This window comes from Oncorhynchus mykiss, chromosome Y (assembly GCF_013265735.2).
Source record: "Oncorhynchus mykiss isolate Arlee chromosome Y, USDA_OmykA_1.1, whole genome shotgun sequence".
Classification (NCBI taxonomy): Eukaryota; Metazoa; Chordata; class Actinopteri; order Salmoniformes; family Salmonidae; genus Oncorhynchus; species Oncorhynchus mykiss.
The window spans coordinates 6,570,038-6,714,216 of record NC_048593.1 but is presented as its reverse complement, the minus strand read 5'-3'; the positions used below and the strand labels follow the sequence as shown (position 1 = coordinate 6,714,216).

The 144,179-nt window shown below is 40.9% G+C and overlaps 4 protein-coding genes, 1 long non-coding RNA gene, 1 other non-coding gene and 2 pseudogenes across 21 annotated transcripts; 5 read left to right on the top strand and 3 right to left on the bottom strand.

Annotated features, from left to right (window-relative positions):
* Positions 1 to 1,780: 1,780 nt before the first annotated feature.
* LOC110509562 (uncharacterized protein C18orf25 homolog) lies at positions 1,781 to 24,675 on the top strand. Of its 4 annotated transcripts, none has more exons than XM_021590515.2 (5): positions 1,794 to 2,017; positions 3,147 to 4,001; positions 20,021 to 20,218; positions 21,663 to 21,774; positions 22,075 to 24,675. In XM_021590515.2, exons 2-5 carry the CDS (start codon positions 3,218 to 3,220, stop codon positions 22,271 to 22,273), a joined length of 1,293 nt encoding a protein of 430 aa, XP_021446190.2. In that variant the 5' UTR covers positions 1,794 to 2,017; positions 3,147 to 3,217; the 3' UTR covers positions 22,274 to 24,675. The 4 variants fall into 4 exon arrangements, with proteins under 4 accessions (XP_021446191.2, XP_021446190.2, XP_021446192.2 ...); XM_036967379.1 differs by lacking the exon at positions 1,794 to 2,017 and adding an exon at positions 2,483 to 2,651; XM_021590517.2 differs by lacking the exon at positions 20,021 to 20,218.
* A 1,487-nt stretch (positions 24,676 to 26,162) lies between these two features.
* On the top strand, positions 26,163 to 44,041 carry LOC110509561 (E3 ubiquitin-protein ligase RNF165). Of its 4 annotated transcripts, none has more exons than XM_021590514.2 (10): positions 26,164 to 26,655; positions 27,891 to 28,089; positions 29,943 to 30,034; positions 35,425 to 35,722; positions 35,947 to 36,072; positions 36,859 to 36,991; positions 37,296 to 37,400; positions 39,419 to 39,514; positions 39,882 to 39,985; positions 40,213 to 44,041. In XM_021590514.2, the coding sequence occupies exons 3-10, from the start codon at positions 29,986 to 29,988 to the stop codon at positions 40,328 to 40,330; spliced, it is 1,029 nt and encodes a 342-aa protein (XP_021446189.1). In that variant the 5' UTR covers positions 26,164 to 26,655; positions 27,891 to 28,089; positions 29,943 to 29,985; the 3' UTR covers positions 40,331 to 44,041. The 4 variants fall into 4 exon arrangements, with proteins under 4 accessions (XP_021446187.1, XP_021446189.1, XP_021446188.1 ...); XM_021590513.2 differs by having other exon boundaries at positions 26,165 to 26,655; positions 29,986 to 30,034; XM_021590512.2 differs by lacking the exons at positions 27,891 to 28,089; positions 29,943 to 30,034 and having other exon boundaries at positions 26,163 to 26,655; positions 39,422 to 39,514.
* Positions 42,664 to 46,540, bottom strand: LOC118936374 (lipoxygenase homology domain-containing protein 1-like). 2 transcript variants are annotated; one of them, XR_005040534.1, is made up of 3 exons: positions 45,624 to 46,540; positions 45,147 to 45,283; positions 42,664 to 44,984 (listed from the first exon to the last, which is right to left on the bottom strand). XR_005040534.1 is itself a non-coding variant. In XM_036968326.1 (2 exons), exons 1-2 carry the CDS (start codon positions 45,338 to 45,340, stop codon positions 44,579 to 44,581), a joined length of 600 nt encoding a protein of 199 aa, XP_036824221.1. In that variant the 5' UTR covers positions 45,341 to 46,540; the 3' UTR covers positions 42,664 to 44,578. The 2 variants fall into 2 exon arrangements, 1 of the variants encoding a protein (XP_036824221.1); XM_036968326.1 differs by having other exon boundaries at positions 45,147 to 46,540.
* A 3,405-nt stretch (positions 46,541 to 49,945) lies between these two features.
* On the bottom strand, positions 49,946 to 73,435 carry LOC110509307 (annotated as a pseudogene).
* Positions 73,436 to 91,711: 18,276 nt separating this feature from the next.
* Positions 91,712 to 115,157, bottom strand: LOC110509560 (alpha-2,8-sialyltransferase 8E). Of its 9 annotated transcripts, XM_036967548.1 has the most exons (10): positions 114,375 to 115,157; positions 108,894 to 109,004; positions 107,839 to 107,946; positions 107,399 to 107,494; positions 97,177 to 97,269; positions 95,828 to 95,914; positions 95,379 to 95,523; positions 95,092 to 95,204; positions 94,823 to 94,915; positions 91,712 to 94,352 (listed from the first exon to the last, which is right to left on the bottom strand). In XM_036967548.1, the coding sequence occupies exons 1-10, from the start codon at positions 114,518 to 114,520 to the stop codon at positions 93,890 to 93,892; spliced, it is 1,455 nt and encodes a 484-aa protein (XP_036823443.1). In that variant the 5' UTR covers positions 114,521 to 115,157; the 3' UTR covers positions 91,712 to 93,889. The 9 variants fall into 9 exon arrangements, with proteins under 9 accessions (XP_036823443.1, XP_021446179.1, XP_036823444.1 ...); XM_021590504.2 differs by lacking the exon at positions 107,399 to 107,494 and having other exon boundaries at positions 114,375 to 115,154; XM_036967549.1 differs by lacking the exon at positions 108,894 to 109,004 and having other exon boundaries at positions 114,375 to 115,154.
* On the top strand, positions 106,609 to 108,900 carry LOC118945279. The gene is made up of 3 exons (XR_005040394.1): positions 106,609 to 106,973; positions 107,437 to 107,512; positions 107,801 to 108,900. It is a non-coding gene; the product is annotated as an uncharacterized LOC118945279 (long non-coding RNA).
* A 4,617-nt stretch (positions 115,158 to 119,774) lies between the features above and the next one.
* On the top strand, positions 119,775 to 133,017 carry LOC110509559 (annotated as a pseudogene).
* LOC118945709 lies at positions 120,322 to 120,400 on the top strand. Its single transcript, XR_005040824.1, has one exon. It is a non-coding gene; the product is annotated as a small nucleolar RNA SNORD72 (small nucleolar RNA).
* Positions 133,018 to 144,179: the final 11,162 nt, after the last annotated feature.

Sequence of the window (144,179 nt, the reverse complement as noted above, 5' to 3'; positions counted from 1 at the left end):
GCAGACACCTTTATGGATTTTGTTGTGGTTCTTGGTGGTTTTCGGGTTGTTTGCTTTAGCATCTTTTAACACCCTGCATCATCACATTCATGCACACAAACACTCACTTACACTACTGATTACACACACCATTGTATATTTTCCTTAGTTGCTTTAGTTAATAAATATATTTTTTGTTACGCCTTATCTCCACGTTGTCTCCATTTTTTGTTACGGGCTCTGAGCCGGTTCGTGACACTAATACAATTTGATTTGATTAGAAGGGCATGCAACCCATAGTTGGTCAATTCGTATAGGGCTTTTCAGTCTCAAAACTGTTGGCGACGAAACAACGGAGCCCCATTCAATGTAGGGACTCAAAGTGGGCGGAGGGGCAATTATCATGTGAAGCTTGGCAAAAAGCAGCATGACTTTTTGACATAATTGTAATCCTAACCTTAATTTCCTTGTGACACACTGAGCTTCCAAACTCTGATTTAGACACAACTGACTGACCCAAATTATTATATTTACACTTTGTGAGGTTTAATCATGTTATGTTTTAAGCTGGTAGTATTTGCCATTCTGCTTTGCTGTGAAATGTACTGCCATGGTTTTCTCCTCCCTCTGCAGCAAGTTGCCACGTTGAAACAAAAAATTATACCTTTGTAAAATAAACTAGAACCCTAGAGATTTGAGCCCAGTAAGCAATGTTAGTATTTTTTACATTTTCATTTTTCTAAATTTGTGGTATGCTTTTCTAAATATCGTATTTCCCCATTAGAGTCCATCTCTTGCGGAAGTAAAAAATGGAATACTCTACATTGTGACACTTATACTTTAAGTTAACTGTTTTCTCCTTGTCTGCAATTGATGCTCAACTGGAGATGAAGGTGGACTTCATGAATTTCTCCATGTCTAAAGGGCTGCCTTTAAAATGACACATTTTGGGGATGGTAAGTGTTGAAAGTATTTTTAAAGATAATAAATGTTTATGGAAATCAAAGGTTTTTCATTAACTTGTCATGGGCTGTTTAGGCTATATTCTTACCCTTAGACACATTCTGGAATCTTTAGCTGTCTTACAAAATCATAGGTGGGGAAAGTAAAGATGAGCCACAAATCGTTTCCTATGAAAACAATGCAACAGTAAACATGTCGTCCCCCACAAATGATGCAGCTGATTGGTGGTGCTTCCTATCATTCAGAAGTTATGTAGCATGCTAAGGTGACAATGCCTGACATGGACGTTTCCCAAGTCCGTTGAATGTTCAAAATCAGTGTAAGAACACTTTTTAAAGCCAAAAAGGATAACATGATCAAACTTTCAAAATGAGTCATTTTTGGCTAGCCACAACAGTCAAGTAGCTAGCTAGGTAGCTGTTTAGCTTTCTAGCACATTCACTAAATAACAAGCTAGTTAGCTACCACATGTTATTGTCAAAATGTCAGAGTAGCTAGCAAGCAAGATATGCCGAATAAGTCTAAAAACCACGAGCGCAAAATTCAGATTTGACCATTCAGACAAGTGACATGTCCAGGAATCAGATTTGCATAGTATTGGACTGAAAACGCAACGTGGCTTGAAATATCTGATTCCATGTACTTTTTGCCTGTTCAGACTGCAGGAAAAAGAACAGATTCGAATCGGATATGCAAAATAAATTGGATTTGAGTCACTTCAAACTGTCAATGTGAGTACGGCTTTATTGATTTAAGTTCAAAACCAATATGCAGAGTGCACATACAACAACCTGAAGTGATTACGTAGCTACACTACCTCCTAGACGCACCGAGGTGCTAGTTTTCCCTAATGTCATTTACAACCACGGAAGTGACGCACATTTTTATGTGAACATCGGCCGGTGGGGACATTTTGAAATAAGTAGCTAGCTGGTATTCGTATGTGTGAATGGATTAAGGTTGACGTTGCAAGTGTATTATTTGTATGTCATACATAAATATATATGCATATATAAAAATAAGATGTCACAGAAGTCGGACACTGAAGAAACAAGCGTGTAACACCCGGTCCAAGGTAAGTTGCTAGCTAGCATGTTCGCCTGCATAGCTAGATACGCCGTCAGTGCTAACTGGCTAGCATACCATGGCTAGCTGAAGGAATGCGTTTTAAATCGAATCGTCACTAGCATAGCTAATGTTACGTCTCTTCCATTTTAGGTAGTTGGCTAACTACGTAGTTATCTGCCCAGCGGGTTCGTGCTAGTATAACAAATGCATGGATGACCATGTTTACAAATCACCCGTCCTTCCCCGCAACTGAATCCACTCGTCAAAAACAATCGATTTATGGGAAACTTGCAGCCTTTCTCAGTAGCGGCCCGCAATTCAGGGCGTTCCTGCATGTGGGCATTCCTGCATTGCGACCAAGCATCCCATTGGTTCCTGTATTAAAGCCCCTCCCCTCCTATTCACCAGCCATCTTCATGCTTGTGAGACACTTGATATTCAGGATTTCCCGTGATTGTCAATGCGATTAAAATGTTTCAAAAGAGAAATGCAAGTATTTGAGTTTTTCTGGAGCAAAGGACACTGTCTACCGGTGTCCTAGCTAGCTACCTGTTTCGTCCCACCAGCTGTGTACCGGAGTCCTAGCAAGCACACAGTGACCTTTGCTCCTGCCTGCCGAACACCTGCCCTCAGAACTGCAGGTTAAGTGGTGCACGACTGGCGGGGGTGAAAGACACTAGCTAGCTACAGTTCTAGCCCCCGCCTCTTCTTTTGTTGGGTTTATCGGCGGTTGTCATCCAACGTTACAGTACAGTAATGCCACCTACTGTACTTGAGCGTCCTAGCTTAAAAATGGACCAATACAAATATGAGGCATTCCTGCAGAATGCCCTGAATTACGGGCAGCACCCTTCGACCCCCCCCTACCCACACACACTAATCTAGCTACCTAGCCAGACAGCTAAGCTACCATTAGCCAGCTAGCAAAGAAGAAAAATAGCCAGCTTCCTTAGGCGTTTGAACCAAACAGTCTGTGTGAAGTTGCATTTCTTTGTGTGTGTGTGTGTGTATGTATGTATGTATGTATGTGTGTGTGTGTATAAAAATGCAGGAGACACATTTCAGTTGAATGCATTCAGTTATACAACTGACCAAGTATCACCTTTTCCCTAAATATATATGTATTGTTGTTCCAGGTGAGTTCCTGCCCAGGCCCACTCTTCTAAGACAGTCAGACCACGGGGCCCTACTCTCAACTAGCCTTAAGATGGCAGACACAGAGGAGTTTGTGGATGGCGAGAACCTTCCAGAGTGTCCTAAACAGGTGGGGTCAGCAGCTGCTTTTAGGGGGGAGCAGGGGGAGCCCTTTAAAACAGAGAGCACCACCAGCTTTCCACCAGGAGAAGAGTGGGACAGTCCCTTGCAGATGGAGGGTGAGCCCAGCCTGCTCTCCATGCCCTGCCTCATGAAGGAGCTAAGGAGAGACTCTCCAGAGTCCCAGCACGCCTCCACCAGCAGTGAAAAGCCCGCCTCAGGCCACGTCTACGAGAGCGACTCCTCCAACCCCTGTATGCTCTCGCCCTCCTCCAGTGGCCACCAGGCCGACTCAGACACACTCTCCTCTGGTGAGGAGGGAGCCGCCTCGCGGGCGTCAGGTGATGAGGGCACCATGGTGGCTGACACCGGGCTGGCAGCAGGGTGCCAAACGTCATCGTCAAGCAGGCAAAAGTCCCGGCGTTCACGTTCTGAAAGTGAGATGTCCACCAACACAATGGCAGCCAAGAAGAACCGCTGCCAGCCGGCTGTGGCAGGAGGAGCAGGCGGCGAGAAGCAGACCAACGGCCGGCTGGCTAAAGTCAAAGGTCACCGGAGCCAGAAGCACAAAGAGCGGATACGGCTGCTGAGGCAGAAGCGTGAGGCAGCGGCGAGGAAGAAGTACAACCTGCTGCAGGATAGCAGTACAAGTGACAGCGACCTCACCTGTGACTCTAGCACCTGCTCCTCTGAAGATGAGACATCAGGCGGCAAGACAATCACCACAGATATCCCAGGTAACAATCAACACCAGACACATTCACCCCAACCCACCCAGCGGTAATATTCACCACATGTATATCCCATGTTAAATACATTTACTACAGACATTCCAAGTAACCCACATTTAGCATACCATGAAGTAACAATCACTATACATTTGCTCCAGACATCACAGGTATAGTGCATTTGGAAAGTATTCAGACCCATTGACTTCCACATTTTGTTACATTACAGCCTTAGTCTAAAATGGATAGTTTTTTCTTTCTTCCTCACAATACCCCATAATGACAAAGCAAAAACTTTTTTCTTTTAGGAAATGGAAATTTTATAAATCAAAAAAAATATTACATTTACATAAGCATTCAGGCCCTTTACTCAGTACTTTGTTTGAGCGAATGTATTTTAAAAAAAAAACATTAATATTACATTTGCACAAGTATTCATACGCTTTACTCAGTACTTTGTTGAAGCACCTTAGGCAGCGTTTACAGCCTCGAGTCTTCTTGGGTATGATGCTACAAGCTTGGCACACCTGTATTTGGGTTGTTTCTCCCATTCTTCTCTGTAGATCCTCTCAAGCTCTGTCAGGTTGGATGGGGAGCTGCACAGCTATTTTCAGGTCCCTCCAGAGATGTTCGATCGGGTTCAAGTCCGGGCTCTGGCTGACTCGATGACATTCAGAGACTTGTCCTGAAGCCACACCTGCATTGTCTGTGTGCTTACGGTCATTGTCTTGTTGGAAGCTGAACCTTTGCCCCAGTCTGAGGTCCTGAGCGCTCTGGAGCAGGTTTTCATCAATGATCTCACTGTACTTTGCTCTGTTCATCTTTCCCTCGATTCTGACTAGTGTCCCAGTCACTGCGGCTGAAAAACATCCCCACAGCATGATGCTGCCACCACCATGCTTCACCGTAGGGATGGTGCCAAGTTTCCTCTAGACCTGATACTTCGCATTTAAGCCAAAGAGTTCAATCTTGCTTTCATCAGACCAGAGAATCTTGTTTCTCATGTTCTGAGAGTCCTTTAGGTTCCATTTGGCAAACTCCAAGCGGTCTGTCATGTGCTTTTTACTCTGGAGTGGCTTCCGTCTGGCCACTCTACCATAAAGGCTTGATTTTTTGTCTTTCTGGAAGGTTCTCCCATCTCCACTGAAGACCTCTGGAGCTCTGTCAGAGTGACCGTTGTGTTCTTGGTCAAGGCCCTTCTCCCCAGGTGCTCGGTTTGGCCGGGCGGCCACCTCTAGGAAGAGTCTTGGTGGTTCCAAACTAGAGACGTGAAGTAACGATTGCTCCCAAGCCAATGCTGACTGACGCTTCTGGTTATTCATGTTTGCTCATCTGAAATGGATACTAGCACAGGCTTCACTGAGTGTTGAATGTTTTAATGACTGTTCCACTGTTTTAATTTGTCTCCATTCACCATGCCTTTTGAAGATTACAACACATCGCGTCTTCACCACGTAATCCACACGTCGGTAGTGTTCTTGTTGAACTGTGACTGTCGTTATTGGCATGTTGTGGGAATATAGACATCATTTATTGAGAATGTTACAATTGGGTTATTGTTTAGCCTCTAATTTGCTAGTTTGTTCTGTATATGACCTCACTGTGTGGTATTCACTGTGAGAACAGTGTGCAGCGGTAACCTTGTGACATAGTAGTAACCTTGTGACATAGTAGTATCTCAAAGCTGTGACATACCATAGTAGTAAATGTGTCATTCACGTTGAAGGCATACATAGTATTGCGTTGTTCCATTTGATTTCAATCACTTTTTGACCGCACATTATTTTGATTTGAACAAAACTTTCCATATTTATCCTTTGTATAAGTGGTCAGAAATTGAAGTTGACCCATTTTGCATACCCTACCCTACCACGAGACATCCATGTCTTAATCACTGGAAAAGGTAAAGGGTTGAGTTTGATATTTAAATGCATACCAACAGGTTTTTGTCAAACAAATTTGTAAAAACATGTATTTTTTAATCCTTTAACGTCAATTGCTATAATAAAAAAAACTCCCATGAAGAAAATTATTATTTATATATATATTATAATACACACACAGTTGAAGTCGGAAGTTTACATACACCTAAGTTGGAGTCATTAAAACTCGTTTATCAACCACTCTACAAATTTCTTGTTGCCAAAACTAGTTTGTTGTTAAGTTGGTTAGGACATCTACTTTGTACATGAGACAAGTAATTTTTCCAACAATTGTTTAGACAGATTATTTCACTTATAATTGGAACCACAATTCCAGTGTGTCAGAAGTTTACATACACGAAATTGACTGCCTTTAAACAGCTTGGAAAATTCCAGAAAATTATGTAATGGCTTTAGAAGCTTCTGATAGGCTAATTGACAACATTTGAGTCAATTGGAGGCGTACCTGTGGATGTATCTGAAGGCCTACCTTCAAACTCAGTGCCTCTTTGCTTGACATGAAAATAAATAAAGAATCAGCCAAGATCTGAGGAAGAAAATTGTAAACCTACACAATTCTGATTCATCCTTGGGAGCAATTTCCAAACGCCTGAAGGTATCACATTCATCTGTACAAACAATAGTACGCAAGTATAAACACCATGGGACCACGCAGCTGTCATACCGCTCAGGAAGGAGACGCGTTCTTTCTCCTAGAGATGAACGTACTTTGGTGCAAATCAATCCTAGAACAACAGTAAAGGACCTTGTAAAGATGCTGGAGAAAACAGGTTCAAAAGTATCCATATCCTCAGTAAAACGAGTCCTATATCAACATAACCTGAAAGGCTGCTCAGCAAGGAAGAAGCCACTGCTCCAAAACCGCCATAAAAAAGCCATAGGGTTTGCAACTGCACATGGGGACAAAGATCATAGTTTTTGGAGAAATGTCCTCTGGTCTCATGAAACAAAAATAGAACCGTTTGGCCATAATGACCATTTTGTGTTTGGAGGAAAAGGGGGGAGGCTTGCAAGCCAAAGAACACCATCCCAACCGTGAAGCACGGGGGTGTTAGCATCATGTTGTGGGTGTGCTTTGCTGCAGGAGGGACTGGTGTACTTCACAAAATAGATGGCATCATGAGGTAGGAGAATTGTGGATATATTGAAGCAACATCTCAAGAACTCAGTCAGGAAGTTAAAGCTTGGTCGCGAATGGGTCTTCCAAATGGACAATTTTTTTAATTGAACCTTTATTTAACCGGGTAGGCCGTTTGAGAACAAGTTCTCATTTACAACTGCGACCTGGCCAAGTTAAAGCAAAGCAGTGCGACACAAACAACACGTTTACATGGAATAAACAAAGTACAGTCAATAACACAAAGTCTATATACAGTGTGTGCAAATGGCGTGAGGAGGTAAGGCAAATAGGCCAAAGTAGCAAAGTAATTACAATTGAGCAAATTAACACTGGAGTGATAGATTTGCAGATGATGATGTGCAAGTAGAAATACTGGTGTGCAAAACAGTAAAAAACAATATGGGGATGAGGTAGGTAGATTGGATGGGTTGTGTACAGCTGCAGCGATTGGTTAGCTGCTCAGATAGCTGATGTTTAAAGTTAGTGGGGGAGATAAGTCTCCGAATTCGTTCCAGTCATTGGCAGCAGAGAACTGGAAGGAAAGGCGGCCAAAAGAGGTGTTGGCTTTGGGGATGACCAGTGAGATATACCTGCTGGAGCACGTGCTACGGGTGGGTGTTATCGTGACCAGTGAGCTGAGATAAGGCGGAGCTTTACCTAGCAAAGCCTTATAGATGACCTGGAGCCAGTGGGTCTGGCGACAAATATGTAGTGAGGGCAATGACCCCAAGCATACTTTCAAAGTTGTGGCAAACTGGCTTAAGGACAACAAAGTCAAGGTATTGGAGTGGCCATCACGAAGCCCTAACCTCAATCCTATAGAATATTTGTGGACACAACTGAAAATGCGTGTGCGAGCAAGGAGGCCTACAAACCTGACTCAGTTATACCAGCTCTGTCAGGAGGAATGGGCCAAAATTCACCCAGCTTATTGTGGGAAGCTTGTGGAAGGCTACCTGAAACGTTTGACCCAAGTTAAACAATTTATAGGCAATGCTACCAAATACTAATTGAGTGTATGTAAACTTCTGACCCACTGGAAATGTGATGAAAGAAATAAAAGCTGAAATAAGTCATTCTCTCTGCTATTATTCTGATATTTCACATTCTAAAAATAAAGTAGTCAGCCTAACTGACCGAAGACAGGGAATTTTTACTTGGATTAAATGTCAGGAATTGTGAAGTACTGAGTTTACATGTATTTGGCTAAGGTGTATGTGAACTTCCGACTTCAACTGCATGTTGCGTGTGTGTGTGTGTGTATGTATATATATATATATCGTTTCTCCCACAATGGTGTAGTTTAGACTGTATTTTGCATAAGGTGAGTTTTGTGTTGTGCCTACCATCAGCAGAGACAAAGCATTCTCTTGAATATGGGGTAGGTATATTTCAATCATAGAATTGACATATCCCTTCAGACTGCTGCAAAAGGATTGTTAAATTCCAATTACTACCACAAAGATGGCTGCTGGTCCAGCCACCATCGAATGTCAACATAAATAGAGGTCTACTCTATTGCCTATATTTCTATTTAAATGGGTTTCCTATGGAAGATTGACAGTATAATGTAAAACCTCTATGTGATCATTTGAAAGTTGAAATGTCAATTCTATTCCCATTTCAGTACATTTATCAGCCAAAACACGACACCCACCCTGTATTCAAGAGCATGCTGTTTCTCAAACAATGGCAAGCACAACACAAACACTTCAAATCATGTAAAATAGGGTCTAAGGTAGAGAACTACCGATAAACAACTGAGCTCATATATCGGGCCGATATTGGCCTTTTCTAGTCTAATGCCGAGGAATATCTGGCTCGGAAAATCAGCAGCAAGCTAGCTCATTCTCCAAAAGAAAGGTTCGGTATTGCGAACTGAATTTAACCAAAATTAAAGTAACCAAAATTAAACTCCTGTTGCAAATATTAGTTCATTTGCCAATCAGGCTTGTGTCGACGTGCCCCGACATGCATGCAATAAGCTAGCCAGCTATCTAGCAAAGCAGACAGCTATGCGATCTGTTAGCAAATATTACGATAACTAACCCTTTAATTTGTGTTGTTGGCTAGCTTGCTATATTAGCTACCTTGCTGGTTAGATAAACATGATGCTATGAGCTAATTGCCAATGTAACTAGCTAACGTTAGTTGGTTAGTTATCATTTTGAGCATGCACCATTTTCAGCAACAAGCCATCTGACTTGCACTGTAAGGTTAGCTATTTCCTGGTGTGCTGATTTGACTAGCCGCAATTGTATCCGTGAATTGAAAAGTCGGATTAGATTGCTATAATAGGGAAATACGTGTTTTAATATGCCCAAATAAAGGTTAGCAATGGGTTTAGCTACGTAAAGAATATTCCTGCATGTTTATGGAGCAAGAAAGCTGTAGACCAGCGTGTGTCTGAGTACTCACTTCTCAAACCATGGGCAGATTTGAGTAATTCAGACAGAACGTGCATTGTTTTCATTTTTTTTCCTCCTCTCCTTGTTAGATATTATGCAAATGTTATGGCTTGGTAGCAAATTTCATCGCCGTTGATCTAGTTCTCATAGTACCTGGAAACAGCAGCACGTGATATTAGCGATGGAGGGAGATGTGAAAGGGAGCGGAGTTACACTCTATCCAATCGTAGCCGTAGGATGAAGTTACAACCTGCCCATTTCTTGACAGATAGCTGAACTAGCGAATTTCGTCCTGGCAGCTGTTTAGAGATGCGTCCTGACAGTTACATTTTTATTAAAAAAATTAAATCACGGAAAATGACAAACTAGTTTCATACGCATCCGTGATCACAAATAATGACGTTACATAGGACCCATTTGCTTTGAATATATGTTATTTTATGTTCTCAAACTAATAGCAGTGCCTATATAATGTCCTTCCATACAGGCGTGATATGCTGGAGTGATGCTTCTATAACAAATGTTGGCTAGTAAGTCCCAAATGGAAAGCGAACAGATTGTTTGTCATCCTTAGCACCATAGACTCCACTGATCAGCCAGAACAAGCTCAATAACTCAATGCATGCACACGCTCTTATTGAATGGGCATTCACCTGTATTGTGAGTAGGCCTATGCCATCTTAATTTATTTAGGTCATCAAGAGATTTACCATTCAGATAAAATTATTACCGTTATGTCGTTAGATTGGTTACACTTATTTTTTTATTAAATTGATGCATTATAATTCATACATGACTGTATTCATTTTCTAATTTAATGATTTTGAAATCGACCTAAAATATTGGCCATCTTGACCCCCCCCCCAAAAAAAAAATCGGTATCTGCATCAGCCTTAAAAAAAAATCCATATTGGTCATTCTCTAGTCTAAGCTACAACAAATGTGAAAAATTCAGAGTTGATGTAAAAGGTCAAATGTAAAAATAAAAATAAATTATTAAACATTTGTAAAAAATAGTTTGACAACCCTGTTTGTAAGCTTTTATATTAAACTCAACTATTTACCTTTTCCAGTGATGAAGACAGGGCTGTCTCATGGTAGTGGGGGTATGCAAAATGGGTCAGCTTTGAGCACCTCTCCTAAATGTTGTGGCATTCAGGTCCAAAAAGTTACTTTCTGGCGACTTCTATTATGGTCAAATATGTCTACCTTTGTTCAAATTTAAAAGGGGTGCGGTCAAAAGGGATTGAAATCAAATGGAACCACCCTATTGTGATTTACTTCTCCCTGTCCTTTGTCATAGAGAGACTGATGCAGAATGGAATGAGATGTCTCCATCTTCCAGAGCCTTCCAGTAGTTCACCATGCCATTTTGCACCGGATTTCTAGCCTACCGTGCTGGTTGTGTTGAGGAACTGTTGAATTATTCAATTGTGGCCCTTCCAGTTTCCCCTGGGCGCCAGTCCAGTGTTGTACAGACAGAAGTAGCGCCTGTTTTCAGTGCAGTAGTTCTCGACGCAGCTGTTTTCATAGCTCTGGTTCTCGACGCAGCTGTTTTCATAGCTCTGGTTCTCGACGCAGCTGTTTTCATAGCTCTGGTTGACTGTTACAGCAGATGCTTCAAGTCTATCTAATAGGTTCTAATAAACACCTTTGTTGGCAATGCGGTGCCCATTTTTAGGAGATCCTTATGGGGTAGCAGGTAGCCTAACGGTTAAGAACGTTGGGCCAGTAATCAAAAGGTCGCTGGTTCGAATCCCCGAGCCGGCAAGGTGTAAAAATCTGCCATTCTGCCTTTGAGCAACAACAGCTGCTCTCCTGATTCTGAGGGGTTGGGTTAAATGTGGGAGACACAATTCGGTTGAATGCATTGTTGTGCAACTGAATAGGTATCCCGTTTCCCGTCCAATGATTGCACTAACTGCAGCATCTCGTCAAAGCTAGCAAAAAAATACAAAATCATAGACTCGGTTTATAGGCATTTTTTGAGTACACCATTTTAAGATTAATTATATTCTAGATTGTCACACATTGTCTTATTGATGTTTTATAAGTGACCCTTTGTCTTCCCTGTGACTTGATTTCCTGATAATTGGAGTGAATTGATAGATTTTTATTTGACAATTTAAAAAATAAATAAAAATAACCACGTGGATACAATGGATTTAAAAATGGGTAGAGGATAACACAAAAATAGAATAATGTATTTCCATTGTCATACCTTTTTTGTATAGCTCAAACAGTTGTCAAGGAGGGCGGTCACATGTTCTAAAGCAGAGGATCACTGGTTCGAGCCTGGTATGGGGACAGGAACAGTGGAGGAAGCTAAACTTAGCAGCACACTGACGTTGGGTTCACAAATGAGTTCTTGAATTACAGAAACAATGTGTTGTTCAACTTCAATCAGTACAATGGGTCAAATATAAATTGCCCTAGTACTGACTTGCCCAGTTAAATAAAATAAACTGTAGATCAAATAAATATCATTATTGCTTTAAGCTCTTGACCTTTCATATTGAGTTTTTTTTTTCTTCTTCTTCTTCTGTTTCTTACTCTGGCATTCCATTGTTATCTCAATGATGTTGCTAGCTGGTGTATTACAGTTTTGGCGTATGGTATTACTCAGTGTTTTGTTTTGTTTTTGTATTACTATGATCAGGGCACCCTTGAATGAGACCCTGGTCTCAATGGGTTTTCCCTGAATAATAATAATAATAATAATAATAATAATAATAATAATAATAATAATAATAATAAAAAGTTGGCAGTGCGGTGACAAATTTATATTAATTTGAGGTAGCATTGTCCTTATTTAGACTGGGTTAAAGCACAGAAATAACATGGAGGTAGTGGTAAAATGCTTTGCCTGCTACTTGCCTGCTAGTGCTAGATCAAATAGGTCATATATCTTGCTTGTTTAAGTACATTTGACGTCCCAAGGTGGAATTTCAAAACCATGGTACTTTGTGGCTTGGTGCTTCATCTTTAATTATTGTATGCTGTAATTGTACCGTGCGTGTAGTTAGTTTCTTTATTTTATCGCCAAAACTATAGACGGTTAATCTTCAGTAAACACTTTCAATGAAGAGGTACAGCAACTCAATCTCCTAAAACACAAATTTCTGTCCAGAATGGATCTGTAGAACTCCATGTTATCAACCATTACTGCATTCCCTACACAGACCTGACTGCTACAACTGCATGAAAACGTAGTCCGTCATCAGCATGAAAATGTCGATCTGCACGTCAACAAAACTAAAAAAACAAATTTTTAATTTTTTTTATCAAACAAACAAAAACAGTCCACCAGCGTGCGTACATGAAAAGTACTACTGTGTTTCTTATGGCTTTGGCCTCAATGTCTTTAAAGCTGGCTTCTGCCGTGCAGCGGAGGGTTCCGGAGTGAGCGCTCGGATTCAGGGCCTGTTGGACAGCGGTGGCTCGTGGGACAGGAACAGCATTGGCAGCGTGCTGGAGGAAGCCATGACGCGCTTCGCCGTGATGCAGCAGCAGACCGAGGAGCGCTTCCGCGTCTGGATGGAGAAGCTGACGCGCCTCGACTCGGACGACAGCGGCGACTCATCCATCCACTCGAGCGACGCTCCTGTGCGGCACCGTCACAGGGCGCCACGCCCGTCACTGCCCAGCTCCTTCCTTCCCTCGTCGGAGTCGCAGGAGACAATGGCGGCGTACATGTTGGCCCAGGAGAACATCACCATGAGCAGCATGTCCCCCGATCCCCTCAACAACAACGTCCTGCCTGACGTAGTGCCAGTGGCCACCCAAAATGGAAACCCGGACATTTCCGACCCCGGGCTATTGAAAGTGGCTTGTTTGACTCATGGGCTGCATTAGTGCTGTATTTCCCGAATGGATAAAGTTCCATTACCATCACGCACACAGTGATGACTGCAGATGTGCTTATCTGATTTACAAATGTTATCGTTGATTTTAGTCACCAAGCCACCAATTCTACTGAAAGTCCATTATGTGCAGTATTCCATACTAGTTAACCCGGAGAGCATGGCTGTGCATTGCCTGTGTTTTTACATAAAGACTGTACAAGTACAAAAACAACACAATCAACCGCAGTTAGATACAGGTGATTACATTTGAATGGCACTCTAAAGTCCTCCATGCCTGCAGAACTTGAATCACTGTGATTCACTGCACTGAATCCATGTGAAATCTCTTAATGCGTTTTAAACAACTCAACGGAGCCAAATTACTTGTTTGTACTGCATAACATGCATCATTGACACGGACAATGCATATTTTATCGACAGAGACTGTCAAGTCAGGGCTCTCATTGTATTGCTTGCAGTATGGCCTATTCCAAAAGTATACATGTTTACCAGCTAACACACACACACACACACCGTGTCAGTTCGCACAAAAATGTGCATTACAGCACCCCAGACAACCAATTAGGCAGGGGGCTGCTTCATAGCATGTGCCTTGACATACTGAATTCATGCTGGGAATGAGAACGTTGTGAGGAATATCATACTGCCATTTTACTCAGAGCAACAGCCACTAGGTTAGGATTTGTAATTTATTAAATACTGCTCTACTAACAGTAAACATTCTGGAGAGAATTATATTCTTAACGCAATATACCCACTGCCCCATATGATTCCTTGAATTTGGATGTCCAACTCAGAACGTTGTTAAACTTTTATATGTAGGTAGAGTTGATGTCTCTTTTCACCTGAACAGCTGTTGTGGTGGCACTGATACTGTGAAAGATTAGGCCTAATACAGTGATAGCAGTTTTTTATGTGCAGATTGTGGGCCTTAGATGTGTTATCTTTTGTGTTGAACAAGAGATAAAATATCAATATTATTATTTTCATATCCTCAGTGGTTAGTAGGGCCGGAACGATACCTGTATCACAATATTTTTTCCATGGTAAAAAAAGAACACGAAGCAGATCAAACTCTTTGGTCCTTTAAAAAACTGCTGTAGATAAAATATTCTGTGCTATAGCTGGATGACAACATGTTTGTTTCTGACCTTAGTGCTGTTTTCCTAAATGTTAAATCTGCTTTGTTTTTTGTTTCCTTGCCACGATACTAATGCAATACTGGTATAGTCCCGGCCCTAGTAGTTAGGTGTTGGTTGTGTGTTTGTCTGCCAACCTGGCCTGTGCTTGAAGCAAACACAGCCTTTTTTAGACTAGTAGTTGTATTGATAATACTTGTATTATCAAACTGAAACCAGGTTTCACACTAACACAACAGAGTTTGGGTTCCAGAGTGGTAAAGCGTATGTTTGTTTACTGGTTCCTATATCGGCCTACATAAGATACAGGTGACAACGTGGCTTTTTCTGGTTCAGATCCTGTTGCTTGAGTCTGAACAACCTTCTCCAGTTTCTTTTAAAATAATAAAGATGGGGCCTCCCATGTGGCTCAGCGGTCTAATGCTGACCCCGGTCACCAGTGGAACAGTGTTTTCTCCGACACATTGGTGCAGCTGGCTTCCGGTTAAGCTGGTGGGTGTTAAGAAGAGCGGTTAGGCGGGTCACGTTTCGGAGGACGCATGACTCCACCTTCTCCTCTCCCGAGACCGTTGGGGAGTTGCAGCGATAAGACAAGATTGAAAAGGGGGGGTAAAAAAAAAGAAAAAAGAAGAGGACTTCTTAAAACACTACACATTCAGGACAGCTAAAGGAACAAATCTGGAAGCACATTCAGTTGGGCTGTATCTTTTGGTGTATCGCAATTTGCAGATCAAAATGTACTGTGGAATATAGCGACAGTTATCAAATCCACAAGGTTTAAACTGCATTCATTTCTTACTGTTTGCTTGTGATCTTCGCTGTATGTCAGTGTCATATGTGTTCATATGCTCATGAATTGTAGTGATTGACATTCTTTGATACATTTTTTTTAACCTTTTATGTTAACAAGACTTTGTCCACCTTCCATCTCCTGCCTTTAATTTCATGGTGCACAGTTCATTTGATATATTTGGTTTGCTTTATTGTCTGGTATGGATCACAGTACTGTAAATTGTCTTCTATTTGTTTACCACAGTATTGTATCATGTCAGCATCTCACTGGAGAGCGAGCCCAGTTTTACAAGTGCATCAAATACCTTTATGGTTATTCTCCATTGAGGACAGGTATGTTTAACAAAGTGAGAATCTTGGTTTATATTAGTCATTTTTATCTTCATTAGGCCTAGTTATAGGGAGGGCCAAGAGTTGTTCCTGACCCTGTGATTCTGATCAGCCAGGAAAACTCTGGGCCCTTATCCTTTGGAGTGCCTGGCATCTGCTGTGAACCTGGTGCCCTTTTCTCTTGACTTGACTCCCATACGGCACTGTATGCACTCACAAATTATGCAGCCGAGATTCCTATTACAACAGGGATCGACAACAGGTAGGAGTGATTTTATTTTGGCCCCCTCAAAGTTTTTAATAAAGAATGTATGCGTACATAACATGAAGGACACATGCTCTTTCCATGACATAGCCACCCTTTGCCTTGACGGCTTTGCACACCTGGTCTGTCTATTTGAAGAATCTCAAATATAACACATATATTTTGATTTGTTTAACACTACATGATTACATGATTACATATGTGTTATGTCATAATTTTAATGTCTTCGCTAATTATTCTACAATGTAGAAAATAGTAAAAATATAGAAACTATTGAATTAGGTTTTCTAAAACTTTTGACCGGTAGTGTTTATATAAAACACAGTGCACTTGGAAAGTATTCAGACCCCTTCACATTGTTAGGTTACAGCCGCCTTCTAATTTTTGTATTTAAAAATAATAATAATTCTCAGTCTACATACAATACCCCATAATGACGAAGCAAAAAGTACTTAAAAAAACAACATCCTCTTCAGGTCCTCTCAAACTCTGTCAGGTTGGATGGGGAGTGTCTCTGCACAGCTATTTTCAGCTCTCTCCAGAGATGTTCAATCGGATTCAAGTCCAGCCTCTGGCTCGGCCACTCAAGGATATTCAGAGACTTGTCCCAAAGCCACTCCTGCGTTGTCTTGGATATGTGCTTAGATATGTCCTGTTGGAAGGTGAACCTTTGCCCCAGTCTGAGGTCCTGAGCGTTCTGGAGCAGGTTTTCATTAAGGACCTCTCTGTACTTTGCTCCGTTCATCTTTCCCTCGATGCTGACTGGTCTCCTGCATCTGAAAAACAACCCCACCATGCTTTACCGTAGGGCTGGTATTGGCCGGGTGATGAGCGGGGCCTGGTTTCCTCCAGATGTGATGCATGGCATTCAGGCCAAAGAGTTCAATCTTGGTTTCATCAGATCAGAGCATCTTGTTTCTCATGGTCCAAGAGTCCTTTAGGTGCCTTTTGGCAAACTCAGTGGGCTGTCGTGCCTTTTACTGAGGAGTGGCTTCCGTCTGGCCACTCTACCATAAAGGCCTGGTTTGGTTGAGTGCTGCAGAGATGGTTGTCCTTCTGGAAGGTTCCCCTTCCTTCTGGAATGTTCTCCCATTCCCACAGCAATTCTGGAGCTCTGTCAGTATCACCATCGGGTTCTTGGTCACCTCCCTGACCAAGCCTCTTCTCCCCCGATTGCTTAGTTTGGCCGGGCAGCCAGCTCTAGCAAGAGTCATGGTGGTTCCAAGATTCTTCCATTTAAGAATAATGGAGGCTACTGCAAAATGCTGCAGGCATTTTTTGGTACCCTTCCCCAGATCTGTTCACGACACAATCCTGTCTTGGAGCTCTACGGACAATTCCTTTGACATCGTGGCTTGGTTTTTGCTCTGACATGCACTGTCAACTGTGTGACCTTATATAGACAGGTGTGTGCCTTTCTAAATAATGTCCAATTAATTGAATCAACCGCAGATGGACTCCAAGTTGTAGAAACATCTCAAGGATGATTAGTGGAAACAGGATGCACCTGAGCTCAATTTCGAGTCTCATAGCAACTGGTCTGAATACTTAAGTAAATTAGGTATTTAAAAAACAAAAATGTTATTCATTTTAGAATAAGGCTGTCACATAACAATGTGGAAAAAGTCCAGGAGTCTGAATACTTTCCGAAGGCACTGTATGAACTGTAACTCACTAAAATCTTTGAAATTGTTGCGTTTTTATGTTTTTGTTCTGTACATTTTCATCTCAAAGCAGTCTCGGACTGCCCGCTGACAGTGCTGCAATGATCTGTCGGATCCCGCTGGAATGCAGCCCTCAAGTGCAGGATTAGGTGGTGACGGGTCCCATCAGGGTCAGACAGCCAGGCAAGACCAGTCTATAGAGTTCAGGGGAATTTTACAGTATGTAACAATATCAGTGAATGATACAACGTTCCATCTTGACTTGATGGGTAGACCTACAGTAGCTACAAGACAGCAGCTTAAAGCTACAGTCTGGGATCTGGGAATAATGGTCAATTATTATTTTCAATTATTGAACCATTTGATTCTATTTTTGGGTAAAATTATGTATAAATGTACACCATGGTAATTCTTTGTCATGCCTTAATTTAAGAGGATCAGATGGTGACAGGGGTCTCCACAGGGTCAGGTAGCCAAGGAAGACCAGTCTGTGACGGAGCTGAGTTGAACGCAACACTTTTATTTTCTCTGTGAAGCAAACCCTGAACTCGCCAGATGCTTTTATTTTTTAGGCGGCATGACAAACCACAAGTTGTTTTACAAACTGGTCAAGGGGTATTAGAGGCTTTTCCCGATGACACAAAACATGTAAAACAAAAACGTGAAGAAGACCTGGTAGAAGCTATCGATGATGATGACTGGATACAGATGTGTTTGAATGCCCAGTCATGTGCATATCATCTCAGTCATAGATTACTGCAGTTTAAGACCATCCTTAGAATGTAATATATGCCAGTGAAACTGAATTACATGCACTCAGAAATGTCATTCCTCTGCTGGAGATGTAAACACAAAAGGGGACATATTTGCATATGTTATGGTCTTGTGAAGGCTGGCTGAATTCTGGCAAAGAGTATGATCTTTTATCTCAGCATGTCTACAGATTCTCCCATCTCCCTGTTTTATTTTTTAATTTTTTTTTAAAAAAATTTAATTTTTTGCTTAGAAATGTTGATACTGGAGACCATCTGAAGAAACAGTGTAACCAAGCATTTATAGCGGCTAAGAAATGTATTACAAGATTAAGGGTATACTGGGCAACTTTCATGAGGTCTGGATTACTTGTATTGAATACAGTACGACTAAAGGAGTCTGTATTGAAAATGTGCCCACGTCATGGAAGATACCTATTTCGGCAATCCCTAGCTGCTGGATTGCTCAGTCCTGGCCCTGGGTGTCTGCCATCCTGTGGGTTGTCACGTTGGCCTTGGCCTAAAACACCCTAAACCAATAATGAATGTTTCACTTAGATCCTAAACCTTAGTGGGGTGTGTTGGGTTGAGGTGCTGCAGGGTGGTGGACCACTAGCAACAGGACGGCGTGACATCGCTTTATTATGTGCAAAAAATGATGTAAAAAGAGCTCTATCGTACTATTAGGCCTATGAGATTAATTATTTTGAGAATTTGCTGTTTCTGGTTGTTAATGTATATTTGAGGTGTATGTGTTATGTCATTTTTTTTTTACCTTTCACTTGGGAACAACAAAAAAATAAAGATGGGAACTGGTAAGGAACTTGTGTTGGGAGAGTTGAGTTATTGACTAGACTGGTGGAGGTCGAGTGTGCAGGCAGATGGGGCTGGCTGGTCAGTCTGGCTGAAATTTGATATAGAGGATGCCTAATAAAGAGAATCAAGTATTTTTTTTTCTAGAGATGATAAGTTGTTAGGCTATTGGTTAAAGGTGCAACACAATATTTATTATTGAATTACCTTTGATCTAATTCAGTCTTATTAATCACTTAAAAATGTTTCACGTTCTCTTACCTAGCTTGATGACTTTGGGCAATTTTGCTTACTTTTTGTTCTAAATAGAGCTGGCATATTGGATTGTGTAAAAATGCAGGAAATGAGCTTTAGAGGCCCAAAAAGAAACCTGCCAGGTTATGTCCCCCCACTCCTAAAACCAAACCCTGCATTTACAGCTGAGCAAAACAAAGGCAATTATTTAGGTCGAATAGTTAAATTATTACTAGCTTGTTAATTGTCTAGCAACAAAAATATTTACAACTGAAACGCATGGTCATTCAGTACTGCGCATGACAGGTGACATTAAGCAGTCAAGATCATTAATTAAAATATTGGAAGTTGTAGAATGTGGGTTTTTATGATGTATCTGATCCACTCAGTCATTCCATGTCTGAAATCCTATCGTGCGCTGTTATACTAGACCTACAAACAGTCTGCTCTAGACCTACAAACTGCTCTGCTACAGTTTTGTGTACCGTTACATAATCTGCCATGGGGGGCTGCAAGCAACTTGGTCTAACACTTATGATATTGTCAGTGGGGTTGTAACCTTTTCACAGGGAAAATGGCAAAGAATGCATTTGTGCTCATGGAGGTAGCTACGTCTGCTGCGAACACTGAAGTCTGCTAACGTGAGACCTCCTGAGAGACACCGTGATTTGAATAATGAAGTGTTTTCTGTTGTTTCTACAGACGGGCCTCCCGTAGTGGGCCACTATGATATTTCGGACACTGATTCTAACCAGGAGAGCTTAAGTGTGACTGTGGAGAGAGTGTGCCTGCGCCGGACAACCGTGATAACACATGAAAGGCTAAAAACACACAGGGACCAGGATATGGGAGCAAACTCTGGGGCAGTAAGAGTACAGCATCTGTGCTCTCTCTCAGCAGGTCAGTTACAAACTCGCTATATCACACTGAAATTTCCACCCTCTCCGGGATGACTTCCTGTATAATCCGCAGACAGTTTGACAGGCACAAGAAGATTGTTTAGGGCAACAAGTAGTGATAGGAACCAAACTCTCCGAGATGAAGACCTGGTAATATTGTCATAATGATGTAATTTCCTCCATCTCAAGCTCCATGACATAGATACGGTTGCATAGAACATTTTGTACTGTGCTCCGAAGGTTGGAAAGGGGAGATCTTTTGGAGTTTGAAGGAGAAATGACACCGTCTATCTGCTTGTCTTTTCCTTTCTGGCGCTGCAAATGCTGTTTTTCTTTTTGAGGTTGCCTTTTTCTTTTTCGTCTTGCTGTACATGTATTTCATAGCAATTCAGTTAGTCAATTGACATAGCTGTATACTGAACAAAAATATACATGCGACATGCAACAATTTTAACGATTTTACTGAGTTACAGTTCGTATGAAATCAGTCAATATAAATTCATTAATTCCCTAATCTATGGATTTCACGTGACTGGGCAAGGGCGCAGCCATGGATGGTCCAACGATGGGAGGGGGAGCCAGTCCCAGCCAATCAGAATTAGATTTTCCCCACATCAGCTGTCCGAGTGGTTGGTCTCAGATGATCCCGCATCTGAAGAAGCTGGGTGTGGAGGTCCTGGGCTGGCGTGGTTACAAATGGTCTGTGGTTATGAGGCCGGTTGGACGTTACTGCCAATTTCTCTAGTAGAGAAATCAACATTCAACTATCTGGCAACAGTTCTGATGGACATTCCTGCAGTCAGCATGCCAGTTGCATGCTCCCTCAACTTGAGACATCTGTGGCATTGTGTTGTGCTTCTACACCTGCATTGCTTGCTGTTTGGGGTTTTAGGCTAGGTTTCTGTACAGCACTTTGTGACATCATCTGATGCAAGAAGGGCTTTATAAATTGGATTGTGTGACTAAACAGCACATTTTAGAGTGGCCTTTTATTGTCCCAAGCACAAGGTGCAACTGTGTGATTATCATGCTGTTTAATCAGCTTCTTGATATGCCCCACCTGTCAAGTGGATGGATTAACTTGGCAAAGGATAAATGCTCACTAACAGGGATGTAAACAAGTTTGTCCACGAAATTTGAGCGAAGTAAGCTTTTTGTGCACATGGAAATTATTTCTGAGATCTTTTATTTCAGCTCAGGAAACATGGGACCAACACTTTACATGTTGCGTTTATATTTTTGTTCAGTATAAATTGACATAGATCGACTGCAATTTAGAGTAAACCAGATATTCGTGTCCATTAGACTTCCAGAAGAGGTGTGTGAACTGTATAATTTCAGTCTCCCCTAACTTCACAATTCATTTTGTTGTATTTGTTTTACTGGGGTGCAAAGCTCTACATGTCCCTTTGCATTCTAAAGTGTGTTGCATTGTTGTGTTGCAGGTCACATGGAGGCAGAACTGGCCAACAGGGAACCCCCTCAGCACAAGGGCCACATCAACATCCCCTCCTCAGACAGTGAGGTAGAAATAGTAGGAGTGCAAGAAAACGCAAGGTGAGTTCAGAAAGCTTAACTTACAACACACACTGAGGTCACATCTGCCTGCACTGCAAACACTACGAAACTGTAATCGTTATATGGTGTTTCTCTGAAACGTGTTCATGGTCATGCGACTGTTTTATTGCTGCAACAAAACTGTCATTATAGTTTTACTGTGTGACAACGTCAAGGAACTGGTGAACTGCAATGCATAGTTTGCACTTACCAAATCCTCAGTGTAATGTTGTTGCCCAAAGATTGATCTTACATTGCTCTAATGTCTTTGTTGTGTTATTGTGCTGCTTCTCTTAACAGATGTGCCCATCCCAGGGCCGGAGTGATCCAGAGCCTGTCCTCTGCCTGGAAACCCAACTCAGGGGAGCACTTCAACAACAGCACAAGGCAATCCTCCCAGCTCTGGACTACCGTGTCCCCCCAGCCCAACTGGGTGTCCCCTCCGGAGGTAGTGGACCTCACTCTGGATGAGGATACTAGACACAAATTCCTACTTTGAGCAACTTGTGCGCTGAAGACTTCCTTACACCCCTCTCCTCCTCCCCCACCACGGCGGAAGCCCTTCCTGAGTATTACAGCCACCACCTGTGACTCGTGGGAAGTGTCTCGAATGACACCCTATTTGGTCAAAAGAAGTGTGCTATATAGGGAATAGGGTGTCTTGAGATGCAGCCCCATGGACTCTTCTCTTCTTGCTGAGTGCTGTTTGTTTATAACCTATAAGCTATTTTAACTAAGGTGATTCCTGTTCGTTTTTAAAAAATATATAATAATCAGGAGGGCAAGACACTAGAGCAGGTGGAACCATAGAGACGTTTTACAGTAAAACACATAGCAATATTCTCCCTGTCCTGTACCTCATTCATCCCGGAGACTGTCGTGCGTACGTAAGTAGGCACTTTGTGTTCTGTCCGCTAGCTGTAACAAGACTTAAAAGCTGCTGCATGAGGGCGGGACAGGATCAGTGGCTTGAACCTGCTGCACTACAGACTGGTGACCTATTCTCCGACTGACTGGACTGGGATTTCAGTTGATACTAAATGGCAACTGGTACACTTTCTACAGCATGATCCGCCTGCCTGTGACAGGGCTTTGGTGGCTTGACCTGATTCATACATCTCGATAAGAGTCACTTTTTTAGGTGTTAGTATGTTAAGATTTGACCACTGGCTCCACACTCTCACTGGTCAAACTACCGTAATAATGTTGATTTTACCTTACTTCGCTTACAAAAATATATAGCCAATTATGTTTAATTTATACTATTGATAACTGTGCTGTCAGTGACTCGATGCCTTTAAGACCGTAGCTAAATCAAGTTCTAAGCTAGCTAGATAGGAAAAAAATACTATATATTCAAGGAAACAAACAGCATCACTGGTCTATGCTCAGTTCCTGTCTTTCTCTTTGAGTAGCTAGTGGTCAGACACACAGGACAAGATGAGTGCTGCAGTCCTGTTTGTACTTAAACAGTTGCTGCAGCTCTCTGACATAGCAGGTTATGTACAGTACTGTTACTGTAAGACAGGTCTGCTGGCTGTTGAGCCAGCCCGTTGCTATGGAGAACAGTCTGAAAGTGTCCCAGGTGTCATTCTGGTAGTCAGTGACTGTATGACCCTGCAGTGCTAACTGGATGCACTTATATGGATTGTGTGTATGTGTATCAGTGTGAATGAGATATCCCTCCTCCAAACTTTTCGAGACCCCCTTCTGACATCTGAGGAAATGTATCTTCCATTGAACATTAAAAAGCGAAGATTGCCTGAATGCCTTGGAATGTGAACTATTTTCTTTCAGAGTCATGTATATTCTCTTACCTTAAAGTGTGGCGGATTTTGCCGCCTCTACAAAAAAGTTATTTTAATAATAGATGTGAATTTAAGACGTAGATATTAACAAGGAAAGTACTGGTGAGTGTTGTGCCCATTTGGGGGCTTTATAGAGATACCTATTTAATGTACGAATTGTTTTAACCCTGATTCCTCAGGACTACCTGGTTCTCCTGTTTATTGTGTACTCATGCAGTACTTCAGGCTTGGTGAGACTGCAACCACGCCTAGTTAGTTTTTACCAATGATCTGGTATGAAACATCACATCCATTTGAACTGCATTAACCTCTTGGTCTCTATCTCTCTTTCCCTCATTAGAGGGTTATATCGAAGCATTTAATTCACTCCTGCTGGTCACAGAAAGGGAAAAGTCCTCGACACCAGGAACTGAACCAAAGTCTAATCAAATTTTTGTCAACGAAAGACTTAAAATCATTACAGACTTGTGATGTTTAAGCTTTTGACAGCTTTTATTTCCCTTTGCATGTATTAAATTATTTTGAGGTCTATGAATTTATTCTTACGTTGTTTAGTTGATTTCAACTTGAATGTGTTAACATCACCCTCCTTCCAGAGAAAAATACTGTGTAATTTAGATGATGACATGATTATGTTGGAATTTCAGTATCACCATGACGGTTTCTAACTGGCCAGTTTTCTCCACTGCATGCAGCTACCACTAAAATGTACCTTTTTTTATTCCAGACCTATTCTCTTGCATGCAACACCGCTAAGCCCATTCTTGTTGTGTAGCTCTTCATTATGATTATTGTTTGTCAGTTAAGACATTGCTCATACCTTTTAGGCTTAGTGGATTGCTTTCTGTAAGAAACTAGGGCAGCATCACTCAAGTAATGGTTGCGCGTTACATTTTTGTCCTCAAGTTAAACATTGTTTCAACCCGCTCTCAGTAATTTAACCCTTTTGTTCTGTTTAATTTATTTTACTGTCATTATTTTAAATTAACAAGAAATGAGAGTTAATATTTTGCAAGTCCCGGACTTCTTTGAAATGATGTCTGTAGAACAAAAAGGAAACTATTTTAAAACTAAATAAATAAAGTATTAAGGACTGTGTTGATTGTGATTTTTATTTTATGTAATTCCCACCATGTACTGTTGGGTTTGTCAGTGTCTTTGCCTTATCAGAGTGACAGGGATGTTTCTGCTTCACTTATTACTTGTCTCTGATTCAATATCTGTGTAGAGCAGTGTTTCCCTTCTTCAGTACCCCAACAGCACAGAGGACTCCCTCTCTTCATGAACAATATGACCCCTCACCCACAAAGGGACAGGGTTAGAGGTCAGGCAAGGGGGACCAGAGCTGTGCGATCTGCCTATCCTAACCTCAACCACGGAGCCCTTCTGCCATCTCTGTTAATCCTGAGGCCACCACTACAGCTGTATGCTAATTCCCATGGCTAGTCCCCTTGTCATTGGTGAGTAGAACAATTGCTAATAGATATTTTACTAGCCTAGAAAATAAATTAAATTGTTATGTGCTGGTATTTTAGGGAACTCTGAAGGAGGTGATTGGATATCTGAGTAGCCGTTGGTTCGTGCCGTTTTCATTGAAATTATGTCTGTGATTGTAGAGTACACACTTGACCACCAGAGGGCCCTGTCCTAGCAGAAATCAAAACGAAATGTTCACATAGGTAAGGACCATCGTTAAGTACCAGTAAGCGAGTCCTTGAAATTAATGGTAAAATACTAGGTTATTCAATATGTTGTAAACAATCCACAGGTTTATATTGCATGTCACCATTTACCTTCCCCTACCCCTGCCATGTCATAGGCATGAACATGGTGTTGACTTCATTTCAGCTAACTGCTGCCTGCTGGAGGACGACCGAGCTGTCACTGTATTGAGTTTGCAATTAATTTCACAAACCAACGATCGTAGCCTACACACAATATTAAACAAATATTTCCACCATGTACTTGCTTGACTCTGCAAATAAATGCAGAAGTTAATCTGTGTGCAGGAATATCCTTTTATTATCCAAAGATAGCTATGTGATGGGGATTTTATTGCCATCAGACTTCCGAGATCAGTGTAACGCTCTGTGTCTGAATATTCATATTTTGTACCAAAATTAACCAAATATCTCAACTGGTGGGTGTCTGATTTATCTGGGCAACAATGCATAGGAATGGTTTTCCATTTTTTTTCTCCTGATTTGATCAATATGACCGTTGTGATTACTTGTCACACTAAGTAAAGGGTCAATTTGATAGTGGGGATGTCAAAGAGTGTTGGTCAGTCTCTCAGTCAATATGATATGAAACTAAAAGGTAAATTAGGTTATATCTGTGGCAGGAGCATGACCTCCATAAAGGCATCGACAGTCAGACTGCGGGGGTGCAGTAAAGAGCTCAGGGTCCTTTGTGCAAGACCATGGGGGATTATAGTGGTGGGTAGGCTAGGCGGTATAAGGGTTGCCACTGAGTAGAGAATGATTGAGTTTAGTGACCCCCTCTACCTCCCCTCTCCATCTGTTCCCATGTCAGACTTGCTCAGCTCCTGTCTTAACTCTGGTGGTGCAGACTGGAGAGTCTAGCCAGGACACCATGGCATGACAGTATCCTTCTTTCAAATAATAGGCCTTCAACAACAAAAATGTCCTGGAGTACATGACACAGGAACATGACACAATGTGTACATTTTTAGCAGCATCGTTATTGGTATGAAAGAAATTCAATGATATGCAACACTGGATGGATCTGAGCCTGATTGACTTGAGTAGATGTCCAGAAGACGGACATTACCACCTCTTTGTAATTCGCAAAGCGCAAGTCGCTGATTTGATTGGCTGTCCCGTGTGCCACAGGAAGAGGCTACTAAGAGAGGTGTTCATTGATTGGTTCGTTCTGTCTTTGTATGCCAGGCAGCTGAGCAGCTTGTCGGTTTGAATGTGCAGGGATTGGAAGGGACCATTTCCATGGACCATCTGTCTCACAGGCTAGCGATACAACAAAGGACCCAGGATGGTGTTAGTACATGTCGGATATTTGGTTCTTCCCGTATTTGGCTCTGTAAGAAATAGAGGTAAAGTTATGTATTTATTATGTCATTTTTGGGGGGTATTTTCTCGTTCCTGAATGATGTAAATATTAAAGCCAGCTGCAGTGCCAGAGGCCAAGCTAATAATGCTAGCCTGCCAGCTAACGTTAGCTGCTTAGCTAGCCAGCCTGCTAGCTCAACTTCGCTCGAGCGACTAAAATCTGGGTTTGCAGTAACGTTAAAGGTTGTAACTAATCGAACAAGGTCAAACGAAATACTCAACTTGTGTACCTGATGTAACTAACGAATGCGCAATGTTTGCAATCCTTTCTAGCTTGCAATTCTTATTGTCAAAGCCAAACGTTATCCTGTCAAGCTAACTAACGAAGCAAAATGGCAGCTAGCCAGCCAACACTGCTAGTATGGGCCACCCTGGCTGAGCCAGCCTTACTATTAGGCTGATAGACGCGCAAGGACCATCAGTAGAATAGTCAATTTTCTTACTAACAGTACAGTAGGATATAACTAGCGGAGTCGTTTCTACCAATTTGGCCTACAGTATTCTAACTATAAATGTATGTTTTACACCGTCGACTAATACATTAACTGGCTGTTGTATTTACTCTGGTCGAGCATTTGGTTAGCGAACATCACATCAGTGGCATCAATTGTTTACCCTTATGTATTGTTTTTTGGCGAGTGACAATATCGTGCTAGTGTGTGCTGTGTGGGATTAGTTGACTTCAGCGCACTATTTGGTGTAGGTAGCTTCATGTTATTGGCAGAGGCTGTACTTTAAATCGGCTTACTAAACCCCTCATTTATATACATTTTCATTAAGCAATTAACTCCCGAAAACGACTGCCACGTTCAATCTGAGCTGGTTGGCTGACGTTCGGCGTTTTAAAATGCACTGCAGTCTAGTGACGCGTTTTCTTCTTAGTCAACTATAGTACGGTCAGAAACGCTATCCCGTAGCTTTGTAAATTGTTTTTTTCTTCTCTCAAACCCGAAACCATACCCCAGGTCTAGTTTTGAGCTATCAATCTAACGTTATATATTCCAGGAAAAACATGAGCACAACTGATTGCCTTTTGTTTCGCTCGATTGCAAACACCATACTCGCCGAAGCGGCCAAAATAAGTAACATCCTCGATATGCATTAAAAGGCTATACTAATCATGTAATAATAATCATATGAACGTGCATTTTAAGAGACATGCATTAGCACCAATGATTTCATTGTGCTTTTATTTGTGTTCTTTTTTCCTGTTCCATAGTATCGAGGCTGGCGCTACATTCCGCATATCTCAGACCTTTGTCCCCTTCCATTGTGTTGCTAACGATCATCTGCTGCTGTCTGCCGTAGCCTCTGCCTGTTCTCTGCATCTAGCTGTATTGTGAACCCCTTCTTCCTCATTTCCTATTTCCATCTGAAGACGACATTGGCATTAAAACCCGAGTTCTCCCACTCATACCGTATCCTTCTGTGTAACAGACTAAAGAATAACACCTTCTCTAGAAAACAGTTTTGTCTTTATTTAAACTGTCATGTTGCTCTTTAGTAAATAACCCATTGTAGCCTTAGACCTATTACTACAAAATGTCATTGTGATTCTCCCATTCAGTGTGGATAGACTACATTCTGCTGTAAATTTCTGTAAAGTGGATACATTTTGACCCCTTGGCCCCTCGATTAGATTATAGCCCGGCTTGATCGAAGCTGTCTCCAGTCATCCCTCTTGAATCTAAGGTGCATTGTACCAACTTGCATTTGTCAATTGGACCTGATAGCCTGTTTGAAACACATCACATTCATTCCCCCTTCCAAATGCTATCATCCTAATCACAAATAACCAATTGGACAACTGGCTGCAATAAATCTGCATTCTAATTTGCATGCCCTTTCCCCAAATGATCCTAAATTGCCACCTTTGATGGTCCATGCACCTGTTCTGGTGGCTAAACGGCCAGCCATAATCCTATATGTGTGTACGAGCCTTTGTCTCATCTAAATGAATGAACCCATTTAGTCTGTCACAGCGAATCGGCGAGACTTGACTTGCTTTTTAATATTCCTTTTGTGATCCAGTCATGCTAAATTCCCCAGTCTCAACACCTCTACAGAATGCTATCCATTTTACAGGGATGTGTATATCCTGCACTGCTGTAGAACTCCTTTTAGAATCAAAATGTCTTTATTCTTTGGTTGTGGTTTCTCTACCTTATGTTCTTGTATTAGAACCTAATGCATGATCATTTTTTATTACTTTTATGTTTTCACATTGAACAGCAGATTCCAATGTAATCTTGTTGTAGAGATGTCCCTGCTGTACTGAAATGTGCTGTAGCACACACATCTACTCATTGGATGCTGCTTCTGTTCTGTTAACCCTACAGAGCATGGTCGGGCCTTGCCTTTGGTCTTTATTTGCATGTAGTTATATTATTATTACTATTATCACACAGTGCCACACATACTAATATTTTCCAATAAAGACTTGTAGTATTTTTCCTAACCTTCAGTGTGCTTTTTGCTGATTTCCATGCGTGTGTGTCCCCACCACCGTGCCATCACTAAGGCAGCCCCCCCCCTTCCTCCTCCTCTCTCTGTGCTCTCATCTCTCTCTTGCGGAGGCACTTCAAGGTGCTGCTCTCTCCCCACTCCCAATCATAGGATTAGGGACAGTCAAATCACTTGGTCCTACTGGGAAAATACATTTTGACTTAGACATGGGAGGCAGGGATTAATGTTGGAATCATAGTCACCCCCCCAATCAATACACATTCCATCTGTATTTGACTCTTGTCAGCTGTAACACATTGGTTGTTTACTGTAGTAGTAATAGTGAGCAAAATCGGTTTCTTCCTTTCACCCTTTTTTGTCAGTCTCGGTTTGTTTTTTAAAGATTGTTGTAATCTGGTTACAAAACTGTTATTCCGTATATGCACCATATGTCGCACGCAACGGATGAATTTGGCGTTGAATCTTTTGCAAAATAATGAATCTTGAAATAGTGTCTTTCAGAAACTGACCAGAACGGGAGATTGAGTGTTGTTATGAGGCTGAATACACACCTTGAAGTTCCTCTACATGACACCCAACATAAAACACTGATTTACATGCTATGGAGGTTATGCCGGTTCTGTTTACTTTGGTGTTCTTGAATAGAGTTTTGACACGTGGCACCAGCCATTCAATAGCTGTACAGACTGAGTTGGTCAACATAAAGCATTTGAATTGTTATATTTGCTATATAAACTAGCAAATAGATAGACTTGCCTGTATCTGAAAACTAGCAAGTGAAACCTTTACTTTGACAACACCACAGCGCAAGGAACAAGTGATGTCTTTACCTTGACATATACACTTAGATGCATAATTCTCTCTTGCTTCAATATGGAATGACACCTAGCTGTTCAGGTGAGCTAGATCAATCAGCATCAAACTGAACTCAATTAGCAAAACAACTTTATACAATGAATGAATGATACTGTATTTAAAATGCATTTGAACAGCTCAATACACTTTGCAGTAAAAGACATTGCATCAACCCTAAGTCGGTATAAATCTGTGACAAAAGCATAAAATCTCTGAGTTGTCTTGTTTTACCTTTTGGATAATGTCTTAAGCAGACTTCTGTGGTTGTATCAGTTTTATACACAGATGAAGTTGGATCTGATTTAAGTGCAATTTGAAAATGGGCAAACATTTGTACAAGGAAAAGGTAAAACAGCTTTTGTCGGCTAGGCCTATTTGTTGATATAAATTTAGGCTAGATTGTTAAATTTGGTCTACACATGACCAATTAAATAAAAGTCTGCAATGATGGTGCAGAGCATTTTTCGTGCATAGTCAACTGCCCTCGTTTAATGGTTATCTCATGTTTTTGGGAAAAGAGGCTTTCTATGACAGTTTCTTGTACCAAAAAACCTAAGATATCTGGCTAAGGTTTATAGCTTTCCTACCTAGCGCACACAGGTAAAGGTTATTGTCACCGCCTTGTTCTTCAAACGCTTACAAGGTCATATTCGGCAGTCAATTACAAATGATTCAACCCTACTGTAGTGTTCCATGCAAGCAGCCACTTTAGACTTTACATGTGTATTCTAATCATGTGATGAAATAATGCACAAATCACTAGAATTGATATGTGCACCTTATCTTACTATACTTTAGTATGCACTGGACACCTACATCCATAATGAGTTATGAATCTTTTGATACTTAGGGTTATTTATATGTAAAACATAAGGTGTTTCTTAGCTACCCCCTCAAACCAGTTTCCAATTTCCTACTAAACCCTGCACTTGGGCACATTACATGCCATTACATCAGATAGACCTAGGTACTAAATCCTTCATGATTGGTTGATAGCTACTGCACTGATTAGCCTACACATGACCTCTTCACCCCTCTATTTGTGCACTGTAAAGTAATGGGATGCTTATGCTGCCGAGGGAATGGGGTGTGTAGTGTAGATGGGGATTATGTTGGGGGGAGTAGTAGCAGTGATTATAAAGCTGCAGAGACAGCCGGGTTGGACGTCAGACTGCTGCATTCATGGATGGGCAGGGCTACAGGCTTGTCAGTCAAGAGGGGGAGCTATGCCGCAGCCGCACCATGAGGGAGGGGCTGGGTGTGTGCGTGCAGCTCTGGAGGGTCTGAGCACAGATATGCACCAGTCAGGAGATTTGCAGCCTGAGCTCAGTACAGAGGTATGAGCAGACAGACAGTCAATTATAGGCTATAGAGGCTGTATGCTGCTCAGTCTGTGTCAGTGGTGCAATGTGTACCAAATAAGGTGTATTTAGTAGGCTATTTCATGGTCCATTTATGATTAGAATCATCAAGGGTTCTCTCCAAGGAATGTAAGAGGTGCTCGCACACCTTGTGACAGGTGTTCAAAAATGAAATATTGTTATATCCAAATCTAATAAAAATGTATGATCATGTTTCTCCTTTGTTACTGGGGTCAGTTTAACTGTTTGTTATTGAGTTCTGTAATATAAGTAGCATTTGGATTTCAATCCCAATTTTCTTACATTTATGAATATCGTAACATAACAAATGTAAAGCCTTCCGTCAGAACGGAGTGAAAATGCTTTGAAATGGCATCCTCTGGAACAAAGCCAGAAGCCAACAGTTTTTTTCCGCTCTACTTCCTCAGCCAGCCAACACAATTTCTCCTCTTATGGCTGAGGTTCACTGGGTTTCCTGTGTCTCAGGGCAATATATACTGTATCAAAAGAACAACCAAGCAGAATATGTCATCTTGGTTTGTGACTAGAACATTCAAACTCCTTTGAATTACGTAGGCTATGATGTAGAGGGGGGGGATTATACAATTTTGAGTTGATCTGAAGTAACCTTTTTCGGGTTGTAATTTAAATAGTCCAACCACTGTATCAGATAAATACATTTGTCACTTGAATTGGTTACACAATGTGATTCAACTATCAGCTAAAAGTATCAACACCTCTGCTTATCATAATCATTACAGAGGCAGTTCTACTTGAAATTCCCCTCTGAACAGTAAAGATAATGATTAAACCCTCTCGTCTCTGCATCAAATTAGAACGAAGTTGCATAGCTGTTTTATGAGCCATTCTTTATCATTTATGGAGGTCAGTAGTATCGTTTTATTATCACAATAATAGTCAGAGCACACAGCTTGGGTGATTCCTCACGAAACTATAACAAAAAAAGAACATGACTTTGGGGATTTTCACAATGTATTCCATAGAAGGGTCCTTTGGAGGAAGGATTGTTGACATACATTTTACATGTATCTTAAAGCTTAATTGAGAAATAATTAATTGAAGTTGGAATATTTGTGACATTTTGGCCTTGCTCTGGCCTCCTTTAAGACTCCATAGTGTTTAATCCGGTAGGTGCTACAAAGCAAGAATTGATGTCATATGAAGCTTTTCCGCTTGCTCTGTAATCTAAGTAGTATTTTGATTTCAATCACAATTTTCTTATGTTCATTTATGAATATTGTAAAATAACATGAATATTGAAAATATACCATTTTTTCATTTGGCTATTTTTTCAATACATTGTTTAACATAATATACTCTAAGGGCATATACAAGTTGAACAAATGTCACCTATATGTCAACTAGACTTCCTCCGAAGGACCCTTCTATGGAGTACATTTAAAAAAAAAAAATACTTTGGCTTTTTTGTTCTTGTTTTGTGAGGAATTACCTGCTTGCTGAATAAACTAGGCCTTGGAGTCCCAGACCTTGGAGTCTGCTCCCCGGCTCAGACAGCTGGGGGGCTATAACGGGGGCTGAAGGAGCAGCTGCCTCCCCCTCCTCACCTCCCTTCTGTGTGTAATGGATATTGATTGTTTGGCTGCGACCCAGCAGTGTGCTGATTCAGCAGGTTGGCCAGCGCTTCACAACTCATCCTTTGAGGAACAGAGAGACAGACCGAGAGGCGGCATTAACCCGGGGGTGATACATGGGGAATATATCAGCAGCAGTTTGCCTCAGATGGAAGTGTAGGATTAGCTACAGGTCTGCACCTCAATAGTCTAATTGTCTGTATTGGCTTCCTCTTGTGTCCTTTCCTTCTAGCCCAGTTCTCTTTCAGATCTGTGTGAAGGACGGTTCCCAAAAGGATCTTAAGTTCTTCATTAGAACCTTCGTTGGAGCGTCGTTAAGTCTCCGGGCTGTTTCCCAAAACCATTGTTATTAACGTTGCACTTAAACGATCGTAATCTAACGCCTGCCTCAGACCACTTGTAGAGCGCTAAATGTGTAAAAAAAATAATAAATTGCCCTCCCGCATCACTTCATACACAGATGTCCGCTAAACATAGAATCACTTAGGTTATCCGTCTCTGACCGCCGATAACTTCAGAGTAAAGTTGACTACAAATACAAAGTTACCACTGTCTTTGCAATTGATACAAACAAGCGACATATTAAAAGGTGCATCAAATAAAAACCAAGATGACTTCATTAAAATATAAACAGTAGGCTATAAGCCTATTTATTCAATCATATTGAAATACATTTAATGTTCAATTGTGTTTTATTTTGCTACTTGTAGGCTACTTTCTGTAATTTGTCTCAATATATTTCATGATGTGTAGCCTAAAATGCGGGCAATGATGTGCCAAGTAGGTGATTTTGCGAATTTTTATTGGGCAAGCATTAGAATAAGCCACCTCAATATATGCAGCCGTAGGTGGTAATATCTCTCTAGGAGCTGATCCGTCTGTTAAGCTATTATTTCCTTTCTTTCGATCTTATTGGTATAGAAACACCCTCCAACCACGCACTTAGCGACCTTTCTTTCTTCGTGGTGTTTTGGGGAACGATTGTTATGTCTTCGGGCCGTTGTAGGAAAGATGCATCATTAAAAAACTTGTAAGCTTAAGTTCCATCAGGAAACTGGCAACCCTGGACAAGTGAAAGCAATTTTGGCATGTATATCTGCCATGTTGTGTTCACCTGCCTTGTCTTTCCAGATCAGCGAAGATATAAGAAAATGAGACAAGGAGAGGACCCCACTTTAGACTATTGAGTCGTACCCCAAGTGGCTGGTGGATCTATCAGTTGATCCCATAACGCCAGGCTCCATAATGAGAGAGGCCTAGTGTTCAGAGGTCTGATGGTAATACTGCAGTTACATCTCACAGCTGGAGAGGCAGGTAGACAGTGGCTGTTTTCCTTGTGAATAAGTAGCATGTTGAACGTTGAAAATATGTACCGCCACATCACGTTAAACATTCTCATACACTGGAACTCCGTACCATATGAAAATATGTGTTCATTCAAGGTGCAATTAAACCCAGGGTACTTATTTATAACTTTTATACAAACCTACTTAAGCAAAAGTCCTCATCAAACCTTGAAATTAAACTTAGCTGATATTATCAGAGACCTGCTTGAAGTCCAAATCAAACTAAAGGCCAGTCGGTCGGTGCCCAATGATCCCCTTCACTCCCAGCTGACTCTGTAGAACGGCAGGATATGAGCTGGATAGTTTGGCTCTCTCTGGAGGTTAGAGGTCGCTCCACTTTGTCAGTTCTTCATCTGCTCTTTCATCTGTTTTGTGTTTTCTTCCTGGGTGAGGTCACTTTCTGTTTTCTCTCTGTGTATGATTGATCTGTATGACTGTGTGTGAGTGATCTCGTGTGTGTGTGTGTGTTGTCAGTTTGTTTCTGAATGTGTTTTTACGATTGTGTCCTGACTGTTGGTTAAAACTCTGTGTGCGTGGTTTTGGTTTCTGTCTGAGAATGATTTGTACGTCTCCTGTCTGTTGTCAGATTGTTTGTCTGATTTTGTGTCATTGTGCTATTATTAGATCGGTCTGTGGCCGGCAGGTAGCCTAGCGGTTAAGAGCATTGGGACAGTAACTGAAATGTCGCTGGTTCAAATCCCCAGAGCCAATTAGGTGAAAGATCTGTTTTGATGTGACAAGTAATACACTTTACTATAATTGCTTATGTAAGTCGCTCTGGATAATAGCATCTGCTTAATGACTAAAATGTAATGTAAAATGTCTGTGTAGTTCTGTGTGATGTTTAATTGAGTGTGACTGACTCCCTCTATCTGTTTGGCTGTTCACTGTCTGTCTGTGATTGGTGTGATCACTCAATCTTTCTACTCTCTCTGGCGTCTTCTTTGATTGGGTGAGTGTTCTCTTGTCTTGGTTGATCACTCTGTCTGTCTATTCTCCGGGTGGGTGTGATTCTCTATCGTCTGATTGGCTGAGTGACTTTTCGGGTCTTGTCTTGATTGGTTGAGGCCTACTTCCTCTAAATCCTGATTGGGTGCGCTTGTCTCCCGCAGGAGCACACTTCACCAGGCATCAGCACAGCCATGCTACCTCCTGCCGACATTTTAACCTGGTGGCCCCCCAGGCTCCCATCTCAGCAGAGTTCCCCCTGGGCCATGCCAGCCAGCCCCCCCAGACTGGCCTGGCCCCTCACCTGTCCCCAGCCCCCCACCAACCTCCGGCCCTGCCGGCCCCCCCTCAGTTCCAGGACGTCCAGGGGCCTCCGTTTCTACCTCAGGCCTTACACCAGCAATACCTCATCCAGCAGCAGCTTCTAGAGGCGCAACACCGCAGGATCCTCCCACACCCCCGGTATGACCACACACTTTTTTAAGCTCACTCTCCAAGACACTTTGACATGCTCAGTTAAACACACTCTTGGATGCTCATTAAGACACACACTTTGATACACTTTATCGCTCCTTCTTTCTCGCTCTCTCTCACACACACACACACACACACACACACACGAACAGACATTAGAGCACTACAGCCCCTTCCAAATGCTAATGGATGTAAATGCCTCCTTCGTGCAGGCGAACACAGGAGCGCGTTCCTCTGAACCCTCACAGGCTCCGCTCGGGGTATGACTACACCCCTCCCCTCCACGTCCCCCAGCCAATCAGCCAACAGCCGCGCTACCTGGCCGAGGGCACAGACTGGTGAGTCACTGTTTGAAATTAAACCGGGAACCATGGAGACGTTAAGTCATTGTTCCACCGCCGCGTCTGTCAGGCATTAGTGTGTTTGTTGATTTAGGTGTCTCTCCACCTGCATGTAGGGAGCACCTCAGGAGTGTTTATGGCTTTGGGTAGTTACTCATAAGAACAGATCTATTATTAGCATACCCATTCCAAATCCCAACCTTAACAATTTGGGAGGTAAACGCTAAACTGACCATAGATCATAGCTCAACTGTCCTGCCGTTCTTGATTTCTTTTTTTTTCTTTTTTTTTGTATTTTCTTCCACTTTACATTTTAAGTGTTTGACATTTTACTTAATTGTAAGGAGCTAGTAACATGAGCACTTTTTGTCTTTATCTCTGTCATTCAGCCAAGTGAATACAATCTATTTTCTCTCACTCATATAGTACATATGCGACCGATAAAGTTTGATTTGATAATTGTTCATCAGGCATTTTACAGAAGCGGTTCTCTACTATGAGCTGCACTGCTAGCCCGGTGCTCGAGGTGCCAAAATATGACATTAGCTGAAGTATTGAGCGGCCGCTGTGCATGGTTGACCAATGAGCAGAGTTAATCTTGTCAACCAATCAAACAATGTTTTAATGACAACATTCGAGCTGACAACAACCGGGACCTGGTCTCTACAAACAGTAGGCCGATGTTCTTGCGGTTCAATTGCTATTTATCGCAGCCTGTCTGTAAACGCCTTCATATTCTGTGTTGATGTTAATCGAGGTCACTCACTGTCCCTCTGTTCGTAGGGACCTCAGTGTGGACGCTGGCCTCTCTCACCATCAGTACCAGCTCCAGCAGCTTCCACAGCACTATCAGCATTACCTGGCGGCATCCCCCAGAATGCACCACTTTCCCAGGAACACGACTTCTACTCAAGTGGTACATCAATGACTTGGCTGTTTTGGTCTGTCTCTGCTTTGTTGTTGTTTTATGTCTATCTTTATTGTTCAGTGTCTTTGTAGATCTATGCTTTAGCTTTATTTTAGACTTTGTTGCTGCCTGTTTTGGGGTCTATGTTGGTGGTTTGTCTGTCTGTCTCTGTTAACATCTTTTGTTTGGTGTCTGTCTCGCTGTTTTATTAGGTTTAGGTTTTTGCTTCACTTCTGTCCCGTGCTGTATGTTTCGGTCATATCTTACGATGTTCTGTGAATGACTAAAGTGTTTTGTGTGTTTTTTTTGACAGGTTGTACACGAGATCAGAAACTACCCATACCCCCAGCTACACCTGCTGGCTCTACAGAGCCTCAACCCCTCACGCCACGCTTCGGCTGTACGAGAGAGCTATGAGGTAAACGTCCATCTCTAGATGTATCCTACCATTATTCTGTTTTACCTATAGCTGTATTCTATATCTGTTGTTACTAGTGTTATACATGTGTACTAGAGGTCGACCGATTATGATTTTCCAAACCGATACCGATTATTGGAGGACCAAAAAAGCCGATACCGATTAATCGGCCAATTTTTATTTATTTTTTATTTGTAATAATGACAATTACAATACTAAATGAACACTTATTATAACTTAATATAATACAACAAAATCAATTTAGCCTCAAATAAAATGAAACATGTTAAATTTGGTTTAAATAATACAAAAACAAAGTGTTGGAGAAGAAAGTAAAAGTGCAATATGTGCATGTAAAAAACGTTTACGTTCCTTGCTCAGAACATGAGAACATATGAAAGCTGGTGGTTCCTTTTAACAGGAGTCTTCAATATTCCCAGGTAAGAAGTTTTAGGTTGTAGTTATTATAGGAATTATAGGACAATTTCTCTCTATACGATTTTGTATTTCATATACCTTTGACTATTGGATGTTCTTATAGGCACTTTAGTATTGCCAGTGTAACAGTATAGCTTCCATCCTTCTCCTCGCCCCTACCTGGGCTTGAAACAGGAACACATCGACAACAGCCTCCCTCGAAGCAGCGTTACCCATCGCTCCACAAAAGCCTCTGCCCTTGCAGAGCAAGGGGAACAACCACTCCAAGTCTCAGAGCGAGTGACGTTTGAAACGCTATTAGCGCGCACCCCGCTAACTAGCTAGCCATTTCACATCGGTTACACCAGCCTAATCTCGGGAGTTGATAGGCTTGAAGTCATAAACAGCTCAATGCTTGAAGCACAGCGACGAGCTGCTGGCAAAACACACGAAAGTGCCGTTTGAATGAATGAACGAGCCTGCTGGTGCCTACCATCGCTCACTCAGACTGCTCTATCAAATCATAGACTTAATTATAACATAATAACACACAGAAATACTAGCCTTAGGTCATTAATATGGTTGAATCCGGAAACTATAATCTCGAAAACAAGACGTTTTTTCTTTCAGTGAAATATCGTTCCGTATTTTATCTAACCCGTTATTTTATCTAACGGGTGGCATCCATAAGTCTAAATATTCCTGTTACATTGCACAACCTTCAATGTCATGTCATATTTACGTAAATTCTGGTAAATTAGGCGGCCCAAACTGTTGCATATACACTGACTCTGCGTGCAATGAACGCAAGAGAAGTGACACAATTTCACCTGGTTAACATAGCCTGCTAACCTGGATTTCTTTTAGCAAAATATGCAGGTTTAAAAATATATACTTCTGTGTATTGATTTTAAGAAAGGCATTGATGTTTATGGTTAGGTACACATTGGAGCAAGACAGTCCTTTTTCGCGAATACGCACCGCATCGATTATATGCAACGCAAGACACGCTAGATAAACTAGTAATATCATCAACCATGTGAAGTTAACTAGTGATTATGATTGATTGATTGTTTTTTATAAGATAAGTTTAATGTTAGCTAGCAACTTACCTTGGCTTCTTACTGCATTCGCATAACAGGCAGTCTCCTCGTGGAGTGCAATGAGAGGCAGGTGGTTAGAGCATTGGACTAGTTAACTGTAAGGTTGCAAGATTGAATCCCCGAGCTGACAAGGTAAAAATCTGTCATTCTGCCCCTGAACAAGGCAGTTAACCCACCGTTCCTACGCCATCATTGAAAATAAGAATGTGTTCTTAACTGACTTTCCTAGTTAAATAAAGGATAAATAAAGGTGTAAAAAAAAAAACGGCCAAATCGGTGTCCATAAATACCAGTTTCCGATTGTTATGAAAACTTGAAATTGGCCCTAATTAATCGGCCATTCCGATTAATCGGTCAACCTCTAATGTGTACTATACATGTTTAACAATTTAGTTTTAACGGCAATGCCTTATCTGTTCTATATCCCGTTACCAGTGGACTTGTAATTGCAAATGCCTAGTGAAGTTCTGTCTAAAGCCTTGTTCTCCTGTGTCCTAGGAGCTGTTGCAGCTTGAAGACAGGCTGGGAAGTGTCAGTAGAGGAGCAGTTCAGACCACCATAGAGAGATTCACCTTCCCACACAAATACAAGAAGGTGAGGAGGCAGCTCTTTCAGCTACAAGTATACACAGAAGTGGAGCTCTATTGCAAATGTCTTAGACCAAGAAGACATCCTCAAGGTCTGTGGGCTTTACAAGTCTCAGACAGGCCTACCTCACCACTAAAGCATGATTCCAAATCATCATAGATACACACAAACTCATCATAGATACACAAGCACAGGTTAGCATTCTGTGTGGTATGATTATGGTGCTGTATACAAACAAAGTAAAACATTTTTTTTTTTTTTTTTTAAAGCAATGTCGCTTACTTCTGAAGCCTTTTGTCTCTTTTTAAAAACTCTTGAGCACTGATGACCCCATTTGATTATGGTCTGGATATGTCATTCGATTGGTCCACAGAGGAAGCCTCTGGATATGAAGATTGGTGAGAAAGACGAGGAGACTGACGTGGATGAGAAATGTACCATCTGCCTGTCGATGCTGGAGGACGCAGAGGATGTCAGGTAATGACTGTCAGGACCCTCTGAATAATGAGTAGGCTGCTACTGATATGCTCCCAAAGGTGATTTGTTGTGTCCATTTCTGCGTCTCGTCAATCAATAACCTTTGGGAGCATATCAAATATCCTGAACCAGTGTGATGTGTATACCGTATATTTCTTTCTTTCAATATATGTGAATTGATGACCAGACGATTTATCTTCCTCCTTTTCTCCCCCTCACCCGTCCAGGCGGTTACCCTGCATGCACCTCTTCCACCAGGGCTGTGTGGACCAGTGGCTGGCGACCAGCAGAAAGTGTCCAATCTGCCGCGTAGACATCGAGACGCAGCTCCATCCTGACAGCTGATGGCCCGGGGGTGAAGCCTGACGGCCTGGCTGCTGTCAATCACCCTGGTGTGTTTCCTGCTCCCATCCACCCAGGCCCTGGTCCCTCCTCACACGGGTGCTTGCCAAATGTCTCCAGACGTCATGTGACATCACCCTCTGACTCACGCTTTACTGAGCCAATCCAGGATTATTTACTGCACGAGAGAATGGAGTTTCTCTCTCTTCCTCTCTCTCAATAAAAGCACATCCCCGGCAAAAAGACACACACACACACACACACACCCACACACACACACACACACACAGGGTTTACTAGTTGCTTGCTGGAGGTGGGGTGTTGTTGCCGTCGTGTTGTTGTAGGTAGGGGAGGCAGGTGTGTGTCCTGTTTCCTGTGTCTTTGTAGCATGTTCTTAAAGCCATGACATTAATGTACTGAGTGAAAAACACACTACCCCACTTGCCAGCTGGCCACACACACACACACACACACACACACACACCTTGCTTATTCTGCCACAACAGGAATCTAAATCAATCACGTAAAAGCCCTGTCGCCATGTTTGCCTACAGATAATTTGTGGTAGTACAGTAGCAGTATCAGACACAGCAATACAGTAGTTGTACATTTGCTTGGGACTGATGCTGTCATCAGTGTTGGGACATAATACGACTATTTCACCGCTGCCATGTCAGCCTGCCCCAATGCATGGGTTGGCGTGTGTTTGAGTAAATACACAGGTTAGTGAGTGTTTCACCAAAAGAGTTATGGTATCGCTTGACCTGCTGCAGCACGGGTTAATGTGTGTGTTCTGCCCCAGTGTGTGGGTTTCAGTGTGTATATAACCAATGCGTGATCATGCGTGACAAACTTAGTGCGGGTTCAAGTGTGTATCAAGGGTTAAAGGGGAATATAGAAGTTAGATTAACGGTGGTTTGATTGGAGTGCTTGTAGAATACAAAGCCAAATAAGGACTTTAAAAAATGCAAAAAAGAAATGTGGTAAGACCCAATCCCCCATCATGCACTGCAGTGACTGGGTGAGGTGTGGGGCATTCTGGGTATGCAGGAGGGTTAGCTGCCCTGGAAACAGCGACTCTGTGCCATCCCCTCCTGGCGCAGGCGTTATGGCTGAGCAGTGTAGTGAAATGCATGTTTCAATGTTGGCTTGGGCTGTTGTGTTAGCGTACAAAAAAATTATAAGGGGAGGGGAGGGGGTTGTCTGTGCATGACTTAGTTAATCTGAGCTGTGACTATCTTTCTCAACACTAACAAAGAAAAAATAACTGAGCACCATGTCAGTGGCTGTCCCTGACCTGTAGCGTGTGTTCATCCTGCCCCTTTTTGGTGGCAAACAAAATGGAATCTTATTGTGACGTTTACCTTATTGCCTAAAGAACAAGCACATGTGATGATAGATATAGCAACAACCTCTTTCTTTGGTATTGCATTTGCGTTGGTTTCTGTATATTTAGGTATATAAACACGCAATGTTTTGGACCGAGTGAGGAGCTTAGTTGTTGAACTTGTGTTTTTGTGTGACAGATCTCCCCTCGTTGTTGCTATGCTGGTTTCTATGCTGTATTGCTAGAACAACAATGTAGAATGTTGTGTGATGGGGGCAGTATCCACAGTGCACACGGACAGACGGGGGGGGGGGGGGGGGGGGGGGGGGGGGGGGGGGGGGGGATTTAAATGTTGATATTTTATGTTTTCCTTTTGATCTGTTGCCCTGTGACGTTTAAGTCAATGTGCATAAACAGTACATAGCAGTGCCAATCCTTAAGAACCTATCTGTCATATGCATTGTGGACTGAGTATTGAAGCATTAGGAAAAATTGAATTGCCCTGTGGACTTAGTTGTGAAGGATTGGGACAGACCCTTACTGACCTGTGCACTGCCAGTGTTGATACTGCCTCCTCCTTTAGTGGAGTTTTCTATGGGATGTTTTGATAGTTTACACAGGGTGTTGTCAGTTGAGATGCCTTAAGTATTTAACAATCATAATTTATTACTAACTGTAGATATCATGGGTACATATTTAATTTGATATAGTTTGTTTTGTTGCAATTTAATCAATTTATTTAGAAATAACAAAAAATGATTTACCTCATTTTTGCGTTGTTTTAAATGGGAATGCTCCGCATGTAGTTGTATTTTTCCTGAAGAAATTAAACAAAAAAGCCCTGCTGTTTGATCTCTCCCCGAGCCGGCTGTGCTATGTTTACTGTCCCGAGCTGAGCTGTCTGGCCTGCTCTTCTCATGTGGTGCTGTGGATATCTTGGTTACATTCCATTCAATGCAATTTTCCCTTATCCCCTATGCTGTGACGTAGTGGACAAACTGCAATGAAATGAAATGGTTTTTAGTTTAATTGTTTTCCTGTTTCTCATTTTGCACTCTTAGTTTTAACATGGGAACCCTCTCACTGGCATAACAGTTTACGAACATAGATGTATTATCATCATTATTATATACTCTGTCATTTCCAGCTCTCTGCGTCTCATCCTTCTATCCATTCTGTCTGTTACGAAGCATGTTCCTTCTCGTCTTTGTCATGGGATATTTCTCCTTACCTCTTTTCCAGAAAAACATGTCGTTTTGAGTCCAACAAGTGCCTCGCTTCTAGTGTCAAGAGATATTACCTTATGATTTAAACCGCACTAATTTACCCAAAATCCATGTCCAAATAGTGTATAATGTTGTCTTTCCTCCCTTATTCCCTCCTTTCTCTTTTTAAGGTCACCACTGACCAACCTGCAAGGTGAAATAAATATGTCAGCCCCCATAAGTGAAGTGTGGGATCATCCGGTGGTGTGGTTGGCATATTAATGCTTTCACTAACCAAATATATCTGTGATTACCTTATGAGAGAAATGAAAGCAGCTATTTAGGAGTATTTGGACATAACTAAAAAAAGGAGAACAACTGGTTCAACTCTAAATCGTACCTAATCAGACCATTCCTTTAAAATAACTTTGTTTTATAAAAAATGTATGAAATATTTGACCAAAACCTTTCTACAAAGAGGCACGTTTCACTGTGTTCATCGACGCTACACTAATTATTCCCATCTTTCACTTTCCCTTTATTTTTTCATGACCGTCCATCCCTTCCGTCACTCAGAACCCATCCAATGTTTCCCTTCACAATCCTCTCTCAAGGGAAAACAAGAACAGAGGATCTCTTAAAGCACAAACTAACTAAAAATGCATGTATTTCTCAGGTTTGGATATATATATATATATTCTCGATGATATATAAGTATATGGTGAAAATATTTGCAGATTACACTAAGAATAATACAAATAATTCATTTTGCTGCTGCTTGCATCTGACAAACAAAAACTGAAGGAAAGAGAAAATATCCCAAAAAGTGCCAGTGAAAGGGCAACCGCCACCTTTGTATGAGATATCTGCTGTTTTAGCTGTGACTGCGCAATGTTTTTCAATATAGGATATTTTATCGGAGAGTAGAACTATTTATCATTAATATTAAAGCAATAGCTCATTAATGATGAGTGTGTTGATGAAGAACTGGATGAGCGTATTGTGTAAAATGTTAGATTCACATTTGGTGGAATTTTGTACTTTATTTATTACTACTAATAATGATTTTAAAAGTTGCATCGCTAAACCCAAACTGTTCTCTTTTTTTTCAATTTTATTTCAAGGCTTGTATATTATCCTTTTTGTATGTGCTCTTTTTGTAATAAATTGGATAAAATGGAAGGTGTATTATGGGTGTGCGTGAGTGGAGGCTAACTTGTGTCCCTAGAAGGCCAGCTAGCCATGACTCTAAATGTTTTTCAAAAAATACTTTCATTGAGAATGAGACATGATCTCCATCCTGATGATGCTGACAATCATGTTTTGATTTGTTTTCCGAGGCTCCCTTTAAAGTAATCAATCTCGCCTGGAGCTGAACACATCTGATAAAGCATTTAAAAAATATGTTTTCAGAAACAAGTGTTTTGAATAAGCAGTACAAAACTGTATACACTTATAAAACCTCATAAAACCTCCTTTGCAACATGTCATCCCTAATAGGTACTTAAAAATGGTGGCACGATCATGTTACCTGAACTTTTGACCCTTTTGTGTTTTAGCCATCAAGTCCAGGCCATGGGCCATGTCCATGGGAAAATGAAATGGCTGCTCACATCCAAACTCCACTTAGTTTGCATCTCTCCATCACGAAGATGCTTGGAAATGGTCCAACATACTGTGAGGCCTTTCCTGCACGGCTGTGCAATTGAGCCCCGAAGCTTATAGTAAGTGCTTGATATAGTGGAGAACTCTCAATATAAGGTCTTTAGTACTTTGGGTAGAGGACCCTGAAGATCTGGCAGTCCACTTTCTTGGTGTCCAGCCACTTCCCACACAGGAAGATGGTGATGTCGTTGGCCGGGACTGAGTCCAGCAACTCCAGCAGGAAGCGGTCCGTCTGGCCACGCTCAAACAGGTCGCGGGACTTCTGCCGCAGCAGTTGGAACCATAGATGCTAATGAAGACGTTGGCATCGGTGCCCACCCCCTTCTCGTTGCTCGTGATAATATTGTACTTGATGGTTACCAGTCTCCGGGCCTTGCTTGCGAAGCTCTCGATGGTCTTGGTCACAAACTTGTCCCTCTTCAGGTAGAGCGGGATCAGGGCGTTGCAGATTAATAGGATCCTGGAACAGGAGGGATATGAAAGGAGTGATTCTCTCTTCCACAAGATGGAGAACTTGTGAGTTTCCACACAATATATTTCTAGCAGCAGGGTCTTGTACCCTACCGAATAAGCACCAGATGGTTGATATATAGTACATGGGTTCAGGCTAGGGGTCATTCACCTGTTGTTTAGCTCTTTCTCTATGACGACGACCTCCTCCACATGCCAGAATGCCTCTCCTTTCACCTCCTTCCCATCCTTGGCAGTGTAGCCCAGGCAGATGCCAGCAATGTCACCCAGCTGTTTGGAGAACTTCCTCTGAATGAAAATAAGACCCATTGCGCGAAAAGCAGTAAAGAATATTACAAGCTTCATTAAATACGTTTTGCAAAGATTTGATCTGAAACAAATAGGTGTGGATTAGATTTTATGAGCTCTTTTCATGCCTGGCGATCGAGTTTATTACTACTAGTGATTGAATTCCATAAGAGCAGAGTATACTGTTGAGAGGCCTGACTCATCAGTCTGTAAAAGAGCTCTTATTGCCAAGTGAGATCATTCTAATCCTGGCTGGCATAACAGTAAAAAAAGAGAAAACCCTCCAACCCAATTATTTCTGCTTATTCTTTACATAAACACAAGCCCAAGAGCAGCGTACCGCAATAACCTATTTTTCTTTGAGTTCTCCATCACAATTTATTTTGATTGCCCCTTCTTCCCCTCCAGTGCGATCCAGATGGTCTCTGCGTCCTCTGTGTCCACCGTGGTGGTAATAATTTCATATTCTTTCAAACAAAAGTACAGACAAAATGCGTTAGCTTGGCCCTGGGGGGACCGAATTCTCTTGAACAGTCCATTAGGTCATTAGTAGAGTCAGTGTCCAGCCCTTGCATAACCCCAATGTTGGACATTTTTGTTGCAGACCTGATTCAACTAATCAAGGGCTTAGAAGGCTAAGACAAAAATGTGAAACTGGGGTTATGTGAGGACAGGATTGCAATAGGATAGGATTCAAAGTAGATTACAGTACACTATAGTAATTTCATCATGATCTGATTGGAACACTGGAAATACAAGAGCCAGGAATTCTTCCTGACTGCATAGCCTTACCAGGAGAAATGCTTGGCCCTACTAAAGAGAACTCAGGCTTGTGTGCAACTGATCTTACAGGTCTTCTCGTTGAGGTCTAGGATGCCGTTGTTGGCGCAGGCCAACTCCCTCGTGATCTGACCGTCGTCCTCATTCTTGGCCAAAGAGCGGTCTCATGGGAAACGGAACGTCTTGTCCAGGGCCTCATCTTTTACATCAATGCATTCTATGTGCTACCCTGGAGCAGGCCCTGATCATGACATATCAGTAGAGTATAAAACAACTGACAGGGTATGAAATAGACAGGCGTGATAAACAATATATCATAAAAACGACCTAGTTCACAGTCGGTGCATAAATACACAATGCAGATTTAGGTATGGAGGGAAGGGCGTACAGCTCCCTGCCATCCAGCACCTCTATACCAGGCAGTTTTAGAGGAAGTCCCTAAACATTGTCAAAGACTCCAGCCACCCAAGTCATAGACTGTTCTCTCTGCTACCGTACGGCAAGTGGTACAGATGCACCAAGTCTGGAACCAACAGGACCCTGGACAGCTTCTACCCCCAAGTCATAAGACTTAACTATCTGCATTGACCCTTTTTGTACTAACTCTTTTGACTCATCACATATGCTGCTGCTACTGTTTTATCTATCCTGTTGCCTAGACACAGTGTCCCTACCTACTGTATAGGTACATACAGTGCCTTGCGAAAGTATTCGGCCCCCTTGAACTTTGCGACCTTTTGCCACATTTCAGGCTTCAAACATAAAGATATAAAACTTCACTTTTTTGTGAAGAATCAACAACAAGTGGGACACAATCATGAAGTGGAACGACATTTATTAGATATTTCAAACTTTTTTAACAAATCAAAAACTGAAAAATTGGGCGTGCAAAATTATTCAGCCCCTTTACTTTCAGTGCAGCAAACTCTCTCCAGAAGTTCAGTGAGGATCTCTGAATGATCCAATGTTGACCTAAATGACTAATGAGGATAAATACAATCCACCTGTGTGTAATCAAGTCTCCGTATAAATGCACCTGCACTGTGATAGTCTCAGAGGTCCGTTAAATGCGCAGAGAGCATCATGAAGAACAAGGAACACACCAGGCAGGTCCGAGATACTGTTGTGAAGAAGTTTAAAGCCGGATTTGGATACAAAAAGATTTCCCAAGCTTTAAACATCCCAAGGAGCACTGTGCAAGCGATAATATTGAAATGGAAGGAGTATCAGACCACTGCAAATCTACCAAGACCTGGCCGTCACTCTAAACTTTCAGCTCATACAAGGAGAAGACTGATCAGAGATGCAGCCAAGAGGCCCATGATCACTCTGGATGAACTGCAGAGATCTACAGCTGAGGTGGGAGACTCTGTCCATAGGACAACAATCAGTCGTATATTGCACAAATCTGGCCTTTATGGAAGAGTGGCAAGAAGAAAGCCATTTCTTAAAGATATCCATAAAAAGTGTTGTTTAAAGTTTGCCACAAGCCACCTGGGAGACACACCAAACATGTGGAAGAAGGTGCTCTGGTCAGATGAAACCAAAATTGAACTTTTTGGCAACAATGCAAAACGTTATGTTTGCCGTAAAAGCAACACAGCTGAACACACCATCCCCAATGTCAAACATGGTGGTGGCAGCATCATGGTTTGGGCCTGCTTTTCTTCAGCAGGGACAGGGAAGATGGTTAAAATTGATGGGAAGATGGATGGAGCCAAATACAGGACCATTCTGGAAGATGATGAACCTGATGGAGTCTGCAAAAGACCTGAGACTGGGACGGAGATTTGTCTTCCAACAAGACAATGATCCAAAACATAAAGCAAAATCTACAATGGAATGGTTCAAAAATAAACATATCCAGGTGTTAGAATGGCCAAGTCAAAGTCCAGACCTGAATCTAATCGAGAATCTGTGGAAAGAACTGAAAACTGCTGTTCACAAAAGCTCTCCATCCAACCTCACTGAGCTCGAGCTGTTTTGCAAGGAGGAATGGGAAAAAATGTCAGTCTCTCGATGTGCAAAACTGATAGAGACATACCCCAAGCGACTTACAGCTGTAATCGCAGCAAAAGGTGGCGCTACAAAGTATTAACTTAAGGGGGCTGAATAATTTTGCACGCCCAATTTTTCAGTTTTTGATTTGTTTAAAAAGTTTGAAATATCCAATAAATGTTGTTCCACTTCATGATTGTGTCCCACTTGTTGTCTATTCTTCACAAAAAAATACAGTTTTATATCTTTATGTTTGAAGCCTGAAATGTGGCAAAAGGTCGCAAAGTTCAAGGGGGCCGAATACTTTCGCAAGGCACTGTATCTACCTCAATTACCTCGTACCCCTTGACATTGACTCGGTACTGGTGCCTTGTGTACAGTGGGGCAAAAAAGTATTTAGTCAGCCACCAATTGTGCAAGTTCTCCCACTTAAAAAGATGAGAGAGGCCTGTAATTTTCACCATAGGTACACTTTAACTACAACTATGAAAATCCAGAAAATCACATTATAGGATTTTTAATGAATTTATTTGCAAATTATGGTGGAAAATAAGTATTTGGTCACCTACAAACAAGCAACATTTCTGGCTCTCACAGACCTGTCACTTCTTCTTTAAGAGGCTCCTCTGTCCTCCACTCGTTACCTGTATTAATGGCACCTGTTTGAACTTGTTATCAGTATAAAAGACACCTGTCCACAACCTCAAACAGTCACACTCCAAACTCCACTATGGCCAAGACCAAAGAGCTGTCAAAGGACACCAGAAACAAAATTGTAGACCTGCATAAGGCTGGGAAGACTGAATCTGCAATAGGTAAGCAGCTTGGTGAGCAAAAAATCCCAGAACCACACGGGGGGACCTAGTTAATGACCTGCAGAGAGCTGGGACCAAAGTAACAAAGCCTACCATCAGTAACACACTACGCCACCAGGGACTCAAATCCTGCAGTGCCAGATGTGTCCCACAGTGCCAGTACATGTCCAGGCCCGTCTGAAGTTTGCTAGAGAGCATTTGGATGATCCAGAAGAAGATTCGGAGAATGTCATATGGTCAGATGAAACCAAAATATAACTTTTTGGTAAAAACTCAACTCGTTGTGTTTGGAGGACAAAGAATGCTGAGTTGCATCCAAAGAACACCATACCTACTGTGAAGCATGGGGGTGGAAACATCATGCTTTGGGGCTGTTTTTCTGCAAAGGGACCAGGACGACTGATCCGTGTAAAGGAAAGAATGAATGGGGCCATATATCGTGAGATTTTGAGTGAAAACCTCCTTCCATCAGCAAGGGCATTGAAGATGAAACGTGGCTGGGCAACGAAGGAGTGGCTTCGTAAGAAGCATTTCAAGGTCCTGGAGTGGCCTAGCCAGTCTCCAGATCTCAACCCCATAGAAAATCTTTGGAGGGAGTTGAAAGTTCATGTTGCCCAGCAACAGCCCCAAAACATCACTGCTCTAGAGGAGATCTGCATGGAGGAATGGGCCAAAATACTAGCAACAGTGTGTGAAAACCTTGTGAAGACTTACAGAAAACGTTTGACCTCTGTCATTGCCAACAAAGGGTATATAACAAAGTATTGAGATAAACTTTTGTTATTGACCAAATACTTATTTTCCACCATAATTTGCAAAGAAATAAATTAAAAATCCTACAATGTGATTTTCTGGAATTGTTTTTCTCATTTTGTCTGTCATAGTTGAAGTGTACCTATGATGAAAATTACAGGCCTCTCATCTTTTTAAGTGGGAGAACTTGCACAATTGGTGGCTGACTAAATACTTTTTTGCCCCACTGTATATAGCCAAATTATTGTTATTCATTGTGTATTTATTCCTTGTGTGATTCTTTTTCTATTATTTCTCTCTTTTTCTTTCTGCTTTGTTGAGAAGGGCCCGTAAGTAAGCATTTCACTGTTCGTCTACACTTGTTGTTGTTTACAAGACATGTGACAAATAACATTTGATTTGATAGAACCAATAGGTATGCAGGTTTCTTATTTTGACTTGTTCACTGTGATTGCAATTGGCTCCCCTCCAGGTCATGGCATCATATTCCTGATGACTTATTGGCTGACCTGAGTTGTTGTGCCACACCCGGACCTTGGAGAGCTCCCCGATGCGGAGCACATCAGGGAAATGGATCACGTCGGTCTGCTTGTGATCAAACTTGTTGGATTTCAGAGCCAAGGTCCCAGTGTCACAGCTCTCCCTAAACACAATGATCCTCATGTTGGCGTCAGTGACTGCGCCTGTGGAGAGAGAGGAAGGAGAGTCACCAACTTCTATGAAAAGCTGCAGTGATTTTGTGGCTGACTGGGCTCCGAACCCGGGTCTCATGGGCACCACAAGACTGTGTTAACCCTCTGAGCTTAAGGCCATGCAAACTGAATCCCCTTTGTTATACTTTTACAAATCTAAATGCCTGCTTTTTAAATGCTCAACTTACCATCAGCTGAAACTACAGCCTTCATAAAAATCTATTCACCAATAACCATTCCCCGTCGCCAGACGATAACACAGATTATATAAACCTAATTTCACCCCAAAGGTCTCTGTAAACCTTCCCCATTAGCCACTAACATTCTGCCTTTCAAGACATCACTTCACCATCTGTCAGACATCCTTGAAAATGTATAAAATCACTAAAATATTTACTTCCATAGACTGCCTTTCAAATAGTCCCCTATTAACAACTAACCAACTACCTTATCAAATTAAATCCCTGTTTCCTCTGAGTCACATGTGACGCATGTGCTTGCAAGTTTGTGTGTGTGTACATCAAGTCTTTAACTTGTGTGCGCGTGAATGCCCGTGTGTGTGTGTGTGTGTGTGTGTGTGTGTGTGTGTGTGTGTAATGTTGAGATGGAGGTTAGTGATTCTCTGATGTGATTCTCTGATCCCCCCCCCCCCCCCCCCCTACACACACACACGGCCTCAGTGGGAAGATGAGGGCCATGTCTTCAGTAACACTGGCAGCCAATGGCAGAATGAGGAGCTTTTTGAAGTGAGCTCAGACACCTAGCTCCTCTATCATGTCAATCAGCAGCCTGCCTCTCCTCTGCGGTGGAAAACTGTACGGCAAAGGAGCAAAGCCCAGCAACAGCTTTCAGAGTAGTATCTCATTCATTAGCCTATATGAGTCTAAATGGAATGTCGCATTCCACCTCTGCTGCAGCGTCATGTCTCTCCAAGCAGAAAAGAGGCTCCGCTGTGCCACAGAGATAAAGTGAATCAGGAGGATATACTGTAACAAACATCCCAGCTAGTTAGGAACAGGACTTAAGCTGGATCTGGGGCAGTGTATAATAAATGGTGTTGATTTGCAGTGAAAGATAGATAGTGAGGGACACTGTGACTACAGAAAATTGATGTAAATGTGGTTCAGGGAACTACATAATATAATGACTAGGCTTTAGTTCAGTGGAATAATGTAGTCTTGAGATTGATACCTGGGCCTGTATTCATAAAGTGACTCGGAGTAGGATTGCTTTTCTAAGATCAGGTCCCCCCCTGCCCATTTATTATAATCTAAAAGGCAAAAACTATCCTAGATCAGTATGTTTTACTCTAAGACGCTTTATGAATACAGGCCCTGGTTAGTCACATGAACATGGACTTTAATGAGGACTGTAGAATGTGTTGTTTGTCTGACCCACCTCCGATGTCGCTGGTCTTAACCTGGATAATGTAGGTGGTGCTCTCCACCATCTCCTCCTCTTCCACCACGGCAGCCATCTCACATATCATGGTCCTCTTGTGCCCTTTGGTCCTCACAGGTGAACTCCGACACATTATCTGTGGTCAGCATGATAATCTGTGGGAAATTATAATTCATAAATTATCAATTAGTCGAAGTCATTAACCCTTATTTGACTAGGTGTGAGGTAAAGTGGCTGACACATTGACCAATTCGTCACAGCAACAACCTTTTCAGAAATTTAGAGTGCATTTTTAAGTGGATTTGCATATTAAAGTGAATGGGAGCCTTTACAACTGCTGTAATTATATTAGGATAAAGCATCAATCAACTATATGTTGTCAGGATAAGGCAATACCTGTGTACAGGACTAATCTGAAGGACAATTCCATTATCTGTAGGACAATACCAGACAAACATCAACAAAGATCAACCATAATCCATAGTGGTAAAATGCAAAAAATATAAATACAGTCAGGTCCATAATTATTGGCACCCTTGATAAATATGAGCAAAAAAGACTGCATAAAATAAATACAAATACTGAGCTATATTGTATGCAAAGAAATTTACATTTTATTATTTTATACTAATACAATTTCTCAGAGAAATAGATTTGGTTTAACAAGCAATTTAAAAAAAGATATCATAAAGATAGGAGTTACAATTGTTGGCACCCCTGTTTTTAATATTCTAGCACCCTCCCTTTGCAAGGTTAACAACACAGCCTTTTTCTAAAATATTTTATGAGATTGGAAAACACTTTGGGAGAGATCTTAGACCATTCTTCCATACAGAATCTTCCCAGATCCTTGATATCCTTAGTCTGCTCTTTACATTCAAACCACAGGTTTTCAATGGGTCAAGTCGGGAGACTGAGATGGCCATTGGGGTCTAAGCTCTCTCCCAAAGTGTTTTCCAATCACATAAAAGGTTTTCAAAAAAGGCTGTGTCGTTATCCTCGCAGGGGGAGAGTGCTAGAATATTGAAAAGAGGGGTGCCAATATTTTTGACCCCAATTCTTTGAGATTTTTCTGCATTTCTTGTTAAACAAAATATTTGTCTCTGGGCAATTGTATTAGTATAAAATAACATAATTTCCCACCTTTTTGGAGCATACAATATAGCTCAGTATTTGTATTATTTATTTTCTTGTCTTTTTGCTCATATTTATCAAGGCTGCCAATAATGATGGACCTGACAGTATATGTAAATACTGTGCATTATGAGCATATCCCTCTTCCCCCCAGTGAGTTTGACCACTTGTCATGGACAGGGTGTAACTGTAGAAAGTACCCTACTGTAAAAACCCAAGGCTCCGGTAGCCTAACCTTCATTAACTACCATCAATATATTCATTTGAGTGAGATTAGCATGCTGGCAGTGTGCCCAGTTCACTGCAGTGGCCATTTGAATAAACAGTGTGTAATCCATAACGTTAGTACACATCTGTTTGGGATGCTGTACAGCTACTGGGTCAGTCCAAGGACATGGCCCAGCCACAGACCGACACGACTGGGTATGAGCCTTGCCTGCTAGTGTTTCACTAGTCTACAGGCATGCTGGGTGATATGGAAAGACATGGAGGGGTTGTTACTGCATAGGAAATGCCTGTGGTAAGGTAAAGTCTTGGCATCGAAGTGAATTTGGGGCCAGCGTTCATATTGTTCTGACAGGGGGAAGCCATCTGCCAGTTCAATATTGACCGTCAAATAGAACTGGAACACAATTATGTCTCAATGAGAAACTTCAAAATGTAGGAGAAAATCTGTAATGTTTCCTGGAGGTGTGTGAGGGGGGTGGTTCAGAATTGTTGTATTGCAATTCTTAGTGCATGTATTACTTCTGTCAACAACAAATACATATCACAACTAATTGGTATGGTAATACATTGAGACAATTAACAATGCCCCTGTGATGTCACATCATAAAATATCAAGGAAGGTGAGTGTGTCATATATTTCATGACAGGGTTATACAATTCAACTTTGTCCAATGTCTTTTTGCTGTCTTGTGTCATTCACAACCCCCTTGACACCACATAAAACAGTAAAACATTGGGATAAAGCATTGTGCTTCTGCTATTGCTCATTACTGAGCCTGTGTCTGTCTGTGTCTGGGGAGAACAGATTCAGCCCAGTATCTGAAGCCCGCCTGCTCCAACCCCACACTGACTGAAATGGGTCAATACACTCATGTGCCATTCAATGAAGCTCACCCCAGATGAACTCTTACCCCTACCGTGCAGAGCTGTGTGAGTGTGTCTGTCCGGTGTGTATGGCTGAATTATGCAGTGACCTATCGCCTGCAGGTAGAGAGAGATCAGTGTGTGTGTGTGTGTGTGTTTGTGTGTGTTTGTGTGTGTGAGAGAGAGAGAAAGAGCAAGTGTGAGAGAAAAAGTCAGAGGGGATGTTGGGGATTGAGCAACCCGGTGACCTAAGACTTAGGGCTGATGATTAAATCTGTAGCACTGAAGACCTGTGCTACAGCGCAATACAAAAATACAAATGTAAAGGCAATGTTCCTGCGTTAGTGGAGGCTGCATTCACGATTCGCCCAAACGCTGCATATGTCGGCTCAATCAGAAATTACTTATAAAATGTCAATCGCGCCATAGTGCTGAACTTCAGCGATACGGATTGAATCGAGCCCTTACAGACATCAACCCATGTCTCTCCCTTTCTCTCTCACGTGCGTTGGGCACTTAGTTAATAACACCTGTTATTATCGTATTAATAACACCTGGTTAATATCATTCATATTCCATTCACGCAGGTCAATGTGCACTACATGGCCAAATTAGTGGATTCGGCTATTTCAGCCACACGCGTTGCTGATAGGTGTATAAAATTGAAAAACATTGGCAATAGAATGGCCCATACTGAAGAGCTCAGTGACTTTCAACGTGGCACCGTCATAGGATGCCACCTTTCAAACAAGTCAGTTTGTCAAATCTCTGCCCTGCTATAGCTGGAAACGCGTTCTCCGGAGTGATGAATCATGCTTCACCATCTGGCAGTCCGACGAACAAATCTGTGTTTAGCGGTTGCCAGGAGAATGCTACCTGCCTCAATGCATAGTGCCAACTGTAAAGTTTGGCGGAGGAGGAATAATGGTCTGGGGATGTTTTTCATGGTTTGGGCTAGGCCCGTTAGTTCCAGTGAAGGGAAATCTTAACGCTACAGCATACAATTACATTATAGATGATTTTGTGCTTCCAACTTTGTGGCAACAGTTTGGGGAAGGCTATTTCCTGTTTCAGCATGACAATATCCCTGTGCAGAAAGCGAGGTCCATACAGAAATAGTCGGCATGGACGATTAATTAGGGCCAATTTCAAGTTTTCATAACAATTGGTAAGCAGCATTTTTGGATGCCGATTATGGCTGATTACATTGAACTCCACGAGGAGACTGCTGACCACCTGTTACGCGAGTGCAGCAAGGAGCCAAGGTAAGTTGCTAGCTAGCATTAAACTTATCTTATAAAAAACAATCAATCAAGTTGAAGTGTACCTATGATGAAAATTACAGGCCTCTCATCTTTTTAAGTGGGAGAACTTGCACAATTGGTGGCTGACTAAATACTTTTTTGCCCCACTGTATATAGCCAAATTATTGTTATTCATTGTGTATTTATTCCTTGTGTGATTCTTTTTCTATTATTTCTCTCTTTTTCTTTCTGCTTTGTTGAGAAGGGCCCGTAAGTAAGCATTTCACTGTTCGTCTACACTTGTTGTTGTTTACGAGACATGTGACAAATAACATTTGATTTGATAGAACCAATAGGTATGCAGGTTTCTTATTTTGACTTGTTCACTGTGATTGCAATTGGCTCCCCTCCAGGTCATGGCATCATATTCCTGATGACTTATTGGCTGACCTGAGTTGTTGTGCCACACCCGGACCTTGGAGAGCTCCCCGATGCGGAGCACATCAGGGAAATGGATCACGTCGGTCTGCTTGTGATCAAACTTGTTGGATTTCAGAGCCAAGGTCCCAGTGTCACAGCTCTCCCTAAACACAATGATCCTCATGTTGGCGTCAGTGACTGCGCCTGTGGAGAGAGAGGAAGGATATAGATGATTTTGTGCTTCCAACTTTGTGGCAACAGTTTGGGGAAGGCTATTTCCTGTTTCAGCATGACAATATCCCTGTGCAGAAAGCGAGGTCCATACAGAAATAGTCGGCATGGACGATTAATTAGGGCCGATTTCAAGTTTTCATAACAATTGGTAAGCAGCATTTTTGGATGCCGATTATGGCTGATTACATTGAACTCCACGAGGAGACTGCGTGGCAGGCTGACCACCTGTTACGCGAGTGCAGCAAGGAGCCAAGGTAAGTTGCTAGCTAGCATTAAACTTATCTTATAAAAAACAATCAATCAATCTTAACATAATCACTAGTTAACTACACATGGTTGATGATATTTCTAGTTTAACTAGCTTATCCTGCGTTGCAAATAATCAATGCGGTGCCTGTTAATTTATCATCGAATCACAGCCTACTTCACCAAACGGGTGATGATTTAACAAGCGCTTTCACGAAAAAAGCACTGTCGTTGAACTAATGTACCTAACCATAAACATCAATGCCGTTCTTAAAATCAATACGCAAGTATATGTTTTTAAACCTCCATATTTAGTTAAAATAAATTCTTGTTAGCAGGCAATATTAACTAGCGGAATTTTGTCACTGCTCTTGCGTTCTGTGCAAGCAGAGTCAGAGTATATGCAGCAGTTTGGGCCGCCTGGCTCGTTGCGAACTGTGTGAAGACCATTTCTTCCGAACAAAGACCGTAATTATAATTGCCAGAATTTTACATAATTATGACATAACATTGAAGGTTGTACAATGTAACAGCAATATTTAGACTTCCGTATTTCACTGTAAGAATAAAAGTTTTGTTTTCAAAATAATTGTTTCCGGATTTGAACATATTAATGACCTAAAGCTCATATTTCTGTGTGTTTATTATAATATAATTAAGTCTATGATTTGATATTTGATAGAGCAGTCTGAGCGGTGGTAGGCAGCAGCAGGCTCGTAAGCATTCATTCAAACAGCACTTTCATGCGTTTGCCAGCAGCTCTTCGAAATGCTTGAAGCACAGCGCTGTTCATGACTTCACGCCTATCAAACTCCCGAGATTAGGCTGGCAATACTATAGTGCCTATAAGAACATCCAATAGTCAAAGGTAAATGAAATACAAATGGTATAGAGAGAAATAGCCCTATAATTCCTATAATAACTAGAACCTAAAACTTCTTAACTGGAAATATAAAAGAAACCAGCTTTCATATGTTCTCATGTTGTTGTGGAATAATCAGAATGGATTGGTAACATAAGTAAGATGTTTTATATTCATCATATGTTTGTAAGTTACTTCTCATCAGAATGTTATTTTTGTATAATACTGTGGCGGGGTTGCAGTATCTGTTCTATGTCAAGACTAAGTTGCTTGGGCCGGAGAGAGGGGAGAGGTCAAGCGTGTATCTCTTGGCTCCACAATGTCTGTGTGCCAGTCAGGGTGTCTCTGTGATCTTGTCAAGATAGGATGGATTTGAAGAAAAATAAAATAACATGTTTTAGGAGACAAAGCTGAACGTTGAATTATGCCGATGCTGTCTTATCCTGTGTGTGTCTTTGCTATAAAGGATCTCAGTTGAAATGTGGAAGGGACTCTCAGAGAATTCATTGATATACACTGAATTGATCTGAGAGTCACAGGGTTGTGATAGAGCTCATATATTACAAATGGACTTTGTGATAACTAACTCTGACTTGTGTGTGGTTTGCTCTCATGATTTGGTAAGAAGAGGAAATTTCCACGATAATGTTCTGAGCAAGGAACTTAAACGTTAGCTTTTTTACATGACACATATTGCACTTCTACTTCCTTCTCACTATATTTTTGAATTATTTAAACCAAATTGAACATGTTTCATTATTTATTTGAGACTAAATAGATTTTTATTTATGTATTATATTAAGTTAAAATAAAAGTGTTAATTCAGTATTGTTGTAGTTGTCATTGTTACAAATATATATATATATATATATATATATATATATATATATATATATATATATATATATATATATTTTACATCCTGTGCACCTACGGCTTTTTTTCCCCCCTCCAATAAATCGGTATCGGCGTTGAAAAATCATAATCGGAACCTCTAGTCCCAACATCTATTGGAAAGCCTTCCCAGAAGAGTGGAGGCTGTTGTAACAGCAAAGAGCGGACCAACTCCATATCAATGCTAATTCTTTTTTAAATGAGCAGGTGTCCACATACTTTTCGTCACGTGAAACATCACTAGACGTAGGCTACTACATGATACTTCAATTTGCCCTATATCCATCGTGAGGTTGCTATAACCTAGCCTACAAATTAAAGTTCATAACGTAGGTGCACAGGTTGAGATAAATTAGAGTAATCAAGGTGACAGACAGTGAGTGACACATTCAATACCGCCTTGCACACTCTTGCCTGTATGTGATGTGCATTCTGACTGAGTGACAGCAAACTTGGCTGCCCGCTGCAAGTTGAGGAGAGACACACACACCCCCCTCCGCACACTGCTCCTAATCTGCAATTGTTTTGAGGTCAGAATGTGTAGGGAGGAATTTTGCCAACATATATTTAGGCATATTAAAACACTTCCGTTTTTTCCGACCACATGTATCATCTGATCCGATTATTAACTGTCAATTTACGAATACGATTATGAGTATGGCCATGTAGGCACAGCTCTAGTACCTTTAAACTCAACTCTGGACCTCGAAGCCAGTTCCATTTTTGTATTGCTCCCCCCTGATTTAGACCCAGGACACCAGGTGTGTGCAATTAATTGTCATGCAGAACAGAAAACCAGAAGGCTCTGGACCTCGTGGGATAAGAGTTGAATACACCTGCTAGTAGCTGATGTGCGGTGTAAGTAATCAATAGTCCAAACAGTCCCAAAATCGTCTGTTTTGCAAGGAAAACCAAAGTTTCTATTGGACGAATCCAGGTCCTTCCCCGGTTAGTTCCGTTAATGAAATGTTTTGCAACAGAATCGGCGGACTGAATACACCCTTGATCACCCACACACAGTTCAATTTCATAGCAGTCACATACAACATCCTCACTATGCATGTAGTGGACTACAGTCAACTCCAATGTGAAGGAAGTTTATGATGAACTTCACCAACAGAGTGGAGCAGAGGCCAGGGTTTGTGTAATCTAGCTCTGACTACATCGATTTGCCCAAGGTCAATAAAAAAAATATCATGAAATGACTACCTTGTACTTATGTTCGTCCTCTGTACTTGCGTGCCTTTCTTTGTTTACTGAAATCTATACCATTTCAAGAAAAGTTAATCAAATACAACCAACTTTTTGCTAGTTTCTGTTTCTCAAATGGCAATTTAGCATGTCAATTGAATCTCCGATGACGTTTGTAAATTATACCTGGGCTATAAAATTATTGTAAAAAAATAAGTATTTCTTTGATTTCTATCTCATTATTTATTAGTATCTCAGGACAGAAAATGTACCAGGTTTATAAAGTTATCTGCCAAATTCCATGTTTATAGCATACTGCCCTTGCATCCCACTGCTATGCTGGCTTGACACTGACGCTAAGCAGGGTTGGTCCCTGGATGGGAGACAAGATGCTGCTGAAAGTGGTGTTGGAGGGCCAGTAGGAGGCAAATTGAAAGGACATATAGCCAAGCCAACAAGAATACTTTTTTCTAAATAACTAGACCATTCAAGGGCAGGCAAAGACTGGAAGTAGTTATGCGGCATTACTAAGACTAGCGAATTATATCAGGATTACCTTCTCTCGACGACGTCAGCTAACTGACAAAAAAGCTAGGGGTAAACAAACTGACATAAGTTTAATGCGACAGCTTTACTATCTTTACCGTCAGTGTTAGCAGGTCGGGTAACCACTCTTAAGTGGCAGAATAAGTATCATGCAAATAATTTGTTGTGACAGCCATGTACAGTGGATGCCGCCGAAGTTAGGATAATTACATGGGACTAACGGGAGTGCCCTACCATGCTGACTACACCGGGCATGCGCATGTTTATTTTGTCAATCCACACCAGACGTGATCAGGACAGGCAGGTTGAAATATCAAAACTAACTCTGAACCAACTATATTCATTTGGGGACAGGTCGAAAATCATTCAACATTCATGCCAATTTAGCTTGCTTTACTAGCTAATTTGTCCCAGGATATAAACATTGGGTTGATATTTTACCTGAAATGCACAAGGTCCTCTACTCTGAAAATGAATCCACAGATAAAAGGGTAAACCGAGTTTGTGTCTAGTAATCTCTCTTCCTTCAGTCGTCTTCTTCTTTGGACTTTATATGGAGGTTGGCAACCAACTTTAAGGTGCATTACCACCACCAACTGCACTGGAGTGTGGACCTCAGTTTACCCATGTGGATATATGCTCCTAAAAACCAATGAGGAGATGAGAGAGGCAGGACTTTCAGCGCATCAAGCGTCACAAATAGAACCAAGTTCTATTTTAGCGCCTGGCTATGCAGACGTGCGAGCAGTGTGGATGCAATGATTGAATAATGTATGTGTAAATGTATTTTGCAATGCTCGGGTACATAACGCGAGCGGTGTGGTCAGGGACCTCGCGACACCTCGCCGTGGGCATTTATTAAATTGACACATGCACATTCACACTAAATTGCCATTAGAAATTAGCAAAAAGTAGGCGGTTGTATTTGATTAACCCTTATTGAAAAGGTGTGGATTTCAGCAAACAGAGAAAGGAACACAACTACAGAGGACAAACATAGGTACAGGGTTTCATTTTTTTTTTTTAAGTATTGACTTGGGTGTATCTGTGAAGTCGGTGGTAGATTCCACAAAGCCTGGTCTCTCGTTCTCTCTCTCTCTGTGAAATCATAAACTTCCTTCATGGAGTGGAGTTTAGTCCGCTACTTTGCTAGTTGCATAATTCCTTCTCGCATCTCCTCCTCTCACCTTTTCCTTTTGCTTGTGGACTTTAGTGCACAACACAACAGCTGTCTTTGACCAAGCGCAAAAACTTCCGTGTCACAAGGATCTGTACACAATTCCTGGAAGCTGAAAATGTCCCAGTTCTTCCATGGTCTGCATACTCACTAGACATGTCACCAATTGAGCATGCTTGGGATGCTCTGGATCGACGTGTATGACAGCATGATCCAGTTCCCGCCAATATCCAGCAACTTCGCACAGCCATTGAAGAGGAGTGGGACAACATTCCACAGGCCACAATCAACAGCCTGATCAACTCTATGTGAAAGAGATGTGTTGTGTCGCGCTGCATGAGGCAAATGGTGGTCACACTAGATACTGACTGGTTTTCCGATACACGCCCCTACCTTTTTAAAGGTATCTGTGATCAACAGATGCATATCTGTATTCTCAGTCATGTGAAATCCATAGATTAGGGCCTAATGAATGTATTTCGATTGACAGATTTTTTTTATATGAACTGTAACTCAGAAAAATATTAGAAAATTGTTCCATGTTGCATTTATACTTGTAGTATAGTTTTATCTAAAAAGGATAACTTATCTATGTTAAAACTATTCCCCCCCCCCCCCCCCCCCCCCCCGAAATTCACTGAGTAGGATGGTCCTCCCCTTCCTCCTATGTGGAGCCTCCACTGACTGTATGGTACTGTATTATATTCTTACTGTAAACATGGAGCAATTACTGCTCAGAAAGGTCAAATACAAAGACTGTGTTGTATTGAGCTGGTAAACTGTGACATGTTGTCAATGCTGACCTTATCCAGGACCTTACCAGAGCCGTCGATACGAGCCTTCATCTTCCTCAGGGGAGCAATGTCCTCGACCTCCAGGGTGAACATGTCCTCCTGACCCCGCTCAATCCTAAAGACAGCCAGAGTGTGAGCGCAATGCTTTATGGGAGAGTCTTTGTAAACACACCACTAGTCCACATCACATGCACTGTGAACTACAGTAAGTGCAACTATTCAAATATAGTTTTTTATGTGGATTAATGTGGAATAGAATTGCAGTTTGGTCGTTTCAAAACCACTTTATGTTGGCTAATTGGGGTGTGTTTATTTGGGTGTGTTAAATTTATGCATTTGTTGAAGTGTGAACATTTGGTCATATGGGTGAACTTTTGGGTCAGGTGTGTTTGATAGCGTTTAATCAGTGTGTTTGGTTGCCTGTGAATGTTTGGTCAGGTGTGAGAAATTGGTCAGGTATGTGTTTGGTCAGGGTCAGGTGTGTGTGTGGTAATGTACCTGTCCTCATTATTCTGCAGCAAGATCCCCTCTGTAGTGATGTTAGCCCAGAACACAGACAGGTAGATCTGGGTGTCTGCACTTGCATTCAGAACATCTCCCATCACCACCGTCACCTCATAGATGATCTGACAATTACAGACAGACAATGATTAATAATCAGTCAATAAATCAATCACTCAATCAAATTAAACAATTCATATTTGTTTAATTGATGAGATAACATATGCTGCCAGGTAAACCAAACAGATAAACCAACCAAACAAATCAATGTGACAAAAAGTACATGTTAATACATTTCCTTGTAGGGGAGAGTGGGGTAAGTTGAGCCAAAGGGTTAAGTTGAGCCAAAGGGTTAAGTTGAGCCACCCTTGAATCTAGGAAACCATTCAAAAAATAAATCATGTGACCAAATATTTAGCAAAAGGTCATAATTTCATGGAGTCTGAAGGAAGACAACAGATTTTCACCAAGCCAAATGAATTGTGTTAGAAGTATCATGATGCTTGTGTCTAAACCAAAGTAGATTGTTTTATACATCAGTTGGGGTCTTCATAAGCTTCAATATGAGGTCCTAAACCTAGCATGAAAGTGCATCCTTGTAGCTGAGTGAGCTAATATAGTAAACATTTTTGTTTTGGGGTAAGTTGTGCCAATGGCCATAGGGTAGGTTCAGTCAATGGTTGAGCCAATGGCAAGTTGAGCAAATTGAAGTGCTTTCTTCCCAGGTGTAATACAAGGCATTATTGCTGGGATATGAGGGAACAACAGGGCCTGGCCTATGCTATGAGTGTAAAAAAAAAAGTACAAAGTGTTTAAGTGTAAGCCTGTGTTAAAAGATGCTAAAAATGATTAAAAGACAAATATAAATTGTGTTTGGGAAATAAAGATAGACATGGTTTTAAAATGTGTGGGTCATTTTCTGGCCCTCGCTTCATATTCATTGCCAAACCCACTGGCTCCAGGTCATCTATATGTATTTTCTAGGTAAAGCCCCGCCTTATCTCAGCTCACTGGTCACCATAGCAGCACCCACCCGTAGCATGCGCTCCAGCAGGTATATTTCACGCATCACTCCCAAAGCCAACTCCTCCTTTGGCCGCCTTTCCATCCAGTTCTCTGCTGCCAATGACAGGAACAAATTGCAAAAATCACTGAAGCTGGAGACTCATATCTCCCTCACTAACTTTAAGCATCAGCTGTCAGAGCAGCTTACAGATCATTGCTCCTGTACATAGCCCACCCAACTACCTCATCCCCATATTGTTTTTGTTTTCTTGCTCCTTTGCACCCCAGTATCTCTACTTGCGCACATTCATCTTCTGCATATCTATCACTCCAGTGTTTAATTGCTAAATTGTAATTATTTTGCCACTATGGCCTGTTTATTGCCTTATCTCCCTAATCTTACTTCATTTGCACACATTGTATATGGACTGTTCTATTGTGTTATTGACTGTACGTTTGTTTATTCCTAGTGTAACTCTCTGTTGTTTGTGTCGCACTGCTTTGCGTTATCTTGGTCAGGTCACAGTTGTAAATGAGAACTTGTTCTCAACTGGCCTACCTGGTTAAATAAAGGTGAAATATATATATATATATATATATATATATATATATATACAGTGCCTTGCGAAAGTATTCGGCCCCCTTGAACTTTGCGACCTTTTGCCACATTTCAGGCTTCAAACATAAAGATATAAAACTGTATTTTTTTGTGAAGAATCAACAACAAGTGGGACACAATCATGAAGTGGAACGACATTTATTGGATATTTAAAACTTTTTTAACAAATCAAAAACTGAAAAATTGGCCGTGCAAAATTATTCAGCCCCTTTACTTTCAGTGCAGCAAACTCTCTCCAGAAGTTCAGTGAGGATCTCTGAATGATCCAATGTTGACCTAAATGACTAATGATGATAAATACAATCCACCTGTGTGTAATCAAGTCTCCGTATAAATGCACCTGCACTGTGATAGTCTCAGAGGTCCGTTAAAAGCGCAGAGAGCATCATGAAGAACAAGGAACACACCAGGCAGGTCCGAGATACTGTTGTGAAGAAGTTTAAAGCCGGATTTGGATACAAAAAGATTTCCCAAGCCTTAAACATCCCAAGGAGCACTGTGCAAGCGATAATATTGAAATGGAAGGAGTATCAGACCACTGCAAATCTACCAAGACCTGGCCGTCCCTCTAAACTTTCAGCTCATACAAGGAGAAGACTGATCAGAGATGCAGCCAAGAGGCCCATGATCACTCTGGATGAACTGCAGCGATCTACAGCTGAGGTGGGAGACTCTGTCCATAGGACAACAATCAGTCGTATATTGCACAAATCTGGCCTTTATGGAAGAGTGGCAAGAAGAAAGCCATTTCTTAAAGATATCCATAAAAAGTGTCGTTTAAAGTTTGCCACAAGCCACCTGGGAGACACACCAAACATGTGGAAGAAGGTGCTCTGGTCAGATGAAACCAAAATTGAACTTTTTGGCAACAATGCAAAACGTTATGTTTGGCGTAAAAGCAACACAGCTGAACACACCATCCCCACTCTCAAACATGGTGGTGGCAGCATCATGGTTTGGGCCTGCTTTTCTTCAGCAGGGACAGGGAAGATGGTTAAAATTGATGGGAAGATGGATGGAGCCAAATACAGGACCATTCTGGAAGAAAACCTGATGGAGTCTGCAAAAGACCTGAGACTGGGACGGAGATTTGTCTTCCAACAAGACAATGATCCAAAACATAAAGCAAAATCTACAATGGAATGGTTCAAAAATAAACATATCCAGGTGTTAGAATGGCCAAGTCAAAATCCAGACCTGAATCCAATCGAGAATCTGTGGAAAGAACTGAAAACTGCTGTTCACAAATGCTCTCCATCCAACCTCACTGAGCTCGAGCTGTTTTGCAAGGAGGAATGGGAAAAAATTTCAGTCTCTCGATGTGCAAAACTGATAGACATAGCCCAAGCGACTTACAGCTGTAATCGCAGCAAAAGGTGGCGCTACAAAGTATTAACTTAAGGGGGCTGAATAATTTTGCACGCCCAATTTTTCACTTTTTGATTTGTTAAAAAAATTTGAAATATCCAATAAATGTCGTTCCACTTCATGATTGTGTCCCACTTGTTGTTGATTCTTCACAAAAAAATACAGTTTTATATCTTTATGTTTGAAGCCTGAAATGTGGCAAAAGGTCGCAAAGTTCAAGGGGGCCGAATACTTTCGCAAGGCACTGTATGCATGCACACACACACATTGACACACTCTCTTGTTGTGATGTGTGTTTTGTCCTATATTTATATTGTATTTATTTTACATTTTTTGTCCCAGGCCCCTGTCCCCGCAGGAGGCCTTTTGCCTTTTGGTAGGCCATCATTGTAAATAAAAAATGTGTTCTTAACTGACCTGCCTAGTAGAAGTACAGTTCACACTTATATTGGTGTATACACACTGTGGCACGCAAACACAGTACCTTGACATAGAACATTCTCTCGATGCTTTTGTCCTCTCTTTTCCTTCACAACTAGCGCTCCTACATCGAACACTAAGACCTCCTACAGATCCTCATCAACCACCTCTACGTGGTCCAGGTACCAATCAGCACTCACCATGCTGTTGTCATGGCGAATCTTAATTCTAAACACCTGGTACAGGTCCACCGCCTCTTCGGAAAATGTATCCACCTGAAATAGGAGGCACATTTAGCACAAGCAGTATCATTTTTTATTTAACCTTTATTTAACTAGGCAAGTCAGTTAAGAACAAATTCTTCTTTACATTGACAGCCTAGGAACAGTGGGTTGCCTTGTTCAGGGGCAGAATACCTAGTCAGCTCAGGGATTTGATCTAGCAACCTTTCGGTTACTGGCCCAATGCTCTAACCACTAGGCTACCTGTCGCCCCAGGTAGCCTAGTTGTTAGAATGATCCAAAAAGACACATGAATTAGTATTTTCCTTCTATATTGCCTTAATATCACTGTCATTTCTGGATATTATTACGTTGTGATGCAAAAGCCAATAAACCTACTCAAGTACAAATAATATCCAGAAATGACAGAAAGTCCTAGTTATGGATATGGTGTGTTGTTCTGTCTCTTACCGCTCCCCTCTCAAACTTGTTGCTGTTTGTCTCAACCTTGCAGAGTTTGTGTTCACCCGTGCCGCCCAGGTCTCTGTAGATGGTGAGGAAAACGTTGGCATCTGTGCCCGCTTTGTAAACGTCAGCCGTCATCACAGACACATTGTAGGTGGACACAGATAACAGAAAACACAGACTGAGATGACCCACAGACAGAAAGCATAATAATGGGCTAAAGTGTCCAAATGGGAACAAATTCCCAACACTGTGTGACTGCAGCAGAGAAAGACATCAATTTAGAGCAGAGAACTGCCACATCATTTACCTGTCAGGCAGACAAAGAATCTGACAAACGAAAAGGCACATTCTGCTGTAATGGCCGGCCTCCGGTGTGTATGTGTGTGCATGTGTACTTTCCACTGAGTCTTCCTCCTCAGTGTGTGTGTGTGTGTGTGTGTGTGTGTGTGTGTGTGTGTGTGTGTGTGTGTGTGTGTGTGTGTGTGTGTGCATGTGCGCATGTGTTCGCTTGTGTTTGTGTGTATGTACTCTCCAGTGCATCTTCCACCTCAATCTCGCTGACTTTCAGGGTTCCGTCTCGTAGTAGTTTCTCCGTTATGATGTCAGAAGGTACTAATTCTCTCACTGTCTCTCCGTCATCCTCTGACTTGGCCAGCCAACACTCACAAGGGAAGACGATAGTCTCCGACCCCTAGAGAGATAGAGCAGCAATGCGTGAGTGACTGAAAACACACCAGGTCTCTCCGTGAGGAGAAGAGCACCACCTTGTGACTAGAAATGGTATTGTTTTGATTTATAATATGATGTCATCCGTCTCTTTTTACTGAAGACGGGTGTAGTATTGCTCTGATCTTTGACACTGGACTAGGATCAGTTTTGTGCTTTTCCCCCCATATTGTTAAGGTTAGGATTTGTGAATGGTAAGCGTATCCTAGATCTGTAGCTGAGTTAGTAGCCTTTCTCCTGTGTATCTTTCTCTTTCTCAGCAGTCGTCTGCTCTAACCGCGATCCTAAAAATGCTCACAATGACACCAGCCTCAGTTTCTCCCTCAGCTGTCATGACCACTATAGATCTTCTCTATGACGTCGCCCATGTCCTCCAACTGCATGGTGTTACAGAAACATCATCCTCATCATGAGGATCAAGAGCATCATCACCCATATTGTCATCCTCTTCATCATCACCATCATCCTCATTAAATAACCATATAGTCCTTACTCAACTGTCTGCTCTATACAGTGTTTTAATAGGCGACTACTGTGTGGTTGTACCTCAACGATGAACATGTCTTGTTGACACAGAGAGTCCTCTGCTGGGTGCACACCCCGCCTCGACCGTACAGCACGGTGAACACGTCTGCATCTGTACCCGCAGCAAACAGGTCACTGGTTTTGTTCTCGTATGGCACAACTGCGACAGAGGGGAAACAAGGGTATGATATGGCATGGTAGTTGGTAGGATAAGGTCCTGTAAGATATGGATTATCTACAATAAGTACAGTGTGCTTTAGACTGGCATTTCTGGTATGTCAGATATGACCTGATATGGTATGATATAAGATAGTAAAACTGTATAGGGTAGTGGTATGCTGGCTAGTAGGCTATAATATGGGTTATCTAAGTATAGCATGTTGCAGGTTGGTTCTTACATGGTTTGTCGAAATCAGTCTGGAGGTCTGCAGGGAACAAGTCCCTGACGATAGTCCCGTTGTCGTTCTTCCTCTCCCTTGTACAGCCAGCGACCACAGGGGAACCGTAGCATCTGGCCCAGGGACGGGGCGTTCAACCTCTACCCAGTCAAGGAACCAGCCTGCTGCGGCCGCTGCACAGGCATAACACATCATATCACAAGGACTGTGTGTGTGTCTGTCTGTCGGTCTCTCAGTCTTTTTCGTGATCTCCCCATTTTTGTGATATCTAAATTGGTAGTTACGGTCTTGTCCCATCGCTCCAACTCCGGTACCGACTCGGGATAGGCGAAGGTCGAGAGCCATGCGTGCACCGAAACACTGCTTCTTGACACACTGCTCTGTCCATTGCTTCTTGACACACTGCTCGGTTAATCCGGAAGGCAGCCGCACCAATGTGTCGGATGAAACCTCTCTGTTTTATGTATTCGTATCACATAACTGCCTGTGGAAACACACAGCAGTAAATGGCATAGTTAGTAGTATATTCAAATGCACACGATCAGACACAAACGTGTGTATTATCAAAATATATTTTTTTGTGCCGTACAGGGTGGCAAATGCGTTGGCATCGGTGTCCACATACTTCTTGTCTCCAGTATTTACCCTCATTGTGAAGGTGGTAGACATGGCTGACAGAGAGAGATCAACCAAATCAGATAAGAATGTATTCATGGTATATAATGCATTGATATTATTCAATCAAATGATATACTGAACAATGAAATGTGGGTAACTAGGCCTAGATGTTTGCATCTGTTATTTTCCAGAAGGAATAGAACATACACCAAATTTTTAATGGGAGCAAACAATTTGTAATTCTAGCCCCTTGTGTGTGTATTTATCACCCTTCTGTTCCAGGACGAGTGTTGAACTGGAGTCTTTCTCCCCCTCCTCATCATCATCACCATTCTTCATAAAAGGCCTTGTCCACAGAGACCAGCTCCCTGGTGATCTGTCAGTCAATGTGCCAACCACCGTTTACAGGGGAAGTAGTACCTAGAACATTGTTTTTGTGTCTGCCACTAGCCTAGCCTGCCAGGCTTCTAGGCCTGTCTGACTGTCTGTCTGTGACTTGATAATAATCCCATAAATACAATTTCTGACCACCAAGGGGAGCTGTGCAGTTGTTTTCTTAGACCAATGGGCAGGCCTTTTTATATCCTGAAAAACCACACCTTTTCTCAAAACATACAGGCAGTCTTGGAAGAGATGCATAGATTTTTTTGGACCAGCTATTTATCTATAAATCACCTTCCTTGCCATATAGATATACATGTATGGTGTGTCATATGGTGTAGAATGTAGATAAGTGGTAATAATAAAATAGAAAATGGCAATATTATCTCAAATGGTGTAGTAAAGTGGTTAATAATCCTCACTTATGTGTAATCCTGTGCCTGTCTCCTCCCCTCCCGTACGTGGTGTTGTCTTTGTTGTCCACTATCTCCACCTAGTCCAGGAACCAGGGCGGCATGATGCTGGCTGTTGTCATGGCGAATCCTCAGCTTCTTCAGAACGCCCAGATTGATGGCCCGGGATGGAGAATACGTCCTCCTGAACCCCACAAAGAACCACGGGAAAGGTCAGGGTTCAAAGGCATAAATAAAAGGTTAATAAAAAAGGTACCTGTTTAATTATCAATAATTGTTTAAATGTTTTACATTTATTTGGTTCTTAACAACACGGGACCGTGCACAAAGATCAAACAGCTAGGTCAATGGGAAAGAGGTTGTAGTTCAACAGCGACTCAGATATTGACATCATCATCATCATTTTGACAGATGTCTCACCTGCCCTTTCTCAAATGTGTTCAGGTTGTTGAGTCTTCCTGAGTCTCCGCTCGGCCCTTGTCGCCGATCTCTCCGTAGATGTTAATGTATACATACGCCCTCCAGGTCTCAGAGGTCCTCTGGGAGGAGCTCCACCACGATCTCCCCATCCTCCTCGTCACGGTTCAGCCAGTGCTGACAGGGAAAAGTCACGCTCTCCACCACCTCCTGGAGCTCTGTCACATGCTCTTCTTCCTCCTTCTCCTACTTCTTGTCATCCTTCGGCTTCTCCTTCGCCACCTCCCTCTGCACCATAGCGAGACACTTTGACGTCCACCGTCTCAAGGAACCACCCGTCGCCCATACCAGAACCGTCGTACCCAATGCAGATCTTGAATAATTTGCACACATTCAGTACCTCGATCTGAGGGGTGAGAGACTGTAAGACAGGCCAATCAATGGTGGTTATTCAGAGATTTGTCCTCATCGCTCCACAACATGGCAGAATGACTGATTTTATGCTAAGTCTTCTCAAAACCAATGACAGCTGTGCTCTTCATGAATACAACTAATTCACAAAAAGGAAAATACTTTTCGTCCCACAATTTGAAACCAACGAATGTGTAGTCCGTAGACTACTTCCACTGGTTCACTGACCGTGTCTGACTTTAAATATCTCTGTGGTCCCGCGCTCAAAGTGGTAGGAGCGGCTCTTGAGGCAGATGAGCTCAGTCTTGCCGTCCTCTCCATAGATCTGACAGAACACATTGACGTTGGTGCCACCTTTGTGCATGCTCCCCGTAACCGCTGTGATCTCATAGTTTATCACTGCAAACGAGAGGGCAGAGCAACATGTCACTAACCAATTAGACAATGGCAGGATGATGGAGAGTGGGCTAATGCCCCACAATCCATCATAATCACTAAGTAGGAGTTCATCACTTGCAGGACAGAACTGTATTTATCAAGTGAAGTCAACTGGTTACAGGTTTATTCAGTGTCAATGTAGGTATTCTATCATTTTGAGTATTCCTGTACTTTTTCCATTGGGTGTCCTTGAGAGAACTTGGGTAGCTGCATTGCGTATACAAATGCCTCAGTGTATTTGAAAGCTCTAGTACAGCACCTAGTGTGTATAAATATTACCTCTGCTCTGGCCAAAATAAATACACACTGTAAATATATTCATTTAACTTTAACATGATATAATAGAATTCTCTGGCACAGTAGGCGGGTAAAGGGTGAAGCTTATTTGTCCTATTTCTGTTAATACGCATGTGAGAATTGGAATATGTGTGTTTTGCATATCCCACTCTCCCTGTGACACCCTCAGAGAGTGAAGTCATGGCCAGGGTCGGCCATTATCAATGGTGACCCTGGAGCAATTAGAGTTAAGTGCCTTGCTCAATCGATTTTTCACCTTGTTGGCTCGGGGATTCAAAATAGAAACCTTTCGGTTACTGGCCCAACACTCTAACCACTAGGCTACCCACTGCCCTGTACAGTATAATGCATGTATTGTCTCAGAACATAAACTCTAGTAAATGTCCTGTTACGTTTATCGATGTTCAGAGTCTCGTTGGGGTAGATCTCTACCTCCATCTTCCCATCAGCCTCATCCTTACAGAGCCAGCAGTGGCTGGGAACTTGTACTGCTATCCATGGACTGGCACAATGATCTGCACACTGTCCAGGAACCAAACAGCACCTAGACCCTTAGTGTGGCCAATCAGCAGACCGTGGATCTACAGAGAGAAATCAGGAAGTAAGAATCAAGGTGGGATTGATGGTCATTATAGATGCTTTTATCCAGCTAACATTGTCAGTTTGTGAGACCCAATCAGGAATCAAACCCAGAACTCTGATGTTTAAGGCACCACACAACTCCAAAAAACTGAGACATACTGTTAGATTAATTTAGTTCTTATGTACCTACCCGCCTGTCCAACATTACTACTCTGGACGGCTCCGACTTAGAATACGTGGACAACTACAAATACTTAGGTGTCTGATTAGACTGTAAACTCTCCTTCCAGACCCATATCAAACATCTCCAATTCAAAGTTAAATCTAGAATTGGCTTCCTATTTCGCAACAAAGCATCCTTCACTCATGCTGCCAAACATACCCTTGTAAAACTGACCATCCTACCAATCCTTGACTTTGGCGATGTCATTTACAAAATAGCCTCCAATACCCTACTCAACAAATTGGATGCAGTCTATCACAGTGCAATCCGTTTTGTCACCAAAGCCCCATATACTACCCACCATTGCGACCTGTACGCTCTCGTTGGCTGGCCCTCGCTTCATACTCGTCGCCAAACCCACTGGCTCCATGTCATCTACAAGACCCTGCTAGGTAAAGTCCCCCCTTATCTCAGCTCGCTGGTCACCATTGCATCTCCCACCTGTAGCACACGCTCCAGCAGGTATATCTCTCTAGTCACCCCCAAAACCAATTCCTTCTTTGGCCGCCTCTCCTTCCAGTTCTCTGCTGCCAATGACTGGAACGAACTACAAAAATCTCTGAAACTGGAAACACTTATCTCCCTCACTAGCTTTAAGCACCAACTGTCAGAGCAGCTCACAGATTACTGCACCTGTACATAGCCCACCTATAATTTAGCCCAAACAACTACCTCTTTCCCTACTGTATTTTATTTATTTATTTAGTTTGCTCCTTTGCACCCCCATTATTTTTATTTCTACTTTGCACATTCTCCCATTGCAAATCTACCATTCCAGTGTTTTACTTGCTATATTGTATCTACTTTGCCACCATGGCCTTTTTGCCTTTACCTCCCTTATCTCACCTAATTTGCTCACATCGTATATAGACTTGTTTATACTGTATTATTGACTGTATGTTTGTTTTACTCCATGTGTAACTCTGTGTCGTTGTATGTGTCGAACTGCTTTGCTTTATCTTGGCCAGGTCGCAATTGTAAATGAGAACTTGTTCTCAACTTGCCTACCTGGTTAAATAAAGGTGAAATAAAATAAATAAAAATTAACCAATTCAATTAAAATACTCCGTCTGTACCCAGAGTTTGTAAGGTTCTGGGGGAAATGAAACAGACGGAGACCAGTCAAAAATAGTCAGTGACGTTTATTCTCGAGAGCTCTTATCATAATCACATGTACATTAGTTTATATATCACACATGGCGTCATAGCGTACAAAATGTCCCTCCTCCTCTTGGACAATGACGAAGCTGCTTTTCAATTAAATTCCAACACATACATATTGCTTATCTTATGCTACCACATGTTACACAATCTACTGCAAGCCCAACGGTTTCTCCCCTCCCTTGGTGTGGACGAGACATTTTTCCTGTTGTTAGTTTCACAGTGGTCACAAGTTGTCTGTTAACACTTCCTGTTTGCCTATGTACAAACATATTCTTCATCAGACAGCATAGAATTCTATTAGTTATAATTCTAAGTTAAATGTATGCATCATTTAGTCATTTAGTCATTATAGTTTAAAATCCCATAACACATACACTATAATTGCATACTGTAGGGATAAATTGGTATAAATAAGATGACTATAATCTATAATCTATGTTTCTAGGTTTCTGATAGTGTATTCTATCTGTATTTTCCTATGTTTATAAAACATAAAGAATAGAGTTATGATGTCATAGGTCTCTACGGTGAAGAGATCAGTTTGCCCTGTCTCATAGTAGTTACTCAGGCCGTTGTCAGAGACCACCAGGAGGATCCTGTGGGGTCGCCCTTCTTCCCGTACAGCTTGACAAACACCTTGGAGTCTGAGCTGGCACCATTGATGCCGCCTGTCCCCCGAGACATGATAGATTATATCTAAAAATAATATGAGACAGGCCTTTTACTTGTATTTTACACACACACACACACACACACACACACACACACACACACACACACACACACACACACACACACACACACACACACACACACACACACACACACACACACACACACACACACACACACACACACACACAACTCCAAATTGTAATGGGATTCTGGACCATCAGCTGGCTAACTGCTTTAAGCGCGTCCATTGGAGAACGGCCATTAGAGACAGACTGGGCGTGGCCGGTCCGGATGACTGTCTTCCCTGAGGCAGTATGGCTGTTAGTGAAACACTGGCTGTTTGGTGCTTTTGCTTTTTACTAGTGAGGGAAGTGAGTGATTGGATGAAATTCATTATCAGGGGGAAAAAAGTACCTGTCGCACAGCACTAGTCCATGTATACCATGAAAGTAACTTTCCAAACTCTCAGAAATGTTCATTTCAATAAATTAGTTACATTTCAGTAAAATATGTTGCGTAAGGGCTCGATTCTATCTGTAGCGCTGAAGATCAGAGCTGTAGCACAATTAAAATTTCAAGGTAATTTCAGACTGAGCTGACATTGTCACACCCTGACCATAGTTTGCTTTGTATGTTTATATGTTTTGTTTGGTCAGGGTGTGATCTGAGTGGGCATTCTATGTTGTATGTCTAGTTTGTCTGTTTCTGTGTACGCACCCTGCGCACCAGCCCCAACGGCACCGCCTTGATCAGGAACTCATCAGCCTGTGGAGAAATTAGGCAGATTAACCACTCAAAACCAAGTTAGCCCACTGAGCTAAACGCCTAGATATTAGATCTGGGAGCTAACACAAGTCGTCAGGTCTCTTTTGGATTCCATGAAGAACCATTTCGGGAAATTGTTTTACCTGGAACCAAAAAGGGTTCTTCAAAGGGTTCTCCTGTGGGAACAGCCAAAGAACCCTTTTAGGTTCTAGATAGCACGTTTTTTTCCTAGGAGTGTACTCTTTCTCAGGAAGTGTCCAATCCAGCTCCAGCGGTGTCTCTTGAGCATGGTATCCATGGCTTCCTGCTTTGTTTGTCTAAGGAGGCTGGTGTTTGATATTGTGTTTGGCCCGACAATGTGCATGATTCTCCGGAGGGAAGTTGTGTGGAAGGTGTCATTTTTTTCAAGTCTGCTTCTGTCATTTTGCAGCATTCTGAACCATAATGGAGAGTTGCCAGTACACAGCTCTGGAATATTTAGAGTTTTGTATTTGTTCTATATTGTCCAGATTTCCAGACTCGTTGCTCTTGCTTTATTGATTCTGGTGCCGATGTGTTTGCTGGTGCTTCCATCATGACATATGGTGCTCCCAAGGTAAGTAAAACTGTGAGTTAACTCCAGGTCCTGTTCCTTGATTTTGACTGCGTTTGCTGTATTGATGTTGATGGGCATGACCTTGGTCTTGCTGCAGTTGATAACCAGGCCGACTTGCTGGCCAAAGGACCTGGACTCTGTCAGTTTTGTATTGTAGATGTTGGTGTGTGTGATAAAAAAACTGGTCATTGGCGAAGTCAAGGTCTTCTAGAGTAGAATACAAAGTCCAACAAAGCTCAAGTCCAGCAAAGCTCATGTTGCTGGTTCCCACAGTGCACGAAAAGTAGCTGTGGTACTGTTTAATGGTGTTAACGACATGGGTGGGGGTTCCATAAATTCTTAAGATCTTCCATAGTCTTTTGCTGTGAATGCTGTCAAAAGCCTTCTGGTTGTCATTAAAGTTGATGTAGCGTTTCCGTTGTCACTCACTACATTGCTCAATGATGTTCCTGAGAGATCTTGTCTGTACAGCTGCTTCCTCCCCTGAAGCCCACTTGTTAGTTCATAATCACTTTATCTACAGCTGAAGACATCCGTTGTACTCTTGCAAAAGATCTTGCTGGGAACGGAAAAAAGTGTGATGCCCCTCCAGTTGTTGCAATCGGGTAGTGTGCCTTTAGGTGCCTGAATGATGACCCCCTTGGTCCAATTTGAAGGTATCTTTCCCTTCATCCAGATGTCAATGAAGAGTGTAAGAAGGATGTTTGCAACCAATACTGGATCGATTTTGAACAGCTCTGCATTGAGGTTATCAGGACCTGGAGCTTTCACATTCTTTAATGACTTGATGATAGTGATTATTTATTCTTTGGCAGGTGGGTGTTTATGTCTAGATCTTCTGGAGCAGCTTCAGGTGAGTTAATTGGTCCACAGGGTTGAGAGCCTTTCTGAAATATTCTGTCCATCTTGCTTCCTATTCATTTTCTGTAGTAGGAGGTTGCCTTTGCTTGTCTTTGATTTGAGTATTTGACTTTCTGCCACAGATTAGGTTAGTCATTTTGTATACTGTTCCTTGCTTCTTGTTTGCTGCTGCCTTTTCAGCTGCAATTGCCAGCTCCTCCAGGAAGTCCCTTTTGTCTCTTCTTACTAGCCTTTTGACTTGTGTGAGAATTTTTCTGTGGTGTGCAGTGTAGTAGGATCCTAGTAATGGCCTACCACACCATCTTCAGAGATAGCTGAGCACATGGAGATGTTTTCCCCATGTTGTCCAGGCAATAGGACGGTCGCCCGTTGGCCGATGAGGTTCCGCCCACAGCGCCGAGTTTTGGCCAGGTTGAAGCCCGCTTCATCAACAAAGATATACTTGTGATGGGTCACAGCAGCATCAAGCACCATCACCTTCTAAAAATATATGTTGGTTAGTTATTTTTACAGTATAGTTCCAATATGATATTGTGAAGTAGCATGCGCATCAAATAGTAACAGTAATACAGTATATAGTACTACACCTGAACGTACTCGGCCCGCAGTTTTTTCACCTGGTCGTTGTTTCAAAAGGCACCAGGTAAATGTTTTTCATAAATACCTGGTGCCTCTTCAAAAGGCAGGTGATTGTTCGTAGGCTGATGGATGCCACACACTGCCACGGCCACCACCATGGGGTCTTCTGTCAATTCTGAGGGTAGAACAGAGTATACTGTCAATATATCATACTGTATTGTAATGGATGTAAACTTTGTGAGTTTACATCCATTCCAATATGTAATTTAATGAAAATGTAATGGTATAGGATAGAGGGGAGTTAGGTAGTCTAGTGGTTAGAGGGTTGGGCCAGTAACCTGAGCCGACAAGGCTCTGTCGATGTGCCCTTGAGCAAGACATTTTAAATATAGTGCATATCCTGCAGACTTACCGGTTTTCCTGGCAAAATGTTCCCATAATTGAACTGACAGTTGATCTTTCCAGGTTGGGGTGAACTCATTTTAAGGGCCTCTGCCATGATAAGGCCTCTGCCAGCCTCTTTTACCTTTTTGATGGGGCCCATGACCACCTCTCTGACGGGCCCCTTGTCCACAAGGTCTTTGATTTTTTTCCTCTCCCTTGCTGTCTATCCTGATCCATGTTGAAAGAAATAGCAAGTGTTCACACGTCCCCTTTTATACTGAACAAAAATATAAACGCAATATGCAACAATTTAAGTTCATATAAGGAAATCAGTCAATTGAAATGAATTCATTAGGCCCTAATCTATGGATTTCACATGACTGGGCAGGGGTGCAGCCATGGATGGGAGCCAGGCCCAGCCAATCAAAAATATTTTTTCCCTACTAAAGGGATTTATTACAGACCAAAATACTTCTCAGCAAAAAGTTATCTTTGTCACTAGCTAGCCACCTCTCCTCTTTGATGATACTAAATGAAACAATATAGAATAAACTCAAACAACTAATGACAGAAAGAATAGCTACAGTACAGTGCTTGTATTCTCGCAGCTGACTCAGAGAACAACTAACACTTGAGATGTAAAACACAAAGATTGTCTTATCTCACCTGTGTCACCATGATCTCCAAAGATATTCAGGAAGTGGGTCACCATCTGACCCACTGCCCTTCTCGTCAGGGGTGAACACAATTACTGTATTTATACATTCACTGTACATTCACAAAATATCAAACAGCATAGAAAGGGGCGGCAGGGTAGCCTAGTGGTTAGAGTGTTGGACTAGTAACCGGAAGGTTGCAAGTTCAAGCCCCCGTGCTGACAAGGTGCAAATCTGTCATTTTGCCCCTGAAATGTTCCTAGGCCGTCATTGAAAATAAGAATTTGTTCTTAACTGACTTGCCTGGTTAAATAAAGGTAAAAATATATATATTCATGGTCTGTTCATGATATTTCACATTGACACAGCCATCATGGTACTTTTCATGCTATGCAATCAATCATTGTCACTGAATCTTAAATTCTACCGTGACCTCTAACCTCTCTTTAATTCCTGTCTAGTCTCGTGCCTTGTGCGAGTTTGTGTGTGTCTCCTCCCCTTTTCTCGCAATAGACATAAGGCAGAGTTCCTCTAATCCCAATAAGCCAGTTTCCAGGTGAAATATTAATAGGTGAAATATTATTAGGTTGACAATAGGTGTGTGTAAGTGTGCCTGTCAGGGTGTGTCTGGTCCCGTGACAGCTGTCTGGTTCGGAATAATGGGTCTACTTTAACCACTCCTCCAGTCTTCAATATACTTGAAAAGTAGGCGCGAGAGGAGGCATGATCTGTGTCTACTACCGTGGTCACATTTGGCCACAAGACACATGCACCCTGCATCCTCCTCTCTCTGTCTGATAATGAGATGTAAGATGAAGGTCACATGGTAACAAGAGGAATATAAGGCTTACCAGATGATTAGGCTCCATGAGGTACCTTACCCACAAGTAACAGTAGGCAGAGTAACTTACCTTTAAGAACATGAAGCGTGCATTAACTACAAATCAAGTTGGCTATGTAGCTCCTAAATTACGCAAATCTGGGTTTCAGTTGCCCTATACTTTGCAGCTTAAACTGTATGCATGTTCAGTGTAATTGGTTTGAGTGTTTTTGAACCATGGGCCTCATGCAGTGTCACCTTCTATATTCTATGTAGTGTGGATGTGTATCCTGTACTGTGTGTAAAGGTGTGCTTTCCAGATTGACCTACATTTGGGAACATCCATGGGGTTGAGGCTGCCCAGCAGATCTCTGACATACAGGCTGTCCCCCTCCTCTCAGCTCAAACAGTTGTTTCCGGTTAAAAGTAGAACCTCAGGTGCGGATGGTTCATGTCAGTGACCACGACCCAGTCCAGGAACCAGCTGGCATTCAAGCCACCTGTGTTGTCATGTTCAATCCTGGGGGCACAGTGGCAGTCAGCTATTGATGGTAACAGCTTGTCATTTCACAATTTGGCCTTCTGATACTCTGACACCTACACATAACTGTTAAAAGAAACACCAAAACAATTCCAAAAAATCTTGCAACTACTAGCTACAATCTCCACCTGGCACAGCCAGAAGAGGACTGGCCACCCCTCATAGCCTGGTTCCTCTCTAGGTTTCTTCCTAGGTTTTGGCCTTTCTAGGGAGTTCAACACCTGCATTGCTTGCTGTTTGGGGTTTTAGGCTAGGTTTCTGTACAGCACTTTGAGATATCAGCTGATGTACGAAGGGCGAGATAAATACATTTGATTTGATTTGATTTTGTCTGCTGAAACAAAAATAGAACTGTTTGACATAATGACCATGTTTGGAGGAAAAAGGGGGAGGCTTGCAAGCCGAAGAACACCATCCCAACCGTGAAGCACGGGGTGGCAGCATCATGTTGTGGGGGTGCTTTGCTGCACGAGGGACTGGTGCACTTCATAAAATAAAATTTGAGGATGGAAAATTACGTGGATATATTGAAGCAACATCTCAAGACATCAATCAGGAAGTTAAAGCTTGGTCGCAAATGGGTCTTCCAAATGGACAATGACCCCAAGCATACTTCCAGAGTTGTGGTAAAATGGCTTAAGGACAAAACTTCCGACTTCAACTGTGTATATGTATGAATGTTTACATATATGGGTATATCTATCTATCTATCTATCTATATCTATATCTATATCTCTATATATATATATATATATATATATATATATATATACACACAGTGGGGAGAACAAGTATTTGATACACTGCCGATTTTGCAGGGTTTCCTACTTACAAAGCATGTAGAGGTCTGTAATTTTTATCATAGGTACACTTAAACTATGAGAGACGGAATCTAAAACAAAAATCCAGAAAATCACATTGTATGATTTTTAAGTAATTCATTTGCATGACATAAATATTTGATACATCAGAAAAGCAGAACTTAATATTTGGTACAGAAACCTTTGTTTGCAATTACAGAGATCATATGTTTCCTGTAGTTCTTGACCAGGTTTGCACACACTGCAGCAGGGATTTTGGCCCACTCCTCCATACAGACCTTCTCCAGATCCTTCAGGTTTCGGGGCTGTCGCTGGGCAATACGGACTTTCAGCTTCCTCCAAAGATTTTCTATTGGGTTCAGGTCTGGAGACTGGCTAGGCCACTCCAGGACCTTGAGATGCTTCTTACGGAGCCACTCCTTAGTTGCCCTGGCTGTGTGTTTCGTCTCGTTGTCATGCTGGAAGACCCAGCCACGACCCATCTTCAATGCTCTTACTGAGGGAAGGAGGTTGTTGGCCAAGATCTCGCGATACATGGCCCCATCCATCCTCCCCTCAATACGGTGCAGTCGTCCTGTCCCCTTTGCAGAAAAGCATCTCCAAATGATGTTTCCACCTCCATGCTTCACGGTTGGGATGGTGTTCTTGGGGTTGTACTCATCCTTCTTCTTCCTCCAAACACAGCGAGTGGCCTTCTCCCATTCCTCCTCTGGATCATCCAGATGGTCATTGGCAAATTTCAGATGGGCCTTGACATGCGCTGGCTTGAGCAGGGGGACCTTGCGTTACTAATGGTTTTATTTGAGACTGTGGTCCCAGCTCTCATCCGGTCATTAATCCATGTCCTTAGTCTGCTTGTCTTCAGCAAACTGTTTGCGGGCTTTCTTGTGTATCATCTTTAGAAGAGAGTTTCTTCTGGGACGACAGCCATGCAGACCAATTTGATGCAGTGTACGGTATATGGTCTGAGCACTGACAGGCTGAACCCCCACCCCTTCAACCTCTGCAGCAATGCTGGCAGCACTCATACGTCTATTTCCCAAAGACAACCTCTGGATATGACGCTGAGCACGTGCACTGAACTTCTTTGGTGGACCATGGCGAGGCCTGTTCTGAGTGGAACCTGTCCAGTTAAACCGCTGTATGGTCTTGGCCACCGTGCTGCAGCTCAGTTTCAGGGTCTTGGCAATATTCTTATAGCCCAGGCCATCTTTATGTAGAGCAACAATTCTTTTTTTCAGATCCTCAGAGAGTTCTTTGCCATGAGGTGCCATGTTGAACTTCCAGTGGCCAATCAGTATGAGGGAGTGTGAGAGCGATGACACCAAATTTAACACACCTGCTCCCCATTCACACCTGAGACCTTGTAACAGTAATGAGTCACATGACACCGGGGAGGGAAAATGGCTAATTGGTCCCAATTTGGACATTTTCACTTAGGGGTGTACTCACTTTTGTTGCCAGCGGTTTAGACATTAATGGTTGTGTGTTGAGTTATTTTGAGGACCCAGCAAATGTACACTGTTATACAAGCTGTACACTCACTACTTTACGTTGTAGCAAAGTGTCCTTTCTTCAGTGTTGTCACATGGAAAAATATACTCAAATATTTTCAAAAATGTGAGGGGTGTACTCACTTTTGTGATATACTGTATATATATATATTTACCCCCAAAATATATTGGCGATTGGAAATTATGCAGACAATTAACGTATACTCACGTAAACTCGTACATTGCCCTTATTTTAGTGCCCCAAAAACGTAATGCTTCCAGATCAACTGTAATGTTAATACCATTGTAAAGCACAATATCTCCCCTTTCCAACCGAATCAATTACATGACCTAAATGCTGCCCGTTTCTGCATAATTCAAGCAGGCAATGAGCCCCGTCGGGTCTTTTTAAAAATGGCGGGTGGGGAAGCGAAACTAATGCGTGATTGGGAGAAGGAGAATGTTGTGTTAGAAAATTGCTTTTTTTCACTCGATCTGTCCAACTTATCTACTTATCGCCTCTAAAATGTAAATAAAACACTATAAAGAGTTTATATGTGTCATTACATACCTATTTGAAGGTTGGTGTCGAATTTGAATCGGGTTTTTAGGGGGGTGCTATAGTGTTCTTAGAAGTAAACAGCGGCTTTGAGAATGATGATCGCGTGCAATGATGACGAAAAAAATGACTTGGTATCCCCCTTACCCCCGTCACTGTCCATTGTTTTTAAGGGATGATAGAAGTGCTACACCTGGTGGAGAGAGATTGTAAGACAGAAATAGTTGCTTTATGCGTGCTGTACGTTACGACATGACATGTCAAGATATAACGGAGGGTCAGTTTTTTCAACTTTTCTCCAATACTAATAGAGCCATTACCATGTCGATTAAGGCTTGAATAGAAACCTAGTTCACACCCCCAATTTTGACGTCAACACAGTCGCTACAGTCCCATTCGTTTTCTTTGTCGCCTTGTTTGAATGTTGCGGTTGCGCACATTTGTGCGGAATGGGGTGAGTTTACATTACATTGATAGAAGCAACAATTTTTCGCAATATTAAAGCTGATCCACCCCTTAAAATAAAAGAAAAAAAATAGAATAAGTAAGTGTACTTACTCCCTGTCTACTGCCCTACAAAATTAGGTTGTTGAGTCATACTTTGGGAAAAAAGGAAATTAGTATAGCCTTTTAAATGTAAGCAGAAGACCGAACCTGACATAAAAGAAAAAATAACAAAACAAAACAATGACAAAATAAATACTATTATTTATATATTATATGAATCGAGGCTTACTATTTCAGTGAACAATGAGGAAAATGTATGTATAATGCAAATAAAAAAAACAGGAGGCTACATGTGTCGGACCTTACCTATCTTACCACTGCACTGCAGAAAGGCTAAATATCAATCTCGTTGCTGCAGTCAGTCTGGGGGAGCAGTTTCCTTCAAGTTCTTGTTGATGAAGTCAATTGCAGAGGTCGGGTCGTTGAACTTGTGAAGAGCTCAGCTTGGTAGTGTGATCCTGCGCTCGGCTGGGAAGAAGAGGCCAAACTTGACTCCTGGACAGTTTTGCAGAAGCCGCTTTGCGTTACCAAACGCCACTCGTTTGAATGATCTTTAAACTTTTTGTTCATGCAGCGATTTTTTTTAGAGGTGTAAAGAAATCCGCGGCAAAATGCCTCTCACAGACTTCAGTCACATCATGAAAAAACACAAGACCAGTCCTTCTACAACGTTGTCAGTAGCCTAGGCCTTATTATTGAGTAGCTATGCAATTTTGCAGAGATAAAATGTTACCCAAAGTAGCAATTTAGAGATTAAATAAACTACCCTACGTTATCAGAAATTCTAGGCCTATTAATTTAGGTGATGGTTAATTGACAATTAGCCCTGGCACATTCATCTACAGTAAGCTAATTTCAAAACACATTGAACTGGATAATGATGATGGTCTAGATAAAACCGCTTGTATTTTGCACTTTTCAGATTTTCAGATGACCTGCAGCAATGCAGATGTTTTTAAAAATGTATATTCACTCCTCAAAAGATAGATCTAGGCTATTACCAACACCCAGTGTGTTGCAGTCACTCAGACATAATCTATGTATGTTCACTTTTTAGGACTGAGATGTGACCCAAATCCCATCTCTAGCACCATCACCATCACAACCCCCAAAGAGCAGATGGTGCTTAACACTTCCGAGGAAATCCCCAATAAGCTCAGTCTGAGACTGCAGTACAGTGAGTATGCTGAAATGATTATAATGTAGTGTACATTGAATTAAACTGGGGGTTTCTGCCACCATGATGCCATTGTCATACCGTACCTCAGCTTCTTCGATGGCCTCACATTGTGTGATTTGATCTGTAACACGTCTGTCTTGTTTTTTTCAAATGCCGTTCGGCTTCCGTAACGTGAGAAGAGATAGATACTATGAGCAAAAGGGAGAGACAGACTGCAAGATAAATAAGGATAAAGACAGATCTGGTAAATTAGAGCTTGTGATAGATCAGCTTACTGTGTGGCACAATGATGGTCTCATGCCAGATTGGTAGAGTGGCAGAATCCCAATATGCTGTTGTCCCCTCTTAAATATAACACTTTCTTAGGCAAGAGTGGACCTGAATGTATTGTACATGACACCTAACAACAAGTCTTATGTCATATTTATGCCACTGCATATAAATGTCATAAGAACGATAAAATAAGGTGTTACCTGAAAGACAATCCTATTCAGTATCTGATTCAGTGTGCTTTGCATAGAGGCCTAATATGTTGTCTCTGTCACAGGGTGGTAGAATCGGACACCTGACCAGAGCCAGTCTGGGATTTTGGCACGAGTCTACCCCCTCCTCTGACAGTGACACAGATGGCTAGTGTCTCTGTGGCAGGTCTTCCACAGCCAGCTGTGGTGAATCAGATACGATAGACTCCAACAATGGAGAATATACCTGCCATTGTAATTGACACACATATCTCTCAATGCTCCCCTTTTGGCAATTATGGTCAATATTCAAATCTATGTGACAAGTGCAAGGCTGCCCTCCCTAATTAAAGGGGCAAAATGCATCAATAACATTTCCGCCACTAAATTACTGTCCAACAAGTTCGCCCTGTCTGTGTCTAAAATTAACCTTCAAAATAAATGGCACACTGACCTTGACAAAACAAATCAACCCCAATGCAAACTTTGGAATTCATGTCATTTGAGCAGTTATCTCCACAATTCCATTAGAATTCCAAAATGTTGCATTTCGCTCTGCCTTGATTGCTCCAATCCCGCAGACCTGTTCAAAACCATGACCACATGTGTCATGATGCAAATGTTAATTTATCATTCCATATTAGGACATATAAAGGCTATATCTGCTGCTATAACAGCCTCCCCTCTTTTGGGAAGGCTTTCCACGAGATGTAGGAACATTGCTGCAGGGACTTGCTTCCATTCAGCCACAAGAGCATGATGTTCAGTGATTAGATTTGGCTCGTAGTCGGCGTTCCAATTCATCCTAAAGGTGTTTGATGGGGTTGAGGTCATGGCTCTGTGCAGGCCAATCAAGTTCTTCCACACCGATCTCGACAAACAATTTCTGTATGGAACTCGCTTTGCGCACGGGGGCATTGTCCTGCTGAAACAGGAAAGGGCCTTCCCCAAACTGTTGCCACAAAGTTGGAAGCACAGAATCGATAAGAATGTCATTGTATGCTGTAACGTTAACATTTCCTTTCACTGAAACTAAGGGGCCTAGCCTGAACCATGAAAAACAGCCCCAGGCCATTATTCCTCCTCCACCAAACTGTACAGTTGGCACTATGCATTGGGGTAGGTAGCATTTTCCTGGCATCCTCGAAACCCAGATTCATCCGTCGGACTGAAGCGTGATTCATCCGTCGGATGGTGAAGCATGATTCATCACTCCATAGAATATGTTTCCGCTGCTCAAGAGTCCAATGGCGGAGAGCTTTACTCCACTCCAGCTGAGGCTTGGCATTGCGCATGGTGATCTTAGGCTTGTGTGCAACTGCTCGGCAATGGAAACCCATTTCATGAAGCTCCCGACGAACAGTTCTTGTGCTGACGTTGCTTGCAGAGGTAATTTGGAACTTGCTATTGAGTGTTGCAACCGAGGGAAGATGATTTTTACACGCTACGCGCTTCAGCGCTTGTGTGGCCTATCACTTTGCGGCTGAGCTGTTGTTGCCCCTAGACGCTTTCACTTCACAATAAGAGCACTTACAGTTAACCGGAGCAGCTCTAGCAGGGCAAAAATTTCACAACCGACTTGTTGGCAAGGTGGCATCCTATGACGGTGCTACGTTAAAAGTCACTGAGCTCTTCAGTAAGGCCATTCTACTGCCAATGTTTGTCTGTGGAGATTGCTTGGTTGTGTGCTCAATTTGTGGCAGAAATAGCCGAATCCACAAATTTGAAGGGGTGTCCACATACTTTTGTATATATACAGTGCCTTGGGAAAGTATTCGGCCCCCTTGAACTTTGCGACCTTTTGCCACATTTCAGGCTTCAAACATAAAGATATAAAACTGTATTTTTTTGTGAAGAATCAACAACAAGTGGGACACAATCATGAAGTGGAACGACATTTATTGGATATTCCAAACTTTTTTAACAAATCAAAAACTGAAAAATTGGGCGTGCAAAATTATTCAGCCCCGTTAAGTTAATACTTTGTAGCGCCACCTTTTGCTGCGATTACAGCTGTAAGTCGCTTGGGGTATGTCTCTATCAGTTTTGCACATCGAGAGACTGAATTTTTTTCCCATTCCTCCTTGCAAAACAGCTCAAGCTCAGTGAGGTTGGATGGAGAGCATTTGTGAACAGCAGTTTTCAGTTCTTTCCACAGATTCTCGATTGGATTCAGGTCTGGACTTTGACTTGGCCATTCTAACACCTGGATATGTTTATTTTTGAACCATTCCATTGTAGATTTTGCTTTATGTTTTGGATCATTGTCTTGTTGGAAGACAAATCTCCGTCCCAGTCTCAGGTCTTTTGCAGACTCCATCAGGTTTTCTTCCAGAATGGTCCTGTATTTGGCTCCATCCATCTTCCCATCAATTTTAACCATCTTCCTGAAGAAAAGCAGGCCCAAACCATGATGCTGCCACCACCATGTTTGACAGTGGGGATGGTGTGTTCAGGGTGATGAGCTGTGTTGCTTTTACGCCAAACATAACGTTTTGCATTGTTGCCAAAAAGTTCAATTTTGGTTTCATCTGACCAGAGCACCTTCTTCCACATGTTTGGTGTGTCTCCCAGGTGGCTTGTGGCAAACTTTAAACAACACTTTTTATGGATATCTTTAAGAAATGACTTTCTTCTTGCCACTCTTCCATAAAGGCCATAAAGGATTTGTGCAATATACGACTGATTGTTGTCCTATGGACAGAGTCTCCCACCTCAGCTGTAGATCTCTGCAGTTCATCCAGAGTGATCATGGGCCTCTTGGCTGCATCTCTGATCAGTCTTCTCCTTGTATGAGCTGAAAGTTTAGAGGGACGGCCAGGTCTTGGTAGATTTGCAGTGGTCTGATACACCTTCCATTTCAATATTATCGCTTGCACAGTGCTCCTTGGGATGTTTAAAGCTTGGGAAATCGTTTTGTATCCAAATCCGGCTTTAAACTTCTTCACAACAGTATCTCGGACCTGCCTGGTGTGTTCCTTGTTCTTCATGATGCTCTCTGCGCTTTTAACGGACCTCTGAGACTATCACAGTGCAGGTGCATTTATACGGAGACTTGATTACACACAGGTGGATTGTATTTATCCTCATTAGTCATTTAGGTCAACATTGGATCATTCAGAGATCCTCACTGAACTTCTGGAGAGAGTTTGCTGCACTGGAAGTAAAGGGGCTGAATAATTTTGCACGCCCAATTTTTCAGTTTTTGATTTGTTAAAAAAGTTTGAAATATCCAATAAATGTCGTTCAGTTTTATATCTTTATGTTTGAAGCCTGAAATGTGGCAAAAGGTCGCAAAGTTCAAGGGGCCGAATACTTTCGCAAGGCACTGTAAGTATATGGCTGGATGATGGCCGAGCGGCATAGGCGAGGTGCAATAGATGGTATAAAATACAGTATATACATGTGATATGAGTAATGTAATATATACGTAAACCTTATCAAAGTGGCATTATTGTATAAAGTGACTGGTGATCCATTTATTAAAGTGGCCAGTGACTGTAGGCAGCAGCTTAGAACTAGAGTACCTTACAGACTTACCTGAACTATGTAGAGATACTGTCATGCCCCAGCTGTGGTACTTAACCTCATAGCCACATCAAATCAAATTTTATTTGTCACATACACATGGTAGCAGATGTTAATGCGAGTGTAGCGAAATGCTTGTGCTTCTAGTTCCGACAATGCAGTAATAACCAACGAGTAATCTAACTAACAATTCCAAAACTACTACCTTATACACACAAGTGTAAAGGGATAAAGAATATGTACATAAAGATATGTGAATGAGTGATGGTACAGAACGGCATAGGCAAGATGCAGTAGATGGTATCGAGTACAGTATATACATATGAGATGAGTATGTAAACAAAGTGGCATAGTTTAAAGTGGCTAGTGATACATGTATTACATAAAGATGCAGTAGATGATATAGAGTACAGTATATACGTAGACATATGAGATTAATAATGTAGTGTATGTAAACATTATATTAAGGAGCATTGTTTAAAGTGGCTAGTGATATATTTTACATCAATTCCCATTATTAAAGTGGCTGGAGTTGAGTCAGTGTGTTGGCAGCAGCCACTCAATGTTAGTGGTGGCTGTTTAACAGTCTGATGGCCTTGAGATAGAAGCTGTTTTTCAGTCTCTCGGTCCCAGCTTTGAAGCACCTGTACTGACCTCGCCTTCTGGATGATAGCGGGGTGAACAGGCAGTGGCTCGGGTGGTTGTTGTCCTTGATGATCTTTATGGCCTTCCTGTGACATCGGGTGGTGTAGGTGTCCTGGAGGGCAGGTAGTTTGCCCCCGGTGATGCGTTGTGCGGACCTCACTACCCTCTGGAGAGCCTTACGGTTGTGGGCGGAGCTGTTGCCGTACCAGGCGGTGATACAGCCCGACAGGATGCTCTCGATTGTGCATCTGCAGAAGTGTGTGAGTGCTTTTGGTGACAAGCCAAATTTCTTCAGCCTCCTGAGGTTGAAGAGGCGCTGCTGCGCCTTCTTCACGATGCTGTCTGTGTGGGTGTACCAATTCAGTTTGTCTGTGATGTGTACACGTGCACACACACACACACACTAACAACTCATCATCACCTAACACGCCTGGACATATATCATCCATGATCATGTACAACTGCAGGACATGATTGAGCATACTAGTGTATATTGAACTCATATTGGTCCCAAGGCCTTCTGAAACCTGTAGCTAGTCTACAGTCACAAACTAAGAGTCCAGCTCCAAGGTTTATGCCCAGAGCTTGCATGTTGTCCAAAGAAATTATTATCCTGTGTTGCTGCTGCTATTGATCCACTTTGTTAGCGAATAGTTACGTCTGTGTTCAGAATAGGGATGTTTCATTTTATTAGGATATGGTTGTATGTACTGTATGTAAGATACATACATCAGCAGGAATATAAAAATATAATGTACTAGAATCTCAATAACACTTACAGTATCTGACAACCATCAACCATAAAGTAAAAGTAAAACTTAAAATCAATCCAGCTCGTATAAATCCAGATGTGTTTTTGTTTTAGGAAACAGCATTTCATGGTAATTAACAACCTTTTGTATTTTCGGTAACACCCCTTATAATGCATTATAAGCTCATTTAATAACACCTTATGAGCTGTTCATAAACATCTATATCTCCAACCATAGAGTATTATGCCCAAGTTGCATAATGCCTTATAAAGCAAAGTGTTATAATTAAGCAATAAGGCACGAGGAGGTGTGGTATATATACACAAGGATACAGGCAAAGAAATACATAATCTAATCCTCAATAAAATTCTTATCACCATTAGTACTGTAGTGTACGTTGATATCCCTTGTTCTATGAATGCGAAACAAATGCAAAGTACAGCAAAACCTCATGTTGAGAGGTTTTTGGAGAACGAGAACCTCAGATCATTTATTATTTTGTAATCAAATTCATGTGCAAATGCATACATCTCTGCACCTGATACCTGATCATCTAGGCACGAGGTGGTCAGGTGGAAGGGGTCTTAATTAAGGAAGGGGATTGGAAAGTACTTGAATACAACCCCAAGTCGGCCTATATCGCAAGAAAGCGTCATACTCACTCATGTGATAAGCAGGTAAGAAAGAGATTGTTTGTTTAACGACTTACCTCTTTATCCATACCTTCTCACCTGCTGATCGTCATAATCATTGTGACAACCTGCATCTACAGACCTGGACGTGCTTACAGCTCACCTATATCTCTAACCGATGTCTTCATTTTTTCTGTTCTTTCTCTTGATAACCATGCTGACTTCTCAGAATCTTCATGAGGTCAATCACCAATACACTGCTCTCTTTATAGACCAAGTCACCTCATTAAATAAGCATGAGAACATCATTCAGCGGAAATTGAATTTGGACTTAATTAGAACAAGTGAAAACAGAGAAAGCTTTGTGATAAAACGGTACTGCAAGGGGAGAGATACAGTGATTTAAGTTTACTTGGTTAAGATTCAGACATGTTGATTGTGTTGAATCAATTCTGAGGGAACACTGCTGTGACTCCTGCTGCCTGCACTTTTGTGTGTTTTGGGCAGAGATTTACCGTTGAAGACTATACAGAGCTTTATACATTGTGTAGCCTATATAGGACATGTGTGGAAAAACTCAAATACACACATTCAAATATGCTTTCTTGCTGCACAATAAGTGTTTTTGACACATGTTTTAGGCCTACCAGGTACATTTGAACATCCATTAGTGGTTCTGACGGTTCAGCGGTTTCAGCATGGTTAAAAGTTTCTGACTAACGCCCAGATGCTAGGCCTGTGAAATGCATTAGGCCTATACAGTGCCTTCAGAAAGTATTCAAACCCCTTGACTTTTGTCACAAAGTGGTATTAAAAATGGATTTAATTTGTTTGTCTACACAAAATACTTTGTAATGTGAAAGAAACATTTCTACATTTGTAAACATTTTAAAATAAAAAAATACACTAATATATTTTTCACAGCCCTTAGTCAATATATTTTATAATCCCCTGGCAGTGATTACAGCTTGAGTCTTTCTGGATACTTTATGGGTAATTCTCTAAGAGCTTTCCATAGCTGGATTGTGCAACATTTGCCAATTGTTCTTTTTCAAAATTCTTCAAGCTCCGTCAAATTGGTTGTTGATCATTGCTGGACAACCCTTTTCAGGTCTTCCCATTAGATTTTCAAGCAGATTTAGTCAAAACTGTATCTTGGCCACTCACTGTCTTATTGGTAAACAAGTCCAGTGTAGATTTGACTTTGTGTTTAAGGTTATTGTCCTGTTGAAAGGGGAATTCATCTCCCAGTGTCTGGTGTAAATCCGACTGAACCAGGTTTTCCTCTAGGATTTTGCCTGTGCTTAGCTCCATTCTGTTTATTTTTTATCCTGAAAAACTCCCCAGTCCTTAACGATTACAACCATACCCATGACATGATGCAGCCACCACTACCCTTGAAAAATCACATTTAAAAACTATTTTTATGCAACTTGTTTTATATGACTTAAGATTTTTTTTACTCCTCAACTTATTTAGGCTTACCATAACAAAAGGGTTGAAAACTTACTGACTCAAGACATTTCAGCTTTCATTTTTTTATTAATTTGTAAACATTTTGAAAAACATTCCACTTTGAAAATATGGGATATTGTGTGTAGGCCAGTGAAAAAGTTAAGGAGTATGAATACCTTCTGAAGGCACATGGTGGTGCGCTCTGAGTTAAACGCCATAGTCTGCCTTGATACCTCATTCATGGTGTGTAGGTACAGGGTCTATCACATCACCTATGTGTTTAATTGATTTATCTGTGTTATGTATCCAAAATTACTTTATATATTGGCATGGTCTTTCTCAGATTTCACTGCCATGACAGGTGAATATGGGTGCACTACTATTTCACCTATACAAGCTATGGTATCTGGTGACTCAGTGGGATTTGACCATGGTGTAAAGGGGCTCCAGAGCAGCAGTAGCAGCCTTGCTTAAGTGATTCAGTGAGCGGATAGGACACTGATACTGCCGTCTGTTTAATTATTGAGGCGCTGACAGTAGCTTTGCTTAAGGAGCTAATTGGAGCAGACAAACCAGAGGCCAGCTGACCTGAAACGAGACAGTAAATTTGTCAAGTGGTTGTGGTCCATCCATCAGGAGCACATATAGGGTTGTGGTCGTTAGTCACCAAACGGAAGAAGACTGACTGTCATTTTCCGTTTCTGTTGCAAAACATTTTGAAATGCTTTCTGTTGCGTCCCCTAATGAACATGGCCCGATTTACTCATTAACTGCAGACAAAATACTTGACTTCAGATGACAAGATTGAATTCGCTGTCATTCATTGGGAAATATTGCATTTTCCTGTCATGTTCAATTCCACTCACTTGAAAAAGTATCCAAATACTGTAATGTATTCAATTCCATGCAGTGCTATTCTGAGTTTCTCACTTGCAGTGATTGGTGGGTATAGTTTGGACTAAAATGATTGGTTGTTGTATGCCTGACCCAGATCCACATTTCTTCGTAGATCAGACATCTGTATATAGAAAGTAAATGATCAGGACAAGCAGAAAATCCAAACATGTTTATTTACAAACACAATATAAAGAATGACCCAGAATGTAGGGTTCATATCACTGTTCAAACTGTAATAATTCCATCCAAGCTCTAATAATTCCATCCTTTCATTTTCGGACTGATTATTCTACCTAGTTATTTTTTACTCTATAAAATTATGATATTTTGTGATTCTGAGACTCAAACTTGAAATTATTTAATGTGCTCATACGGATAACTTATTTTGTGCATTGTGTATTTTACACACGATCTCTGTGACTTTGAATTACAAGTCAAACAAACAATCTTCCAAAGACTTTAGGAGTGATCATGGAAGATCATGGGAATTTGGGGCGTTACAAAAATCAAAAGGCATTGCACAGCATGTACAGAAGAATGACCCTATGTTTCCAGTTCAGTAATGTTCCTCCACTCTGTCACCGTTAAACACAACAAATACTAATAGAAACAAACATACAGCATTACAAGGCTGAGATCCATGATGCTTTCAAGGTTACAACTTTGTCACATTGCAAAAAGGGAAATGACACGATCCAGTGATAATAATGATAACAAAAATCATAGAATTTCAAAAGGGAGCGATATTAGTCATTCCTTTCCATCATCTGTAAAAAAGTGCCTCTGTCGGTCAGTTCTCTTTTAAAATGCATTCAAGGTTGATATAAGGTTTCAGGTAGCCTAGCGGTAAGAGAATTGGGCCAGTAACCGAAAGGTTGTTCTGCCCTTGAGCAAGGCAGTTAACCCCCCACAACAACAGCTCCCTGGGTGCCCAATGTGGCCGCCCCCTGCACCTCTCCGATTCAGAAGGGTTGGGTTAAAAGCGAAAGTCAAGTTTCGATTGGGCCTTGTGTGCAATTGATGAGAAATGTAATATCATTTGAATTAAACTAATCTCTCCCAATGATCTGTGAGCTTTAGCAGAAGCTGATCGTTGTAAACGTGTTGGTTGCAGGCACACACAAAACAGAGAATATAGTAGAATCATGCACAGCATCACATGAGTATGGAAATAGCATTATATCTTACAGGAATTATATTATATTTAGTCATTAAACAGCAGAAGTGAACCTCATCTTGTTATGGTTATTATGGTGAGTCAGCAAACATTAAGAACAAGAGTTTGTTTGATGCGAACGTCCATTAGATAAGCAATTCAGGGGTGAATTGCATATCTGAGAGAGGATTTGTACATTTATATTGTAAGGCAGCATGGTTTTAAGACATGGATGACAGAGAGAAATCAGATTGGTCAACAGTGCCCAGGAACTTGGGCCAGGGTGTTTTTCTGACTATGTGGCCTACTATGATGGTGGTGATTATAAAATATTAATCATCTCACCTTTGTTCAAAAACAGCAAGCAAATAAAACACAACCATTTCACATCAGAAATATCCAAGGATATCTTCCAGTGTTTGGCTAGTTAGTTGTACGGAAGAAAGGGGACCTATAAAAAAGGTCCTCTCAGGTCAGGAGTGTTAACAGTGTTTTATAATAAATATTTACCATATAAAACAGTTGAATGAAGCTGGACAACTGAAGGTTAAACAGTTGGACCTTTGAACATTTATTTTGGATTCCCTCAACGTCAATAGTGTTCAGGGTTTTTACACAGACATAAATAAAAGCTGCCACACCTACAGACTGTCTGAGAAAGAGAGCATGGGGGGGGGGGGGGTCATAACACAGGAAGCGGCAAAGAGAAAGTACAGGAGGAGGTGAGGGACACACAGAGTGGCCTTATTTCAGTGTAAATAGTTGTGCATAACGTTAGGTTCAAACCTCTGTACAGCAGTACCACCGAGCCACTAAGATTGCACAGAAACGACATCACTAGGAAAGATCACTTCACAATAGAACAAGCAACCTACAGAATCTGAGATACCAGCGGCCATTGAAGTTGCTTATTCAGCAAGAGAGTAAGAAACACATCAAGAGAAATTATAGTGTTGGCATAAAAGCAAGAAACCTTCAACACATGGAGCTAGTGTAAAAAGCACAAATATATACGGTGTGAGCTCAAAAGGCCATCTCTCGTCAACTGTAAGAAAACACCATTGTATCTAAATTAATATATGCAAATTGATGATAAATTAAGAACCGAGACAAAAACAGGAGTAAATGGTCACTTCCCATGATGCATTACAGTGTGGGCGTGGCTCCGGTGCACGATCATGTGCAAGGTCCTGAGTGTACATTGAGGATACCTCGCGTGTGCATGTGCATGAAGTTAAAGATCTCATGGGGCATGGCGTGGAACCCGGGGCGGGGCTTGACGTTGTCATAGTAATGGTGCGTGATGAAAATGCCCGAGGGGTTCATGGGAAACGCCCAGAAGCCATAGAGGTGGACCTCCTCGCACAGTTCCATGGCGGCAGTGACTAGCATCAGGCCGCTGCTGAGGCGTTTGGCACGGACACCCTGGACAGTCCAGAAGCGCTGGACATTGAGCAGGTACTGGGGGTGGAAGAAGAACACACCCCTCTGGGAGTCAAAGTCGTCCAACATGTACTTGACCCGGAAGGAGACATCAGTGTTACGCGTGTTGTAGAAGGCGGGTAGGACCACTGACGAGTTCTCGTAGTTCTGAAGAACCTCGTAAAATGGTCGCCGCCACTTCTCTAGCTTCTGGAATCTGGTGTTGGAGGAGAGGAGAGGAGAGGAGAGGAGAGGAGAGGAGAGGAGAGGAGAGGAGAGGAGAGGAGAGGAGAGGGATTAGAGTGTGTATAAAGAGGGAGGAGGTGTATGTGTGTTTTGTGTGTGCGTTGGTGTCTGCATGTGTGTGCTTGTGTGTGTGTGTGTGTGTGTGTGTGTGTGTATGTGTGTGTGTGTGTGTGTGTGTTTGCAAGGAGCAGACGTGCTGCAGCTCTGTGCCAGAACATTACATTTCACTAAGTGCAATGCACACCCATTGTAACTGCTGCCGTTAATGGATTTCAGGTCTAGATTGTGTGTGTGTGTGCGTGCCTGGGCCCAGATGTCAATTCAATGTCTATTCCACATTGGTTCAACGTAATTTCATTGAAATGATGTGGAAACAAAGTTGATTCAACCAGTGTGTGCCCAATGGGAATACACTTTTTTGTTGACATAGCCTTACAGTACCTCTCCGTTATAATACTTGGATTAATCGTCACCAGATCCGTTTTGGCGCCTACATCAGCTGAGTACTTCTCGTTGATGGGTGGTATGTTGCATCTTTGAAGGAAGGATAATTATTTACATTATCCAATGCAGATTCTGAGAAGGTCTGAGCAGAGTGAAAGTAATTAAATGGTGTATCTTACCATTTGATATCTGCAGTCAAAAATAAATCAGCCCAAGCGTGATGCTTGGGAATATTTGTAGCACTACAGAATAAAGATGATGTTTACCTAAACACGAAATCTGCGGAGTCAATATCCTTCCCACATTTGCTGTTCTTGATGATTCCTCCGTTTCCAACAACTGCACATTTCTTAAACTGAGACTTGGAGTATGGCATGTCCTTTCAATGAAACAGAACCAGTGTCAAACAGAAATATGGGGTACAGTTTATAACCAGAGACAGTGGAGTTCCATCACCTTAGGGTACGAGGTAGGGTACATAGCATAGGACACATGGATGACAGGTAGTCAAACAGGATGATATACTGTATATTGTTATAATTGGAACACTCACGTCAGGAAACATCTTGAAGACCTCAGTACTGATGGGCAGGATGCCACTGGTGTCCACCTCATACCTCAGCTTGGTGCCTGCTGGAGTGTTCCTCTTGGTTGTGAACAGGAAGGAGGGTGCATTACAACACCGCGACAGAGACATCCTATTGGAGAGAACAATAGAAGGGAAGAGTTACTATCAGACCCAAAAAAACTGTAGTAGAACAAGGGTGTCGCTCCTCTGAACAGGCTCATGCTAATAGACTGGTGGCATTCCAAGTCTTCTGTTTTGCGTTCACGCTCTGCAGATGATCAGATATCACAATGCCTAAAGAAGTGTTTAAGGTCTTGTGAACCACAATAATATGATATAGCAATCTTTTGAGATGTACAGCGTGACTGCAAGAAAGGTGACCTGAAACACCATCTCTGTGATGTGTTAAAGTTAAAGGTCAATTAGAAGCTCACTTGAAGTTGTTGGTCTCCACCATGTTTTGCTGCCACTTGCACACCTGCAGGTTCCTCCATCTCTCAAACAGCTCCGACGTCTTCACCCTGGCAAATGGGCAGGGAAACCCCACATAAAACCGAGACAAACAATTTGAGTCAAGTGATCCATGTATGTTTAAGAATAAGCCCTATACCCTATGTTCCTATACTACATATACTGCAGATCAGAGGGGTACATTTAAAAAAAATCCCTGCTGTAGATGGTCTCACGATGAGGGGGTTGAAAACTGCACAGGTAGATGTCATTTTAAAATATTTAAAAACATGGGGAGGGGGCTGCATGGAGCTACAAAAACCACAGAGATGATACTGCAGCACTCTGCTCTGTAATATGAATATTAAACACGCGCTGAGTTGTAACATGAGAATGGCACTTCAAGCTGTGGCAATGGATTTAGCATTGTGCCCAGGCACTCCCTCTGATTGACGCCTTGCGCCCGCCGTCTTGAGGAGAAGATGGCGATGGCCAGAAATAGAAGGGCTCTAAATAGCTCCCCTTGAACTGACATTCCCCCTCGATGATTGGGAAATGTGATTTGCTCGGGTAGGGAAAGCACTACCAGGGCTGGCAGTAGTGTAAGGAGAGTCAGTCACTGCACTGTAACTGCTGGCAGAGCCAAGGAGTTGTTGTCTGTCTGTCGCGCTGTCTGCTGCCTGACCTGGCACACTGTCCCTCATCAAGCACCTCTTACAGGTGTGATAAATAGCTCAAACATCCTCAAGAACATGTACTAGAAGCCTGTGCCAGAGTCTGTTCTAGTGGTAGCACTGTACATCCCCCTGGCAAAATAGGTTCAAGGCCTGTCTCGCCTACTTTCTCATCTATCTTTGCCCTTGTCTGTTTCTCCCACTATAGCTTCCTACTGCTGTATTATAAAATCATTATTTAAATGTTTGTTGATAGGACAAGGGATGGGCCTGAATGTTGGAACTGAGTGCACAGACTTAGCTTCCTCCTATATCTAATATTGACATTTCAAAGAGAGAACACAAACCAGCAAGGCACATAGGCCCTTGAGGATCAAAGTTGCCCATCACTGCATTTGTACACTCTTTGAAAAAAGGGTTCCAAAAGGGTTCCAAAAGGGTTCTTCAGCTGTCCCCACAGGAGAACCCTTTGAAGAACCTTTTTGGGTTCCATGTAGAACCCTCTGTGGAAAGGGTTTTACATGGAACCCAAAAGGGTTCTACCCGGAGCCAAATATATTTCTTCTAAGGGTTCTCCTGTGGGGACAGCCAAAGAACCCTTTTAGGTTCTAGATAGAACCTTTTTTTTCTAAGAGTGTAACACAGGCGATTACACTCACATGGTCAGGACTTTGACATCCATAATCTCCTGCCTGAGCTCTTTGCATGCAGTGGAGTTGTAGTCATAGGATCCATCGTATGAGTCCAGATACCTGGAGGGATAGTCACAGTCAGCGTCACGCTGCACTGATCTGATCTACATAATAATCAACAATAACAAGGAAGAGGCTGGTACACAAAACACATAGCAAAGTGGGGTTGGGGAAAGATGTTATACATTGTGGGACACTTTTAACTTTATTCCAATACAATTATGGCTTTACTTTAAAATACATTATGAATATTAATCTTTAACGTGAAGACATTGTTATGGAATGAGTGGCAGGTGTGATATCATTCCTATGGATCCACAATATGTATCCTGACACTTTTAAGTCACCAGCTACCATAATTTCTCTGTTTTGTTTTCAGATTTTCTTGTTGCTGATAACATTCATTATGTATTTTGACTTGACATGGGAACTTTGACTTCACATGGGGAACAACAATTAACATGGACATTCAAAAAATTGTGTTTGCAAAACAACAAAAATAGCATGAAATACATAGTGAGAAAGGGGAAGGGGGAGGTAGAAATCTTGTGGTAAATTGTGAGAAAACATGACTAAATCCTGATGGCAGGGGCACCTAGACTGCATAACCTTTATCATGGATAAGGTTTGTCTCTGTTGTATGGCATGTACAGTATGCTGGATAGAGTGAACTGCACAGCTGCACAGTATGATGCCAATGGAGAATATGGGGAGTAACTGCGGCCTTCTCACTGCATAAGGCAGACTCAGTATACTTACCCAGGGGGCAAAACTGGTATTTTATGTGATTATAGTCTGGTTGGGTAACACTTTACTGTAGGTGTCCTTATGTATGCATTCATAAGCTGTCATAAGTAGTTTTCAATAGTTATGAGTCACAGCATAAAACCGGTAGTACAATAATGGGTGTTTTACATGAATGTTCAACCTGTAGTCCTATACTCTAATGTCAAATCAAATCAAATGGTATTAGTCACTTGAGACCTTACAGTGAAATGCTTACTTACGAGCCCCTAACCAACATACAGTTTAAATAAAATTAAAATAAAAATACGGATAAGAAATAAAAGTAACAAGTAATTAAACAGCATGTCAACTGTTAATAACAACTGCTATTATACAGTCTTGGTGACAACTTATGTCATATGCCTGCTACATTAGAGTCAACATACCAGATGTTTTAAAAGGGTGTGATGTAATTTACCAAACTCTGTGTCACATTATTACATAGAATTGAATGATGGGCGTTATAACCATGCCCTTATAGAGTGTGCACAGACACCTTAAGTAAAGTTCCATTAATTTGAGATGTTAAAAAAACAGTTATGAATGTGCTTATACCACAGGATGAGTTGAGAGTTTCATAAAAGTTTACAATTTAAATTATCTCCAAGAAACATGGGCAAATGAGAGCACAGATGTACTAAAAAATGACATATTATAATAGTATAATGAAATGAAATGGAAGCAAACATAATTTTACAATAAAATCAACGTTGCTGTGGAAAAATGGGACAGATGGGAAAAAAACAAGATGTGCAGGCTACAGTAATAAGGACAGCAGCTATATTACAAAAAAAAATGCTAGCTAGCTAGCTAGCTAGTCAGTCAGGTAACTAGGAACAGGGTTGGAGAGCCCTGCTCTACACAGTCAAAACAATGTGTATTCATACCCTTAGTGGCACGACATGAGCAAAAGAGGCCTCACTGTGCTGCCCGCCCCCATCAATGCATAGCTAGCTAGAGCTAGAGGTACTAAACGTAGCTAGCTAGTTGGGGAATCCTGAATTATAAATCTTACTTTGCAGCACATCACACAATACATTCTCTTTCACATGTACATTAGTTTAGAGGCAATTACTTTTTAATCTTAAAGAAATTCTCCGGTACTTTTGTATACTTTTTAGCCAGTAGTTCACGAGCCAAAAATGGTCCCTGAAAATTACGTACTTCGTCACATATGTGCAGATATGTGCACCACGTCATTTCTCTCTCTCTCGCTCTGCTGTGTATGCATCTTGCTAGTAGGCATTCAAATGGTGAGGGGCTGAAGCTCATTGGCTAGAACTCAAATTGCTACGGGGCTGGCCCACGTGGAGGAAAATGTAGTGAAAACGGCACAGCACAACTTCCAGAACAACATTTGCTTTCAAACTAGGAATTTTGTGGCTAATAGAGGGAAGACAAAAATTCTGCTCATAGATTATGGATGTATGAACTACACATTCACACATCTAGCACAAAGCAGGAGGTTTAAAAAATACCTTGTTGTCGCAAAGTTCCGGAGCATGTTTTTAATATATGTTGTTTAACTCAATCTAACTAGCAAACGTTATCCATGTTCTTTGCTATTGGTTTGTGAGCTGATGTTCTCGCTTCTGTGTTGTTATGTTGGTAAGTCCCACCCTTCTTCTTCTTCCGATTTCAGCTACATGATTCACTGACACAAGAGACCGCAATAACTTTCCATTGGATCCGCAAACTTGTGTCGACGAATCATATCGCTGAAATCAGAAGAAGGGTGGGCGTTAACATAACCTAACGTAGCAGGCGTAAAAGAAACATAAGATGGGAGAAGAGATCTTGGCTCATCATGTGGAAAACTTAGCTAACTAGCTAGCTACAGCTAATAACATAGATAAAAACAACATTAGTTAGCTTGAGTTAAATAACATGTATTAAGATGAAAAGTTTATTCCATTTAAAATGTACAGCGCCTTCAGAAAGTATTCAAACCCCTTGACTTATTCCACATTTTGTTGTTACAGCCTGAATCCAAAATGGATCTCACCCATCTACACACAATACCACACAATGACAAGCAAAACTTTTTAGAAATGTAAATGTATTGAAAATAGTATACAGAAATATGTCATTTATAACTATTTAAACCCCTGAGTCAATACTTTGTAGAAGCACCTTTGACAGCGATTACAGCTGTGAGTCTTTCTGGGTAAGTCTCTAAGAGATTTCCACTCCTGAATTGTGCAACATTTGACTATTGTTATTTTCAAAATTCGTCAAACTCTGTCAAATTGGTTGTTGATAATGGCTTGACAACCATTTTCAGGTCTTGCCATAGATTTTCAAATGGATTTAACTTCTTGAGTGTACCCATTTGAAACTGCCTATTTCTCAGGCCCAGAAACTAGAATATGCATATAATTGTCTGATTGGGATAGAAAACACTCTAAATTTTCCAAAACTGTCAAAATATTGTCTGTGAGTATAACAGAACCTATATCGCAGGTGAAAACCTGAGGAAAATCAAACCAGGAAGTGCTGTTTTTTCTGAAAGCTCTCTGTTCCATTGGATGCCTTGCCTCCATTTAAAGGAATATCAACCAGATTATTTTCCTATGGCTTCCTCAAGGTTTCAACAGTCTTTAGACATAGTTTCAGGCTTTTATTTTGAAAAAATGAGCGAGAAAGTTAACATCGTGTCAGTGGATAGCTGGGTGTTCGCAGAGTTTTGCTTGCGCAACAGAGTGGGGCAACCATTGTCTCTCCGTCTCCTATTGAAAAAGTGACAGTCCCGGTTGATATATTATTGATTATATATTTTAAAAACAACCTGAGGATTGATCATAAAAAACGTTTGACCATGTTTCTGTGGACATTACGCATACTATTTGGAATTTTCGTCTGCGATGTCGTGACCGCTCGAGCCTGTGGATTTCTGAACATAACGCGCAAAACAAATGGAGGTATTTTGGATATAAAAATAATCTTTATGGAACAAAAGTAACATTTATTGTGTAACTGGGAGTCTCGTGAGTGCAAACATCCGAAGATCATCAAAGGTAAGCAATTTAATCTATTGCTTTTCTGACTTTCGTGACCAATCTACTTGGCTGCTAGTATTTGTAATATTTTGTCTACTGAGAGATGTTCTTACACAAATGCTTGTTATGCTTTCGCCAAAAAGGTGTATTGAAATCTGACACACCAGGTGGATTAACAACAAGCTAAGCTGTGTTATGCTATATTGCACTTGTGATTTCATGAAAATTCAATATTTTTAGTAATTTAATTTGAATTTGGCGCGCTGCAATTCAGCGGGTGTTGATGAAAATGATCCCGCTAAAGGGATGGGTGCGTCAAGTTTTAAGTCAAAACTGTAACTCATCCATTAAGGAACATTCACTGTCTTCTTGGTGAGCAAGTCCAGTGTAGATTTGGCCTTGTGTTTTAGGTTATCATTGTCCTGCTGAAAAATGAATTAATCTCCCAGTGTCTTTTGGAAAGCAGACTAGACCAGGTTTTTCTCTAGGATGTTGCCTGTTGGATGTGATAGAATAATACTATATCTATCTGAAACTTGTTCACTGAGGATAACTGATGCTATTTATATGTACAGTACCAGTCAAAAGTTTGGACACACCTACTCATTCCAGGGTTTTTCTTTATTTTTAATATTTTCTACATTGTAGAATAATAGTGAAGACATCGAAACTATGAAATAACACATATGGAATCACGTAGTAACCCACAAATAAAACGTTTTTTTTTTTTATTCCTCAAAGTAGCCACCTTTTGCCTTGATGACAGCTTTGATTTAATGTCATTTTGTTCCCCTTGTCCAGACACTGTCCTTGTTTTGTTTCATGTCTGTTTCTTCTCTCCCTGTACTTGCTTCTCATCTCCCAGCGTCTGTCCTCACAAAATGCAGACACCAATATTGGAAGGGAGTTTTTTTGTTTTTTGTTGGGGTTGGTGACATCGAGTCCGGGTGCCCCTGCCGAAGGAACCGAGGGTGCCTCAGCTGGCTCATCGGGCTTCCATGCCTTAGCTGGCTCGAGAGGTTTTCTTGCCTCGGTTGGCTTGGCAGGCTCCTCAGCCGGCTCGACGGGCTCCCACTCCTCAGCCGGCTCATCAGGCTCCCATCCCACGTCGTGCCTCAGGCGGCTCGTTAGGCTCCCACGCCTCAGCTGGCTTGTCAGGCTCCCACACGTCAGCCGGCTCGTTAGGCTTCCACTCCTCAGCCGGCTCGTCAGGCTTCCACGCCTCGGCCGGCTCGTCCGGCTCCCACGCCTCCCATTACTTGCTTCTCGTCTCCCAGAGTCTGTCCTCACACTGTCATTGTTACCGTAGCCTGCACATTTTACTTTTCTCACAGCTGTCACAAATCCTGTTGTGCCGCAGCAACGTTGATTTTGTTGTAAAATTATTTTTGCCTCCATTTCATTTCAATATTTATTTATTTTTGCCAAGTTGTTGGCATTATAATGTGTGCTTTTTGAAAAAAAAAAAAAACATCTGTGCTCCCATTTGCCCATGTTTCTTGGAGATCCTTTGAATGGTAATGCTTTATGATACTCTCAACTCATCGTGTGGTATAAGCACATTCATAACTGTTTTATAACACCTCAAATTAATGTCACTTTACTTAAGGTGTCTGTGCACACTCTATAAGAGCATATGACATGGTTATGAAGCCCATCATTCCATTCAATGTAATAATGTGACACAGAGGTTGGTAAATTATATAGCATCCTGTTATAACATCTGGTATGTAGACTCTAATGTAACATATAACAACATATGACATAAGTTGTCTTGCAGACAGTGTAATATTGACTAGCGCATATGACCACAGGACAAAAAGTGATTTTTAACACACATTATAACTGGGTTTATAACGTCTCATGCCTTGACTCATAAATATTTAAAACTACTTATGACAGCTTATGACAAATTGTATAATGTGATATGTACAGGGCCTTGCGAAAGTATTCGGCCCCCTTGAACTTTGCGACCTTTTGCCACATTTCAGGCTTCAAACATAAAGATATAAAACTGTATTTTTTTGTGAAGAATCAACAACAAGTGGGACACAATCATGAAGTGGAACGACATTTATTGGATATTTCAAACTTTTTTAACAAATCAAAAACTGAAAAATTGGGCGTGCAAAATTATTCAGCCCCGTTAAGTTAATACTTTGTAGCGCCACCTTTTGCTGCGATTACAGCTGTAAGTCGCTTGGGGTATGTCTCTATCAGTTTTGCACATCGAGAGACTGAATTTTTTTCCCATTCCTCCTTGCAAAACAGCTTGAGCTCAGTGAGGTTCGATGGAGAGCATTTGTGAACAGCAGTTTTCAGTTCTTACCACAGATTCTCGATTGGATTCAGGTCTGGACTTTGACTTGGCCATTCTAACACCTGGATATGTTTATTTTTGAACCATTCCATTGTAGATTTTGCTTTATGTTTTGGATCATTGTCTTGTTGGAAGACAAATCTCCGTCCCAGTCTCAGGTCTTTTGCAGACTCCATCAGGTTTTCTTCCAGAATGGTCCTGTATTTGGCTCCATCCATCTTCCCATCAATTTTAACCATCTTCCCTGTCCCTGCTGAAGAAAAGCAGGCCCAAACCATGATGCTGCCACCACCATGTTTGACAGTGGGGATGGTGTGTTCAGGGTGATGAGCTGTGTTGCTTTTACGCCAAGCTGTGTTTTGCATTGTTGCCAAAAAGTTCAATTTTGGTTTCATCTGACCAGAGCACCTTCTTCCACATGTTTGGTGTGTCTCCCAGGTGGCTTGTGGCAAACTTTAAATGACACTTTTTATGGATATCTTTAAGAAATGGCTTTCTTCTTGCCACTCTTCCATAAAGGCCAGATTTGTGCAATATACGACTGATTGTTGTCCTATGGACAGAGTCTCCCACCTCACCTGTAGATCTCTGCAGTTCATCCAGAGTGATCATGGGCCTCTTGGCTGCATCTCTGATCAGTCTTCTCCTTGTATGAGCTGAAAGTTTAGAGTGACGGCCAGGTCTTGGTAGATTTGCAGTGGTCTGATACTCCTTCCATTTCAATATTATCGCTTGCACAGTGCTCCTTGGGATGTTTAAAGCTTGGGAAATCTTTTTGTATCCAAATCCGGCTTTAAACTTCTTCACAACAGTATCTCGGACCTGCCTGGTGTGTTCCTTGTTCTTCATGATGCTCTCTGCGCTTTTAACGGACCTCTGAGACTATCACAGTGCAGGTGCATTTATACGGAGACTTGATTACACACAGGTGGATTGTATTTATCATCATTAGTTATTTTGGTCAACATTGGATCATTCAGAGATCCTCACTGAACTTCTGGAGAGAGTTTGCTGCACTGAAAGTAAAGGGGCTGAATAATTTTGCACGCCCAATTTTTCAGTTTTTGATTTGTTAAAAAAGTTTGAAATATCCAATAAATGTCGTTCCACTTCATGATTGTGTCCCACTTGTTGTTGATTCTTCACAAAAAAATACAGTTTTATATCTTTATGTTTGAAGCCTGAAATGTGGCAAAAGGTCGCAAAGTTCAAGGGGGCCGAATACTTTCGCAAGGCACTGTATCTGTTATAAAGGCTTTATGAATGCATGCATAAGGAAGCCTACAGTAAAGTGTTACCTCATGTTGTATACTGGTTGTATAAGGCAGCTTTAGCAACCATGTAAGCCTCTTTATCTGGATATAATTATAATAATCTGATTATCTGACATCTTTCCCATGACGTCTTGGTCTTGTCACAAAAAATATGTCTTATCCTGTTATAAGACGTATTCTCAACCAGTTTACAACCAGAATATAACTTCATTTAGACTTCATGTGCCACATTTTGCTTGCTGGTTTGCCTGAGTTCATCAGTCCCTGTCTGGAATAACCATAAATGTCTCCCTTATCTGCAGATCTCTTTGCATGTAGAAATTTAACTAAGGAAGATCACATGAAAATATGTTGGTCCTACATTTGTATTTATTACCTTATCTGGTATGACATGCACACACATACATACAGACATACATGCGCAATCATACACATAAGCATAATGTACATACTGTACACAGTCATCACTCTCACTCAGATTCAAACTATTCGATAAGATTTTACAGCTCATTGAATGATTCTAATTTGATAAAATCCGGATTGGACAAATACAACCTTTACATGCTTGCGAGGCTAGGAAATCTTCTTAACAAGAGGTTTCAGACAAGGAAATAAATAAATAAACCAATAAAGAAACATTATACAGGAAAATGGTGACATAAAACAAAAACAAAAAATCAACAACAACATTAGATTGATATGGTGGTAGTGATTGTGTAATATTTGAGACAAACACAATGACATCTGAAGGGAAGGAAACTTAAGGAAGGTGAGAACATGGTGAACATTTTAGCATGACAGAAAGGATTTTTGACAAACATTTTGCATCTTCTCCTCCCTTTTGAGAGCATAATCGGCACCAGAATCTAACCCAAATCTTTTCCTCCCTCTCAGGCCAGGCAGAGAGCCACACAGAGGAGTCAAATTTCCCACTAGGCGTATTTAAATAGGCTTGTAATGGTAAATGCTATTGATCCATGTACCAGCTTTGGAAAAGCCTGCCCTATCTGGCGCCTGAGCAGGAGGATTCTTGCCTGAGGACCACAGCCAACTGCATAGCCTCAGAGGCACCAGGAAAGAAGGAGAGCTAAAAGCTCCCAATGCCTGATACCTATTGAGAAGGTGCTTTCTATTTGGAAAATATTTAAAAGTAGATACCAAATAGGTGATGTTGAGTCCTACTCTCTACTGGATGGATAAAGAGTGGCTGCCCAGCGGGCAAAACTGGTTCCATTGGCTAAACATCTTTTTAGCAACCATAAAATATATCTTAATCTGATTGTAATCTAGCTATACGACAAGATAACAACCCCAAAATGTATTTCCAATCACGTGTTGATGTTGTCTTTATCTGGTTGTAATCTGGTTATATGAAGTCCCCTCTTACTATACCAGAAAGCCAGTTTACAACCAAAAAAATCAAGTTATTATGACGTCAGGTGTCAAATTTTGTCTGCTGGGTGAGGTGTTGCTCTGTTGAATCCAAGATGACGGCCTTCACAATGTGCCACGCCAGTGAGTGAATTTGTAGGATAAATGCTATCTCAGTGAGATAGGATGAGGTGGAGAATGTTGGTGAAAAGGGGGAATAATGTTCTAAGCATGATTGATGTGGCTGTTAAAGTAAAATGAGGTGAGGTAAAACACAAAAAGACAACATGGACGACATGACAGAAAAGTGCATTTGAACGAGATGGTGGGATAAAAATCAAAATGAGTAAGGAACAATGAAACTGGTTGTCTACATCCCCCTGATGATGCGGTGTATTTTGGATTGGCTTGTTATCAAGTAAATACTTAAAAGGTCTAGAGCAGCATGTTTCTTGTCCATTATCATTTAAAAATTAGCTTCTTAGCTTATTTTGGTTTACCTCTAATGATGAACCCCTAATAAGCACTGTAGCCTAGATAGAGAAGAAAGAGGATGACTCTGAATGTCGTCTTAGACCGCCCATGCCACACTGGCTTTCTGCTATCCATGAGGGATGGCCTGATGGAAGAGTGCCTATTAATAACCAGCGGGTTATCACGCCTACTGACTTTAGGTCCTCAGCCCACTGAAGCCAAAGACCTACTGGGAAAGGGTCACGGGGTGGCAGGGGGTGGGAAGGGATGAGACAACATGCAAGAGCAATCTGCAGTGCAACCACCACTGCAAATATAGGAGAGTTTGATCCTTTCAGACCAATGAAAAAGAAAGAGTTGGAAAGAGTCTTGGGTTTCTGTAAAAGTACTTAAAACGCCTTCAGACCGGCCTACCTTTGAGAGCGTTTTTTTTTCTTCTTAATATCGGCTAGGCAGGGTGTGACTATTACGGAGATCTGTGAATCTGGCTGAAAATTCTGACGGAAACATCTGTCAACATGCAGACAGGAAATAATCCAGGTAGGTCGCAGAGAGATACAATGCAGATGTGAGAAGAGGAGATAGGGGAGCAGAGATATGTGTCCACTATGTATATGACATACACTCAGAGCTGTGCAGAATGCATGAACACACAGGTTGAGAGTGAAAGGCATTTGAGAAATGGGTGCTGGATGAGACACAGCGGTACAAGGAGAAGCCAGTACATCAACAGGAGAACCGTGGTCCAACCAGGTTCTCGGGGGGGGGGGGGGGGGGGGGGGGGTTAGGGTTCGAGGGTCACAAGGTGGCAGGGGGTGGAAGGGATGAGACAACATGCAAGAGCAATCTGCAGTGCAACCACCACTGAAAATATATGAGAGTTTGATCCTTTCAGACCAATGAAAAAGAAAGAGGCATTCTTGGGTTTCTGTAAAAGTACTTAAAACGCCTTCAGACCGGCCTACCTTTGAGAGCGTTTTTTTTTCTTCTTAATATCGGCTAGGCAGGGTGTGACTATTACGGAGATCTGTGAATCTGGCTGAAAATTCTGACGGAAACATCTGTCAACATGCAGACAGGTAAGTTAGAGTTAAACGTCAGTGTGAGTGGGTCCTGTGTCATCATCACCCCTGCAAACATCTCAACTAGGATTCCTCAGAAATGCAAAACAAGCAGAAGCAAAATAGTTATGTGTGTGTTGCTGACTTCATCTCTTTACTAGTTAGTTAGCACAGCAGTTTGTTGGTTATACTGGTTATGCATTGCGAGTGGAGGCTTCTAAGGCCCAGGCCACACATGCAGGGGGCTGGGTTATCAGCAGGAAATCTCAAGTTCTCTCTCTCTCTATCTCTCTTTTTTTCTCACAGGGGTGTTGTACAGTCAGTCAATCACATTGGAAATGTACCTTTTCTTCCCATTCCTGGCAGGCTTCAGAGATCCATCATCCAAGAAATTTACAGGACCGGTCCAATTTCCTGTCTCGTCTCCTTTGAGTCGGCTAAACTGTTGCGCACTAGTAAGAAAATTAGGCAGTTTATTTGGGATTTATTGTGCTTTAATTACCTGAGAACTAACAGTCAGTCAGTCAGTCAAACACACACACACACACACACACACACACTTTTATACACAATGCACAAACACACACAGAGACACACCACAGCATACAGAGGGATCAGCATTTGGCTTTAGTAAACCAAATCAAACTAAGCCAAACATAGTTAGAATGAACCTAGATAATAACACAATGGTTGATAACAAATCTAGAGCATAAAACGGACAATGAAACTCAGTTACACATTTGTCATAAATAAAACACCCGTAAAAAAAATCTAAATTAGTTGGGGATAAAAAAGAAGAGGGGGCAAATAAATAATGGACAAATGTGCCTTGCATGTCAAATATTCAATCTTACCAAAGAATGATGATAGGCTACATTGAGAGCGAGAACAATTAAACAAGCAAAAACAGCAGCTAAAAATCTGAAGGGGACAAATAAGTTCAAGCTCAGACACAGCTGAATGACGAAGTGTATATGGGTCTGGCAATCTGGTGTGGTTGGCACAGATACCTCAAATCTGAGAATGGCATGCAAAGCAGACACACACTTCTATCTCTGCTGCAGAGCAGTGGGACAGAAAACACTTGGTTTGAAAACAGTGTGTAAATATGCTACGTCTGTTTATGAGATGAAATAAAGATGCTTCACTTAATCCATTCATTGTGGTCAAACAGGTCAAATCTCAGTTGTTGTCTCACTAAAACCCCTAATCATTCACCATTTTAGGGGGTTTTGCCCAATATGCAGCACATCTTAGTTCGGTAGATTAGCCTATAGGGTATTATTGCACATTACGCTCATGCACAATCTAAAAACCACAACACATTCTTTAAATCAGAACCAAATGATTATGGTTAACGGGTTACATAGAGAACAGACAAACTGAGAGGATACTTAACGGTTTACAGACAATAGCAGCATATAGGCCACCGTTGAGAGGTGCATAGCACCTGTACCCTCCCAGGCCATGACGCTGTCCCCTACTGGATGGGACAGATCTCATCTCCTCCCTGAGTAACATGAGTGAATTGAACAGGTTTTGTCAAAATTGCATGAGGCAAATCCAAATATCCCAACCAAATATCCAAACCTGTAAGAAATTAAAATGATTTAATTCAAAGATGGATTCTGCATAAAAGGGACATGTTTGATTTCAATCATCATATTTGAACCCTAAAAAAACATATGAATCGAAATAAACCTATTTGAGCATTCCTTTCCATTGTGCAAATAATCTTATGACTTTGTTCCATTAAATCATTGTGGACAGCAAAGCGTATCACTACAGTGTACTGGAAAATAATCTTGCACATAAATCCTCTCCATAAGCACATTATGTGATGAAACGAACACTACTTTGGGCCTCATGTCAATACTGTGCGCCCATTTGGCTTCTCAGAGAACCACTTAAAAATCTCAATGACACTCTGCCCCTGGCTGTTGCGGTCAGGATGGAGTGTGCTAAAACAGGACATGGATTTAGGCTTCTGGATCTGCTACATGATGCTCCTAAAGAAACCAGTGGGTGCAGCCACCACACACCTGCACACCATCCAACTATCTAGAGGAGTGCCCTGTCTCAAAAAAGGTGATACTTTCTTTTCCCAACAAAGAAACTGCTGATGTGGTCTCTAAAAATACTGAACCTGACCTATCTGATCCACCATATTATCCAAATTAATATTACTGATGTCACATGGCACAGTGTTGATATGGCTGATGTCACTCTGCAGACTATTTATAGGCATTAAAGAGCTACTGTTCTGTTACTGTTGAGTTGATCAATAAGTCAATATTGCTTCCTGTCAATTTTGTTTAGCGTGTATTATCAGCCTGTCAATTTCAATACTATCATGTTATGCGGAAACAAGTCTTTGACCTTCCATTCAATTCTACACCACAATTCCAAACAACATAAATCAGCTAATTAGAAAAGGACCCAAATAGATTGAGTTAGCAGCAATCCATGATGCACTCTAAGTCTGGAGTAGAAGACAACGTAGCTATTTCTGCAAGGGCAGAGTTATGGTTGTGAGAGTAGAACATGAATAATATCCTAATAGGATGTCCATTACTCACACAGGATAATCATTTGTACTGGTGAAGGTTTCTTAAGTGCTTACTCAACGGAGATTCAACTATCAACGTGCCCAGGTCCATTATCTACGAAGACATTTGTCACAGTCCTCCCGGTATTTTCTCCTCTAAGGGAAGGTCGGCAGGTAATCAACATACTAATAGCTAAGCTTTGTTTTAGAATAATCTGCTACGGAGGCTATGGTTCCAATTATATAATTGAAACAAGAATCTGGAATGCTCAACTAAACAGTCATTTTTTTAAAGATCTGGGTGCAGTTTTGGAGTTTTAGTTCAACTAAATAATAACCAAGGGTTCAACCCAAAAATGAAAAATTGTGCCCTCCCCAAAAAAACATACAGATGGATCTAGTCAAGCTAGTTGTTATCTCTGAGTGGATTTCTAACATCATCTCCATGACTGTTTGATGCCACTTGTAGCCTACCCAGCCTGCTGCGGGTATTTTTAGGCATCGCCCTCTCCGAGTCAAGTGGAGATGAGAGAAGATCATGTGCACTGCTGCAAAGTGGGTCACCGTACTATTTAATAAGCCCTTCTTCCTCTCTACCCTGTGATTTCACAGCTTTGCGATCTCTACCCTGGCATAGAGCTTTAGGGGGTGTTTGCTAATGTCACTGCAGCCAGGCTGTGCTATATGATACACGCTGTGGAAAATGAGAAATTGATCACGTGCCAGAATGCTAAAAGCACTACACCACTCCAAAGCACATGTGCCTTATGTCTTTTAACAGACATGTGCACTCTCTGAATAGTGACCCTGAATTATCTTGAAGGTCTAACATAATCTGGACCTTCTTTGGAAAATGGTGACATCATCAGACAACTGTGTACCCAAATCATTGAGGGTAAAACAAAGTCTGCAAAACAGAAAATATCAAAATGGCAGTCCACGACCCAATTCTGTCTACAGCTGCAAAAAAAATCTAAAACAATCTTGGACTAGTGGAGGACTAAAGTGCATGTTATGCTGGTTATTCTCAGATAGTGCTCTCAACAACTGGCATTATTGCGTTGTAGTTTAAGTGTCTTCTGTAGTACAGTCTCTTCCAGACCCACAGAATCTGGTCATTTGCAGAGATAGTTTACTGAGATCCTTTGGGGCATAAGAGAATCTCATGAGATTGAGACCCATGTCCTTAGTCAGTGTTTGACTGGGCTACGTTTTGGTAGCATAGGTCGGGAGGGGTTGGACCGTTGGTCCCATTCACAACTTTAGCTTGTTGTCATGGTTTCAGCATGTGGGGGGGAAGAGGGGAAGAATATCTCACAGTGACATCATTTTTAAGACACTCACTCTCTCCATCATGCTCTCTCTCTCGTTCTCTCACACAAACTATCATTCTCTCGCTCTCTTTCTCCTGAGGTGTGCAGATACTGTGTAGCAAAATGGCTGCCGTTGTTGCACACTGGCTGGCTCAGTAGCTTCGTTGTGACTGTAGCCCGTTCCCCTCTTTCCCAGTCAGAGTGCTAGAAGTGCGGGGCAGGATAGATAGATAGATGTATTGCTGGGGCTGGATTCATGCCATCTCAGCCATAACATATTCAATAGTGGATGCCATGAATCCACAGGATTTCATCAGAGTAGCCCAAGCGGTGGAGGAGACACACATGTGAGGGGGAATTGGGCGGGGGGGGGGGGGGGGGGGGCGCTACAAAAGGTGGCGCTACAAAGTATTAACTTAAGGGGGCTGAATAATTTTGCACGCCCAATTTTTCAGTTTTTGATTTGTTAAAAAAGTTTGAAATATCCAATAAATGTCGTTCCACTCCCACTTGTTGTTGATTCTTCACAAAAAAATACAGTTTAATATCTTTATGTTTGAAGCCTGAAATGTGGCAAAAGGTCGCAAAGTTCAAGGGGGCCGAATACTTTCGCAAGGCACTGTATGTTTGCTGTAAGGCAAAGCTATAATGAACTCTTTTATTTTGGGGGGATGTTAAGATAGGTCTATCTTAAGATAAAACATATATATATCAGGTTCTCAGTATCTGCTCGTCTCACAATGAAAAACATCCCAGCAGATGATAATGCAGAAGTCAAAGCCTTACAGTGATTAATAATAGCATGTATCACTATGGGTGCTATTAGCAACAACAGATTGCATGAGAAAAGGTAGAGTCCCTATTAATAGAGATATTACTGTTGCAGAGGTGTTACGAAACATCTTAGGAATGCATTATGCTGAAACAGCAGCATGACCGTGTGTGCATTGAAGCCCACAGTGTATAGTAGCTAAATTACTATCGAATCAGACAATAACCCCTTCGACATTAACATGAAGAATTATCAATATTAAGTGAAAAATACTGAACAATGAACTGCATCAATAGATTTGAGTTGTTTTTAAAACTGTAATATCAGCAGATAGGATATCAGTAGATATCCAAGCCTTATTTATGTAAGATGTATGATCTGTAGATAAGACTGAAACTGATAATCTAATAAACACTTTAAAAAGAAGGAGGTACACTACCATAATCAGCTGGGGCTCTGTATGTAGCATGAATGTGATGCTTCACCTCATGAGAATAGTTTATATATGCCGCTGGAAAAATGGAAGACTAATTTGCTATTTTTCAGGCTTACCCCCCACCCCTCCCCCTCCCATGCAGCAATTACTCCAACCACTACTCCCATATTTACACTGAATTACAATGATGACAGTATTAATACAGTTAGAACAATAACAGAGCCATTTAATTCACAACATTTTAAAATGTCAGGCCGTCCCTTACATTTCAACATTATGCTATTGATAATAATTGAGTCTTCAGATGAATGGCAATTTATTTGATTTGGGCCTATAGCCTATTTGTGGAAGATATATACAGTGCCTTCAGAAAGTATTCAGACCCCTTGATTTTTTTCAGCATTTTGTTACGTTAAATATAAATGTATTAAATACATTTTTTCCTCAACAATCTGCACACAATACCCCATAATGACAAAGTGAAAACAGGTTGATTGAATTTTTTAATATTTTTTTTATATTTACATAAGTATTCAGACCCTTTGCAATGAGACTCAAAGTTGAGCTCAGGTACATCCTGTTTCTATTTATCATCCTTGAGATGTTTCTACAACGTGATTGGAGTCCACCTGTGGTCAATTCAATTGATTGGACATGATTTGGAAAGGCCCACCTGTCTATATATGGTCCCACTGTTGACAGTGCATGTCAGAGCAAAAAGGAATTGCATGTCAGGTCAAAGGAATTGTCCGTAGAGCTCCGAGACAGGATTGTGTCGAGGCACAGATCTGGGGAAGGGTACCAACACATTTCTGCAGTATTGAAGGTCCCCAAGAACACAGTGGCCTCCATCGTTTTTCAAATGGAAGACGTTTGGAACCACCAAGACTCTTCCTAGAGCTGGCCTCCCGGCCAAACTGAGCAATCGGGGGAGAAGGGCCTTGGTCAGGGAGGTAACCCGATGGTCACTCTGACAGAGCTCTAGAGCTCCTCTGTGGAGATGGGAGAACCTTCCAGAGGGACAACATTCTCTGCAGCACTCCACCAATCAGGCATTTATGGTGAAACCAAGATTGAACTATTTGGCCTGAATGGCAAGCGTCACATCTGGAGGAAATCTGGCACCATCCGTACGGTGAAGCACGGTGGTGGCAGCATCATGCTGTGGGGATGTTTTTAGCAGCAAGGACTGAGAGACTAGTCAGGATTGAGGGAAAGATGAATGGAGCGAAGTACAGAGAGATCCTTGATGAAAACCTGCTCCAGAGCGCTCAGGACCTCAGACTGGGGCGAGGGTTCGCCTTCAAACAGGACAACAACTCTAAGCACACAGCCAAGACAATGCAGGAGTGGCTTCAGGACAAGTCTCTGAATGTCCTTGAGTGGCCCAGCCAGAGCCCGGACATGATCGAACATCTTTGGAGAGACCTGAAAAGAGCTGTGCAGCATCGCTCTCCATCCAACCTGACCAAGCTTGAGAGGATCTGTAGAGAAGAATGGGAGAAACTCCCCAAATACAGGTGTGCCAAGCTTGTAGTGTCATACCCAAGAAAGCTCAATGCTGTAATTGCTGTCAAAGGTGCTTCAACAAAGTACTTAGTAAAGGGTCTGAATACTTATGTAAACTGTGATATTTAAGTGTATTAAATATTTTATTTTTAATAATTTAGTAAAACAGTCTTAAAACCAATGTTTTGCGTTGTCATTATGGCGTATTGTGTGTGGATGTATGAGGGGGAAAACACTATTTAATACATTTTAGAATAGGGGTCTGAAGACTTTCCGAAGGCATTGTACTTAACATCGCTTACCTTTTAATGTAGTTTTTTCCATAGAGAATCTGTTGTAAAAGTGTAACCAGTCCAAATGCGCAAATGAATATAAAACAAAGCGACCTATTGCCGAGTAAATCTCTACCCGACGTAGGGTCGGCGTATCCCATTCTCCGGCGCAGCATCCACTGGTGCCAAAAACCACAGAATTATCCTTCTCTCGCCGCACCATTCAGAATCAATCACACAGGTTTACCGTGAAAGCATTCGAGAAGACAATTGTCCAAATGTATTTACGGTATTTTTACAAATCTACTTCGCTGCGGCCACAGCACAAATCTCATTGGTCTTGGTCGAGAAGCATTGCCTCCTTATAAATAGAAAGCATGGAAATAGGCTACAACTCCGGACGGACCGTGATTTGATTATTAATTGTATAATAAAAATCTTCTACCTTCTGGTATTTTGCAAGGCTGATGATGGTACAGAAAACATTAAATGTTTCTTCAAAAATGCCTGACATCTGTTTGTGATCATGCGTTACTGTCTCGACTGGGTGGTGCGCTCGATCTTAGGGCTCCACAGACAGTGGCAGGCAATGCAGATATTCTAGTCTCATTTAACAGTGTTCCATAAGCGGTCTGGATAGGCTAGCTCATAAAAAGAACACGACTGTCATTCGTAAATCGTCAAACGAATGGTGTAGTCTACGAAATCTCTCTTTTCTCAGGACAAACATAATGGCATTAATTGTGACGCACAGTTTGGTGATAATAACAGCTTCTTCTTTCTATTACAGCAGACTGGTCTATAGATGCTGATGCTCTCTCTCTCTCTCCCTCTCTCTCTCTCTCTCTCTCTATCTGTGCCTCTCTCTTCTCTATCTCTCTCTATATACCGTATATCTTCTATAAATCTCTAGCTTCTCTATCACTCATATCTTCTCTCTCCCTGTTGGGTTCATCTCTGGTCAGCCAAAACCAAGGTCAATGTGCCTTCTTCTAAGGATAAGATAGACACCTCTAGACCGGTTTAATTGTCTGCCCACAGTGCCCAGTAAACACCTTTGTCGTATAGTCCAACACATAGGCCTATTTGCCTTACAATGGGAAAATCAGAAATTTGACAAATAATGAAATTCAAATTTCCATAGGTCTATATTTTATTACACAAACATAAACCATTTCAAAAGCTTATAGAATACCAAATAAAGTGGAGTAAATAGCCTCCTTAAATGTCAAAAAAGCATCCTGTAAAAAACAGTATCCACGCTCATGATTTTGTTGCTTAGGCTAGAGCATGTTTAAGGTTGTAGGTGTTGTTGTTTGGGGGTCAAATCATTTTCACTCTTCTCAACACTGTGTGTGGGCCCATTTCATACAAATGTCAAACCACAAGGCATAGGACTACATGTATTTCCTCTTGCCCACTAAGATGTTTAAAATGAATAGGCCTATTCGTAAATATCCATGATGATTATTCTTAGTTAGCTGTTCAGGGACAATTTGGAAGGATAAGTCTACCAGGCTATAGGGAAGGAACAATGTGTGGCGGTTTTTATCTCAATATCAAATGTATGTTTATTGGTCGGATACACAGTTTAGCAGGTGTTACTGCAGGTGTAGCAAAATGCTTATAGTACTAGTGTCACACCCTGATCTGTTTCATCTGTCTTTGTGATTGTCTCCACCCCCCTCCAGGTGTCGCCCATCTTCCCCATTATCCCCTGTGTATTTTTACCTGTAATTCTCTGTTTGTCTGTTGCCAGTTTGTCTTGTTTGTCAAGTCAACCAGCGTTTGTTTCTCAGCTCCTGCTTTTTCCCAGTCTCGCTTTTCGCGCCCTCCTGGTTTTGACTCTTGCCTGTCCTGACTCCGAGCCCGCCTGCCTGACCCTGCTTACCCTGACCCTGAGCCTGCCTGCCATCCAGTACCATTGCCTCACCTCTGGTTACTGAACCCTGCCTGCCTTGACCTGTCCATTGCTTGCCCCTATTGGATTATTAAACTATTGTTTATTCGACGAGGTCTGCATCTGGGTTTTACCTTCATACCTGATAACTAGCTCCTAACAATGCAGTAAGATGTCAGACAAGTACACAAAAAAAGAAAAGAAAACAAGAAATCAAGAACGGCGGGTCAAATCTGATTAACAACACAAATAGCACTGTAGCAGTAATCAAAATGCAGTCTATACTGTACATATGCACACCGGAATAATTTACACAAGATATACTAAGAATGATATGTTTAGATGTAGATATAATACAGTGAGCTATGTCAAGAATCCAGTAAATCAAATCAAATCAAATCAAATTTTATTTGTCACATACACATGGTTAGCAGATGTTAATGCGAGTGTAGCGAAATGCTTGTGCTTCTAGTTCCGACAATGCAGTAATAACAAGTAATCTAACTAACAATTCCAAAACTACTGTCTTGTACACAGTGTAAGGGGATAAGGAATATGTACATAAGGATATATGAATGAGTGATGGTACAGAGCAGCATAGGCAAGATACAGTAGATGGTATCGAGTACAGTATGTACAAATGAGATGAGTATGTAAACAAAGTGGCATAGTTTAAAGTGGCTAGTGATATATTTACATCATTTCCCATCAATTCCCATTATTAAAGTGGCTGGAGTTGAGTCAGTGTCAGTGTCAGTGTGTTGTATATACAAGTATATACAATTGAAGTCGGAAGTTTACCTACACTTTGGTTGGAGTCATTAAAACTCGTTTTTCAACCACTCCACAAATTTCTTGTTAACAAACTATAGTCTTGGCAAGTCGGTTAGGACATCTACTTTGTGCATGACACAAGTCATTTTTACAACAATTGATACAGATAGATTATTTCACTTATAATTCACAATTGCAGTGGGTCAGAAGTTGACATACACTAAGTTGACTGTGCCTTTAAACAGCTTGGAAAATTCCAGAAAATGATGTCATGGCTTTAGAAGCTTCTGATAGGCTAATTGACATCATTTGAGTCAATTGCAGGTGTACCTGTGGATGTATTTCAAGACCTACCTTCAAACTCAGTGCCTCTTTGCTTAACATAATTGGAAAATTAAAAGAAATCAGCCAAGACATCAGAAAATAAAATGGTAGACCTCCAAGTCTGGTTCATCCTTGGGAGCAATTTACAAATACCTGAAGGTACCACGTTCATCTGTACAAACAATAGTACGCAAGTATAAACACCATGGGACCACGCAGCCCTCATACCGCTCAGGAAGGAGATGTGTTCTTTCTCCTAGAGATGAACATACTTTGGTGCGAAAAGTGCTAATCAATCCAAGAACAACAGCAAAGGACCTTGTGAAGATGCTGGAGGAAACAGGTACAAAGTATCTATATCCACAGTAAAACAGGTCATATATCGACATAACCTGAAAGGCCGCTCAGCAAGGAAGAAGCCACTGCTCCAAAACCGCCATAAAAAAAGCCAGACTACGGTTTGCAACTGCACATGGGGACAAAGATCGTACTTTTTGGAGAAATGTCCTCTGGTCTGATGAAACAAAAATAGAACTGTTTGGCCATAATGACCATCGTTATGTTTGGAGGAAAAATGGGGAGGCTTGCAAGCTGAAGAACACCATCCCACCGTGAAGCACGGGGTGGCAGCATCGTGTTGTGGGGGTGCTTTGCTGCAGGAGGGACTGGTGCACTTCACAAAATAGATGGCATCATGAGGTAGAAAAATTATATGGATATATTGAAGCAACATCTCAATATATCAGTCAGGAATTTAAAGTTTGGTCGCAAATGGGTCTTCCAAATGGACAATGACCCCAAGCATACTTCCAAAGTTTTTCAAAATGTCTTAAGGACAACAAAGTCAAGGTATTGGAGTGGTCATCACAAAGCCCTGACCTCAATCCCATAGGAAATTTGTGGGCAGAACTGAAAAAGCATGTGTGAGCAAGGAGGCCTTACAAACCTGACTCAGTTACACCAGCTCTGTCAGGAGGAATGGGCCAGAATTCACCTAACTTATTGTGGGAAGCTTGTGGTAGTTTGACCCAAATTAAACCATTTAAAGGCAATGCTACCAAATACTAATTGAGTGTATGTAAACTTCTGACCCACTGGGAATGTGATGAAAGAAATAAAAGCTGAAATAAATCATTCTCTCTACTATTATTCTGACATTTCACGTTCTTAAAATAAAGTGGTGATCTTAACTGACCTAAGACATGGAATTTTTACTAGGATTAAATGGCAGGAATTGTGAAAAACTTAGTTTAAATGTACTTAACTAAGGTGTATGTAAACTAGCGACTTCAACTGTAAATATATGGTGTGTGTGTATAAACAGTGTCACTGAAATACAATGTACAGTCGTAGAAATATTAGAATGAACTGTTGGTGATACAGTATTTAAATACACAGTGTGAAACGGCCCACTGGGCACACATTGGTTGAATCAACGTTGTTTTCACATCATTTCAATGAAGTTGCGTTGAACCAATGTGGAAACGATGTTGAATTGATGTCTGTACCCAGTGGGGGAAGTGTCCAGGGGTTCAATCAAATCATTTCTGGGTAACAGTTAAGTAGATTACTGCAATAGTTTTCCATTAAAAGGTAAAAAAGCAACAAAAATATTGCTTGGACTGTCTGGGAGTGGTCTGAGTGAGGGACCTAATTGGAGGGACCTAACACTTTTACAGTGTTTCATTAGCTGTTGTACAATACAAAACAGGAAAACAGAATTTTGACTTCACTGGGCCTTCCAGGATACAAGTTAATTCTGTTTATTCTCTGGGGACAAAATGTCAAATAGAGGTGCTTATATGTGTCATTTTTCACGGCATGTACAAGTGTGAAATGGAAATGTGTATTTTGCAAATCCCAACTCCCCCTGAGAGTGGGGTCACAGCCAGGGGTCAGTCATTAATGACTGATTGAAATTGATTGTCTTGGATGCAACTCCACCTGTGTAAAGTCTTTGAAAGCATATATTTTATGGTGTTCATGCAGTAGGCCTAGGCCTTGTATAGACTCATTGAAACGTTGTGAATGCCTTATCTTGATAGGCTAAGGAAGAAACCTGTGCATTCATATCCATTTCAGAAGCAACCTATGGAAGTAGCCAAGATAGAATACTTTTTCAATTATATCCTTCCATTCCTTGAAGTAATCACTGATCCGACATGATTTGATGGGTAAGGCAGAGAAGGAATTATGTATTTAAATTATTCAAACCGGCCCTCTCAGTCATTAGGCAAAACCGACCAATTTGCCTAAAGTACATAAATTAATGTTTACACCCTTAGTTGGTAGCGGGCAACTTAGTAGGCTACTCATGGAGTGAAAAGCTTGTCCTAATTAAGGGGGCTTATTTTACTGTTACACCGGAACAACCTCGGTTCTGATTTACCGCAACACCAAGACCTTTTCCGGTCTCTTTCCACACACCCACAGTAAGAAAATGGTGAGTGATGAAATTTGTCAGAGATGGATCTTACAACATCTATTTATTTATTTATTATTTTATTTTTCAAGAAATCGTAGTAGCTTACGACTTATAATCAATGGTAATGGGTTCTCATTTATATTGTTTTTGGTGAAACGTTAGATGGTGTAGAAAAACCGGTAAACAACTTGGCTAACTAGTCAACTAACGTTATACAGCAATGGAGGCATTGGTTTATTTTTGTGTATGTTTTGGGGTTAGCTAGCTAGTTGGCTCAAGGTAAATAAGCCATTCTACAAACCACAACATTCCCGCCTTTCTTTGTGTAGCTAATTCCCTCTAATTAACTAGTTATGAGTTGTTTTGGTGAAATGTTGCTAGTTGGAAGTGTTAGTCTATTATGCCACTTTTCTAGGTAGCTAACGTTACCGCTAGCTAGCGAAGTTACCAGGAAGTTGGATAGAAACGTTAGTAGTGCAGCTTAAATACCTAAGCATGAAATCAGATGTACAACAAATAACTAATTATCTCCTATGAATTATCCATGGGCCATTGTCTTGTCAATGATGTTTTCAATACAAATGTCTGAACATATGAATATCAGTGATTCTTACTTATTGACTGAGACAAGATCCCAACCTCTCCATGCATTTACACCAAACGGCAATGATCTATTTGGCAACATTTTGGTCCTTGTGTGTTTCAGACGAAGGGGACATCGTCCTTCGGAAAGCGGCGCAATAAGACTCATGCTCTATGCCGTCACTGCGGTTCCAAGGCTTACCATCTGCAGAAGTCGTCCTGCGGGAAGTGTGGCTACCCCGAGAAAGAAGCGCAAGAGAAGTTGTAAGTGCCCATGCCATTCCTTGAGATCGATAATTCAGATTATCCATTAATTGAAACTGCTGTATTGTAGTGATGGGATGTTCTGTACTTTTTACCGACTCCAGATCTTTTCAACTCGTTCAGGCAAACGGAAACATCTTTCAACTCATTTCGTTCATTTGATTCAGAAAGGCCCAGAGCACGCAGGACCCCTGACTGCGAACAATGAACTAAAAACTTGAAAGAATCATGATTCTACACACCTCTCGTTCTCCATAGGGGCTATTTGTAGCTGTCATTTGTGACTGAGACTTATAAAACGGTGCTTTGAGGCTACTAAATACAAATACGATTACTTATTGATAGCTTTGAAACAAGGTCTAGTTGCGTCCGGACTAGACTGTGAACAGCTTTTGGCGGAAGGCCTTTGGCTTGACAGGGAGATTAGCACAATATTGTTTGCCAACTGCAGCCCCCCCCCCCCCCCCCCCCCCCAAACGATTCATTCTCATGTTCAAGTGTTGAGCAGAGGCATGTTCTGGTTTTACAAAGCTGTGTCATCTAACATTCAATAATCAATTAATAGAATTCATTATTTCACCATGCAATCAATTATCAGTTCTAAACATGCGTTTTTCTTTATGCATGATCTATTTTTCCATGAGCACATGATACAGTTTGTCTCCTGAGCCGGAGAGGCGAGTATTAATCCTGTCAGTAAAGTCGTTCATAAAGAATGAATGGTTTACGAACGGCACATCACTACTATATTATCACCAAGATGTCACAGACCTGTGGGTATTCTGTCTCAATATTGAATACCTAGGTTTGTTGGTGCATTGTCTTTCACTTTGTTTGCTTTACTGCTTGCCTTGTTGACTTGTTTTTGAATGTTTGACTGTGCAGCATGAGTCAGTTCATATTTATTACCCATTGTCCTGTCAATTATGTTTTCAATACAAATGTCTGAACATATGCATTTCAGTGATTCTTACTTTAACTCTCCATGCATGCACATAGGATGACAAATTAGGCAAAGACTTTTTTTGTCCCCACATCTGTTGACCCAGGGTGTGTATCACAGTGGCTTATGCTATCTGGGTGATTCGAACATAAGGAAATCAATGGTGGCTGCCATGACAAAAATACTCCTGAATGCATCATTTTGGGAATTTGATTCTCCCGACTGTCTGGCTATTATTTTGGGGATTTGTTAATTTTCAAAGATTTTGATCCCAGAAATATGCAATGTGCATAAATTATTTCTCACAAATTTTGTGCACAAATTTGTTTACATCCCTGTTTGTGAGCATTTCTCCTTTGCTAAAATAATCCATCCACCTGACAGGTGTGTAGGCCTGACCCCATTTAGTAGACAGTTTGTCGACCAATATTTTTTTTAGTTGAGCAGTGGTGTATGTATATATATGTATGTTAGTGCACACAAGACATCTGTCTGAGTCACACCTGTCTGAGTGGACTATTCCATTGCGGAGGCGGCATACCAGTAGTACAGTTACTGTTAATTACCATAATTTCTAATCTACAATGTTTGTTTAATTATGGTAACTTCTGTTAATGCATTCAATATATTATTATTTGTTTTACCATTGTCATTGTAGGAGTGGACATGTTGTTTGCAGAGCGCACAACCTAGTCTACACTTGTGAGGAAAAAGTTTTGGTTTATCTCATTCCATTTACGATTGTCAATTTATTCATTGTCTTTTGTTTTAGAGCACTCTTTGAGTAAGGACACAAACCTGATTACGCATAGAACTAGGCCTAGGCTACCTGACCGGCGGGCAAACGTAAGCTTAAAAATGTTGCCATTTGTTAAGGCTGACCCCAATTGGTCGATTGTTTGGTCATTAGGCTGTTGATCGACCGATATTTTTTTTGTCAAGTGGGTGTGTGTGTTTATTTATTTGCACCCAGCTCAGTGAACTAATACATTGCGGAAGCCTAGACTAAAAGCCAATTTAGACTTGATCTGAAAATGTGGTCAGAGGCTGGAGGGTGTGATGCAAAAGCGAAGCCTCCATAGGCATACAGAGGCCAAATTGAGCTCTTCTACCACATAGCCATGCTCCTCCCAAATTTTCCCCTTTCTCAGTGTTTGAGTGGTCACATTATTTGAAGAGTGCACAACCTATGATGCAATGCAACAAGTTTTGATTTATTTCATTACATTTACGAGTTTTGACAATTTAGCCATTGTCTTTTGTTTGGAGACTGTCAATGTTGAGTAAGGACGCGCACGCATAGAAGTATTATAGCTTATGGCTTATAGGCTACCTGGCCTGCGTGCAAATGCAGGCATATAACTGTGCACATTTGGGGGATCTGTAAGTAGTTCTGATTGGCTTAACGCACCCCCACTAATGGCCTGGAGAGCTTCCCAAAGTAACGTTTTCTACACCTCAAACAGTAAGCAAACAAAGTCAGTTTTTACATCCATTGAGAATTACAATAGTTCCTCAATATGTTTGAAAAATCTTTCCAGCTTACAACTCTGTGTGAAATCGAAAAATGTAATGTTCTGATCCAGTGGACTTGGACAGAAATAGGTTCCGGTACTCATTTTGGGTGATGGCACTATTTTATATTTAGGTGCAGGAGCTCCACAATACTTTTGAGCTAATATTCAATACGATGAACAGGAGCTCAAGCAGTAGAACATTTGAGGTGCCGGTACTCTGCTCCTGTGAGCTCCTGCCCAAGTCAGCACTGCTTCTTATCCCTTGCGTAAATAGCCAGAATATTTTATACAATGTTGAAAGTTCGCTAGTGCAAGCTTTGGGTTAACTTAATAGTTAATCTCAGCAAAAAAAGAAATGTCCCCTCACTGTCAACTGCGTTTATTTTCAGCAAACTTAACGTGTAAATATTTGTACGAACATAAGAGTCAACAACTGAGAAATAAACTGAACAAGTTCCACAGACATGTGACTAACAGAAATTGAATAATGTGTCCCTGAACAAAGGGGGGGGGGGGGGGGGGGGGTGGGGGGGGGGAGTCAAAATCAAAAGTAACAGTCAGTATCTGGTGTGGCCACCAGCTGCATTAAGTACTGCAGTTCATCTCCTCATGGACTGCACCAGATTTACTAGTTCTTGCTCTGAGATGTTACCCCACTCTTCCACCAAGCACCTGCGAATTCCTGGACATTTCTGTGGGGAATGGCCCTAGCCCTCACCCTCCAATCCAACAGGTCCCAGACGTGCCCAATGGGATTGAGATCCGGGCTCATTGCTGGCCATGGCAGAACACTGACATTCCTGTCTTGCAGGAATTCATGCACAGAACGAGCAGTATGGCTGGTGGCATTGTTATGCTGGAGGGTCATGTTAGGATGAGCCTGCAGGAAGAGTACCACATGAGGGAGGAGGATGTCTTCCCTGTAACGCACAGTGTTGAGATTGCCTGCAATGACAACAAGCTCAGTCCGGTGATGCTGTGATACACCGCCCCAGACCATGACGGACCCTCCACCTCCAATCAATCCTGCTCCAGAGTACAAGCCTCGACTATCATTCAACTATAAACGCGAATCCGACCATCGCCCCTGTGAGCGAGAACTGCGACTCGTCAGTGAAGAGCACTTTTTGCCAGTCCTGTCTGGTCCAGCGACGGTGGGTTTGTACCCATAGGCGACATTGTTGCCGGTGATGTCTGAGGACCTGCCTTACAACAGGCCTACAAGCCCTCAGTCCAGCCTCTCTCAGCCTATTGCACACAGTCTGTGGATCAGCCAATCGTTCACACAACAGAATGCACCACGCGACTGAAGAGAGACGAGACTATCAATTTGCTAGTTACAGCATCAGCGAGCGCTCTGGAAAGACAGTGGGAGAGTGGAAAGATCAGTTTCACATCCATAAGTTTGCCAGGTAACTGACAGCAGCGCGTCCCCTGAACGATAACGTAGAGGTGTAACTGAAAAACAACTGGCATTTGGAAAGTTTGAGGTGAGGGAGAAAGTGTGGTGGAACAAGTACTTAACCATGGTAACAGTATCTTGCTAGCTGGATTGAATTATCCATTAGCGAACCAGAGAAATGTTGACCAACATTAGCCAATTTAACTGATCAAATAATTGAGTTTATGGTGTGAAAATTAGCTGGCTAATACAGTCAGACAGCTAACGCTAGCTAGCTAACGTTAACATCAGATGAGCTAACGTTAGTAATCTTACCCATTCGTTATAATATTAACTGGTAACGTTATAACTTGAATGGCAAGGAGTCGCATAACGCGTTAGTTGCTTACTGGACCCTGGAAATCTGTGTGAAATGTTTAACTAGCTAACATACTACCTGTGAACAAATGTTTTTACAAGGGTAACCTGTCCGTGGCTTAACCTGTCTGGTACAGACAACAGCCAGTGAAATTACAGGTCGCCAAATTCAAAACAGAAATCCCATAATTCAAATTCCTCAAACATACAAATATTATACACCATTTTAAAGATACACTTCTTGTAAATCCAGCCACAGTGTCCTATTTCAAATAGGCTTTACGGCGAAAGCACACCAAACGATTATGTTAGGTCAGCACCTAGTCACAGAAACCCATACAGCCATTTTCCAACCAAGGAGAGTGTCACAAAAGTCAGAAATAGCATTAACATTAATCACTTACCATTGATGATCTTCATCTGTTGGCACTTCCAGGTCTCCATGTTAGACAACAAATGTTTGTTTTGTTCGATAAAGTTCATCTTTATGTCCAAATACCTCCGTTTTGTTGGTACGTTTAGTTCAGAAATCCAATGGCAAAATGTGCGCTCTCAACACCAAGACGAAAGTCAAAAAAGTACAATAAAAGATAGTAGAAACATGTCAAACGATGTTGAAAAGCAATCCTCAGGTTGTTTTTGTCGTAACTAATATTTCAACCGGACAAAAGCTTCGTCAATGCTCCCGATCACACGCTTGGTTCATGTCTGGAAATTTCCACTGTCCTCTCATTGAAAGCGGTGTGTCTCCCTCATTTTTCAGAGTAAAAAGCCTGAAACAATGCCTAAAGACTGGTCACGTGTAGAGGAAGCCATAGAGATTGTGAACTGGGTCCTAAGTCTTTGTATGGTGGATAGGCTTTCAATGGAAAAACAGCCTTTCAAAATAATAGTACTTCCTGGTTGGATTTTCCTCTGGTTTTTGCCTGCCATATCAATTCTGTTATACTCACAGACATTATTTTAACAGTTTTGGAAACTTTAGAGTGTTTTCAATCCAAATCTACTAATTATATGCATATCCTAGCTTATGGGCCTGAGTAGCAGGCAGTTTAATTTGGGCACGCTTTTCATCATATTCCAAATGCTGGATGCCACTAGATGTGACAAGCTGGATGCCACTAGATGTGACAGGAACACCACACACTTTCCCTATTCTCACTTTTTCAATACAGTGGATAAAAAGGGGTATGCGTGGTGTACTCTGCCTGAAAGAGATAAATTATGCCAACAAAAGGTATCATGCTCTGCTGGCACATTGAAGAACATATGTCCGCAGGCAGAAAGTGTCAAATGTAATAATGTGCAGTGTAGCCCAAATATATTGTTTTTCTTGTGTTGAACTTGACAGTAACACTGTCTTAGGTCAGTTAGGATCACCACTTTATTTTAAGAATGTGAAATGTCAGGATAATAGAGAGAATGATTTCTTTCTTTCATCACATTCCCAGTGGGTCAGACATTTACATACACTCAATTAGTATTTGGTAGCATTGCTTTTAAATTGTTTAACTTGGGTCAAACAAGCTTCCCACAATAAGTTGGGTACATTTTGGCCCATTCCTCCTATAACTGAGTCAGGTTTGTAGGCCCCCTTGTTCGCACATGTTTTTTTTTAAAGTTTTCTATAGGATTCAGGTCAGGGCTTTGATGGCCACTCCAATACCTTGACTTTGTCTTTAAGCCATTTTGCCACAACTTTGGAACTTATGCTTGGGGTCATTCTCCATTTGGAAGACCCATTTGCGACCAAGCTTTAACTTCCTGACTGATGTCTTAAGATGCTGCTTCAATATATCCACGTAATTTTCCATCCTCATATTTTATTTTATGAAGTGCACCAGTCCCTCCTGCAGCAAAGCACCCCCACCACATGATGTTGCCACCCCCGTGCTTCACGGTTGGGATGGTGTTCTTCTGCTTGCAAGCCTCCCCCTTTTTCCTCCAAACATAACGATGGTCATTATGGCCAAACAGTTCTATTTTTGTTTCATCAGACCAGTGGACATTTCTCCAAAAAGTACGATCTTTGTCCCCATGTGCAGTTGCAAACCGTAGACTGGCTTTTTTTGGGCGGTTTTGGAGCAGTGGCTTCTTCCTTGCTGAGCGATATTGGACTTGTTTTACTGTGGATATAGATACTTTTGTACCTGTTTCCTCCAGCATCTTCACAAGGTCCTTTGCTGTTGTTCAATATATCCATATACTTTTTCTACCTCATGATGCCATCTATTTTGTGAAGTGCACCAGTTTCTCCTGCAGCAAAGCACCCCCACAACATGATGCTGCCACCCCGTGCTTCACGGTGGGATGGTGTTCTTCAGCTTGCAAGCCTCCCCATTTTTCCTCCAAACATAACGATGGTCATTATGGCCAAACAGTTCTATTTTTGTTTCATCAGACCAGAGGACATTTCTCCAAAAAGTACGATCTTTGTCCCCATGTGCAGTTGCAAACCGTAGACTGGCTTTTTTGGGGCGGTTTTGGAGCAGTGGCTTCTTCCTTGCTGAGCGGCCTTTCAGGTTATGTCGATATAGGACTTGTTTTACTGTGGATATAGATACTTTGTACATGTTTCCTCCAGCATCTTCACAAGGTCCTTTGCTGTTATTCTTGGATTGATTTGCACTTTTCGCTCCAAAGTATGTTCAACTCTAGGAGACAGAATGCGTCTCCATCCTAAGCAGTATGACGGATGCGTGGTCCCATGGTGTTTATACTAGCGTATTATTGTTTGTACAGATGAACGTGGTACCTTCAGGCATTTGTAAATTACTCCCAAGGATGAACCAGACTTGTGGAGGTCTACAATTTTCTGAGGGCTTGGCTGATTTATTTTGATTTTCCCATTATGTCAAGCAAAGATGCACTGAGTTTGAAGGTAGACCTTGAAATACATCCTCAGGTACATCTCCAATTGACTCATGATGTCAATTAGCCTATCAGAAGCTTCTAACGCCATCACATAATTTTCTGGAATTTTCTAAGCTGTTTAAAAGCACAGTCAACTTAGTGTATGTAAACTTCTGACCCACTGCAATTGTGATACAGTGAAATAATCTGTCTGTAAACAATTGTTGGAAAAATGACTTGTGTCATGCACAAAGTAGATTTCCTAACCGACTTGCCAAAACTATAGTTTGTTAACAAGAAATTTGTGGGGTGATTTGAAAAACGAGTTTTAATGACTCCAACCTAAATGTATGTAAACTTCCGACTTCAACTGCACATATGCAGTCCGAAAAAGAAAATAAAAACTTGTGGCAGGTTAGGAGAATTAGGTTAAGGTTGGGAAAAGGTTTAAGGTTTACTAAAATGCTATAATTGTCTCTTACGCGACTAACACGTATAGCTAAAACCAGGCCTGCCCTGAAGTCTTGGTTTCCATTAATGCACTGGTACTCTATTGTCAAGGATCTGCAAATTAAGGATATTTCGGAATGTTTGCTGATGATAACCATTGCTCCTGTTTTGTGAGATTTCTTTCTGCAGTTTCCGTTTGTGACCTGTCGTCTCTTTCTGTAGACAACTGGAGCGCTAAGGCCAAGAGGAGGAACACCACTGGGACCGGCCGCCTGAGACATCTGAGGGTCGTCTACCGCAGATTCAGGTTAGCACAGTGTAAAGCCAAGGTATACAGTCCTGCTGATTTTTGTCCTTGAAAAGCCAGGGTTGTCTGGTAGGGCACATAGCAAAATGTTTAGCATCTGAAAATGAAGTTCAGGTAGGGTGTTTTCTCCTGTTTCCTGCCCACTGAAGGTGGTGACCATGGTGCATTCCAGCCAATCAGTAACATTAGTGCAAGGAAAAATATAAACCTACAGGATTGTGGGTCTCATGGGCCTGAGTTAATCAAATGTGAAGGACATGCAGGTCATTCTACAATGAGACTACATTTGTGGTGGTTGATGCTCTGCTGAAGTGTTGTCACGGTACCAGAATGTTTTACTTCGATACCAGGTTTAGTATCACCATACTCAATACCATGGCAAAAAGATTTAGCTAGTCACAAAACAACCACTGGGCATCACATTTTTTGCACAATATGTTGGTAACTGGTAGAACAAATAAAATAACAAATTCTTCTTCTGTTCTATATTCAATTTCTTTCAAAAAAAATAAAACACCCTATTAAATAACAGAATAACTTACATTTTCCTTATGCAAAAACATATCTGAGACTCGGAGCATACAAAACAATTTTACTGTTATGTCTAAACTGATTTCAAATGTAATTTGATACACGGTTAATTTGTTAATCTATAGCCATAATATCCGGTTGTTAATTATAGCTAAATAATTTAATGTAGTGTTTTGATAAGTTCATTTCTGAAGCTTCTTTATTACAATAGTCTTCACACCATAGAAATACAGTGGATTTAACACAGCGTACTACGATTCCCAGATTGCATTTCGACTCCCAGGGTTGCTGGCTGGCAGTCTAAATATATTGCTATCATAGCTAAGTTATGAGTGCAACTCAAATTACTTTTTGGTTATAATTCTATTATAACGCTTACATGAATGTCATGCTGAATATAAAGTGCCTTTGGAAAGTATTCAGACCCCTTGACTTTTTCCACATTTTGTTATATTGCAGCCTTTTAAAATGGGTTAAATAAATAAAAAATCAGCAATCTACATACAATACCTAATAATGACATACTGGAAACAGGTTTACATTTTTTTTGCAAATGTATTAAAAATAAAAAAACAAAGGTATTCAGACCTTTTGCTATGATACTCTAAATTGAGCCCAGGAGCATCCTGTTTCTATTGATGTTTCTACAACTTCATTCGAGCCCACCTGTGGTAAATTTAATTTATTGCACATGATTTGGAAAGGCACAAACCTGTCTATATAAGGTCCCACAGTTGACTGTGCATGTCAGAGCTAAAACCGAGCCATGAGGTCGAAGGAATTGTCTGTGGAGCTCCGAGACAGGATTGTGTCGAGGAACAGATCTGGGTAAGGGTACCAAAAAATGTCTGCCGTGTTGAGGGTCCCCAAGAACACTAGCCTCCTACATTCTTAAATGGAAGAAGTTTGGAGCAATCGGGGGAGAAGGGCCTTTGTCAGGGAGGTGAGGTTGGGCGGCAGGGTAGCCTAGTGGTTAGAGCGTTGGACTAGTAACTGGAAGGTTGCAAGTTCAAACCCCCGAGCTGACAATGTCGTTCTGCCCCTGAACAGGCAGTTAACCCACTGTTCCTAGGCTGTCATAGAAAATAAGAATTTGTTCTTAACTGACTTGCCTAGTTAAATAAAGGTAAAATAAAAAGGTGACCAAGAGTTCCTCTGTGGAGATGGGAGAACCTTCCAGAAGGACAACCGGCACTCCACCCATCAGGCCTTTATGGTAGAGCGGCCAGACGGACGCCACTCCTCAGTAAAAAGCCCACTTGGATTTTTGCCAAAAGACACCTGAGGCTAGTAACTACTAGTATGAGCACAGGCTCATACGCAGACAAAAAATACAAATTGTATCCGTAAAGTAAATAGAAACATGTCAAACCATGTTTTTATTCAATCCTCGGGTTGTTTTTAGCTTAAATGATCTATAATATTTCAACCGGATTGCGCATGAAAAAGCTCGGTGACACGTCAGGGTCCACACATTCAGACTGATCTTACTCCCTCATTTATAAGAATACAAGCCTGAAAAAAAAACTTCCTGGCTGGATTTTTCTCAGGTTTTCGCCTGCCAAATCAGTTTTGTTATACTCACAGACACTTATGTTAACAGTTTTGGAAACTTAGTGTTTTCTATCCAAATCTACCAGTTACAGTGCCTTGCGAAAGTATTCGGCCCCCTTGAACTTTGCGGCCTTTTGCCACATTTCAGGCTTCAAACATAAAGATATTAAACTGTATTTTTTTGTTAAGTTAATACTTTGTAGCGCCACCTTTTGCTGCGATTACAGCTGTAAGTCACTTGGGGTATGTCTCTATCAGTTTTGCACATCGAGAGACTGAATTTTTTTCCCATTCCTCCTTGCAAAACAGCTCGAGCTCAGTGAGGTTGGATGGAGAGCATTTGTGAACAGCAGTTTTCAGTTCTTTCCACAGATTCTCGATTGGATTCAGGTCTGGACTTTGACTTGGCCATTCTAACACCTGGATATGTTTATTTTTGAACCATTCCATTGTAGATTTTGCTTTATGTTTTGGATCATTGTCTTGTTGGAAGACAAATCTCCGTCCCAGTGTCAGGTCTTTTGCATACTCCATCAGGTTTTCTTCCAGAATGGTCCTGTATTTGGCTCCATCCATCTTCCCATCAATTTTAACCATCTTCCCTGTCCCTGCTGAAGAAAAGCAGGCCCAAACCATGATGCTGCCACCACCATGTTTGACAGTTGGGATGGTGTGTTCAGGGTGATGAGCTGTGTTGCTTTTACGCCAAACATAACGTTTTGCATTGTTGCCAAAAAGTTCCAATTTGGTTTCATCTGACCAGAGCACCTTCTTCCACATGTTTGGTGTGTCTCCCAGGTGGCTTGTGGCAAACTTTAAACAACACTTTTTATGGATATCTTTAAGAAATGGCTTTCTTCTTGCCACTCTTCCATAAAGGCCAGATTTGTGCAATATACGACTGATTGTTGTCCTATGGACAGAGTCTCCCACCTCAGCTGTAGATCTCTGCAGTTCATCCAGAGTGATCATGGGCCTCTTGGCTGCATCTCTGATCAGTCTTCTCCTTGTATGAGCTGAAAGTTTAGAGGGACGGCCAGGTCTTGGTAGATTTGCAGTGGTCTTATACTCCTTCCATTTCAATATTATCGCTTGCACAGTGCTCCTTGGGATGTTTAAAGCTTGGGAAATCTTTTTGTATCCAAATCCGGCTTTAAACTTCTTCACAACAGTATCTCGGACCTGCCTGGTGTGTTCCTTGCTCTTCATGATGCTCTCTGCACTTTTAACGGACCTCTGAGACTATCACAGTGCAGGTGCATTTATACGGAGACTTGATTACACACAGGTGGATTGTATTTATCATCATTAGTCATTTAGGTCAACATTGGATCATTCAGAGATCCTCACTGAACTTCTGGAGAGAGTTTGCTGCACTGAAAGTAAAGGGGCTGAATAATTTTGCACGCCCAATTGTTCAGTTTTTGGTTTGTTAAAAAAGTTTGAAATTTCCAATAAATGTCGTTCCACTTCATGATTGTGTCCCACTTGTTGTTGATTCTTCACAAACAAATACCGTTTTATATCTTTATGTTTGAAACCTGAAATGGGGCAAAAGGTCGCAAAGTTCAAGGGGGCCGAATACATTCGCAAGGCACTGTACATGCATATCATATCTTCTGGGCCCGAGTAGCAGGCGGTTTAATTTGGGCGTGCTTTTCATCCAAAATTCCGAATGCTGCCCCCTACCCTAGAGAGTAGCTTGCACTTTGTCAGCTGCATGTGCAAGTAGCCTGGCTAGCTTACTACTGCCCCCTTGAACATTCAGACAAATTACTCGACATTGATCCTCTCAATCCTTATGACACATTTGAAAGATGTACCGAAAGTAACAAAGTCTAGTACCAAACCGTTTTTCATGTTCTAGTATCGAAAAAGTACAGAAGTTTCAGTAGATTGTGCAACACTACTCTGCTATATCAAATCAAATCAAATTTTATGGAATCATTCTTTGCTCCTGGTTGTGTAGCCCAATAAGCCACTATCAGCCTGTGCTCCGTTAAAGCTGTTGCTTGGAAATAATGCTAGCTGAAATTAGTTTGACACAAAATAAATGTCTGAACAAATTAGTTCAGTGATTCTAAATGTTTTTACTGAGGCGAGCTTCACTCTGCCATCAGTTGTGAACTAGGTTCCATATAAAACTATTTATTCTGCTATGTTTGCTTATTGCCATCTATTATTTAGTTTGTTCAGCAGTACTGTACATGCACCCAACAGACTTCCACAGGGCTGGGTACAAATAACACCACAACCTGGTAAAGACTCTTTGTGACTGAATGAAAAGTTGCCATATAGCGTAGGTGAGCAATAAGGTTACTTTTTGAGTCTTCTATGTAATGTACAGATGTCTTATTTTCTTTTCCCATCCTTTTCAGGAATGAGTTCTGGGAAGGGACCACCCCCAAGCCCAGGCGTGTTGCAGTGGCTGCCTCCAGCTCGTCCTAGACACACTTTGGGTTCACTTTAATAAATGTGCTGTTGGTTAAAGTTGTCTTATCCGTTTCTTCAGTATTACATTAACCATCCATTAACTCTTTAACAATCTTAGCTGCATATTTGATAAATGTAATTGTAGTGGAGTTAACAATTCCCAATGTATATTTATTCTACCTGGATTTTAAATGAAGAGACAAATGAAGTGTGTTTCTGTCAAGTTTTTAAGTTAGTGCAAGCATTCAGTACCACTCTTGACATTGCCCATAACAACCATAGAAATGGTATGGATGAGACATATTCCCACCCCACATAATTCTCAAAAGGTTATGTAAAGATGTTTCAGTGGTGCAGTGTACAATCAAGATTGAGATGGCAATAATAGAACAAATATGTGTTGCTGAATCAAATCCTCCGTCTGTGGTGTTAGGTTCTGAACCGAGTAAAACTCAAACGAAGTTTATTTACCCACTGGGTCATACAGCTGCAAAGACAACATACAAGCACATATTTATACCTTCCAACAAGGTGTAAATCTTCTTGCATGTTTAAGAAGGACATTATTCTCTGTTAGTCCGTAACTCTGTAGGTTCCTCTTACTGGTGTTGTCATGGCCCTGCCTAAATCTAGGACCCTCAAAGGTGTGGAAATGTTTGAGGTCTATAATCGGATGGACTTCGGGGTGGGTCTCTGTAGCCCCCCTCCCAGCATTGTCTTCTCCATCTGTTGGCCTTATCTCGAGTTGAATTCCACATCCCTCATGGTCTTGATTCCTCAGCAACTGGTCTGTCTTATCAAGAACTGATACTAGCCTTTTGCAATTTGCCTCAGAAACATACATATTCAACAATAACATATTTGAACAGATATCAACTTTGTGCACTACCCCTGTTCTCAATCAGTAATTTTCCACACACCTAGTTCCCCTTGACCCCTAACATTCCTTATACATGTAATTAATCAGTTAAGTATGTAATGTTATAGTATGGTAACATGAATACATTTTTTTAAGCTAGAATCCAACAGTGGTTTTCAGACCTTGTCTCCTGGACCCACAGATGTTTTGCAATTTTATTGTAGCCCCAGGGCTTGATTGACAAGTATAATCATGTGCGCTAGGGTGGGAATAGTTCAAATATATGGACTGGCTGGGGGGGTCCCTGAGGTGAGCAAACAAAATTACTTACAGAAAAATATCCACAGTGTTCCTATCATCTAGTTTAGACAGTACTTCAAAAAAAAAAATACGGACAGAGTGCATCAAACATGATTTAGACCTTGTTTATGGAAAAGTGTTTATTTCTGTATTTCAAGGTTGCTACTTGATGATAATTGTCCACAGTGTATCATCTAGTTTAAACAGTACTGCAAAAATGTTACTTGCAGAGTGCATCAAACATGATTTAGACCGTTTTCATGGAAAAGTGTTTATTTCTGTATTTCATGGTTGCAACTTGCTGAAAATTGTCCACATTGTTCCTATCATCTACTTAAAACACTCCTGCAAAAATGTTACTTACAGAGTGCATCAAACATGATGTAGACCTTGTTTATGGAAAATTGTTTATTTCTGTATTTCAAGGTTGCAACTTGATGAAAATTGTCCACAGTGTATCATCTAGCTTAAACAGTAATGCAAAAATCTTAACAATTGTCCACAGTGTTCCTAACATCTAGTTTAAACAGTACTGCAAAAATGTTACTTACAGAGTGCATCAAACACGATTTAGACCATGTTTATGGAAAAGTGTTTATTTCTGTATTTCAAGGTTGCATCTTGCTTACAAATGTCCACCGTGTTCCTAACATCTAGTTTAAACAGTCCTGCAAAACATAATTCTTAGAGTGCATCAAACATGATTTAGACCGTTTGCATGGAAAAGTGTTTATTTCTGTATTTCAAGGTTGCATCTTGATGAAAAATATCCACAGTGTTCCTATCATCTAGTTTAGACAGAACTTCAAAATAAATTACGGACAGAGTGCATCAAACATGATTTAGACCTTGTTTATGGAAAAGTGTTTATTTCTGTATTTCAAGGTGGCAACTTGATGAAAATTGTCCACAGTGTTCCTATCATCTAGTTTAAACAGTACTGCAAAAATGTTACTTTACAGAGTGCATCAAACATGATTTAGACCATTTTCATGGAAAGGTGTTTATTTCTGTATTTCAAGGTTGCAACTTGCTGAAAATTGTCCACAGTGTTCCTATCATCTACTTAAAACACTCCTGCAAAAATGTTACTTACAGAGTGCATCAAACATGATGTAGACCTTGTTTATGGAAAATTGTTTATTTCTGTATTTCAAGGTTGCAACTTGATGAAAATTGTCCACAGTGTATCATCTAGCTTAAACAGTAATGCAAAAATCTTAACAATTGTCCACAGTGTTCCTAACATCTAGTTTAAACAGTACTGCAAAAATGTTACTTACAGAGTGCATCAAACACGATTTAGACCATGTTTATGGAAAAGTGTTTATTTCTGTATTTCAAGGTTGCATCTTGCTTACAAATGTCCACCGTGTTCCTAACATCTAGTTTAAACAGTCCTGCAAAACATAATTCTTAGAGTGCATCAAACATGATTTAGACCATTTTCATGGAAAATTGTTTATTTCTGTTTTTCAAGGTTGCAACTTGCTGAAAAATATCCACAGTGTTCCTATCATCTAGTTTAAACAGTACTGCAAAAATGTTACTTACAGAGTGCATCAAACATGATTGAGACCGTTTTCATGGAAAAGTGTTTATTTCTGTTTTTCAAGGTTGCAACTTGCTGAAAAATATCCACAGTGTTCCTATCATCTAGTTTAAACAGTACTGCAAAAATGTTACTTTACAGAGTGCATCAAACATGATTTTGACCATTTTCATGGAAAAGTGTTTATTTCTGTATTTCAAGGTTGCAACTTGCTGAAAATTGTCCACAGTGTTCCTATCATCTACTTTAAACACTCCTGCAAAAATGTTACTTACAGAGTGCATCAAACATGATTTAGACCGTTTTCATGGAAAATTGTTTATTTCTGTATTTCAAGGTTGCAACTTGATGAAAATTGTCCACAGTGTATCATCTAGCTTAAACAGTAATGCAAAAATCTTAACAATTGTCCACAGTGTTCCTTACATCTAGTTTAAACAGTACTGCAAAAATGTTACTTACAGAGTGCATCAAACACGATTTAGACCATGTTTATGGAAAAGTGTTTATTTCTGTATTTCAAGGTTGCATCTTGCTTACAAATGTCCACCGTGTTCCTAACATCTAGTTTAAACAGTCCTGCAAAACATAATTCTTAGAGTGCATCAAACATGATTTAGACCGTTTGCATGGAAAAGTGTTTATTTCTGTATTTCATGGTTGCAACTTGATGAAAATTGTCCAAAGTGTTCCTATCATATAGTTTAAACAGTACAGCAAAAATGTTAGTTACAGAGTGCATCAAACATGATTTAGACCATTTTCATGGAAAAGTGTTTATTTCTGTATTTCAAGGTGGCAACTTGATGAAAATTGTCCACAGTGTTCCTATCATCTACTTTAAACACTCCTGCAAAAATGTTACTTACAGAGTGCATCAAACATGATTTAGACCTTGTTTATGGAAAATTGTTTATTTTTGTATTTCAAGGTTGCAACTTGCTGAAAATTGTCCACAGTGTTCCTATCATCTACTTTAAACACTCCTGCAAAAATGTTACTTACAGAGTGCATCAAACATGATTTAGACCGTTTTCATGGAAAAGTGTTTATTTCTGTATTTCAAGGTTGCAACTTGATGAAAATTGTCCACAGTGTTCCTATCATCTAGTTTAAACAATACAGCAAAAATGTTACTTACAGAGTGCATCAAACATGATTTAGACCGTTTGCATGGAAAGGTGTTTATTTCTGTATTTCAAGGTTGCATCTTGATGAAAAATATCCACAGTGTTCCTATCATCTAGTTTAAACAATACAGCAAAAATGTTACTTACAGAGTGCATCAAACATGATTTAGACCGTTTTCATGGAAAAGCGTTTATTTCTGTATTTCAAGGTTGCAACTTGCTGAAAATTGTCCACAGTGTTCCTATCATCTAGTTTAAACAATACAGCAAAAATGTTACTTACAGAGTGCATCAAACATGATTTAGACCTTGTTTATGGAAAAGTGTTTATTTCTGTATTTCAAGGTTGCAACTTGCTGAAAAATATCCACAGTGTTCCTATCATCTAGTTTAGACAGTACTTCAAAAAAAATTACGGACAGAGTGCATCAAACATGATTTAGACCTTGTTTATGGAAAAGTGTTTATTTTTGTACTTGAAGTTTGCATCTTGCTGAAAATTGTCCACAGTGTTCCTATCATCTACTTTAAACACTCCTGCAAAAATGTTACTTACAGAGTGCATCAAACATGATTTAGACCGTTTTCATGGAAAAGCGTTTATTTCTGTATTTCAAGGTTGCAACTTGCTGAAAATTGTCCACAGTGTTCCTATCATCTAGTTTAAACAATACAGCAAAAATGTTACTTACAGAGTGCATCAAACATGATTTAGACCTTGTTTATGGAAAAGTGTTTATTTTTGTATTTGAAGTTTGCATCTTGCTTACAATTGTCCACAGTGTTCCTAACATCTACTTTAAACAGTCCTGCAAAACAAAATACTTAGGGTGCATCAAACATGATTTCGACCTTGTTTATGGAAAAGTGTTTATTTCTGTATTTCAAGGTTGCAACTTGCTGAAAAATATCCACAGTGTTCCTATCATCTAGTTTAGACAGTACTTCAAAAGAAATTACGGACAGAGTGCATCAAACATGATTTAGACCGTTTTCATGGAAAAGTGTTTATTTCTGTATTTCATGGTTGCAACTTGCTGAAAATTGTCCACATTGTTCCTATCATCTACTTAAAACACTCCTGCAAAAATGTTACTTACAGAGTGCATCAAACATGATGTAGACCTTGTTTATGGAAAATTGTTTATTTCTGTATTTCAAGGTTGCAACTTGATGAAAATTGTCCACAGTGTATCATCTAGCTTAAACAGTAATGCAAAAATCTTAACAATTGTCCACAGTGTTCCTAACATCTAGTTTAAACAGTACTGCAAAAATGTTACTTACAGAGTGCATCAAACACGATTTAGACCATGTTTATGGAAAAGTGTTTATTTCTGTATTTCAAGGTTGCATCTTGCTTACAAATGTCCACCGTGTTCCTAACATCTAGTTTAAACAGTCCTGCAAAACATAATTCTTAGAGTGCATCAAACATGATTTAGACCATTTTCATGGAAAAGTGTTTATTTCTGTATTTCAAGGTTGCAACTTGCTGAAAAATATCCACAGTGTTCCTATCATCTAGTTTAGACAGTACTTCAAAAGAAATTAAGGACAGAGTGCATCAAACATGATTTAGACCGTTTTCATGGAAAAGTGTTTATTTCTGTATTTCATGGTTGCAACTTGCTGAAAATTGTCCACATTGTTCCTATCATCTACTTAAAACACTCCTGCAAAAATGTTACTTACAGAGTGCATCAAACATGATGTAGACCTTGTTTATGGAAAATTGTTTATTTCTGTATTTCAAGGTTGCAACTTGATGAAAATTGTCCACAGTGTATCATCTAGCTTAAACAGTAATGCAAAAATCTTAACAATTGTCCACAGTGTTCCTAACATCTAGTTTAAACAGTACTGCAAAAATGTTACTTACAGAGTGCATCAAACACGATTTAGACCATGTTTATGGAAAAGTGTTTATTTCTGTATTTCAAGGTTGCATCTTGCTTACAAATGTCCACCGTGTTCCTAACATCTAGTTTAAACAGTCCTGCAAAACATAATTCTTAGAGTGCATCAAACATGATTTAGACCATTTTCATGGAAAAGTGTTTATTTCTGTATTTCAAGGTTGCAACTTGCTGAAAAATATCCACAGTGTTCCTATCATCTAGTTTAGACAGTACTTCAAAAGAAATTAAGGACAGAGTGCATCAAACATGATTTAGACCGTTTTCATGGAAAAGTGTTTATTTCTGTATTTCATGGTTGCAACTTGCTGAAAATTGTCCACATTGTTCCTATCATCTACTTAAAACACTCCTGCAAAAATTTTTCTTACAGAGTGCATCAAACATGATTTAGACCGTTTTCATGGAAAAGTGTTTATTTCTGTATTTCAAGGTTGCAACTTGATAAAAATTGTCCACAGTGTTCCTATCATATAGTTTAAACAATACAGCAAAAATGTTACTTACAGAGTGCATCAAACATGATTTAGACCGTTTGCATGGAAAAGTGTTTATTTCTGTATTTCAAGGTTGCATCTTGATGAAAAATATCCACAGTGTTCCTATCATCTAGTTTAAACAATACAGCAAAAATGTTACTTACAGAGTGCATCAAACATGATTTAGACCTTGTTTATGGAAAAGTGTTTATTTCTGTATTTCAACGTTGCAACTTGCTGAAAAATATCCACAGTGTTCCTATCATCTAGTTTAGACAGTACTTCAAAAAAAATTACGGACAGAGTGCATCAAACATGATTTAGACCTTGTTTATGGAAAAGTGTTTATTTTTGTATTTGAAGTTTGCATCTTGCTTACAATTGTCCACAGTGTTCCTAACATCTACTTTAAACAGTCCTGCAAAACAAAATACTTAGGGTGCATCAAACATGATTTCGACCTTGTTTATGGAAAAGTGTTTATTTCTGTATTTCAAGGTTGCAACTTGCTGAAAAATATCCACAGTGTTCCTATCATCTAGTTTAGACAGTACTTCAAAAGAAATTACGGACAGAGTGCATCAAACATGATTTAGACCGTTTTCATGGAAAAGTGTTTATTTCTGTATTTCATGGTTGCAACTTGCTGAAAATTGTCCACATTGTTCCTATCATCTACTTAAAACACTCCTGCAAAAATGTTACTTACAGAGTGCATCAAACATGATGTAGACCTTGTTTATGGAAAATTGTTTATTTCTGTATTTCAAGGTTGCAACTTGATGAAAATTGTCCACAGTGTATCATCTAGCTTAAACAGTAATGCAAAAATCTTAACAATTGTCCACAGTGTTCCTAACATCTAGTTTAAACAGTACTGCAAAAATGTTACTTACAGAGTGCATCAAACACGATTTAGACCATGTTTATGGAAAAGTGTTTATTTCTGTATTTCAAGGTTGCATCTTGCTTACAAATGTCCACCGTGTTCCTAACATCTAGTTTAAACAGTCCTGCAAAACATAATTCTTAGAGTGCATCAAACATGATTTAGACCATTTTCATGGAAAAGTGTTTATTTCTGTATTTCAAGGTTGCAACTTGCTGAAAAATATCCACAGTGTTCCTATCATCTAGTTTAGACAGTACTTCAAAAGAAATTAAGGACAGAGTGCATCAAACATGATTTAGACCGTTTTCATGGAAAAGTGTTTATTTCTGTATTTCATGGTTGCAACTTGCTGAAAATTGTCCACATTGTTCCTATCATCTACTTAAAACACTCCTGCAAAAATGTTACTTACAGAGTGCATCAAACATGATGTAGACCTTGTTTATGGAAAATTGTTTATTTCTGTATTTCAAGGTTGCAACTTGATGAAAATTGTCCACAGTGTATCATCTAGCTTAAACAGTAATGCAAAAATCTTAACAATTGTCCACAGTGTTCCTAACATCTAGTTTAAACAGTACTGCAAAAATGTTACTTACAGAGTGCATCAAACACGATTTAGACCATGTTTATGGAAAAGTGTTTATTTCTGTATTTCAAGGTTGCATCTTGCTTACAAATGTCCACCGTGTTCCTAACATCTAGTTTAAACAGTCCTGCAAAACATAATTCTTAGAGTGCATCAAACATGATTTAGACCATTTTCATGGAAAAGTGTTTATTTCTGTATTTCAAGGTTGCAACTTGCTGAAAAATATCCACAGTGTTCCTATCATCTAGTTTAGACAGTACTTCAAAAGAAATTAAGGACAGAGTGCATCAAACATGATTTAGACCGTTTTCATGGAAAAGTGTTTATTTCTGTATTTCATGGTTGCAACTTGCTGAAAATTGTCCACATTGTTCCTATCATCTACTTAAAACACTCCTGCAAAAATTTTTCTTACAGAGTGCATCAAACATGATTTAGACCGTTTTCATGGAAAAGTGTTTATTTCTGTATTTCAAGGTTGCAACTTGATAAAAATTGTCCACAGTGTTCCTATCATATAGTTTAAACAATACAGCAAAAATGTTACTTACAGAGTGCATCAAACATGATTTAGACCGTTTGCATGGAAAAGTGTTTATTTCTGTATTTCAAGGTTGCATCTTGATGAAAAATATCCACAGTGTTCCTATCATCTAGTTTAAACAATACAGCAAAAATGTTACTTACAGAGTGCATCAAACATGATTTAGACCTTGTTTATGGAAAAGTGTTTATTTCTGTATTTCAACGTTGCAACTTGCTGAAAAATATCCACAGTGTTCCTATCATCTAGTTTAGACAGTACTTCAAAAAAAATTACGGACAGAGTGCATCAAACATGATTTAGACCTTGTTTATGGAAAAGTGTTTATTTTTGTATTTGAAGTTTGCATCTTGCTTACAATTGTCCACAGTGTTCCTAACATCTACTTTAAACAGTCCTGCAAAACAAAATACTTAGGGTGCATCAAACATGATTTCGACCTTGTTTATGGAAAAGTGTTTATTTCTGTATTTCAAGGTTGCAACTTGCTGAAAAATATCCACAGTGTTCCTATCATCTAGTTTAGACAGTACTTCAAAAGAAATTACGGACAGAGTGCATCAAACATGATTTAGACCGTTTTCATGGAAAAGTGTTTATTTCTGTATTTCATGGTTGCAACTTGCTGAAAATTGTCCACATTGTTCCTATCATCTACTTAAAACACTCCTGCAAAAATGTTACTTGCAGAGTGCATCAAACATGATTTAGACCGTTTTCATGGAAAAGTGTTTATTTCTGTATTTCATGGTTGCAACTTGCTGAAAATTGTCCACATTGTTCCTATCATCTACTTAAAACACTCCTGCAAAAATGTTACTTACAGAGTGCATCAAACATGATGTAGACCTTGTTTATGGAAAATTGTTTATTTCTGTATTTCAAGGTTGCAACTTGATGAAAATTGTCCACAGTGTATCATCTAGCTTAAACAGTAATGCAAAAATCTTAACAATTGTCCACAGTGTTCCTAACATCTAGTTTAAACAGTACTGCAAAAATGTTACTTACAGAGTGCATCAAACACGATTTAGACCATGTTTATGGAAAAGTGTTTATTTCTGTATTTCAAGGTTGCATCTTGCTTACAAATGTCCACCGTGTTCCTAACATCTAGTTTAAACAGTCCTGCAAAACATAATTCTTAGAGTGCATCAAACATGATTTAGACCATTTTCATGGAAAAGTGTTTATTTCTGTATTTCAAGGTTGCAACTTGCTGAAAAATATCCAGTGTTCCTATCATCTAGTTTAGACAGTACTTCAAAAGAAATTACGGACAGAGTGCATCAAACATGATTTAGACCGTTTTCATGGAAAAGTGTTTAATTCTGTATTTCATGGTTGCAACTTGATGAAAAATATCCACAGTGTTCCTATCATCTAGTTTAGACAGTACTTCAAAAAAAATTACGGACAGAGTGCATCAAACATGATTTAGACCTTGTTTATGGAAAAGTGTTTATTTTTGTATTTGAAGTTTGCATCTTGCTTACAATTGTCCACAGTGTTCCTAACATCTACTTTAAACAGTCCTGCAAAACAAAATACTTAGGGTGCATCAAACATGATTTCGACCTTGTTTATGGAAAAGTGTTTATTTCTGTATTTCAAGGTTGCAACTTGCTGAAAAATATCCACAGTGTTCCTATCATCTAGTTTAGACAGTACTTCAAAAGAAATTACGGACAGAGTGCATCAAACATGATTTAGACCGTTTTCATGGAAAAGTGTTTATTTCTGTATTTCATGGTTGCAACTTGCTGAAAATTGTCCACATTGTTCCTATCATCTACTTAAAACACTCCTGCAAAAATGTTACTTGCAGAGTGCATCAAACATGATTTAGACCGTTTTCATGGAAAAGTGTTTATTTCTGTATTTCATGGTTGCAACTTGCTGAAAATTGTCCACATTGTTCCTATCATCTACTTAAAACACTCCTGCAAAAATGTTACTTACAGAGTGCATCAAACATGATGTAGACCTTGTTTATGGAAAATTGTTTATTTCTGTATTTCAAGGTTGCAACTTGATGAAAATTGTCCACAGTGTATCATCTAGCTTAAACAGTAATGCAAAAATCTTAACAATTGTCCACAGTGTTCCTAACATCTAGTTTAAACAGTACTGCAAAAATGTTACTTACAGAGTGCATCAAACACGATTTAGACCATGTTTATGGAAAAGTGTTTATTTCTGTATTTCAAGGTTGCATCTTGCTTACAAATGTCCACCGTGTTCCTAACATCTAGTTTAAACAGTCCTGCAAAACATAATTCTTAGAGTGCATCAAACATGATTTAGACCATTTTCATGGAAAAGTGTTTATTTCTGTATTTCAAGGTTGCAACTTGCTGAAAAATATCCAGTGTTCCTATCATCTAGTTTAGACAGTACTTCAAAAGAAATTACGGACAGAGTGCATCAAACATGATTTAGACCGTTTTCATGGAAAAGTGTTTATTTCTGTATTTCATGGTTGCAACTTGCTGAAAATTGTCCACATTGTTCCTATCATCTACTTAAAACACTCCTGCAAAAATTTTACTTGCAGAGTGCATCAAACATGATTTAGACCGTTTTCATGGAAAAGTGTTTATTTCTTTATTTCATGGTTGCAACTTGCTGAAAATTGTCCACATTGTTCCTATCATCTACTTAAAACACTCCTGCAAAAATGTTACTTACAGAGTGAATCAAACATGATGTAGACCTTGTTTATGGAAAATGGTTTATTTCTGTATTTCAAGGTTGCAACTTGATGAAAATTGTCCACAGTGTATCATCTAGCTTAAACAGTAATGCAAAAATCTTAACAATTGTCCACAGTGTTCCTAACATCTAGTTTAAACAGTACTGCAAAAATGTTACTTACAGAGTGCATCAAACACGATTTAGACCATGTTTATGGAAAAGTGTTTATTTTTGTATTTGAAATTTGCATCTTGC

Coding starts and splice junctions, on each gene's coding strand:
- LOC110509562 (XM_021590515.2), top strand. CDS start 3,218: ATGGCAGACACAGAGGAGTTTGTGGATGGCGAGAACCTTCCAGAGTGT. Junction 4,002..20,020: donor AATCACCACAGATATCCCAG/GTAACAATCAAC, acceptor TTGTTTCTACAG/ACGGGCCTCCCGTAGTGGGC. Junction 21,775..22,074: donor GGAGTGCAAGAAAACGCAAG/GTGAGTTCAGAA, acceptor TTCTCTTAACAG/ATGTGCCCATCCCAGGGCCG.
- LOC118936374 (XM_036968326.1), bottom strand. CDS start 45,340: ATGAAGCTTGTAATATTCTTTACTGCTTTTCGCGCAATGGGTCTTATT. Junction 44,985..45,146: donor GAGAAAGAGCTAAACAACAG/GTGAATGACCCC, acceptor CTCCTGTTCCAG/GATCCTATTAATCTGCAACG.
- LOC110509560 (XM_036967548.1), bottom strand. CDS start 114,520: ATGCTGCGCCGGAGAATGGGATACGCCGACCCTACGTCGGGTAGAGAT. Junction 97,270..107,398: donor AAAAAAAAACGCTCTCAAAG/GTAGGCCGGTCT, acceptor CTATCCCTCCAG/GTATCTGGACTCATACGATG. Junction 95,524..95,827: donor GTGGAGACCAACAACTTCAA/GTGAGCTTCTAA, acceptor TCTCTCCAATAG/GATGTCTCTGTCGCGGTGTT.
- LOC110509561 (XM_021590511.2), top strand. CDS start 26,595: ATGGTGTTAGTACATGTCGGATATTTGGTTCTTCCCGTATTTGGCTCT. Junction 26,656..35,424: donor TGGCTCTGTAAGAAATAGAG/GTAAAGTTATGT, acceptor TGTCTCCCGCAG/GAGCACACTTCACCAGGCAT. Junction 35,723..35,946: donor AGGATCCTCCCACACCCCCG/GTATGACCACAC, acceptor TCCTTCGTGCAG/GCGAACACAGGAGCGCGTTC.